The 137,257-nt window shown below is 53.2% G+C and overlaps 6 protein-coding genes, 1 long non-coding RNA gene and 1 pseudogene across 24 annotated transcripts in view; 5 read left to right on the top strand and 3 right to left on the bottom strand.

Annotated features, from left to right (window-relative positions):
• The window catches only part of LOC149853528 (uncharacterized), an 8,481-nt gene extending 4,031 nt beyond the window's left edge, over positions 1 to 4,450 (top strand). Inside the window, exon 3 of the long non-coding RNA XR_016439197.1 lies at positions 4,319 to 4,450. This is a non-coding gene — a long non-coding RNA (uncharacterized LOC149853528). The remainder of the gene's footprint in view (positions 1 to 4,318) is intronic.
• The window catches only part of HTR3B (5-hydroxytryptamine receptor 3B), a 19,365-nt gene extending 8,177 nt beyond the window's left edge, over positions 1 to 11,188 (bottom strand). The window contains exons 1-2 of the mRNA XM_090027899.1: positions 10,593 to 11,188; positions 5,316 to 5,476 (exon numbers count right to left, since the gene is read on the bottom strand). Of these exons, the coding sequence (XP_089884025.1) occupies positions 5,316 to 5,476; positions 10,593 to 10,641 (210 nt within the window). The 5' untranslated portion in view covers positions 10,642 to 11,188. The remainder of the gene's footprint in view (positions 1 to 5,315; positions 5,477 to 10,592) is intronic.
• A 1,594-nt stretch (positions 11,189 to 12,782) lies between these two features.
• Positions 12,783 to 53,246, top strand: USP28 (ubiquitin specific peptidase 28). Of its 18 annotated transcripts, XM_090027887.1 has the most exons (27): positions 18,289 to 19,039; positions 21,553 to 21,886; positions 23,369 to 23,446; positions 25,147 to 25,279; positions 28,023 to 28,140; positions 28,987 to 29,149; positions 30,228 to 30,314; positions 30,879 to 31,016; positions 32,008 to 32,081; positions 33,168 to 33,247; positions 33,727 to 33,875; positions 35,857 to 35,984; positions 36,166 to 36,261; positions 37,519 to 37,698; positions 38,368 to 38,588; positions 39,489 to 39,559; positions 40,280 to 40,508; positions 41,134 to 41,331; positions 42,402 to 42,541; positions 42,733 to 42,918; positions 44,021 to 44,116; positions 45,572 to 45,750; positions 45,833 to 45,911; positions 46,654 to 46,733; positions 47,387 to 47,510; positions 48,297 to 48,495; positions 51,954 to 53,246. In XM_090027887.1, exons 3-27 carry the CDS (start codon positions 23,378 to 23,380, stop codon positions 52,127 to 52,129), a joined length of 3,393 nt encoding a protein of 1,130 aa, XP_089884013.1. In that variant the 5' UTR covers positions 18,289 to 19,039; positions 21,553 to 21,886; positions 23,369 to 23,377; the 3' UTR covers positions 52,130 to 53,246. The 18 variants fall into 18 exon arrangements, with proteins under 18 accessions (XP_089884012.1, XP_089884004.1, XP_089884014.1 ...); XM_090027886.1 differs by lacking the exons at positions 18,289 to 19,039; positions 21,553 to 21,886 and adding an exon at positions 12,783 to 12,842; XM_090027878.1 differs by lacking the exons at positions 18,289 to 19,039; positions 21,553 to 21,886 and adding an exon at positions 17,518 to 17,670.
• A 4,337-nt stretch (positions 53,247 to 57,583) lies between these two features.
• On the bottom strand, positions 57,584 to 58,959 carry CLDN25 (claudin 25). The gene has a single exon (XM_090027250.1). The coding sequence runs from the start codon at positions 58,673 to 58,675 to the stop codon at positions 57,983 to 57,985; it is 693 nt and encodes a 230-aa protein (XP_089883376.1). The 5' UTR covers positions 58,676 to 58,959; the 3' UTR covers positions 57,584 to 57,982.
• A 980-nt stretch (positions 58,960 to 59,939) lies between these two features.
• LOC149853523 (G protein-activated inward rectifier potassium channel 4-like) lies at positions 59,940 to 73,953 on the top strand. The gene is made up of 8 exons (XM_090027694.1): positions 59,940 to 61,769; positions 62,691 to 62,845; positions 63,123 to 63,344; positions 63,727 to 65,662; positions 66,951 to 67,187; positions 68,326 to 68,603; positions 69,390 to 70,635; positions 72,809 to 73,953. The coding sequence occupies exons 5-8, from the start codon at positions 67,109 to 67,111 to the stop codon at positions 73,174 to 73,176; spliced, it is 1,971 nt and encodes a 656-aa protein (XP_089883820.1). The 5' UTR covers positions 59,940 to 61,769; positions 62,691 to 62,845; positions 63,123 to 63,344; positions 63,727 to 65,662; positions 66,951 to 67,108; the 3' UTR covers positions 73,177 to 73,953.
• Positions 69,050 to 69,173, bottom strand: LOC149853524 (U2 spliceosomal RNA; annotated as a pseudogene).
• A 2,441-nt stretch (positions 73,954 to 76,394) lies between the features above and the next one.
• On the top strand, positions 76,395 to 97,761 carry ZW10 (zw10 kinetochore protein). The gene is made up of 16 exons (XM_090027418.1): positions 76,395 to 76,543; positions 76,851 to 76,985; positions 80,637 to 80,738; positions 80,921 to 80,998; positions 81,155 to 81,314; positions 83,183 to 83,332; positions 84,409 to 84,600; positions 85,676 to 85,839; positions 86,565 to 86,747; positions 87,204 to 87,442; positions 89,484 to 89,555; positions 90,390 to 90,559; positions 91,688 to 91,818; positions 92,249 to 92,380; positions 93,835 to 94,037; positions 95,026 to 97,761. The coding sequence occupies exons 1-16, from the start codon at positions 76,427 to 76,429 to the stop codon at positions 95,144 to 95,146; spliced, it is 2,349 nt and encodes a 782-aa protein (XP_089883544.1). The 5' UTR covers positions 76,395 to 76,426; the 3' UTR covers positions 95,147 to 97,761.
• Positions 97,762 to 125,266: 27,505 nt separating this feature from the next.
• On the top strand, positions 125,267 to 130,972 carry TMPRSS5 (transmembrane serine protease 5). Its single transcript, XM_090027134.1, has 13 exons — positions 125,267 to 125,400; positions 126,111 to 126,201; positions 126,477 to 126,584; positions 126,818 to 126,952; positions 127,369 to 127,504; positions 127,711 to 127,824; positions 128,069 to 128,112; positions 128,373 to 128,535; positions 128,614 to 128,792; positions 128,979 to 129,077; positions 129,360 to 129,502; positions 129,645 to 129,797; positions 130,409 to 130,972. Exons 1-13 carry the CDS (start codon positions 125,398 to 125,400, stop codon positions 130,412 to 130,414), a joined length of 1,374 nt encoding a protein of 457 aa, XP_089883260.1. The 5' UTR covers positions 125,267 to 125,397; the 3' UTR covers positions 130,415 to 130,972.
• Positions 130,973 to 137,257: the final 6,285 nt, after the last annotated feature.

The raw sequence follows: 137,257 nt of genomic DNA, 5'->3' as shown, positions 1-137,257 counted from the left end.
TGTCATAAGCAATGCTCCTGCTAGCAGGTGTTTGGAAGAGCGGGATCACCAGGGCACGACTGCTGCATGTAGCCCGCCCAAGCAGTGAGGATCAGGGCAGCTGTGGCAGCATGCACTTCAGGCACGAAGCCTGGACACGGGCTCCAAGCAGAACGGTGCAAGCCACGTGAAAGTTGTGCACTGCTGAGCATCCCTGCACTAGCCAAAGGCTGTGCCTGCTGCCCTCACCCCTCTGGCTGCCGTGCAGACAAGCCCTTGGGGGGCTTCTGTAGAGTTGATAAAGGGTGGAAGAAGCCACCCACCGGGCCACGCAGGGTCCAGCTAGCTCAGGACCCTGGCTCCAGCAGTGGCGAGAAGCAGATGCTTTAGATGGAGACTATAGGAATGGGGCACGTCTCGAGTGATCCATCCCCTGTCAGACCCACCCTGGCACCAATCGTCACTGGTTTATGAATCACAGAGGAAGAGTTGGCACACGGGGCACCGAGGAATCGGGCAGTGACCCTTGGACTACCCTTTAATGATGCTTGTGGGGTTTTGTACTTCAGCACCAGTTGCAGCAGCAAAGCCCGGAGCATTTGTGTAGATTCAGGAAATACAGATTTTGGGGATTTGACTGTGCTTTTTTTATGTTATATTTGTGATGCAAAAGGGACAGCAGAAAACATGCCTGAGAGAGAGAGAGTGCAGTACTGGCTTTTAGCTGAGTAGTTTTCTTATATATATATATTTTTTTAACTGACTAGATTGCAAATTGATTGTATCCTTTTACATTTCTGGCGGACACCATGAGACTGTGTGGAAGGGTCCTGGGGTTTGTTTGGCCATCACCCCACTTCTTGCCAATCCTCAGTTCCACTTTATTATTCATCTGAGCCTGTACAATCCTCACTACAGTAAATTATCTTTGATAAAATGGCACTTGGGCTGCACTTGACACTCTAAACGAATCACCAGCATCTCTCTTGCACCCTAATTAGTTACTGTGACATTAATCAGGCTGCTAAGCATAATACATATTCTCAGCAAACCCACAGCTAAAAATATGAGGCTGAGCTTATATCAGTAATCAGGATCTTCATAATTTTTCAGAGGGGGTTGTCTCAGTGGCTACAGACAGCTGGGTGTGTTAAGTGTGTGCGTGCGCGCTGGATGTGTGTGTTAAACCGGTGTGTGCACGTGTGTGTGTGTGTGTGTGTGTGTTTTAGTGCTCTGAAACCAGAAGAGGTGACTGCAAGCAAGGTGCATTTTGTTATGACCAGGCAGGTAGAAGTTTCCTGCTTTTGGAAGGACGAGGCACCTTTCCCGTTTCCTCTCTGGTGGTGTTATAGGATGTCATACCCCCTGCACTCAGGATCAGGGTCGCACTTCTGAGGACTGTTCAAACAAAGAAATAGACCCAGTCCTTCTTCTGAAGACCTTATGGTCTGGGGCTGTAGCCACTGAAACCCGTGCCTCCATTTAGGAATGGGAGGAGGGCTGTTGCACTCAAGTTTAAGTGCGGCCCAATGTTTGTAGGACCAAGGCTCTGCTTGTTCCTGAGCCAACAGGGTTTGTCAAATGGATTAGTCTCCTGGACCGTGGTTCAAGCATGAGCTCAGGAAGGAAGGTTGCCTGAAGCATAGATAATCCGAGGTCCTTGCAAAGAGAGAATGACAGGAGCTGCTCCTGATGCGGGACTGAGAGCGTAGCAGGAATGCCTCTTGTTGCAGCCCAGGGCCCTGCAGCTCATCTTCTGCTTTCAGCATGGCACAGATGCAGTCCCCAGCCCCTGAAAAAGTGGAATAAGAAATCACTGGAGGCCACAAAGGCACTGCAGGACTATCCAGAAGCCTTTGATCTTCACACTGGACGTTGCGCTGGGAGAAAACTGTGCGTCTTTTCTTCTAACTCTCCAGTGCACCAAATCTGACCTCGAGAGGGAGCCCTGCACCTGCATCTAGCGGGGACGAGAGATGCCCAAAGGACAAAACTCACTTCTTGGCTATAAACCCAGTGGTGGAAAGGCAGTGTGCCCGCTCCTGGGGGACATTGAACCGTCCTGTTAGCAGGATGCTCCTGGTGATCTAACAGCCACCTTCACACACCTCTAACTTGCATGAGCTCATGTGATGTGGAAAGGGTGAGGTCCAGGTCAGACAGACCTAATACAGGGAGACCAAGCTCCTTTCTGGCTCGCTTGACCCCGTTGCCCCCCATGGACGGCAGGAATGGCAGCATGCGTGATTCAGGCTGAAGGGTGAGGACCTCAGGTAATGCCTTATGAGCTCTGCTGAGCAGTCACCAGCTGGAAGCCGCAGGAGGACTGTCCCTACGGCTGGCTGGTTTTTGCTGCAGACGTCTGTGTCAAGGGATGATTTCGCTTCCAGATGAAACACCGTTGATATTCACTGGACTTCTTTTTGTGTTTGTCTGAGATGCAGATGACTTACTGCAGGAACACAGCTTGGCAAAGGCCTACAAGAGACACTGGACAACCCCTGTCTTGACTAGGGCCACTTCTTCTGTTACCCCAACTATTGCTTGACTGGTACCTCCCTCTGCCACCTATTTCACCATCTATTTTGTTTTCCTTTCTCCTCCTAAAAACCTCTTTGCGGATGACTCTTCCATGCCCGCTGTTAGGTTCCCCATCCGGACGGCTGAAATTCCAGCATCGGTTGATTTGGGGGGGGGGGGGGGGAGAAGTCTGCAGCGAAAACTAGAGTCTTTTTGTCAAGTGGAACAACAAGTTTTTCAATGCCAGCTGGCTGGCGTAATTGGTTCTCTCGTGGCATTATTCACAGCTCTTTCCTCTTTCTTTTCCAGATACCTTCCATCTTGCTTGTTAAAAGCAAAGGATATTTCGGAGAATTGGAATTCATTAGTCTTCCTAACAGAGGGAGCCTACTTAGACCTAAATTGGTGGTTAGCAAATGTACAGATAATTCCCACACATTCTTATTTATCTTCCCCAGTTCGGCAGACTATAGAAACAGATGCCTCAGCGTCTGTCTGGGAGGCTCTAGTCAATGGAGTGGAATACAAAGGTATCTGGGATTCGGAATTGACAAAACCCAATATAAACAAATTGGAGCTCTTCCCCGTTGACTAGATTATCTCCCTAATCAGATTTCCCCAAGGTCCCCGTAATAACTTAATATTCTCAGACAAGACTAGTCTTTTATGGATGGGAAACAGGAGGCAAAAGATCACAATAGGAGTCAGAGGCAGCGATGAAGACGGGGCGAGAACTCTTCACGCGAAACAATGGTTGCTAAACAGTTCGTCTATTAGCACACGCACCTGCTGAAGTCTCGACTGCTTCCAGTCTTTTAGAGCCTGCTGCTTCTTGACAGCGTTGGCACCAGAGCCAAATCTCTGCTCGCATGTATCTGGCAGCGTGCATACAGCCTCATTAGTGCCAAAGATGCAAAGAAGACCCTGACCCAAATGCTCTTTTTTCTCAGCCTCATCTTGGGCTGGGGGCACACCTTCACTCACTCCCCTCATTGAAGCTCTAGATGGAAGCTTTGTCTGGGTACCATTTAAGTCACTGCTTCCTACGGTGTGTAAAAGATGATGAGAGACTTACAGATTTTATAGACATTAGGGCTGGAAGGGACCTCGTGAGATGATCAGGTCCAGCCGCCCACCCAAGGGCAGGCAGTCAGCTGGGGTCAGGTCACCCCAGCAAGGTGAGCATCCAAGGGTTTCTTAAAGGTATCCAGGGTAGGTGCTTGCACCACTTCTGGGGGGAGTCTGCTCCAGACTCTGGAGACTCGGGCACTAAAGAAGTTTTTCCTTATGTCCAGTCTAAAATGGTCTCAAAGTTTTTTTCTTATGTCCAGTCTAAAATGGTCTAAAAGTTTTCCCTTATGTCCAGTCTAAAACGGTCTTCCAGCAGTTTGTGACTGTTCAACCTTGTCTTCCCTGGGGGTGTCCTGGGGAGCAGATGTTCTCCCAGTTCCTGATGCACGTCCCTGACGTACGTATAGGCAGCCACCAAGGCCCCCCTGAGCCTTCGCTTCTCCAGGCTGAAGATCCCATGGCTCTCAGCCTCTCCTCCTAAGACCTTCTCTCTTGACCTCTAATCTTGGTCTGGGGTAACACCTTCACTCAGACCCCCTAACTGAAGGGAAGGTGATGAGCTCTAGAGGGAAGCTTGGTTTGGGTGACATTTAAGTCACTGTGTGTAAAAGATGATGAAGGACTTGTTACACTGAAGACAAAGAAAAGCAGTGTCCTGTTAGTGCTGCTTTGAGAAACTCTTGCCTTTAGTTGCTATAACAAAACAGCATTTTCCAGCTCTATCCTCACCCCTTTTCTACCCTTACAGGCCTGGGGCAAAAGGGAATCGGCTCTGGCATGCGAGACAACATCCCTGCCTTGATCCACACCCAACCTTTGGGGCTTTAGAAGCCCTGAAATGCAATCTCAGTGCACCAGCAAGAAGGAATTAAAGAGCTGCCACATGGGAGGTAATTGCCGTGCTTGTAGTTATTCATTAATTCATGTAGCATATTTCATATAATTAATACTGTGCCCACCCTGTGCCCATGTTAATATACTTCCTTGCTTCTCAGCGCATTTCAGCAGCTTCCAGAATATCAAAACAGCTCAGGTAAGGTATGGATGGCACAGACTTTCTGACTGTGCTCAAAGGGATGTTGTTGGAAGTCAAGCCCAGGTTGTATTGTTCCCTTGTCCTGTACTATGAATAATTCTGTAGGCTGCTGAAGTGGACAAGAGTATAATGCAAATGGCAGTGGTTGCTTTGTCTGTATTTGACTCGGGTTGGACTGGTATCATTGGGGTGCTCAGTGAGACTGTGCTGGTAGTTTCACTTCCTGGATCTTCACCTGGGCAAAGTGGCTTGCACATGGGTTTCCGGGGGTTGCAGATAAAGCTCTAAGGGTGGGGTTTTCAAAGCAGATTGAGACCGTTCGTACTAATCCTGTTCACACTCTGTCTCACTTGGGCAATCCCAGCCCTAATGCTCTCAAAATCGTTAATTGAAACTGATATATGGAAAGGATTTACAAAACGTGGCCAATCTAATCTATCTCTTTATAACATGTATTTAAAAAAAAATTCATCCTTGAAGGCAAGGAGAAGTGTGCAGCTTTCCAGCTGAAATGAGCACAGCGGTGCCAGTTTGTAAGTCTGCTCTTTGCATTATGAAATTCAAGAAATTCGCATATAAATGGAACAGGGGCAAAATGGTCCATCAATAGAAAGTCCATAGTCACCAGCTTTAGATGCATTCCCCTCCTTATGCAGTAGATTGAACTGCATTATAAACAGCTATGCATGTTATTTGAGGGTCTGTTTACCACATCCAGCACCGCGTGGACAAAGAGGTCCAGGTACACCGTCGTGGCCTGTGCCCAGTTCCTGACGGGCCGCACTCCCTTGCTGTAATTGCGGAGGAGGCGCCGAGTCAGACGATGCAGGGTAGAGTTTCTGGCGCATCCAGCAACTGCGCTGGAGCTTCCTGAAAAACAAACAGACCCATCGTGTGATTGGGCCTGGACCGATGGAAGGAGAAAAAGTGGTTCACTTTTCTGTTGTTGCTGAGCCTGGCTTGTCATGGGGGATTCGCGGGGAAGGGAGCATCAAAGCTATTCATGCTTTGGCTGCTGGCTGGAATCTACCGGGGGTGGTCATGGCCCAGAGCGGGGACCAGTCCATGACTGCTTCGCAGCCTATGAAATGAGCCCGTGGTTTTCAGCTCCTAGTTGGCAGAAGCTGTATCACGTAAGAGCCATGCAATGGCCATACATGCTGCCCAGCTGGCAGCCTCAGCAGAGGTGCTGTCAGATTTAATATTGGACTTTAGGTAGTGGCACTGAATTCATAAATGCTTGAACAAGTGTAGTCCATTCTTTGACGAGAGCATTTTTTTAAGGAAAATCGTTCCTATCCCAGGTCAAATTACCCAATTCAGGTCCAAATCCAAATCATTCGAGAACCGTATGTGGCCCTGCTACCAGCAAGTATCTTCCACCCCAGCGTGGGGCTTCAGATGCTTCCAAAGCCTTTGGCAGGCATTTTTTTTCCCCAAACATATTTATACAATTCTCAACTTCAAGCATATGACAAAGAACAACAGAAAACTTCAGCTAAGCGAAGACGCCCAGTAAATCATAGTGACAATAGACGCACTTAGTCTAATTTAAAATGCAATGTAATAAACCAAAAAGACAACAGAAAGCCTTTGCATGAGTCTTACGTAGTCCCAAGAGCAAAGTGTCCCCTTACAGCCAGGGATTCAGAAAGTGCTGGGGAATCTGCAGGGTGTCCTGGGCATGGGAGGGGAGATCCCACAGGCCTCCTCTCTGCCTGGATTTTTACCAGTGAATCTGCACCTCCTTCTCTCCCTTTGATGCCTTGACCACAGACACATATTACATGTCCCTCCCGTATAGCACCTCTCATGCATTCAGGGCATCCCAGTCTCTCACCTCTTCCAGGTTCTGCTTTGAAATGTAAATGCAGTTCTCTGCTTGCTTTGGTCACACCAGCCCAAGCAGTCTGGGACCCTGCCCTGCTCCCTTATCTCCCTCTCCAACATCCACTTGTCATGATTGTGTCTTGTGTCGGGTCTTTGCCAGCAGAGGGGCCCAAGACTGACTAGAGACGGCAGCCTACCTCCCATCCCCGGTCTCTCTCAGCCAGGTGCCTTCAGCTCAAAGATGAGCCATGGGGGGCAGTCCTCAACAGGGTTAGCGTGCTACAGCCTGCATCGGCCCTGCTCCGTGGAGGTGAAGACGGCTTCAGCCTCTGATGCTATATCCATCATCTGACACCTTTCACCGGCACCAAATGCCATTCTTGTGCTTTCAGGAAAGGAGGTTTCCTGTTAATGGACTTTCCGTTCTGCATTCTCAGGTTCGAGAATTAGCCCAAGAGCCTGCCTGTGAATCAGAAACGAGCAAACCTGGTGCGCACGACAGTTTGGAAGTGAAAAAGTCTGTTTAATCCTTCTTCAAGCCTCCTCCCATCCACCTGCCTTGGAAATGTGCTCATCAGGAAACCCAAATGCCTGCTTGCATAGTTAAAAAACAAAACAAAAAAACAACCAAACAAAAAAATCATGGCCAATCTAGCCCGTTGCTAGTGACAGGACTCGGCGCCTCTCTGGGCAAAGCAGGTGAGGGGGGCGAGAAACGAGGCTCCGCAATTGCAAGTGACATGTTTCTGAGTGCTCCTTCAGAAATGCAAAAGGATCTTTTGCTCACATGCCTCAGCGGCCCTGGGGGACCGTGGCTGCCCCCAGCCATTGGGCCGGCGCAAATTGCCAATGCGTGCAAGCACAATCTAATCTACAGCGCCCCGCGTGTACTTTCGGCCGAGCCTGCGGCACTTTTGATGGCTGTTTTGATGAGCTGTTGAAGATGGGAGAGATCCGGCAGGAAACTGTAAATGAGATGTCCTTTCCCAGAGCACTGGGGCCTTTTGCTACCCATTCCCTTATGAAGAATGAGGCGTCACGAGATGCCACAGGCAGCAGCTCCAGGATTTATCAATGTCATTGCGGAGGATGATGCTGCCGGTGTGATTCAAGCCCTGGCACAGGCTGCAGAGTCACAGCATCGAGCTCACCGAGGCCGAGAGCCAAGCGAACCCCTTGCTCCCTTGCTGTGCTCTGAGCAGCAGCCCTCCTTCCTCCACCTGTCTCCAGGTGCAGTTCACGTGGTCTCGGCTGGGACCACCTGGCCCCAGCTCCGACCAGCTCAGCCACAGGGTATTGCCCCCCGGTTCCTACCAGCTCATCTGGGTGAGGGGCAGCTTTCACCAGTGACCCCTTTTGGTTTGGCTGATAGAGATGCTATGGACTGGCAATGAGGGAGGGTCATTAAAGTCCGAGTTGTGCATGGCATGGAGCAAAGCCTGGTGAGGGACCATGGACTCCTTAAGTGAACACCAGTACCCAGCCCCAATTTGACCCTGGAGATAAATGACACTATACCTTAGCCACTGTGAACAAGGATCCATTCCCTTAAGAGCAGCAGAGTCTGGGATACAACTGGGGACACGTTCAGGGACGCAGTGGGCGAGATCCTCAGTTGGCACCACCTGGGGTAGCTCCTTTGAAGCCATTGGGCTGCATCAGTTTACGCCAGTGAAGCATCTGGCCCAGCACACTGTGTCTAGATGTTTCTTTGTGCAAGCTCCTTTCCTAGCCTTTACGAGCACGGAGAGGCTTCAGGGACTTGACTGGATGTTCACTGCAGCTAGCTTGTGATGGTCCTCCCCAGTGCTTCTCCAAGTGCTGGCTAGAAGCAGCACGAGGCAGAGATGCAAGAGGAAGCTTGTTTTCCAAGACCTGTTCTTGCTGCTTTTATCAGCGGGGAATAAGATATACCCGAGGGAGTATGTCCACCAGTGGTCAAGACTGAATGGCTCTTGAGTGTCCTCTGAGGACAGTGCAGGCAAATAGGTGTGGGACTATCTGCTCCCTATAGCTGCCTGATACCCCCATGAACAGAGATTGGATGAAACCTTGAAGCAGGAGGTTTGCTCACCTTCCAACACTGTTTTCCTCAGCCGAACTATTCTGCCCATGTTTGTTATCTCTGTAATAATCACCAAGTCTCGATGCATTCTTGGTTCCCACAACCTCCTGTGGCAGCGAGTCCCACAGACTCGTTACAAAACTAGTGAACAAATATTTCCTCTTTGACGTGGGACAAAGTCCACTCAGATTTCAAACCTGCTGCGGGACCTTTTCAGGGGAAAGCCCCGGTTCCAGGTGCATGCATTTATTTGCTCTAACAAAAGGAAACAACTGCATTTTTGCCATGAGCTGGATTAATTACTGCAGAGGGAGTTTAATATTTAAGGGGTCATTAATTCACGGCACATTTTGCCTCTGAAAACAGTGACGTTCACATGGACCAGTCTCAGATCAGCGCTCGTCTCAATGGGCACAGAAAAGATGCACTAAGTGGCGAAGAAGTGGTTCTCCTGTGACTTCTCGGTGCACAGCGATACAGCGGCAATCCAAGGGATGCTTGCTCGGGACTGCTGCAGCCTTGGTTGGTCTCTGAGAGAGTCCCTTGACACTAGCCCAGGCTTGGCTTCTAGAGCAAGGGGGAGCCCAGGGTCCTCCCCAGCCTGAGCCCTCCACCCCTCTGCCTCAGCTGTTCCCTTTCCAGTCTTGGCATCTCCCCAGAGCTAGTCTCAGTCCCCAGATACTTCTGGCCAGGAGCAGCCAGATCACTTCCCCCACCCTCCACACTCTCCATTGCCATGTGTCTCTCCTCTGGACACCTCCTGGGTATGGGCATCTCACCTTGGCTGACACATCCACAGAGCCATTCAAGACTCTGTGGATGCTAAAGGTCTGTCCTGTCTCCTCCTGCTCTGGCACTAACCCTTCCTTCTCTGTGCACAAGTGAATCGAGTAAACTGAGTCACGCAGTATTATAATGAGGTGGATGCCATTACAATAAAACCCATAATTCATCACAGCGGTGCTTGTGCTTGTTGCAGGGTGGGGGTTGCAGAGGCGAGGAATGGAGTAGGCTGGATACTGGGGGTTTTTTGACATCCCCCTCCCCCCCAGCCCCTTCATTTATTTGCTCTGTTTGGCTGTGTAAGGCTGTGTCACTGCAGGCAGATGCACAGATCCCTCTTGGCTCTCCTGGGGTCACTCCTGCTGTTTGAAGGCACAAATCTCGGTGTGGTGCTGCATGGCACGTGGATTTCTAACTGCGTGCGAGGGGATACAGAGCTGGCCGGCCTCCCTCCGGCACCTCCAAATCATTCCTACTGCCAGTACCCTGAGCTAGTAAAACATCCTCATGTCTCTGCTGACTTCAGGGCTCGAGCGCTCGGCTCCCTCCCAGACTGAGCCCACAGGCCGGTGGCTTCTCAGGGCAGGTTGTGTTTTCATGTCAGATGCGAGACTTTGCAGAAAGACACCTAACTTTTGTTGCACGTGCCTCAGTTTCCCCATTTGTACAGTGGAGCTACTGGTAGCTTAACCCTCCTCCCATCTCCCTCTCCTCTCTCAGAAGCAAAAAATGCTTAGTTTTTTTTTTGTTTTTTTTTTTGCAACAGGCCTGAAAAGGAGCTATGCCTTTGCCCTTCACCAGTGTTCAGCCCTGCAGTGATGCAGAAGCTGCAGGACAGTTAAACCATGAAACAAAGCGGGTGCCATGAAATGGATGAACATTTAGCTAAAATTTTAGCAGACCCAGGCAGGTCTCAGAGACTCACAAAGCTGGGGATGGAAAGCAGGTGTCAAGCCCGTTTCCCTTCGTTGCTGCGTACCCATGTGTGCATCTGCACCTCTGCAGTCTGGCTGCCCTGCAAACTGAGTGTTCACATCTCGGCTTAACCCTGAAAGCCCTGGTGCTGTCTAGACAGATCGATACCTGGGAGGACAATGTTTGTCTTGGATCTATCAGAGCCAGAGAGGAAGCAGCGGTGCCCAGGCACATATTCCAGATATCCTGCTGGTTGTCCCCAGCCGGGAGTGCTCTCGGCGGATGGTACTTGCAGGAAGTGCGTTCCTGCTGCGTGCCTCTCGTGTGCAACTTGTGCAGACCCGAGAGAGCGAGGACAATGTTTACAGCATCCATTTCGGATAAAGAACTTACCCGTGGCGAGGAGGAGGAGGAGGAAGAGCATTATGGACCCGGTTGCCATCTCATCCACTGCAGCGCCTGGCTCTCTCTGGTGTTTCCACCTCCTTTAGGGCAAGCGACTAGGGCGTTATTCTCTCGAACCCACCCGTGCCTCTGAGGCAAAGGTGGCTGTTACTTGAATGTTTCTGGACTCATCACTAGCTCTCAACATCCCGGCTCCTCCCAATCTGGAATTGGATTATGTGCAGCATTTTAATTTCATTGACATGCAAGCACTAAGTGACTAATGGAAGCCAAGGCTGCTCCCCCAGGAGAAGAAATACCATGCTAATCTGATTTCCTCCAGTGCTCTTACCTGAGGCTGTGTCTGTCTCTGCCTTACAGGATGCTAATTCCATTAATAATTGAGGCCCAAATAGCTGCTTTAAATCAGACATACGCAGCAACGTCTTCAACATTTGACAGTAGTTACTGCGCTCCTGAATTACTTTGGATAATGGAAACCTGCTATTGTTTAATGAAGAACAATCGCTAACAGTGCAGGGGGGAAAAAAAACCCTGTCTGCTTTTTGTCTTTCCTGCCTCCCTTTAATTAAACGACGTATTACACTGTGATTAAAGTGAGCGCTTGGGTAAGGTTTCGTTTGGCACATTTTCAGGAGGGAACAAGACCCTCCCCAACAGCGGGATTATTCCAAGAGCAGCACTGACCCCTTCTGCGCTGCGGTGTGCAAACACGGGGTATGGAGCAGTGTGACTCTCTCTCAAGTTCAATATTAGAAGCAGGTTGGAGACCCTCAACTATGCAGAGCCGAAATCCCCATAATTTTGCAGTGTGGATGGCTGGTTTTAATGCTTCGGGGTGCTTAGTATCTCTGGTGATGGGATGTCCCCTCCAATGGAGGTGGGCAAGCTTATCTTGAATAGTGGGGGACACATTTCCAGTCTGTCTAAGCCACCAGCACAGTGATAGGATGCGCCCTGTTTCTGTACAGAGCCCCCGCCTTTTTTTGGTATACGAGCAATGTGTTCACCTAGCAGCGGTGAGGAACCCATGTAAGCCACCTTGCTGGGCAATCCCAGGGGAAAGGAAAGCAGGACAGCTCCTGCAAGATGGAAAGGAGAATGCCTTCCTCTGACTAGGGGGAAGCTGAGATCACCAAAGGCTGCTGAGCTATTGCTGCGGTGCTCGCAGGGTAAGGCTGAAGCACCAGCCTCATGGCTCTGAAGTCGAGCGTGCCCAATCTGCTCAGGGACTCCCTCCTTTTTTCTCCACTCTTCATCAAAAACACATGGGGTCCTATCACCATCATCAGGCTGACTTCTGGTGCTTCCAGTCCAACACCCAGGCTCAGTTTGAGGCTCAGATCATTTCCAAGCCAAGGTGGGAGTAGTGGTGTCTGTGGGACCGAATGCACTTCTGAGACTGTGCGCATGCCATGGGGAAGGGAGGACATGTGTGTGCTAGTTGTGTAGAAACAAAGACTTAGATCCTGAGCTCATTACTTAGACAAAACCCCTCCTGAAACCCACCTGACTGAGATCCATGGTGCAGTGCCGGCAGCTGAAAGCACAGGACTGCTTTGCATCCAGGATTGCCCTGGTTCTGTGCTGCGGTGACCCGCAGGATGGTGCTCCTTCTGCCGCCAGGCTGGGAGCAGCATGGAGATGTGCTGAAAAGCTCCTGTCTGCCCCTGTATACTTTCTTGACTGGCTGCCTGTCATCAGATGGCCGTTGTTAATGATTTACAATCCATCACAGCCTACATTAACTAAAGTACCAGCAGCCTCATGTCCCCGGCATTATTATTCCTAAGAGACAGACAACTGGTGGAGCCTGTCAAGCTTTTGGCTACCTTGGTAAAGAGGAAGTTTAGGAAGTGCAAAATCCCCTTCTGTCCATCCTCTGGCTCTGCGTGTGGTCTGGCCTTCCAGTTCTTCAGCTGTTTGTCAAGTAGCCTTCCTCTGCGCAGGCGAAGTCCCCCACGTCCATCCCTGCCTCGCCTGCACATTGATTTGGGGCACGCATGCTTTCTGTGCTTTCGCTCCTCCTGGGTACAAAGCAGCCCTTTATCCCACCCCCCTTGCCATGTTGAGGTAACCTCTTTGCAGCAGAGCTCTGCCGTCCTCAATTTCCTTTCTCTTTTTAGCCAGCGTGCTGCTTCCTCTATGCTCCTAGCCCAGAAGGAGGTGAAAAGAAAAGCCTCATTCATGGTGGAAGATCTCAGGACTTGGACGCGATGTGCTCTGGAAAACAGCTCAGTAAGTGTCTTCTATCTATCTATCTAAGAGATGCTATCGTGGACTTGTGGACATAAGGGTGCAAGGTAGGGAGGGAGAAAACTAGATAAGCTCTCTGGAGAGGTCTTTCCTCTCACAGGGGTCCAGAATAGAGGTCCAGGGGAAGGGGTGGCTGTGATAGATAATGTGCTTATAGGAAGGGAAAACGTGCAGAATTGGTAATTGTTGCAGAGCAGAATAGGGCTTCTTCTGATCTGCTTGCCATTGCACGATCGTCCTGCTCCATGGGTGGCTGGACGGAGCAGGCTGTGCATCCCAGGCCCATTGGTGGCACCTGAGATGCACCTTGTCCGACCAACTCTTGCACACTCCAGCTGCTTTCAGGCCTGTTCTGTTACCTGGCTTTTCTCCTCTGACCCGCACACCAGCTCCCTGACTCAGACCCGTTCGGCCCCTCACACCCCAGACCGGACCTTGAGAACTGCCTGGCCTCTTTGCTGGGGGGAGCTGGACATAGCCGCCTCCGAAGGAGGTCAGCGTTGGCTCTCATCCAGGGGGGAGCAGAGCTGTAAGGCTCGCCAAGGGCTGGGAGCTGCCTGCAGGTTCAGGGCAAGGCACGAGAGAAGTGTGTGCGGTGAGGTGACCCACTGGGGCACTCGAACGGTGTGTGCACCCTGCTGTGCTGCCAGAGGCATCTCGGCTAGCTTCAGACTAGCCAGTTTGGGTACTAGCAGCAGTTTTCCTATGGCAGCTTATTCACGTAGACAGGCATTCATCTGACAATGGGTGACTTGCCTCAGAGACAGCATCCCAGTAACGTGACGGTCTAAGACCGAGGTCGCTGCACGGCAGCATGCAACACCTCCTCTCTCAGGTCCTGAGTGCCGCTTCCTCCATGCTCCGGGCCCAGAGATGGGCAGGACAATACTCTGGTCCTCAGCACACCCCCTTGCCTGCCAGCCTGCTGCATCCTTGCCAAGGATCTCAGGCTGAGCTCATCTGCGGATGTTTCCTTTCCTGCTCCGTGTCCCGGGATCTGTTGCCCTCTGCATTCAATTCACCAGGAAGGCAGCGATGCAGCCGTGGCCCCTCCTGTACAACCGGCTGCCTTTTCAGGCCGGGGAAGAGTTTATTATGCAAACATAATAAACATAATAAGGGACGTGTTTATTATGCAAACAGCAACTGAGTTATGTGTCCTTTAAGACTACTAAATAGTTTTTAATTACTGCTATATCAGTAAATCCCATAAATATGCAAATGCAATTAGTTCACAAAATAGGCCCTAAATATCTTTATTCCTCTCCAACAAAGTTCTTTGAAGTTAATCGCCAGCTCCCTTTGTTCGCTCGCTTGGCAGTTGTGCTGAAATTGATGGGAATTATGACAGATGCACAAATTCAGGGGGACCAGATTTTTCTGAGAACCACATCTGGACGGGCAGGGATGGAAGACGGGGGGAGGGGAGCAGGAGGCCAAGGGGCTGTTCGCTTCCAGATCATTGTGGTGTAGTGAAGAGCCAGCTCTGTGCCGTGTGGTGTGGTGTGCTGCTCGAGGCGCAGCTCCCAAGACGGCCTCTGGTCCCGCACAGGTGTGGGTGGAGCTGGTCAGGGGACAGCAGGTTTAATGGTGACATCTGAGATCACAGATTTGCTGCTGTTGTTCTTGTCCCTGGAGTTTGGGCTCAGCAGGACATACCATGTCTCCAGAGCAACCATCCATTCCTCTGGCCCGGCTTCTGGCTGCGTGGTCTCCGTGGGACTTGCAGTCCCTCTAAAAAAACAGCTTATAGAAGCCCATTTGTGTCAGGCAAATGCATGACGTCTGCTTTGGACTCCTCCGTCATAGCTGGGAATCTGGCACAGTATTGGCAGATGTTCGTTTAAGATGTTCGGGCCAAATTTCTAGGTATTTATGTAGGTGCCCGAAGGTGAAGATCAGCGCCTAGTAGGATCTTCAGAAGCACCTGAGTACTTTGCTGCAACGATTTAGGCTTCTAGGAGCTTTTGCAAGTGCCTAAATACCGTCAAAGAACCTGGTCCTCTGCACTTTGGAGAGAAGATCGGTTGTTCTTCAAGAAGTGCTTTCAGCGTCTATTGGGATTTCTTGCCATTATTTCAGCTGCGCTGCCGTAACGACCTGTGGTTTATAAACGGTTATCCCTGACCAGCATCAAGTGACACAAGGAAGAAGAGCTAATGCAGTTGTGCTACAAAGCCTTTCCCACCAGGCTCCCCAGGTTTGCTGGAAGCTTAGTGGCTTTCCATGAGCGGAGGCCTGCACTTAATTTAAGCGAGATGCAGCATGCTGCAGACTACCCGGGTTTTTAATACGGAGGTGATGCCTACGGAGATCATCTCCCCTAGCACACGATGCTCTGTCTGTGTCTGAGCAGCTTCATTCATGAGCTTTGCACTCAGACGGAGAACTGAACATTGAAACGGGTGATCTGTAAAAGATGCACTATTAAAAATGAAGGTGCATGGTGCAGCACTAGTCTGGAGAGGTTGCACTGTTGTGGCTGAACTGAAGCAAGGATTTTATTCACTATGTTTCCTTAGCTATTGGAGCTCCCTGGTGCAAAAAGGCTAAGTAGGTGGAAGAAGCTACGCTGAAGTTTTCGCTAACTTTTGGGACCGCGTGCCGTTGGTATAATCAGAGTGCCACCTTGTGGCTTTGGTGACAAACTTGGCTCTATTCGACTCGTTTTTGTGATCAGCCCTGAAAGCTGTGACGGGTCGGGAATTAGTTTTAGAAATTAATCGGGAGTCTGTGATGGAGGAGGCATCTAAATGAAGTGAAAAGCTTTCGTTACAGCAAGTCGACAGAGGTCCATAGGACTGCGGCTGAGGAGGCTTTTGGAAGGGACTTTCCCCAGGGTGCCCGTGTTTGTGCTGAGGGTGGATAAGTGAATCTGTTACCTCCATGGGGATGAGAACATAACTGAGACCGTGTCAGACCACTAGGTCACAACCAAGCCCACAGGAGTCCTGAGGAAGCCCCAGTCTGGAGAGGCTGCTCCGTGAGAGTGCTCCCGGGGGAGATGGTGAGTCGGCCACCGATGTGCTCCACGGGCACAAAGCTGGCGTCGCAGTTCCCGTGCCGTAAACCTGTGGATGGAGGAGGGGGTTGCTGTAGCTCGTGGCTCCATGGGGTGGGGAGACTAGACTGGAGAGAAGGCATCACACAGCTCACGTGCCCGGTAACTTCTTGTTCTAAACCGAAACCAAAACTCGGAGTAAAACAGGGTGTCTCAGGAAGCGCACAGGCCAACTACATTTCAAGAAACAGTACCGTATACAATGACTAATGCACAAGACATCACGGCGTGCGCAGAGAGAAGGCAGCTTGCAGATCTTCCAGCATCTTGCTGATCCCCCCAGGGTTATAGCAGCTCCTTGACTGGTCCAGGCTACGTGCACTAGTGCAAAGGCAGGTGAAAGCCACTTGGATATTCCCATCTGTTGACATTCAAATGGCCCAGGCAGCAAGCCAGCTGAAATGCCTTTATTAAATCTCGAGGCCGATAACAGTTGCTTTAAATGAGTGCTCCGAAATCCTGTAACAAAACACTAACTCTACATTAGGTCGCAGTGTTGCAATACAAACATTTGATAACCGGGCTAACGAGGGGAATGGTACCTGTCCCAGGGTGGCTGGCTCCAGCAGATCAGCTCACAGGAGCAAAGCGTCCACTTTTCGTGCCTCTTTTATCCCCCTACGTTTCTCATTATACCAGATTTGTCTGAGTTCAGGCCTAGCTGGAAACTTGTCCTGCCCTTCCCACAAAACAGTGGCGCTTCCCTTGCCTGTTCTTGCCTGAAACTCGTAGGGATCATGTCTGGCACCGTTTTACCCCTCTTTTCTCCTGGATTAGAAAGGGGTGCGGCGGGATGAGCGCCGCAGTCCCAGGTTTATAGGTGTTGGGGGCTGGAAGGAACCTTACAAGATCATCAGGGCCAGCCCCCCTGCACTTAGGCAGGTGGTTGCCTGTCTGACCTTCGGCCTCCCGTACCCGCTGAAACATCCCATCACCTACTGCATAACATTTCCTAACTTCCACAGGAGCCGAGTCACGAGCCCGAGGCCCACAAATAATATGCCTCTCGCCGACATCAGCTCGCTAGTGTAATTTTTTTTTTTTTTCAAATCCCCGCCGACTTTTCCTCATGGAGAGGAAGAAAACAAAACAGCTCAGCCTCTTTCCAGACACCCCCCACCCCGGCTTTCCCACAGTAGCCCCGTGCTGTGGTCTCTGGGTTTCCCGGGGAGGGGGGAGGCAGAGGGATGTTGACATGCAGAAATTGTCTGCATCGACACATTTTTCAAAACAATTTCGTGAAAATATTTTTGATTGCAGTAGGGCTGGCAAAATATTTATAACAAGCCTCGTCCCCTGCTAAGGGAAGGAGCAGCAGTGTCAACAAAGGGAAGTACATTTCTCCACCACCTCGAGAGCAAGAGAGGGCAGAAGGCCAACAGGCTCCAACAGCCACAGTCTCGTTGGAAAGAGCAGGACTTGGCAGTCGTCTGAACCGCTGCGCCGCCCTCCAAGTAGTCATGTTGTGATGGCAGCACGGGCAAGCAGGCAAATAGAAAATTAAAATTTGGACCTTAGTCCAGGGAGCTCACGCTCTTAAGCTTTTTTTTTCCCCTGTTTTTTTGCACCGGTCCTGGAAGCACTGCAATACCAGGTCAAGGCAGGGAGTGGATGGACGCGCTCCGGTTCCACCACCCAATACCAAAAAGAATCTGCTCCATATGGACCTCCTGTGGAGGACAGATCAGAGACAATCACCCCGGGGAGCCCGCCGGTCCCAGCCTGAACGCGGAGGGGAGCAGAAACGGGGTGGGTGCCCGGTGGCACAGCAGGACGCCGCCGCTCTCCGCGCCGGGCGGGGCCGGCGTGTGCTTGGGGGGGAGCAGCCGGGAAGGCCTGCGGCGGGGAGGCACGCTGGCAGGCTCCTAGCCCCGGGTCGTCGCCGGTGCAGTGCTGGGGCCCGGCCGGCGCGGGGGTGCCAGGCAACGGCAGCGGCACGCTGGCCCCCGGCGGGGCGGGGCTGGGCCCGAGCCCCCGTCCGCTGCCGGGCGCGGGCGCGGGCGCGGGCGCGTCGGTGGAGGTCGGAGACCAGGGGCAGGACGTCTTCGCCGGTGGCCCCCCGCTTGCTGCCCGGTGCCTGTGGGGGCTGCCAGGTGCGGGCCAAAGCCGGAGGGTCTTGCCCCCGCACGGCAGGCCAGGTGGCGGGGCAGGAGGGGATTGGCGCCGGGGGAGACCGGCCCCTTGTGTGCAGCGGCCGGGGAAGCCCCGGGCCGGGAGAGGCGGCGGCCCCGCCCCGGGGGAGGAGCGGGCTCGGCCATGACGGCGGAGCTGCAGGCCGAGGCGGCGGAGCGCGGCGCCCGGAGCCCCGGCGCGGTGAGGCGGCGGCGGCGGCGGGGGGGGCACCGGGGCGGCGGCGGCGCCTGCTTCCGCCGCCCCCCCGCGCGGCGGGGCAGCACCTCCGGGCTGCCGCTCACGGCCCTCCGGGGGTCCTGGGCGCCTCCCAGCCCTCGGGGTGCCTTGCGCCCGCGGGGGCCCTCCTCCCTGCCGCGGGAGGCCTGGCGTCCGCCCAGGGGCCGTGCCTCGCTGGCCTCCCTTCTCTCAGGGCGGCCTGCATCACAACAGGGGGCCTCGTGCCTGTCGGGCTGCCTCACTTCTCTCCGGGGTGTCCTGAGGCTGTCCAGGGGGGCCTCGCACCTGTTGGGGGTGCCTTGGGGATCCTTTGGGTGGCCTCACTTCTCTCAAGGGTGTCTTGCGTCTCTTTTGGGGGTGTCCTGAGTCTGTCCAGGGGGGCCTTGCACCCATCGGGGTGCCTTGGGTCTCTCCAGGGCAGCCTCACTTCAGTCAGGGTGTCTCGCGTTTCTTTGGGGGTGTCTTGAGTCAGTTTGGGAGTGTTTCACGTCTGTCGGGGGTGCCTTGTGTCTTTAGGGTGGCCTCACTTCTCTCAGGGGTGTCTCGCATCTCCCCAGAGAGACCTCGAGTCTAAAAAAACTCGAGATCCGCTGAGCTAAGTTGCGCTGTTGCGACGCTCCGACGGCCTTCCCGCATTTCTCCGGAGGATCCTCTCTTGGCCCCCACACGCCAGGCTTAGCCAAGGCGAAACTGCCTTCGAAACAGACCAGCGGTGATGTCCAGTCTCTCGCTTGAGGGGAGCGAAGGGCAGTGCTCGACTTCCCAGCAGGTACTTGGCGACCTGTTTGCCGCACCACTGGGTCCAGGGGATGCAAACATGTTCCTATTCATCATTGGGAATTGCCATCTTTTTAAAGGGCAAAACTCTCAGCCAAGAGATTCCCTTTTGCTTGAGATGTTTATGACAAAATTAATGGGGATCTGACATTTGCGTTCATTCCTGCCCTTGCGTGATGTAACCGATTTATTTTCTGAAAGGCAAGAGAGCTCTTTGGCAGGGCCGAGGCCTCGGAGGAATTATCATGTTTCCTATAATATAGTGGTGAGTTGCTCTTGGTGGACAGGTGCTGAAAGCAGTCATGTCGTGCCATCATTGTGCTGCAGTTCTGCCGGTGTATTTGTGGTTTAACACTGCATGCGAATCAAGTGGTGGGCGCTGTCAGCCTGATGCCATACGGGAAGAATTTTGAAGACTTGGAAGACAAGGATTTTAATCAAGATAGCTCCAATCTGGTGACGGAAATGCCTCAAATGTAACTAGAAATGTTCCATGTGCGGAAGGGAAGGAATTATCAGTGATCCCCTCGCTTTCTTCCCCAGGCTCATAGGCAGGAGAAGGAATGGGTACAGCTTGTATTATTAACACGTCAGCACAGAGGTCCAAGTGGTGTTGGGGTATGTGGCTCAGGTATGATTCAGGATGCATCCAGCAGCGGGAGCTTTTCCTTTTATTTCAGCGAGCCTTGCATCGGACCCCGTAGTGAGCAAGGACGTGAGTGGCAGCAGTAAAAGTTGCATGATGGAGAGGGATTGACCCTACTGAAGAATTGTTTCTTCCATGGAAGACGTACACCAGAAGCACAGAGGTTGAAGTGTTCCCATTGCTTTAACACTGATGTGAAGGGCCACATCTAAGCTGAAGCATATCCTGTTTCTACAGCCTGTTGGCGTTTACTCAATTCGTGAGCAGCGAGACCGAGTGATGAGGTTCTTCATAGATACCTTTCCTGCTAGAAATCAGATTTAGGACTCTTCCCCCCAACTTACTTTTGAGACTTTGTTTTGTCTCCTTGAAGGATGCCCACTCCAGTGAACATTTACCAAACCACATTTTAATGGACTTTCCTGCCGGAAGGAATTTTGTTTATTGCCTTGTTTGCAACTGATGTGGGTCACAGTATAATTTTTAAAAAGCAAACTAAAGGTACCAAACTTTTGTGGGATCCTGCTTTTGAAATCTCCTTAGGTAGATGACTATGCATGGAGAAAAGTGTGCAATACCTCACTTGATGAAAACCTACTCTCTCCCTCTGCCTCAAATCCAAACTGGGGAAGATAGGATCGCAGCGGAGAAAGTTGCTGGGTCCCATTTCCTGTACTTCGCTGTGAACCGGAATGCATGTCTACGTCTTGACGTTATTAAAACCGCTGCCTTCAACCTCTGCCACATTACAGATCGGCCTTCTGAACTCGCTAGATTGGGTAGCTTGCCTTTCTAGGGGCCTAATTATTAACCTGTATCCTGCAGAATAGCATGTATGTAACAAGCATACGTGTAACTCTAAAATTTAAACAAAAAAAAAATATATATATAAAATTTCCCAGACACTTTGCAGTCCTTAAGATTGAAAAGGTTAGGAGGCATGGGCAGGATTCCTGAGCCCAGTTTGAGAAGTCCTCAAGGCATGGGTGTTTTGTTGCTTATTTCCAGTTTTGAAGATGGCTATAAACTACCAAATGGGTGCAGGCAATGACTAGTCAGAAGAGAGGGTTTTATGTCTTTTTATGAATTAAAATAATAGTTTTCAAACATATATCGGTGCAACTGTTTAGCTCTTGTTTGCTGCAGGTACAGAACCTCTTGACATTCACTGGACAGGACAAACTTTCAGCCATTAAATCCTGGGCTGCAGAATATTTTGCTGATGCTTCAAAATTCATCTCAGCTGACTGGTTGCAGGGTGGGGGACAACTGATGCCCTTGTAGAAATGCTCTTTAAATAAAAGTCGGACAACGTGGCATCAGAAGCCTTCTAGATAGCTAGAAATGCTCAACTGTAGACTTTGGTGTTTAATGCAGATTTCTCCGGAAGGCTGTCTTCTTTTGAGATGCAAAAGCAAGTCTTGTCCTGCCTTTGTGTCTTGTGATGATAATGTTGGTTTTATTAATAAGGGCGTTCTTTCAGCAAAAAAATGTGCCCTGGAGCACAAGGAAGTGTTAAGCAACAGGAATACACTTGGTGTAGCAGCAAAATCAGTAATGTGATATATAGGCTTGCTTTTGTGAAAGTACTCCAGGTCTGATCCTCACATTGTTGGCATTTTAGCATTATGCCGTTTCCCTTTGTATTGTTGGCAAGGCATAAGACCTTCCAATCTGTCTGTCTCTGAGGATTAGATTTGGGGATGGGGAGGATTAGCTCCAGCAGTTTATGTTTCTTCATTGCATTCAGAAAACTAAACAAAGTTAGTGTTTTTGAGGAGCTTTACAATTCATTTTTCTTAGTGCCTTCTATCAGGGCCTTATTATCTGTGCAACTCTGAACTGTTTCTGTGTTACAGGTTGCGAAAAAAAGAGAGAAAACGAACCTTTTGGGGCAAGGACTGTAAGGAGCGGCTGAACTAAAGCATAGCAACATCCATGTGCACTATTTGGTGAAATAGTAGCAGTGAAACAGCAGCTCTCTGTACTTTTGATGCATGGTTTCAAAGAGGGGCTTCGTTTACTAACCATAAGAAAACAAGATCTGAGCTGTTGAATCGCATCACATGATGCTTTTACAGTGAAAAATGCAGCTCAGTAAATATACGTTCAAAGAGGCGCACAGGTTTGTGAGGATAAAATTCACTGGGCAGCTCGTGAGAGTAAGAGCTGAAAGAGTCCTGCCTATATCCGGTATGTGAAGAAATGGTTATTTCTGTCTGGGTTAACATGCTCCAGGCTTGTGCACTTGCTCCACTGCAAAGCCAGAACTCAGTCTCTTAATTCTAGCTAAAACTTACAGTGGCAAACAGCTGCTGCTGTATTTAGGAAGGGGAATGGTAGGGCTGCAGTATCACAATTAGGTGCTGGAATAATTAAGAGATATCAGCTGGTCTCCTTGTTCACTGCGGTGGCTGAAGTTATTCATAGCACTGTGGTACTTAAATGGGAAGTGCAGGGACTGCTGGTCCTGAAGGAGAGCCTTTTTTCACTTGGTGCCTGCACCACAATCAACAGTTCCTTCAAAGTAGCTGTGTCCATCTGAGCAGTCAGTGTTAAAGGAGCAGACCATGCTTGGGATGAAGTGCAGGCTTTTCATGGTTATTTCAGGCCTGTAATGCAAACATTGATCGTATCCCATTGATCATGAATTCATAGTCCAGCGGTAGACCAGATTTAACTAGATTCTCCACAAATTTCTCTAGCTTCTTCTGCAGCCAGGTGGCATCTCTTTGCTGGTATCTGGATTCACTTATCTTATCTTCTAGGAAACTTTCCTGTTCATTCCACCCACTTTCAGTGAAAAAGCTTTGAAACATCCCGGGCCCCCTTCCTTACAGCCTAGGGTACCCTAATATCCCTGATCGCAATTCATAGATATGGAAAGAGGTGTGCGGTGAGGGGTTAGAAACTCAGAAATAAACACAGATGTGAAATGTCTGATTTTTGTGATTTTAAAAAAACCCCCAAAACAAGATTCTTACCTCTGAAATCAGATGTTTATTGGTTTAGAATGGGCTATCTGTGGTTGTCGCAGCATATCTGGGTTTCGCGGGAGTGTACATTTCTCTTATGGTTTTGGAGGTCGCCTAAATTAGGTGTTGTGGCTTCTGGAGCGGGGGGCTCTGCAGGGGCTACCTGCTGAGCGGAGGTGTAGGACAAGAAGCACAATCGCTGCCCAACAAAATAGCCAAGTGGCTTGTGGGGGCAGGGAAGAGAAGCCTCCAGGCCCCTTGTGCTCTGTATCTCTGACACCTCATTGTAAGTGAGATATGACATGCACCAATGGCATGTGCAGCCAGGCTTAAAATAGCCCTCCATCAATCCCATGCGAATTCCCTGGGCTCCTTATATGTCCCAGTGCACATGCTGCTCCACTTTGGGAGGAATGAATACATGGGGGTGGGGGGAGGGAATTAGTGCCCGCCAGCACCGCTCATGGCACTCAGGCTGTATCACCTCTAGCAGCCCTTTTTCATACGCTCTCTCAAATACAAAAGACTTTACAGTCCTCATCCAAATAGAGCGAAGTGTAAGAAACTGGGCTTGACTCATGTAAGATCGGATTTTATGCCTGCGGTATTGGTGAGAAATACGAGCAGGTCCTTGGCAACTGCATCTCTCTTTCTCAGTCACCTTCTCTTACAGGATCTTTCTTTGTCCCTTCTAATATAGGACTGCCAGATGCTTTTAAACCAGTTGAGAGAAATCACAGGGATTCAGGATCCCTCCTGCCTTCACAATGCCCTGAAGGTTAGTTTGTGCCATCGCTGTTCTTTTGGAAGTGAATCTCAGCTTTTTTTCCATTGCCTGCTGGTTCAGTTTATAAGCTCTGTGTAAGCGTTAAAGAGCTCTCTGTAAGCATCTTTCAAAACCCAAAGATTTGTTTGTTAAGCATTTTTATAGGAATACCGTTTTTTTAGATGCTCAAAAGTAGCCTTGATGAAGTAGTACAATATAGATGCGTTAGAGAACATGTTGGTTTGTGCTGGAAGTGGACCCAAGTCACTATTTGTTCTCCCACTTCTAACTTCCGTTAGTTTAAGTACATCAGCGACCCAAATGGGCACCTGAGTACAGCAGGTGATGGTACTGCAGGAAGGCATAGCCTTTTGGCTTAATAGCCCTGCTGACTTTTGAAACACAATAGCCTACAGTAGATAATGAACTCTCATTTTTTCCAACAGCAGGGCTTAAAAACCTGTGCTGCATGTACAAGCAGCATTAAATAGAAATTGCGTGTTACCTGGAAGGATTAAATGTTATGTTGAGCAGGCTGCTTTCTGTACATATTGAAGCTTAACCAAAAACCCAGGGTGGGCTAGAATAAGGGTTTTTTTTTTCTTTTTCTTTGCTTTAAACCTGTTTTTGGAACACTGGGTGGTGGGAAAATGCGTCCAAAGACCTGTGGTTTATGCTTTCATACATGGGGATTTATTGGCAGAGCTGGCAACACAGTGATCTGTGGCAGCAGGTCTCAGACCTTTGGGACTACCCAACTAGGATGAATCTCTTCCCGGTCTTGTGAAACAGCCAAACTTGTAATTGGAAGGAGGACAGAGGGATGCTCTGCGCAGACCCTCACAGGGCACTATTTGGGAGCCCCGCATCTACATTATAAAGTACAGTACGCAAGCTGAGAGAAGAAATGCTCTTGCCTACCCATCACATGCACTAAAATATTTATAATCGTTGTGGTAGAGCACTAAGTTTATCAATCTGGAACCTTTTGAAGCGTGTCAGCAGGAAATTAGCTGTTTCTGCGGACGATTCTTTAAAAAAAAAAAAAAAGAAATGAAAAAAATCATCAGTGTTTGTTCAAATGTGAATAGCTGTAAAATATTAGATCGTATCTAAGGGGATGACAGTTTCCAAAGAGGAGCAGTCGTGTGTGTTTGCAGACCTGGCCGCTGCTTTGCTCTCTATAATGGAACACAATTCAAAATAAAAGTACGTATGCCAGTCTCTTGGGAAATGGGCTGCGCTGTTAGTAATTCATATGTGGTTCCTGTAGCTCCTTTTACTTGTTCTGTGCAGTTATTTATAAAAGATAAAGCCATACACAGGGCTGCATCTGTGATCTCTTGAGAAATGCAGTACTCTTGCCAGTTAATAAGGCTTCAATTCAACAGGGTGCTTAAATGTGTGCTCAACTTGGAACCGAGTTGTAGCTGGGTTTTAGGGGAACTACTTATGTGTATAAGTCCTTGGAGCATTGTGCTGTCCTTCAAGAGAGCTTGAATTTATTTAACACCATCTGTAATGTCAAACTAATGAAGGAAAGTGTTTGTCACGTGAGAGATGCTAGGTGTAAAGCCTTTGTTTCTCCCCAGTGTTGGCTGTCAACGTATTGCTGTGGCCAGCCAATTTGGGACCAGTGTGTTATTTTCCTTCACATGTATATAAAAGAACTTCAGGATAATGGCTGGTTTAACCCTCCTTCCTCTTCCTAGGCTGCTAACGGTGATCTAACAGAAGCCGTCACCATCCTCACTGAGGAGCAGGTTAAAGAGCCTGTCCAGGATGCCCTTGCTGCAGAACTGTCCAACGGTGAAGGGAGTGCTGTGGGCAAGGGGCTGCTGACCGGTAGGTGCTTTGCTCTCACCTAGATTATCATGGTCACACGTGGTCCCCCATTTTTAACAGGGATGGGGGCTTGTCACTGCTGGGACACTTGCAGGCTAGCAAAAAGCCCTGGCCCTGCCAAAATCCTGTCCCCCAAGATCATCACAGCAAACTGTGATATTTTTTTTTTTTTTAACTGTTTTAGGACTGCAAGGAACAATTGACAGATGAGGTTCTTTGGGTGAATCTGATATGTTTTATTAGACCAACTTAAATAGTTGGGAAAAAAACATTTTTAGTAAGCTTTCGGGTTTAAAAACCCTTTGTAAGGCTGAGGAAGTCTCTGCAGTTGGTGAGTGCTCTTCCTGGACTGCACTTCTTGGATGGGACAAGTACAGCTGAGACTCAGGGATGTCCTTGTCAGCTAAAAGTAAAATCACTTTGGTTGTCAGGCAGTGTTTGGCAGGAACTAGTTTTCCACTGCTGGTCAACTGAACACCTCTGAAGTCACCGGCAAAATGACTCGTTTTCCAAATCTGAGTCGCCTAGTAGAAAAAAAACAAACCAGAAACAGTTGCAATAGCAATATAAGGCTTAAGAAGAAAGGCTCTGCTAGCTGACCTGAAGACTTGAATGTTGTAGCGAGAATATAGAGCAGAGGTGATCCTACTATAGAGGACTAGAAGAGTTTGGTGCTTGATGGGCTTTGGCCAGGCTTGTGTCTCTGAAGAATTTATTGTGGTGGACCTTAACTCATGAGGCCAAGAGGAAGTGAAAGCTCTTTGCCCGTTTGTAGTGTTTGAGAAGCAAAGGGTAATAACTGAATACTGGCTTTAGAGCTATGAAATGATTTCATGTACCAGATGGTGACTTTGAAGTGCTGTTCTTTCCAAAAGGTCAATTGTCTGACTCGAACATATCTAAGCATGCAGCAGCTCTTCCTGGAAGCTTGTAGCCTCCTGTCATCAGAGGTCCCACATAGACAGCGGCATAGAGGATTCGGCTCGTACATCTTTCCTGCCTGAGCTTCCTCCTGCAAACACCTGCTTGCTGCAAGGAGAAGTTTGACTCTTCCATGTAATTTTTCCAGAAGACATTTTAGAAGATGTTTCACAGCATTTCCTTTTGAACCTTACGTTCCCTTGTTGACCGGTCCAGGCTGCCGAACAACCCAGCCAACTTTTTCTTTTGTGTCTGGCTTTCTATGTTGGCACTTCCTGACTATCCAGTTTGTCTTCTGGGTGATGAAGCAGTTGTTCATTCACTCCAAATATTTCCCGTTGTTAAGATTCCTCGGGCATCCAGGACTGAAATTACTACCAGGATAATCACTCTTAAGTGAATGGAGGTGTCCCTATTAATATCTTCATTAAGCAGCATGCGCTAAGGGTGCAAAGTTTTCAAGAGCACTTGAGTTTCTAGGGAACCTAAGCTCAGAGGGACTTACAAGATTTGGACGTTTTTACCCTGGAGAACTAAAGCAAATCGGCTTTCCTACAAGCTAGAATGGTCTGGTCTCCCTTCACACTTTAGTCCACCTTTCCTACCACCTGGACACCACTGCGCTGCTGCCGGTGGTTGCTATGGTTAATGCTCATTAATCCTAGGTAGACAGATCTTACAACGTAGGTTGCTGCACTCTTTTTTTCCTGGAGGTAGAGAAATGCCCAGAGCTGTTTTCTGTCTTGTAGTCTAGTTAGAAAAGGAGCCAGGAGCCACGTTGCCAAAACCTGCAGATCAGATGAGTATTTCTAACTGCTAGGAGGGGCTTATTTCACTGTGTTTCACCAGCTTCTTGCTGTCAGGCAGCTAAATCAGCCTCATGTTACCCACATCTGAAGTGAAGATACTGACTGCTAGATTACATAGACAGTAGGCCATTTGAGAACCTTTCTGATGGGTTCCTTGGACTTTAGAATTTAATTACCTGGAATTGATTTTTTTTAACATTATAAAACGTTAAAAAAAAAAAAAATCCGTATAAAAACAAGCTGAAATACAGGGACCATTAATGTAAATCTAAATTTAAAGAATTTTTTTCAGTGGACTAAGGTTTTAATTATGTTAAACATAAATATACCACAGAAATAGTGTGCTTCCTTATTGAGTTGCCTTTTATGCACAACTTAAAAAAAAATGCCCTGCTTAATGGACGAGATTTAACTTCACTTGCTCACCTGCATTTTATTCTGTTCCTTAATGTCCAGCTTCTTCCAAAATTACAGCTTTCTCTACTCTTTGAGATGGCAAATAAAATGGGTTCATCAATGAACATTTGCAAGAGACAGTGGGAGACCAGTAATACATAGTGTCTGAGTTTGAATTTAATTCCAAGTTCTTGTGCAAACAACATTAAACTGAAACCCATTTCTCCTTCAAGCCAGTCTGTTAATTAACGCTGATACTAAGAATATCAAATATCAAGTCAAAGCACTGAGCGCTGGGTCCTTCTTCCTTAGTGCCATTACTAATCCCAGTCCAAGCTGTTGCTGCCTGCTACCCCAGTATCTGAATCATGCTTTGAAATATCATGGAGCACGTGCCTTTTCTGCACAAATTTTTTTCTGACCTTAAATTGTATTTGTTTGAAATTCAAAAGGACAAGGAGTTGGTTTACTTTTGCGGCAGAAAATAACATTTCTGCATTTTAAGGTAGTGGCATTTATGACACAAAGTGGGGATAATACTTGGCCTTTGCTTTTAGAAAGGGGTTTTTACTGCTTCTGGCATAAAAAGGGATGAAAAACTCTCCTTCAATTCCCAGATGTGATTGATCTGACGCCGGATAAGAAAGATGACCTCCAGGCAGTCATTGCTCTCAGCTTAATGGAGTCTCCAACAGTCCAAACAGTGGAAAAGGATGCTAACAGGTCAGTGAATATGTAAGTGTTTTTCCTGCTCCTGTAAATGCTTCTGTGGTCCTTATGCCTGGTACATTTTTAACAACTGCAGGGAGAAAAAAACCCTCTATTACTCATTCACTTAACTTCCATCTATTAGAGGCCTTGGGAGGTGCTTAAATTATCATACTGTAGATTTTAACAGCATTTCACGTATGTGATTTGGAGGGACTGTTATGCTAGCACTGTAATACACACCCAGGGAAGAAAGGCTCATTCTCAACGTGGCCTAGTCACTCCTTGCCATGCCTGCTAACATGATCTGCATGGAGGCTTTAGTATCAGTCCCTTAAAAACTGGCACCAGGACTGCCTCCTTCAACTCATTTTAAGCAGGTTATGAAGCAGCCTTACACTTGGTGTCTATGCATTGGGTTGGATTTGTCCTGGATTCGTCTCTAATATAACACATGATATACTCAGACTGCAAATCCTGCTCTCAAGTAGCTTATAGGGGAAAAAAAGTGTTGTACTGTACTTTTACCTTGTTTCATCCTCCCCATCCTCTCTGATTTCTGTTTGCCTGTTGCAATCTAAGATTGCTGGTCTTTCCATCCAAGAACGGAAACTCTTTGAGGCAGAGAGGATGTCAGTAGAGACTTAGTGCTCAATACTATTAGGTTCTTCTGTAATATATATGATAACAAAGTAGACCTAGAGGTGACAGGCTTTGTATGTCAGCGTGAGACTGTTTCATAAATGTCTCCTGCTTGGGATGACAGTATAGCTCCTTTGGTCTGGTTCTGCTGTGATTACTTGACTAGATGGGATGATTTGCCAGTATGAATTTCTTGCAAGGTTGCATTTGCCTTTTCAACCTTTCTGACAGGGCCAAAGAAACAAATGCTTCAGAAAACAAAAATCGCTCCAAAAGGAAACGATGTGAAGTCTGGGGAGAGAATCCCAATCAAAACAACTGGAGGAGGGTCGATGACTGGCCTGTTGGATTGAAAAACATTGGAAACACGTGCTGGTTTAGTGCTGTCATACAGGTAATGCATAATAGTGACGGCCATGCATTGCCTTTCTGTAATGCCTGGTATGCAGAGGTTAAAATACACTTTAGTGGCAATTGAATAATCCCCACAGCACTGCCATGAGACAAGTCATGAGCAAGTGGGTCATAGGAAGCCAGCCAGCTGTCAGGAATTTGACAGTAATAGCAGTGATTACTCAGATTTTGAGTTTTTTGCATTTTTTAAAATTGGGTTTTGGGACCCAGTTTTGAGGACCCACTATCGTTCTGCTTCAATTTATAAACTCCAGTGGAAAAAAACTGTTTTGCACGACCGTATGTCATACAGAGACTGCTGAAAACCATGGGCCAGCTACCGTCAGGGCCAGACTTCCCATGTAAAGGAAAGGGTCTATGAATATGCTTTTTATTTATTGTCGCTAACCCCCGTGCACTCCATTTCATGGTGCGGTGAGGTCACAATGCTTCTTGGATGACAGTAGCCAGATTGGCAAAGAGGTGATAATGTAATTTTATTGGAACAAATCCGGGCTCTGTAATGCATGGTGTATCAGATTCCAGTTAATGGAACACAGTAGCTTAGGTGCCCGAACTAATAAGAAACTAGCCAGGGTGCATTATTAGTGATTAGTTAAATGAGGACAGACAGCAGAAAGAGAAACCTAACACACCTAGTTCTTTTTACACGGGCATCAGCAGATAAACGTGGGGCGGCGTCTTTCTATTTTGGGGAGAAGGGGAAGCAGGTGTCAGATGCTTCTTTGGGGTCATGATTAATGCCCCTGCCCTCTGTCACTTAGCTTTCCTTTGTGCGATGGAAGGTCTGTCCCCGCTCCTTCCAAAGGGCTTGCCATCAGGTTAGCTTGAAACTGTCACTGGGAGGATGGGAAGAGAGTTGAACGGACAGGTTGCAGGGCAGCAAGCACTCTGAGCTGGCTTTGGTAGACTGCTAAGCTGTTAGAGATTTACATTTTCGTGGAAAAAAGCAGTGAAGGGTTTGACCCTGCACTATATGAAAAAGGCACAGACTTGGCAAAGGAGAGCTAAAACCAGGCTTTGTGTTGACCTGTCCTTTGACTCTTCTTCCCTTTCAGTCTCTTTTTCAGTTGCCAGAATTTCGGAGGCTGGTCCTCGGTTACACTCTCCCCCAAAGCGTGCTTGAGAACTGTCGAAGTCGCAACGTAAGTCCTAACAGAGGAATAGCGTGGCATTTCCTCCGTCTCCCTCTCCCCCCTTTCTTCTGGAGTGGAGCTTGTCTGAAAAAAAGGGAGAGGATTCAGGTGGCCCAGCTGGTGATTCTGAAAACATCTGGCTGCTCGAAGCAAGGAAATTGTTCTTGGGTAACCCTCAAGAAATGACAGAAATGGTTGAAGGTGGGGAATCTGTCCTGTATTAAATTCCTTGGCCATCATTATTAACCACCAAAATCTCCTGTCTAAAAATGAAATGCAGCATTTCAGTGCCTGTATTTGAGGTGCAATGCTACTACTTTTAGTACCTCTCCAAACTCTAGACTTCCCACCTTTGAGAACTACTGAAGGTATTTAAGTTCTCTTACCTCAAGGCTGAATTTGCTCCGGAGAGAGATGTCTCTCTGTGATTGTCTCTTGTAGTCATGTCCCTTTTGTGGCCGTGTACATGTACCTCTGGAGATGCTGATACCAAGCCAGTAGCATGTGCACTCTGGAGTTGCTGCTTTTCTTCCCATTGTGTTAAACTGTCATGTGCTTATGTTTCTAATGTAGGAAAAGAGAAATATTGCCTTCATGCAGGAACTTCAGTGTCTCTTTGCCTTAATGCTGGGAACGCACCGTAGATTTGTGGACCCCACTGCAGCGCTAGAGCTTTTGAGAGAGGCCTTTAGAACAGCTGAAGAGCAGCAGGTAAAATGCCTAAAAATCCTGTCTGCTTTTACCACGACAAGCCTGGCAAAGATGTCAGTCATGTTGCACTTGGTGCTGCGGGGTTTCTAGTGGATACATGTTTGTCACCTGGCAGGTAGAAGTACAATGACCGGTGTCATTACCCGTACATAAAATGCACAAGATTTCCAAAAAAAAGGATAAACAGCCCATGTGTGACCCTCTCTCTGGTGGTCCACAGGGGGCTGGAAGTGACTGCTGGGTTAGACGCATGGTGCATTTCCTTATGCCCCAGGGCAGTTTCTTGTGGCTTGACTTATGGCCACATGAACCAGTTATCATGCAGTGAGGTAGGGTGTGAACTTACAGTGCATCAGCAACTCCGGGGTCATTGCCTATGGGCCAGCTCTTACCTTACGGTAAATGCGAGGCAGCTTGCCCTATTTCCACTGAGGAATGACCTATCTCTTGTATTTACTGCAGGGTAAGAATGTACCCTGAGGCAGTTAGCTCAGAATAAAATTATAGGTATGGAAAGGACCTCAGGAGTCAGCCCAACCCCTTGCACAGATGCAGGATTCATTGCTCCTAAATCACCCTGACTATCTGGCTTTCTTCTGAACATTTGCAGTAAAGGGAGAGTCCACAGTTTCCCCAGGCTGCTTGTTCTGTTGTACTGTTCTTGCAGTTAGGATTTACAGTCTACATTTTGCAGACTTCCCCTCTGTTTTTCTGCTTGCATCCGTTTTTTGTTTTTTTTTTAACCCTATTATGGTTTCCTGCCCCTTCTCCCACTTCCTAGATCCTAATTGTGCAGTATCCAGTGGTCTGTTATCAACAACCCCTGTAGGGCATAGTTTCCAGCCCTCCTCCCCAGGTTCACCTGATAACCAGGTAGCTAGAAAGCCTGCAATGGTGTTGGGCATGTATTTGAAAAAAATGTAAGACTAATAAAGTATCAAAGCATTTTCTCAGTGAAATGACTGACTCTCTGGTTTCTGTCTCTCTTTAGCAAGACGTGAGCGAATTCACCCACAAACTTCTGGATTGGCTGGAGGATGCGTTTCAGCTAGCTGTTAACGTTAAGTGAGTCTTAGGTTGGGGCAGCTTTCACTTATTTTGAAGGAAGAATGGATTTTAAATCAACTATGGCAGGAGTTTTAATCAGACTTTTGACCCGACTAAGAAACGTTTCTTCATTGAGTTGGGCCGGATAGTCCTATTTCCTAGTAGGCAGCTTTTCATTTTGTGCCTGGATATGTGCTTTTACTCAAGGCCATCATGATCTAAAGAGTGCGGGAGCTACTAAGTAACTTTTTGAGATGGATTTATGAACATCTTACTTCTGGAAGTTGATATGGCTTGTAGGGTAAATTCATATTGTGTAGGACGTTGTTAATAGTGAGATCTGGTGTAACTGGGAGCGAGTGGACGTGCACAGGTTGACAGTTCATGAATAGCAGCTGCTTTTTACAGTCTGCTTGCAGGTGTTACAGCTGAAGTGAAGAAGAGGATTTTTTTATTGTTAGGGGTAAAAGGCCACAATAAATTGTGGCTTACATTTAGAGTACAAATGCAGCTGGAACAAATAAAGTATGGCGTAGGGGAGGGAACAAGTAGCCCAGACTCCTACGCTGCAATCCTTACTGTGAGACTGGCTTGTTTTTTAAGCTAACCTCAGCAAGTTGCTTCCACTTGAGTGCATCACTTTGCCCATTTACGTAACGGGAGGGACGATATTTGTAAAGCTTCTCAAGGTCCTTGGTGAAAGACATTTTGGTAAGGTAGAAATTACCCATTAGCTTTAGTATAAACTGATTACTTTATTTCTTTTGCACTTAATCAAAGTCTCAGAAGCCCCAGGCTGAAGCTTAGAGATTGAATTTGAGTCCTTATTAATACCCCATTGCTGGAAAAATAGCTTCATGAATAGCTCTGTGCTAGCATTAAATGCATGCCGCTTGTTCCCAGCGTCCCGGCTGTGAGGGCCGATTTTGCTTTGCTTTTCTCTTGGTTGTGGTAATTCTAATGATATTTTGTTACGTGCCAGATAACTACTGGGGACAGAATCAAAATAAACACTTTAATATGTAGATTCTTGCAAAAGTAAGTGGCGTTTACCCTCGTGCTCCATTTCCATGTAACAAAATGCACACTTTTCCTTTCGGAAAGCAGCAGCCCTGGAGACAAATCTGAAAACCCAATGGTACAACTTTTCTATGGGACTTTCCTGACTGAAGGGATCCATGAGGGTAAGTTTGGGTGTCTGGGTTTCCTTTGCAACCCCTTTGACTGGTTTGAGTGTTACCACAGAGTTACGTCTCCAGTGTGGGTGTGTAGCATGGTGTGTTGTCGCAGGTCCTTAGTGACATTATCTAATCCTTCTGCATTACAGTAAGTGTAGCAATAATCTGATCGTAGCTGTGTTGGTGATGATGTGTCTAGTGCGAAGTTGGTATCCTCTAATTGGCATCTTGCTTACGCATACGTCTGAAAAGGGTCTCTTCTCTGGAGAGCGTTGACTATAGGGAGCAAATTTCTCTACTATTGTTGTCAGCTACGCAACTTTGACTGATTTGCTATGAGAACTCGCTGGCTGATACAAATCTATCGTGTCTGTAGGAAATGCACGCCTGCGTGTGCCCAGTTAAGCACCAGAGGGTTCTTAAAACCATTTTTTTTTTCTTGATTCTGAACAGTTTTCTTTTTCTTTTTCGTTTCCCTTCTTCAGGCAAGACTTTTTCCAAGATAGAGGCTTTTGGCCAGTATCCCCTTCAGGTAAACGGTTATCGGGACTTGACCGAGTGCTTGGAAGGGGCCATGATAGAGGGGGAGATTGATGAGAAGGCAACAACTCAATCGGTGAAATATGGACAAGAGGTTGGTTTGATGTGTTACTTGCTCTTCTCCAAAGGGTATCATCAGTATAGTGCAGAAGGCCTTTGTATACCCCAAACATTTAAAATGCACACTGAAAACATTCTTCCCCTAACCAATTGTAAAACATTTGGTGGTGAGCCGGAGTAATGTAAATGTATGTGAATATTAAATGTCTGAGTTGATGCTGAAGTCGCTGAGCCTTAGCTTCTTTTTAAAGATGTTTTTGTCCTGTGTAATATACTCAAGGACTTGACCTTTTTAAAAAAGCTTCTGCCTCTGATGTGTAAGTGTGATAAAGTCTCTTTCTTTCTGTTGAAGCTTACCTGTACCTGAGTAGGGGGAGACCCACTGCCTCCATATTTTCGGAGGGTAAAGTTCAGTGCTTAACTCGATGGTATGCCATTTGGAATTTGTATCTCTTCTCCCTATTACAGTGTGTATTTTTTTTTCTGTCTCATTTTCACTCTTAAATTTTCTGCCTGTGCTGATTATTTTTTTTACTTTTTTCCCGAAGTCACTCAAATCATGAGCCAATCATAAGCTACTTAATTTTGTGACAAAGTGAAAATAAGATGTGCCCGTTGCATTCAGCCTCACTTCTCTATAAAGAAAGTTAGACTGCAGAGAAGGGCAGCTAAAGCGATGCGATGTGAAGGCAAAGGAAGGGAGTGAATGTGTAGGGAACGTTAAAAAGGTGGTGTAGACAGCACTCAGGAGGTATTTGAGAGGGTTAGGCATCCAGGTAGAGAGGGAGAAGAAAGTTTCACTCTCACTAGAAAAGAGTTTGAAAGAGGAGTTGGAATGGCTTCAATAAAAAAAAAGAGGGCAGCTTCTAGACTCAGGATAACTTGTTAATAAAGCCCGTTGAACTTGAGAATCAACTGTCTCATGCTGGCAGCTTCTGCTTCTGTGCAAGCGCTGCCCAGACACAATTGAAGCAGACCTGTAGCTGGATTGATGTTGCAGCGTTGGGGTGAAGGGGCCCAGGGCATGATTCCCAGAGGTCCTTTTTTATTTGAGTTTCCGGTTCTTTTAAAACCTGCACTGAAAGTTAAGGGAAACTTTTTTTTTATTTGTAACGAAGGGACCGTTCCTAGGTATTCTGCTATCCAAGCACAAGTCGGGCTGTCGGGTTTTTTGCTAAGATACGTAACTGGAAAATGTGTGCCTAGAATGTTGTGCCTGGAAGACTTCATGATAGGGGAGATAGAATAAGGTACATTTTGTCTTTTGAGAGGACTTACAGACTTCCCTCTGTATATGTAAATAAGATTGCCTTTCATTTTAAATATTATTTTATATTTAAAAAAAACTTGCTGGTGCATTTTGATTGGGGGGGGGTGTCAGGAAAATTGTGTCAAGACTTAGGTTACAGGTCTTTCAGAGCACAATGACCCTAATGTACTGTCCAGAGCCCACAAGGGGAGAGCGCTGTCTGCCCGACACCCTGCAGAGGTGGGTGGAGTATTCTTCTGGCACTGGATGTTTGAGGTATTTGTGAAACATGGGAGCCAGAGAAAGCCCAGAGCCCAGGACATTGGGTCTGTTGTCTGAACCTCGTAAGCGAACAGTTGATGAATAAACGGAGAATTGATGAGTGTCCAAGTCTGGGGTAAAAGCTGCTGTCTGCCGATGTCCGTTGCATGCCGGCTGCATTGCGAAGGAGCTCTGAGGCTATTCTTCAGGGGCTTTTTTTAATCCAGTGCTTGACAGTCTGTCTATCTGAGTGCACGGGGTGGGTTTGGGGACATTATAATCAACTAGATTTCCTGTAGTGAAAATCTGAAATGGAAGTCACATCTTTTAGGTTTTGTAACTTCAGACTTCCTGACTAGCTGTTCAATGACTTATATGCACTTTTGTCTATTTAAAGGAAGAAGTGTTTTTTGTGGCGGGGGTAGTGATGTGTGGAAATATAACATGTCACACAGCAATATTCTCAAAACCTGTCCTTGCCGGGACATTTCTGTTTGTATCGCAGCGCTGGTTTACGAAGCTCCCTCCAGTATTGACTTTTGAGCTTTCCCGGTTTGAATTCAATCAATCGCTGGGGCAGCCAGAGAAGATTCACACGAAGCTTGAATTTCCTCAGATAATTTATATGGACCGGTGAGCTGCTGTGTCGCTGGATAGATTTCAGAACTGTTGCTTTACACTTGTTCTGTTTTATTCTGACTTGAGCAACAGAGGGGCGAGCATCTGGGAACAGGGAGGGTCCATTCACGTCTGTGTGCAAGAGAGAGGCGTGTGTACATTGTGCGGTGACTTTTGGGGCGTATTGTTTCTTTAGGTACTTGTATAGCAGTAAAGAGGCCATTCAGAGGAAGAGAGAGGAGATCAGGTTGTTAAAAGAGCAAATTGCAGTTCTCCAGGAGAAACTAGAAAGGTAAGCAGCCAGGTTTCTACTGTGTGGAAGTTGGTACCTGGCTTCTCTTGAAGCATGTTACAAAGTAGAGGCTCTGCGTATGCTATTGTTCCTAAATAAAGAGAAAAGTGGGGGTTGCTGCATTGTCAGCTTTTAAGTCCATGGTAAATTTATCTTCTGATGAATAGACTGAGAGCTGATAGGAATCAGGACTCATGGTAGAGGTGATATCTTTTATTAGACCAACTTGATTTTTGCAAAAAACAGAATCTTTAATTGGAAGGTTTCAGGCCCAAACACCCCTCGTCAGGCATAGGAGAAAAGATTGTAAAAGTTCTCCTGGGTAGAAATGAAAGTTCGTATTTCAGAGGAGAGTTGAAGGGGTGGTAAAATCTCCTGAGAGCTGATACGATCGTGTTCTGTCTTGCTTGCATCTTCCAAGAACAATTGCAGAGAGGGGCAAATAACTATTTGAAGGAAAGCTATTAGAAGGAAATTTTAAAAAATAAATAAGTTTGAGGTGGCCACTGCTCTGACTCATCTGTGGTGTCAGATTTCAAAACCATGGAGAAAAGCCAGGCGCACACTTCTCCCAGCCTTGGATGCTCCCTGGCGAAGTCATGGATGGGGTTGCAGTCCTTAGATGTAACAGTTCCTGCCAAGGCCATTTCTTGGGTTCATTGGATGTAGGATGAAGTTAGTCTTGGCTCCATTTGTCAAGAGTTGTGTGTAGGACAGACACTACCATTATAATTGGGCTCTGTATTGGTGAGAGTGAGAAAAGAAGTCCAATATTCAATAGGCCAAATAGTCCCTAGGAAAAAATTATTTTCTTGAGCTCTTGGGAGACTCCTGATAAGGGGGTGGTGGGTGGTGGGGAGCACAGAGTGTGACTTGGAGATAAGGGAAGGTTGAGCAGAGCAGAGGGGCACGCTTTTGTAGCCTAGCACCTCTGTTTTACTGAGGATCCAACCAAGGAAGACAGAAGCTGTGTGCATGGGAGAGCGTCGATGAGTGGGAGAAAAAGCCCTGCATGGGGGAGAGGATCCCAGACCGCTTTGAGGGCTGGTCCGTGAAGAGCATTCAAGGTGTGAGGAAGCAGGCGGGGTAGTGTGCAAGGTGCATTTACCACATTGTGTACCCGCTATGTATTCACACCCCCTAAGGACTGTTGGTCACTAATTTATGCACATTCATCAGGCATGTTTGTGTTTTCTCAGTTGCCAGAATCATCCTCTTCCTCAGTTATTAAAACAGTCTCTTGCTTTGGCCCTTTAGATACATGCTGTATGGCTCTGGCCCAACCCGCTTCCCCTTGCCTGACATGCTGCAGTATGTCCTTGAATTTGTCACCACCAAGCTGCCTGCGGATGGTCCCTCCACCCAGGAGTCTCAGGCGGCCCCTTTGGAGCCCCAGGCGGAGTCCCGTGTGTTGGATGGGCCTCTGCTGCAAAACAGGTGAGGAAAGAAGAAAAAACTCTTCACCAGAGAAGGAGAGAGCACTAGGTTTTTCCTTTTGAGTTGGAGACCCAGGAGGGAAGCCCTGATGGGGTCGTCTAGGCACTCTGAACAGTGAGGATGTGTGATAGGGTAGCCCAGAAAGAGCAGTTAGTCACCTTTTTATCTGTCTTTTCTCATCCTCATGCTGCCAGTTTGTACCCACGTAACACTCTGCACCTAGTCTGTCCCATTTCCCCCTGTAGCCTTCTGGAGACAAAGCCAAAGTGCTGTGTAGTCCTGAAAAAGTGATGCAATCTGTTTGCATAGGGTGGTCATTTTTGTTTCTTCAACCATTAAAGTAGTGCAATATTAATGATCACACATCTGCCCACTGTGCTTGGTTTGCACTCCAAATTAAAGCAGAGAAAGACTTTTATCACCTGTCGTCCAGGGATCTAGTCTTCCAGGAAGGGACTGCAGGTGAATAAACTTGTAGATGGGCTGTCTTCTGAATTATCAGTGATAGAAGCTGGGCATGCTCTGAGAAGGGAACTGCTCATTCACATCTCAAGTGGTTTGGGGTTTGTCTTTTTTTTATTTGATGGTTAAAAGATTGCCATCTGGAGTGATTTCACTGGTGGTGGCAGCCTGGATAACTGTCTGTCCACCTTGGCTTTTGCTTCATAGTGCATTAAAAATAGAGGATGCTGAGAAATCTGAAGATGCAGCCTCTGTGCCAGCAGACACCCTGCCTCAGCCAGAACCAGTGAGCAAGCCAGTCCACTCCTCAGCTTCACTGACGAGAGTGCCTGAGTGCCCAGCCCCTCACGTGGCCACCGAGGAGGAAATGAGCCTGGTTCGGACGTGCCTGCAGCGCTGGAGGAGTGAGATTGAACAGGACATTCAAGGTTGGCCCAGAGAGCTTGTCAAGTATTTCAGCTATGTGCCAGATTCGATTCCTTTCTGCTGGAGGATTCGTGAGCTATGCTCCCACCCCAGCGGGGCTGCCCTGCGGCACCAAGTGCAGATGCAATGTGCTGCACTTGGGAGGGTCCTGGTCTCAGCTGCCAGGATTATTTCTGTGGGTTAATCAGTGATAGCATAATTAAATCTGCACCGTCAGTGCCAGGAACGGGGACTGGAGCTTTCCCATTAGAGAGCTGGGGACCACTAGCTTGTGGAGGCAGGCTCCCCATGCTCGCTTGCTGTTAGTCTCAGCCCCACTTGTCCGTTCAGCAGTCCAGGTTTAATGGGCAGGCAGTGTGTGGCCTCCCCTATGCTCCCCTTGGTTAAGCCAAGGTGGTAGGAAGTGGGGCTTGTGGTCTCAAGTTCCCTCTGGCTCAGGTGGGCCCAGAACCCAGAATGCCACTGGGCATTTCTCCAGGCACTAGACGTGTGGGTGCCAGCAGCTGTTTTCAGCTGAACTCAGTGCTGATATGAGTTAGCGGTGTCCATATTTGTTTTTTTGCTTCCTTTTCTATGGAGTTGAGAAGCCCCGGCATCCTTTTGAACAGCAATAGGGCTAAGAAGGAGTGGGGCACTGTGCGCACAGAACCAGTGTTGATGCCTGTGAAATTCAGCAGCCTGAAAGCAAGGCATCTAATGCATTTAGGTACCCAATGCTACTCAGAGCTGCTGGTGAAAGGCCGTTTTTATTTGTTCTTCAGGACTTAGACACCTAAATTCACCCTAAATATCATATAGGCATCTAAGGACTAGTTTCAGTGTGAAGCCCTGTATTTTTGGGAAGGAGGGGATGCTGTGAAACCTTAAGTTGCTAACTTCCTTGTGTATGCTCTTCTTAACAGATTTAAAGGGCTCTATTGCCCAGATCAGCCAGTCCATTGAGAAGATGTATTGTGACCCTCTCCTCCGTCAGGTACGCCATGTGACTTGGTTAGGGTAAAATGCAAGTGTGCTTAAAGTTTATCCCGATGTGTGCATACAAGCTATATTTGCTGTTAGTGAGAGTTGCATGTTTGTACACAAGCGTGTGTGTGGGAGGACGGGGCGACACTAAATGTATCGCAGGGCTTGCTTTGAAAGCAAAACCCTGCCTTTCTGAAGAGAGGGATAATTAATTTCGAGCAGTGCTCTCCATCAGGCAATACTAAAATCTATTAACCTAGCAATGAATTCATCATAATGCATTTGGGTGTTGCCTGTTGTCACTTGTCACTGTTTTGCACACTCCTGCCCATGATAAGACAAGGTTTTCAGATTCATAGATATATGTGGATTGTGCAAAGACCCTGAAAGCCTGAACTCTGTCCCAGTAGAGCAACAGTACAGTTCCCCTCCAGTACATTTCTCTCATTCAGCCTAGTCTTCCTTATGGATGCCTTGAAAATAATTGCCACCACTCTGTCCCTCCCGTAGCTGGGGGCCAATTGCCAGTAGATGCTGCAAACACTGGTGGGAGACTGTTTAAAAGTGAGCTCACCAAGAGAAAAGGAATCTGTATTCATCAGTCCAACGCGTGAATGGAGAATTCTTCAACATTATGACAGCTGCAAACGTCATTCTAGAGTTGTGTAGAGATCATATTACTTAATCTGCTTAAAATAATCCTGGAAATCTTGTTCTTGTGAACTTTCAGGTTCCTTATCATTTGCATGCAGTCCTGGTTCATGAAGGCCAAGCTAATGCAGGTCATTACTGGGCCTATATCTATGACCAGCCCCGGAAGAGCTGGCTTAAATACAATGACATTTCAGTGACAGAATCATCATGGGAAGAGCTGGAGAGAGATTCGTTTGGAGGCCTGAGGAATGCCAGTGCCTACTGCCTGATGTACATAAAGGATAAGATGTCATGCCACGTTGCAGGTACTGGACTCAAAGCCCCTAGTTGTCTTAGTTGCTTGTGTCACGTGTAGTCTCTCTAGCAGCAGATGCTCTTTCAGCCTCCTAATACCCATAGCTAGAAAGTATTGTCCCCATTTTTCAGTCAGGAAAAATGAGACTTGGAGAGGTTGTAAATTGGCTACGGCCAAATGAAAAAAAAAAGTGAGATGCTGTATTCTAGCTCTCGCCATATAAGTCCCATCCATAGTAGTCCTTGGTAAAGTTAAATATCTCCCTCTTGAAATTTTGACCAATACTTTCAGTGAGCTCAGTGAAATTGGGAACGCCCTCCAGAAACAGCCATTTTTGTTGCTTTGTTAGTGTGGGGTTGGTGGGTAGGAGCCCCCAGCCTCGACCAGGACGTCTATGCTAACAGAAGAAAAAGACCTTCTTTAAGCCCAAGGAGCTTTTATAATCTGCCTGATCCTTGTACTCAGTTTAAGAAATGTCTTAAATTCAACCTCAAAATCTAGTGGAAAAACAGTTTGATTTTTCCCAAGTTGTTTGCTAATTTTCTGCCATATTTCAAGATTCCCCTAGTTGGACAATAATGTTACCTTGCTCCCATGTCTAGTCTTGCCAAATAAAAGTCTTGTTTGTTCAACAGATGATGATGCAGGGGCTGGGCAATTCCAGAAGGAAGTTGAAGGCCTGCCACCTGAACTGAAGCATTACATACAAGAGGACAACTGGAGGCTTGAACAGGAGGTGGAGGAATGGGAAGGGGAGCAGTCCTGCAAGATCCCTCAGATTGAGCCATCATCTGCTTCTGAATCTCAGGATTTCTTTTCTGAATCAGGACAAGGTTGGTGTGACATTTCTGCAGCTGCAGACCTTGTTAGGACTGTAGGGACTGCCTTCATGGAACAACTCCCACTCTTATCAGAGTCTTTTTAAACACGTTTGAAAGTTTGGGGAAAGCTACCAACAGAGCTACAGGCCTGTAACTGTCTGGTGAAGTGCGGTTTTGCAGTCAGGTAATAGTAGAAGATCTAATCTCCCTCTGATTTAATTACACTGTGATGTGTTGTACCCATGCAGAGTAAACTGCTGGGTGGGAAACTGCCACTTCATGCTCTCCTTGATAGCCTGTGTCTCTCTGATTTCCAAGAGTTTTACAAACTTGCCAGTGTGAGATGTTGCTGTTGAAATGCAGCGGATATCAGCTGCACAGCAGTGTTACAGGAGGTGAGGAAGAGTCTCGTGTACTTGGAACTGGAAGGGACAGTGTAGGGAGCTGGTTGATCAGTACATCCTGGATAGGATTAACAATCATGCTTCAGAGGCCACCGTGACGTGCAGCTGGAGTTCCTGGTTTGCCACGTGATACAGCAGTCGACAAAAAGACTCGCTGAATGTTTTGTGAAAGCCACAATTCCTGGAGGGACCCAAAAATTATTGCAGTAATGAGCAGCTGAATGGCCGAGGTATTTATTCTCAACTGAGGACCTCCTGAGCTGCACAGAAAGGGCTGAGGAACCAGTTGAGAAGCTCCTGCACCCCAAGCAAGTGCACAGCCTTAAATGCATGAGCTTTGCTGTTGTTGTCAGCCAGGGAATTCCTCTTACTAGTGTGTTTTACTAAATCAGGTCTTCAGCACAACCCCGATGTTTCTGCTACAGCACCCACCCTGGGAGCTTGGTGTTGGGAGAGCTCAGCTGATTTGAGTAACAAAGAAGGCCTGCAGCCCTTGCAGCGATGTAGAAAGAGCAGCTGTATGGATTAATGAACAGGGCAGGGAAATTGGTTGGTGCTCGTGATAAGCTTGAAGGAGCGATACCCTGCAGCCATCCACCCTGGCTGCTATTTCCCATTTTGTCCCTCTGAATTTGTATCTTCTCGGTAACGTCAGCATCTCTTTCCACTTCCAATCAGATCAGTCTTCAGCCTGCGAGCCTGACCTGCACTCGTTGTCTTCCCAACATGCCATGATGGCGAAGGAGCAGACTGCCCAGGCCATTGCCAACACGGCTGATGCCTACGAGAAGAACGGTGTGGAGGCGGCTCTGTGGAAGGTGAGAACGCTGCAGTGGGGCTCACAAAGCAGCCAGCTCTAGTCTTCACATCCGCCCGTTAACAAATTTCTACCCTGTCTAGATCTCTGTAGCTCTGCGTCTTTTCATTCAGCTCCCTTCTGCTTTCCAGGGTTTTTGTGTTTCTTACTCTCCTCTCTCTTTCTCTCTCTTTCTTCTGTCTGCTGCCACAGCCAGAGGAGGCTGAACCAGCAAAGGCCCCGCCAAGCGCAACAGCCCTTAAAGCTCAGGCAGAACAGGAGCAGGATGCTAAAGGGACAGAGTCTGCTGCCCAGCCTGGCTCGCAGGTCTCTGAAGTGGAGATCCCTAGTGTGGGGAAGATTCTGGTTAGATCTGACGCAGACGGCTATAACGAGGAGGTACAACAGCATGGGAGCCTGTTATTGCCTGTCGTTATCAGGAACTTGGGAGGCACAGGTGGTCTTGGGGTTTTCATGAGATCTGTGACATTGGGGCGGTTTGGGTTACACCCCCATCGGTAGCAAGCAGCCAGGTTAGGCCAGTTTCCTTAACAGATGATTTATTTTTAAAGCTATTAGGACTGTGACTTTGTAAAAACAAACCCCGTGCTCCATAGCTCTGCTCGCAGTGCCTTTAAGCCCCCTTTCCCTCTTTTTTTTTCCTTCCTGCCACTTGTATCTAAGATGTTCCTAGGACTCTGTCCTTTACTTAAACTTTTACTCTTTTTTTTACCCAGGAGGTTGATTCTGCCTGTCGCATATCATCTGAATTGTCAGCTGATAATGTAAAACATGCTGAATACACTGGGACTTGTCCAACCCCAGATATGTCCTCTTGGTGCTGACAAGTAAAACTGGAACTCGGATAGCACACGATAAATATCTCAGAAGCGCTCAGTGTCTTCTCTAACTGCAAATGTGCTTCACATATAGATGTGTCTGCAAGATAATGGATGTGTTCAGGCAGTTGACGTGGGCATTTGTAGGGTTTGCTGTTAGTTTAGCATTGACCTTCACACGAACCAGCATTTCTGCTGCTTCTCAAAGATCTTCCAAGCGTTTGTGCTGCTCTGTTTATGATCCGAGTGAGTTCGGTATGTGCTCGTGGTGTGAAGGTAGCACACTGGAATGCCTTGCCTAGGGCCCTGCTTGTCTGTTAGGTAATTTTGCAAGACTATAAACGGGATGAACTGGGGTCATGGTTAGCATGCTTGACACTCTGATGGGCTGTTGAATATGAACCTGGAGGAGGAATGGTTGGGGTGCTTCAGTGAAGTCTTCCTACTTCTGTAGCAGCTTGGCCAGCGCATGCAACAGCTGGGACATCCCAGAGTAATTCTAGTGAAAATAAGTGCCAAGTCTCTGACACCTCTGGGTTGCCCTACCTGTTTCCATCTTCGAAAAACTTTTTCTTTTTGAACTTCCCTTTCATTACAATAGCTTTTCATTCCCCACCCCCCTCTCTTTCTCTCTCTCTTCCCATCCTTTACTCTTGTGGTAGGTGATGCTTAGTCCAGCCATGCAAGGTGTGATCCTGGCTATAGCCAAAGCCCGTCAGACCTTTGACCGGGATGGGTCTGAAGCGGGGCTTGTTAAGGTATCTTTTTCTCTCTCTTAAATCTTAGCGCGCATGTTTTTGCATTTTGACTGGAAAACATGTATTCTGCTTCAGCAAGTCACAAATATGAATTGGCAAGCTTCTCTTCAGGTGTTTGTCTTCAGTTTGCTCTTTTTTCCTCTTGCACATGTCTTGCCTGTGCCACTCACCGCAATGTTATTTTAAGGGCTAATATCAAAAAGCAGTAATCAGGAGGAAACCAACATATTTTGTAAGCGTGTCCACCTGTGTGTTACAAGTAATACCTTAGACTGTAAGAATGGAAAGTCTTCCCAGAAGTGATTTACTACTACTTCATTTTATTTTGCCCAAATCAGTCAATGAAAATAGATTCAATTTACTCCATGTCCAATCCCCTTCTGAGTCTCCTGCATGAAAAGGCATGGAATGTTTTTGTTGAAAATCCAAATTTGGAGTTTTCCAAGAAAAGAAGTATGTCTCGTGGCTCTGGGTATCAAAGAATGCTAGGTTCTTCCCCCAAATCTGGCACTGTGTGTGTGAATAGCCCCCAAATACATGTATGCCTAACCAAAATGTATATGAGGGTTTTGCACATGAGCAGTGGATCCTGCTTGTGCGAACGCAGGTATTTAGCTGTACTCGCATTAGAGGCCCTACTGAAGTCTGTGTGTCCTGAGTAAAATTAAATGTAAGCAAGTTTGCTATCATCTGGTAGCTGGAGCCAAAGGTTGAGCATCTGTTTTCAGCTCAGGTCCAACAATGGCTTGGCCAATTCACTCTTGCTCTCCCCATGTGCAAAAGACTATTTGCTCTCAATGCCTCACCGCTGTAACTCACATCTGCAAAGCACTTGAGGTCCTGTGAGAAGTGTTGTCAAAGTGCTCAGTATAATTAGCATGAATCAAAATTAGCTCAGGTGTGATTAGTAACTAACTTCTGCATGTTATTTCTAGGGAACTCTGTAAAATGGGTCCCCATAAATCTTTGTGCATTAATTAAGAGGGACTTGAGCCATTAAACAGCTCCGAACAGAGGAGCTGGTGTTAGCAACAGAAATCCAATAGGAGGAAGCTGCAGGAAAATCTACCTGTCTCATTGCCCTCAACAGGCATATATTACCCTAATGCTTTCCCTGCAAGTACTCAGCTGTGAGTGAAGAGAGCCCCAAACGGTTTGGATGCCTTTTAAAGCCCTCTCCTTCATGTTCGTGTAGCTTAGTGATGATGAGTCTTTACATGGTACTTGCCACTATGAGTTCATAGCTCTCCTTGCACTTGCTGGAGTAGGACAAAGCTGTTACGAGACAAAATAGAGAGCAGTTAGAGAGTCTCAAGTAGAGCGACATCTCCTCCATGAATCTTGGCATGGGCAAGGGCAGGCATAGTCTTAGAAGAAACTTTCCAGCTGCAGAGCCCCAGTCAGCTTGTGTGCTAAGGGTGAATTGGGCCTTTAGCTTTCCTTTGGCTTTGGCAGGCCTTCCGGGAAGAGTATTCCAGACTGTATCTACTGGCCAAAGAGACCCCGACGCCTCAGAGTGACCCCCGGTTGCAGCATGTGCTTGTCTACTTCCTGCAGAACAACGCTCCCAAGCGGGTGGTGGAGCGGACGCTGCTGGAGCAGTTTGCAGACAAGAACCTCAGCTACGATGAACGGTTTGTACCAGCAGACCTGATGCTGTCGTTGGGACTCAGCGTTCCCTCGCCTTAGTGCTCTAATCCTTCTGTCTCTGAGCAGGTCCATTAGTATTATGAAGGTAGCACGGACTAAGCTGAAGGAGATTGGCCCTGATGATGTGGATATGGAAGAGTACAAGGTAAGGGACTAGGTATAGCTTTCTCTTCTGTCTAATGTCTTTGTACTAAAAGTGTCCTAGCGCAGCGCACAGGAGATGACAAGCACAGTGCAAGCAGACAGCATTGTTGTTCCGCAATGGTAAACCCGTTCCTCCTTGAAGCATTAGGACCTGGCTTCTTGAGACAGGCGAGTGCTGGCAGGGATATTTAATTTGTCCAGCTCCATTATCAGAAGTTCTGCAGTACGTATTTCTGCAGCAGCCAGTAGACGTGGTCCAATTTGGAGCCACGTGGCCAGCTTCTCCCATCTGGCAAAGCGACATCACTGTGCCTGAGCAGCAGAAGTCAAGGTTGCTCCATGGGTGGAGGTTGCAGGGTGGTAATTCTGGACCCCAAAGGGGAAGCCAAACAGTGCCAGAAACCTGATGCCCGTGGTTTGTTATGGGAGGTTGAAACAGAGCCAGTAAATTGGGAGCTTGCATTGAGCTGGTGTGAGCTCATGTACCACATATTAAGAGAGATCTTGGCATAGACTTGAATGGGTTTTGCACTGCCCTCCCCCAAAGCCAAGATGAGCATGGGTCGCATATGTGGGGCGCTCTATAACTTACCTACAGTTCTCTAATTGGACCATGAGAAAAAGGACCCCGAGTCTAGGGTAAAAACAAATGCATACTCAGCCTGTGGCAAAGAGCTGGCAGCTAGGTGCATGTATGAAAGCACACTTCATCTGTGATGTTTCTTTTTTTTCCGTCTGAACAGAAATGGCACGAAGACTACAGCTTATTTCGCAAGGTGTCTGTTTATCTGCTGACAGGGTTGGAGCTCTACCAGAATAAGAAGTAGGTTGCTCTTTTATATATTTTTCCAATGCCCTTTGTGCCTGATGCACTGATGCCCCTTTCTGTACTGCTGCAAAGCCAACCTTGAACCATAGTACATCTGTAAATAGAGCTGTATGTGGAAAAGCAATTCTGTTTCACGAGGGGTGTTGGTAGTGCACAGTTCAGATCCAGACAAAACCCCACCACTGTGAAAGCCCTGGTGAAGGCGAACGGGGCTCTGACTTTGCAGGCATTCGCTCAGAAGTGCGACAAGTGTCCGTGGGCCCTGGCCTAGGTTGAGATAGAGCCTTGTTGAAATCAGACCCAAATGCTTAGGTGCTGAATGTTCAAATTTTAGCTAACTGTTGTTCACTTGAAAGATTTCTGACTGGCTCCAGTTATAGGAAAGTAGGAGAACCTGCAAATGCTGTTCTCAGCTTCTGTCAGGCCTCTTTGTCTCCAAATGCCAGTGGAAACTAGGAGAGACAGCTACACCTACTCTAAAGATCACAGTTGGAGTTAATTGGAAGTTTTGTCCGTTGCGTCCGACACTGGCCTCTCTCTGGGAGGAAGTGGGTGGTCTTTCCCAGGTGACCGACTGGTGTGCAGAGGTAGGACTGTGATGACGGTGGTGGGGTGGCTGGCATCTGACACTTCCCTCCTTGTAAAAGGTACCAGGAAGCGCTGACCTACTTGGTGTACGCCTATCAAAGTAACACCACCCTGCTGAGGAAAGGGCCTAACCGGGGAGCAGACGAATCACTGATTGCTTTGTACAGAAGAAAATGCCTGCTGGTTTGTATTGATGAGTCCTAGCCTCAAAGCAAGCGATTTCAGGGCCAGCCTGAACTGCCCCAAGCCTTGTTGCTGCGTGGTTCAGTTCACATCTCCACAGGGTGCCCAGTAGGTTGAATCCTCTTGCACCCCCGTCCACACACGGTGCCAGTGCTTGTCCTTAGGGTGTTCTTTCAGTGAGGATGTGAATGCTGTTGGTGTGCACACTTTGTTAGGAACAATAGCCTGTGGTCTTCCCTCCCCTTGAGTATCCAGCCTTGTCCCCTTCTTTGTGCCAGTGACCTTCTCAGCCTCCTGTTATTGAGCACAGTGTGGCGTGGCTCATCTTGGGGAATGGAATAGGTGACATCAGACTCAAATTTATCTTTTGTTCCTGCGTCACTCTGGCTTCTGAATCCAGAGTAACTCTATCTGTAGCGGCCATAACAACAGCAGCTGTCCCCACATCATGCTGATGTGAATACGAAAATCTGGGGGGAGAACTCCAGTGAGAGGATTCATAGTTTAGCTCTTAAGGCATCCACTGTGTGGTGGTGGTTCTCCATTTTGGCCTCTCAAGGCCAGAATTATTTGCATGTCTTAGACATAGTTCTGGAGCAGTTTGTTCTCTCTAATGTGATCTCTCCTGATGCATGCATGCAGCTCAGGTTGGTCCCGTTGTATTCCCCCTGTGCCCAAAAAGTAGCAGAGAGGGCGGGTTGTGAATAGTTTTCCCAGTAGCCCATTGACTCAGGAAAGTCAGCGCTTTCTTTATCAAATGCCTTTTGTGCCTGGTTTTTCCTGCAGAAGCTGAATGATGTGGCAGCAGCTCTCTTTATAAGCAGCGATGAGGCGCACGTGGCAGAGGGCGTTAGCATCCTGAATGAGCTGATCATCCCCTGCATGCACCTCATCATCAACAACGACATCTCACAGGATGACCTGGACGCCATTGAGATCATGAGAAACCGCTGGTGTTCCTACCTGGGACAAGAAGACATGGACGGTAGCATACCAATCACTTGTTTTCCTCTCCAGCCCCCTGTGTTCTGGCTGGGTCCCGCATCTGAACTAGGAAAAGACTTCACTGGCCATTTAAAACACTCCCTGTGTCATTCTTAGTATTTGCATGCTGTACTGTGTAAAACCATCTGCTCCTATTGCCCGTGAATGGTGTGGTGGAATAGTGTGATCGGGGCTTGTCCTTAAGCTACAGGAAATGTTTCCTGCGTGCTGAATGTTTTTGAATTAGGAGACAGATACCTCGGTCTCTTCTTGCTCTTTTTACCATCCTGAGTTTCTACCTTCCCAGCCAGCTGATTTTCATGGTCTCTTTTGTGTGCTGGCCTGGAAGAGGAGAGAACATCTGGGTGCCTCTTTACTTCTCAAGCATGTGATATCGGATGCACTCTGATGTTATGCTGTGATAGGGACACTACCAGTCACTTTTTTCTTACAGCCCAGAGCTTCATAACTACCCATCAGTTGGTACTGCACTCTTCTTTCCCAGAAGGTGTTGAGAAATGGATGAGAGCAGCTCACAGCCCAGCTTTGAAAATCAGGGTCCTGAATTGCTAGAGATGATGGCTTTTTCTGCATCTGTGTTTCAGTACTGGATGGCTGGTTTGCTCCAGGTTTTGTTTTTGTATGATAAAATTAAGTCCCCCTGATTTCTTCTCGGCTTGAGTGGGAGGCCTGGCTGGAGGCTCTCAACACTGCTCTCTTCTACCAGCAGAGGGTAAACTTGCCACAACAGAAAGAGGCGGCTTGTTCACCAGATGTAGAGCAGAGAAGCTGAAAAGATTGGCTAGCAGCGTCACTTCCCCAGGTCTGGCCTTACTGTACCTGCAGTTGTTTTTTGGAAACCCAACTGGTGGTGAAGGAGATGTGGAAGGAGCAACACCTGCTTCTTTCTACCTCCACTGTGTTCTGTAGACCAACCGCGGAGTCGCCTTCCTCCTCGCATGGTTATGCTATGTACAAAATTTCTTGGGCAGTAAGTTGGGCAGTTGATACTTAGTCTTGCAGAAAAAAGAAAAGGGCATTATTGTTGGCACATTCACCTGGCGAGTCTCAAGCCCTTCTGAGGTGTTGTCTGTCCCGGAGCAAAGCACTGAGTCTGAAAGCTTTTGTTAGCATTGGATGTGCCAGGCCTGCTGCGGGGATGACCCGCCTGGTATGCCGGTGAGTGGATAGTGAGCTCACGGTTTGCTGTGCTTGCTGGCAGCTTGAGCTGGTTCTGTGATGGGGCACATCAATAACTTGAAGACTTTCTTTTTCAATTTGCTTCTCTGGCCAACCACTGTTTCTGTGCCTGAACAGAAGAGTGTCGCTCTGGCTGTCCCAAAGCAGGTGGTTTTGGTTTTGCACTGTTTAATAGTCACAGAAGTCTGCCCATTAGCCCAACCACCTGTCCACACTGCAGAGCTAAGCTCCTGGCAAGGGGCACCCCAGCCTCATCCTGGTGGGGGGCTGAGCTAGGGCTGGTCTCAGAGTGGGTGGGAGTCAGGTGGGCTCAGCTGCAAGCCCTGCTGCAAGCAGCCTGGGCTCCGTGGTTGGCAGCAGCTACCGGAGCCTGGGCCGGCTGCAGTTGGGAGGTTGCAAACAGCTGCTCCTGGCTCCGGCATCGGCTCAATCCCGGCAGGTGCGTGCGCACTTCAAAGCAGATGGTGGGGATAGGGCCTGAGGCAGCACAGCCCTCCTGCTGCCCACTCTGAGGTGCACATGCAGTCACTGCCCGCGTGGAGCTGATGCCAGGGCTGTGGAGCCTGCGGCAGCTGCCCAGAGCCCAGGCTGGCTACTAACAGCTGCGCCGGGCTCCAGAGCCCAGTCATCAGATCTGTGCTGGTAGTGGGGCTGCTCCAAGTGTCCCCTGCCAGCCCGGGTCTGGCACCCAGGGCAGTCTGGAGCTCCCCCTAGTTGCTTCTGGGCGGGGGAGGCCAGGCAGGAGCAGCCTGGAACTGAACAGCTGTAGATGCACATTGGGATGTGTGCCTGGGCCCAATTTAAACACACCTGACTTTCCTGTGCAGAAAATTCAAGCACATGAATTGTCCATGTTGACATACCCACAGGGAAGCTGACTCCCTATCCTAGGGGCATCAGCAGATGCAACAACTGTATCCGTGTCAAATACTAGGGAAACAAGTGGTTATGATGTAACTGTTGTAACCTGGGCATGATCCCATGGAGGTAAGATCGTAGTGAAGCAATGGCAGGGTTAACCCCCATTTCATGCAAGGTTCAGGTTCACCAGTTTGGCTACACTGCATTAGCCCAGGATTGTGTGTTACCTCATCACAGCCAATGCAATTTCCAGAGCCGTCACTCCTCCTGTTCCCTTTTTAGATATCCCTCTCCCCCATCGTCTAAGCTAGGGGTCAGATCTAGAACCAAGTCAGTCTTCTGTGCCGTGAAGGTACTTGGATACCAGCTGAGAAGGCCGAGGGGGGATGTGGTGGCCTGTTACAAACTAGTCCCTGTTCCCCCGAGCACTGCCAGGAGTGACCAGGAATAACAGTCACAAGCTGGCAGAGGGGAGATTCAGAGTAAACATCCAGGAGGCGCGACTTCGCGGTCAGGGCGGCCAGGGTCTGGAACCAGCTTCCAAGAGAAGTGGTGCTGGCTCCTACCCTGGGGGTCTGTAAGAGGAGGTTAGATGTACACCTTGCCTGGGGTGTTTTACCCCAGTACCCTTTCCTGCCATGGCAGGGGGTTGGACCTGATGATCTGCTCAGGTCCCTTCCGACCCGACCAACTAGGAAACCATGAGAACCCACAGGGCAGTGAGGGCCAGGGTTTTGAGGTGTCCTGTACTCGTCCTGTTCAGGAGGCTGCAACGTTGTATTTTATAGGAGCTACCCTGCCTCTTTGCCACCAAGCCCTCCAGTCGGATGCAGGTTATGGTCATACCCAGGAGCTGGCATTATTAAACTCTTGATTACTGACATTCATGAAGGGTTGAATGACTCCTGGTCTGTTTTGGCTCCAGTGCATCAGTCTGAGACTGCAAGGGCTGACTCTTTTTTTAAAACTGAGTGTCATTGAGAAAATGTGCCTTGCAAATGCTCTCAGTGTTGTAGTATTGAGACAGGGATGACCATGTCATGCAACCTGGGTTCAGGGAAGCCAGCAGGTCAGCAACAAAGGCAGCATATTTTGGTTTTCCCTGAGATAAGAACAGCGAGTTGGAGATACAGGTTTTTTCTTTCCACGGAGCCATTTGATACTGGCTCTTGTCAGAGGTAAGATGTAGGACTCAGCAGACGGCTGGCCTGGGTGCCTCTGCTCCACCAAACCGTACGCATTTTTGTGCAGTCACAACGAGCAGCTCTCAGGCTGGGAGCTGCTGGTTGGTAATGAGCTCAAGCAGATACAAAGAGCTAACTGCTTTGTTCTTGCAGCCCTAACACCTGCAGTTGTTTCGGTGTGGTTGACTTTTGCCATCCTTTCCCCCCTTTGCAGCGACTCTGCAAATGAAGCTGGGTGAATTGCTCCCCAGGCTGCTGGACTGTTCTGCAGAGGTGATTGTCCTGAAAGAGCCCCCGAAGATCCGGCCCAACTCCCCCTACGACCTCTGCAGCCGATTCGCCGCCGTGATGGAGTCCATCCACGAGGCTTCAACTGTGACTGTGAAATAGGCCGCTGACTTCTCAGCGGTAGCTGTGATATATTGTAAACCACTTAAGTGCGCTGAATCCTGCCATCGGACGTGCGAGCGGGTGAGGGAGGAAAAAGAGGTAGACCATGCGCATTCAGACAGACCTAACACATACTTTGTAAATATGAGGGGAGGGGGAAAAAAAGACAGAGTTGCGCTCTTGCGATACCATAGTAAGCTGAAATGCAAAGAGCAGGAACACTGTACCTCAGACTGCTCAGTATGTGACTGGCAATAGCAGCTGCCTTGCACTGACAAGAATATGGAAAGGGCTCTGAATATTGTGGCACTCCTTTAAAAAAAAAAAAAAAAAAAAGGAAGTCCATCAGGAATAAGTAGTCGCGTCCGTGTGGACAGCGGGATAGCAGAGCTGGTCAGGACACCGACCAAACTAACAAGTGTCGCCGACCTGTCAGGCTCACCCGCACCTTTCTAACCTCTCCGATGCAAGAGATTAGACATCCGTATGTGCCGGCAGCTTGGCAAGCAGTCCAAGTTGGGTGATTAAGTAGCAAGGAATGATAGCCACAGTGAATACGGTGCAGGCGATCATTCATGCAGCTGCATTTTTTTTAGCTGAACCAAGCCCAAGAAAAGGGCACCTCTGTTTTTCAGCCGGCAAATACACTGGGCTCTTCTTCTGAGGTATATGAAAGTCAGCGGCCACAGTGCCGTGAGACGGGACAGGTGTTCTGCACCTTGGTCAGGGCCATGGTCATAGCTCGCTGGCTAGAGAAGAGACCCCCTTCCCCGCCATGCCCCCAAGAGAAATGGAAATATGTGTTCCCCTCTCAGAAGTGAGCATAGCTATTTCCTCCTCCACCTCCTGTAAATTGTAATAGTGAGTTATTGATGATGAACAGGTACACTGGACACACCTGGAGAACCTGGTCTGCTTTTATATCCTTTGGTGATGACGCATCTGGGCGATGGGGAGAGCCCCAGCTGGATGCCTTTTAAAGGCCATTTGCATTTTATTTGGATGATGATAACATTGTTTCAGACAAGCTGTTCCCAATAAATGGGGAGAAATCCTGTTGGATAGGAATGTGCAGGTTTTATAAACATGCAATAAAAGCAGTTGTTTTATTTTAGAAAAAAATAGCTCTCTGGGTTTTGTTTTGTTTTCTCCCCCACCCCAACCCCTTTGGTGTGGTGTCCTAAGACATGCTTATGCCTCAGCAGAAACACAAGAAAAGAGAGCAGTCACCCCCAAGATGAGTCTGACATGGCTTAAACCTGTTTATCAAGTTACAAAAAAATGCAAAAAAAAATTGCAACAAATTTTTTGCTGTGAAGAAACGGTGGCCTCTAGAGGCAGACAGCCCTTTCTCTGTCTTGTGCTGGGTGGTATGGTGGTGACCCTCCTGTTTGTCCCTTAGGATAGATAAAGCCGTTGGAAACGCGAAGCAACTTCTGCTAGTCAGGGGTTGTAGAGTTGGTTCACCTCCTAATTATCAGCATTCAACAAGGCTCTTAACAGCATTTCTGCTTAGGGTTTTGCATTGCCACTGCTGCAATAGTTGCATGCTGCAAATTGTTGAGCAGGCCAAGAGGAAGTACTGATGATTTTCTGCCCTGGGGTTAAGTGCAACTAGCTGTAAGCATGCGTTGCTTGTCTGCCATGCAGTGTGAAGTCTTGTTAGGTAGCGCATGAGTGCAAGGTATAATGCAGCTGAACGGGGCTTCAGCAGAGTTGTGTCTGCCCCAAGTCCCCTGAAGTGAAGTGAGGGTGGGGCGAGCTGCAGTTGCCCTTTGAGTTGTCCTCCTGTCTGGGTTTCTATCCAAGTGTTGTCTCATGTTCAAAATTAAACAGTGTGGCTGGAGGTGCGCATTCCTCTCTGCTTTGAATTAGCTTTCTAATGGGAAGGACAAGTTTCTAGCCCTGCTGGCAGCTGCCTTCTGTCTCGAGGGGCACCAGCCCATGCTCAAGGAGCAGGATTTAGACAGCCGCAGCACCCTGGGAGAGAAGGTGTTTGTATTCTCAGTGGTGACGTGGACTCACCTTTGAATACGGGGGTCGCCTGAGACACTGGAGCGTGTCAGAAAGGAATGGCCAGATGGGAATATAGAGATGGGGATTACATCCCCTGCTTTCTGCTAGGCTGGTCTCCCATTGAATGTCACGCATGGTTTGGATGTTGCTAACCAGGGCTGAAGTCTCCTAATCAACAGGGGATGCGCAGCAGAGCCCTGCTTTAGCCCCTTTCCTTGGTGAGCTGTGCCGCGTTAGGCCGAGCATTCAGGCAGCCTGCGGGAAACTGCCATGTCCAAGGACGCAGCTGTGAATAACTTAGTCACGTTAAATTAGTGGAGAGGAGGGCAGAACATTCAGCTCCCGCAGCTCGGCATCGTGTCGATCCGTTTGGGAACACAATGTTTTTTGGTTCTTATTCAGGGGCTGGCATCAGCCCGGACTGAGCAGAAGCATTCTCCTTTGGGTAGGTCAGCGTCTGTTAGCGATTAGCCAAACCCAGACTAATTGCCAGCAATGGAGAAGGAAGGGGGCACCCTACCCTGAGACTCGCGGGATCAAAAAAGAACGCAGATGCTTACAAGAGGCCATGAGTGCAGAAATAGTCACGATGAGTGGATTTCTGCTGGAATCCAGACTTGTCCATGGGGTGGTTTACTTTGTCCGTTTGTCTTTCCTGGTTATGTAGCCACAGGAGGTGATAGTCACCCTGCTTTCTCCCAGCTAATGCTTTAATGTCAAAACAGAAAGCACCTGTTGAAAGAGACCCTGTCTTCCAATGTGCACTAACCACAAGCCTGCTGTGACCTTTCTAAGGAATTATATGGGGCAAGGATATCTGGTGGTTTGACATGAAGGTCTTATGTGTATGGCACAGTGTGCCCAAGGGCAGCACGATGCGACTCTTATCCCAAATGGAAGTGGTGGTTATGCTCTGCTTTCACGCGTGCTGTCTGTTCATGGTTTTGAGTTCAGGAACACGCTGCAGACTTTGGTTCGGGATAGTTGCGTGTCTGATCCCCAGAGGGAGGGAGGGGGGTCTTGGTTCGAAGGTGCCCCTTGCTCAGTGGCCAGCTAAATTTGAACCGGTTTGGGCCTCAGAAGTAGTTCACTGTAGCTTTCTGCACCGTGTAACCCACGGCTGTATTTGCTCTTTGCCACCCCTGCGGACTTCCCCTCTGCTCTGTTATCTCGAGAAGCTAGTAGCTGCTGCATCATTTCAAGCCCCTTATGTCATGCAGCTGCAGAAAGCCACCCTGGCCTGTGAAGGACGGGGATGTTGTTTTTGGGAGCTTAAGCAGATTTAGCATGTTGTAGTTTGTGCAATCCTGAGAAGATTTCCCTGCCCCGGGCCTTTAAGTTACTACCAGCAAGGTAATGGCTGACAGGCCTCCCACCCCACACCCTGCAAAGAACAATAAACATTAGGAAATTGGACCGGGCTCCAAACGTGTTTTCATTAAATAGTGCCCGTTGAATTCCTCCGAGGGCTTTCTGTTGACATTGGATCAGGCCTTAAAGCTGTGGAGAGAAAGGGGAGCATGTTCAACCTAAGAGTCTGGGCTGTCACAACATCCTCCACTCGCGCTCTTGCCTTCCCTTTCCCTCGCCCATATTTTTATTTCCAAAGGGTGCGGAGGTCTGAGTTACAGCCAAAACAGAGTCGCTTTGCTTTGTGAAGTTGTCAAACCTTTGGAAAACAGCTAATAGTTTGTGTAAATCTTTGCAAAGCACATTCACCTGCCAAGAATGCTGCCCTTCTCGCCTCAGTGTTTTGCATCTCTTGATCCTCATTGTGAAGGATGTTGCATGAAACAGGACTCCTGGCCGTGCTCTTCGCTCCGAACTCCACCTGCAGCGGACCAGCTCCCGTCGCCACCACCTGTGCTGCCACGAATGCAAGCGTCCGATTTAAGGGGTGAGGGGAAAGGCGGCAGCCACGAGAATCCTCTTCTCGTGCAAGCGAAGTGGACATTAGGGTGCAGTGCAGTGGAGCCATCAGAATCGGTGGCTGAGGCTTTTGCATCCCATCAAGAGGTGCCTGGCTGCCCCTTGCAGGGCGGTTTCATGTTGTGCCCGGCTGTCGACCTCTAAGAGAAGAGGCCCATGGAGGAAACTTTTCAGAGTGGAAAAGTCTTGTGGTTCCTTCCACGTCTTGCTAACATGCGCCCTGAGGCTTAACTGTAGGCACTGGAGGCCTGATCCACAGCCTGTTGGAGCAAATGGGGAAGATCCCCTGTTGGCTCACGCTCGAGACCCCGCAGGGGCACTTAGGATGGGAAGCGGTGTCCTGGATCATCGATTCTGTTCACAGGCAATAGGTAACTTGAAGAAATCCCCCTGACACCATGTAGGACCTTCCTCTACATCTGCAAAGGATGCCCAACAGCACATCATAGGGAAAGCCAGGGACACGAGGGTGCTGCCAGTCCCTGGGAAGTACTTGGTTAATAAAGGGTCAGAATATGCCAGGAAAAGACCCATGCCCCATGCTACAGCAGAAGGCAGCACCCCACAGAGTCTGTGGCAGTCTGATTTTAAGGAGAAAAACCTTCCTGACCCTAGCTTGGGTGACCAGCATGAACCTGCGTGGAAGAGCAAGACTGTACCCAGAACCCTCCGGTTTTCCTAATACTGGTAGGACTATCTGTACCGGCAGGTCAAAAATACCCCAACCCTCAAGTAGCTGCTTGAGCACGGCCAGAGCGTGCAATCACTTCAAGTGAAGATGGGCAGAGCTGGACGGCTTGTTCTGGAAGCTCTGGATTTCCAGTTTTGGGCCCACATGCAAGGTTCCTAATATGTCCTGGGTTCAACCAGGCTAGAAAATCCCATCTGCGTGTGTCGGTAACTCTGCCCTTCATCTCCACTAGAGCAAAGTACGAATTACAAAACTGAACTTTTAAAGCAGAACTGGACTTTGCTTCTCAAAGGAAGTCGGTTTTCTGTTTTTGGATGGGAGCCCCCCCGTGCTTTGGTGTCGCAGTCGCGACCCGTATTGTAAGCCAGAGTTTTAAAGGTAGCGAAACAGAATTGTCCGGTAGCACAGTTGCACCAAACTGATTCCTGACCCGGCCCGCAGAGATATTGAGCCGATTTCTCACACTGGGATTAGTCAGTGCATGTGAGCATGCAGTTTGTACGCAGCCGCTGGCAGCACATCGAGGAGAAATCTTTAGACGGACGCTTAAGGCTCATTGCTTTCAGTACACAAGTGAGCAAGATAGCCTTCTAATTGAGAGCCTGCGATACTTCACGATCTCACTGAGTGCAGCGCTGCCGCGGGCCTGGCACCCTTCCTGGGCTCAACAAATCTAGTTTTTGATATCAAGCAATTTTTTTTTTCTTTCTCACTAAATGAAGCAAGATACACCCTATGGCAGCATTGCTCCTGCAGCTACAATATTCTCTTTACGGTCTGTTCCCGACACAGGGACTTCTCCAGACTACAAAAACATGTCGCTCTTTACTTGAATAATTTATTTGGAATACATCGCTATGCAACGGACAGTGAAAGAGGGAACTTTCAAAACTGTGCACAGTCGTTACAATCAATACATTCGCAACCATCGGAAATTTTGAGTGTAATCAGTGACAGGCTATAGGGTACATGGGGATAGGCATGTGAAGTGCTGTTTACTGCTCTGGGTTCCCCCTGGGTGGCTTTATAATGCTAGGCTCAGTTTGCAAGTGTGGCAGAAAAAAGCTGTTACTCTCTTAAAAGTTAAACACACAGAGGAAGGAAAGAAGATTTGCGACACTGTCTTATGCATAAGCAAATCATCCTGTAAAACATTATGGGAACTGGCTCTGGGATCGCGAGGGCCAGTACCTGTACACAATTCTGTGCTGAGAGTCCTAGATTACCAGGTCGGCGTTTTTGGGATGTATGGGGTGGCTCCAATGTGGCATCCTGGCCGGGCGCTGGATCCTGGCCGCTTCGTGACGAGCTGCTGATGGTTTTGCTGGCATCTCAGTCCTTCCCACGCAGGGGGAGCAGAGAAGGAGCAGCCCCCCCACCACGAGGAAAAATCCAGCAAACCAGCCCAGGAACATCGCCTCCCCAAATTCCCACCGCGGGACGATTTCTGGGATGGTCTCGTCCCAGAACTCGAGCACCGTGTTATAGGCAACCCAGGAAACGGGGGTGAGGGTCACGATTCCGGACATGCCAAAAATGGCCCCTCCGAAACACACCAGGCGTTTCCTTAGCTCCGGCTTGTCTTCCCAGGGCTTCCAGCAGTCCAGCCCGACACTGGAGAGCACGAACCCCAGGAGCCCCAGCCCGTTGGAGAGGCACATCAGGATCCGGGATACCCGGAGGTCCAGCGGCAGCGCCAGGAAAGAGTCGTAGGCTTTGCACTCCATGGCGCCTTCCTCCTGGATGATGCAGACCTGCCAGAGCCCCATGTTCCAGATCTCCAGTTCGTTTAAGTCCAAGTTGAGGTTCTTCCAGAGCGGCGCGTACGTGGTGACACAGGACGAGACCCACCCGAAGAGCGAGAGAAACATGCCACTCAGCTGAACTTTCCTGTTGCAGCTCCAAGCCATGCTAGCGCTGCGTCTGTAATCTGTGCCCCGGCTCCGCCGCTGGCGGGGCTGAGATAAGCTGAGGTGCTGGAGCAGAAGCTTTTGGTATTAACGCTTTTGGAGCTGTGTATTTATGGTGTGGATTTCCATGAATGTGCTGTTTTCAGTGGCCGGGCTATTGACAGAGAGCTGCTATTTGTTTCTAGCTTTCTGAGGAACAGCGTGGGGAAAATTCAAGCTTATACCACTAATTCCTGGGTGTGGCCACAATCATTTCATGTCTTGTTGGTTTTACTGTATTTAAAAAAAAAAAAAAAAAAAGGGTCCGTAAGTAGTCCTGGCTAGGCAGGAAATACGAGGTACACGAGGAGCTGAAATTCAATGCTAGGGAAGCGATCTATCAAAGCTCATCAGCCAATATCTCGGTGTGCGCAGCACTTTGCAGCTTCTGCAGGGGGGCCTGTCGCCAAGGCCCACGCAGCGTGGTTTTCCTGCCCCGGCCGCGACACAAAGCTGCAACCCCGAGCAGCTCCGAAGTGCGGCTGAGCTGTTCCCCTGCAGCCCGCTGGAGTCTCCTGCTTGTTGCTTGTGAGAGGCCGGGTGGGAGGGGATGCCCCGGTGCCTCCCGCTCCCGAGCCTCGTGCCCCGGGCTGCGTGGCACTCGTTGGGTTGTTGGCTCAGGCTGGGCGGCGCCCTGGTGCGGGTGGGCACTTGCAGGGGTAGTGGTTACAGCCGCGTTCCCACCTGCCTTGCCCGCCCAACTCGGTCCCAGCCGGCGCAGAAGGTGCGGGGCAGCAGGGGAGGGCGGGGGAAAGCGCAGGGGAGCTGCAGCAATGAGCCAGCGGGAGGAAGAGGAGGCAGGGATGGAGACCTGGGGAAGCAGGGGGCTTGTGTGCAGGGGGAAAGGCGAGGCGAGGCAGGGCCGTGGCACTGAGGCCGTTCAGGCGCGCACGTCGGAGGGTGTTGGCTGGAGAAAAGGCCCTGCGGGGAGAGGAGGGCCTGGCTGCCCCGGTGCTGACAGATGAAGACAATACCGATGACGCCCGTCCCGCCGCGCACAAGAGGGTTAAGCACTAAACACGCCAATCCCCCAGGCCTCAGGACCCCTGAGGTGAGAGGCTGGGCTTGGCAGGGAAAGCGCCACCGGCGGATTGGCAGCCGCAGGAGCGCGAGGCTGGGTGGGGAGGGGGCTGGCAGAGGGCTGGAGCCAGATCCCCCGGCCCCCTCCCACTCGCCCCTCCTGGCAGGTCGCTCGTCCCGAAACACGTCTCCACGGAGCAGGACCCCGAGGGGGTGCATCGGGCCCCACGGTCCCAGCATGGAGGGCAGGCCTCCGTGGGAAGGTCGCTGGCTGCGCAGCCCTCTTAACGCAGGCGCCGCGGTGGCACGAGGTGCTTTCCCGTCCCATGCTGGGGCTCAAGGCCCTTTCACAGGCAGGAGGGAATTAACCTGCGCCGCCTGCGCGGGGTGGTCCTGGCTCCATCACCCCAGACCAGCTGCTACAGGGACCGGAGACCTGACCCCCACGAAGCTGTCGCGGTGGCCCAAGGCCCACGGCCGGTGGGGGATGGAGCTGGATCCGGGGAAGCTGCCACTCGTCGCATCCGCAAGCCAGCTCCCCGATCCGTCTCCAACATAGCAGCCCTCTTGCGAGGCAGCCAGCGTCATGTCCAGGCCCGCACGGGGAAGGATCTTTGGCCGAGCCGCTCTCCCCAGGAGGGGCCCGTTGTGCTGGAGGTGAAGGCAAAGGTGCCCCCTGCGCTGGGCCAGCACCTTCCAGAGCCTGTGGTGAGCGGCTTGTATCTGCTGGGCTTGAGGAGGAGAGGAGCTCAGGGCAGCAGATGCTGGTGCTTGTGGGAGACATCCCTCTTCCCTGCCTCCTTCCCAGAGACCCAAGGAGCAAACGTTTGGCACTGGAAACCCCTCATCGTGCAGCCAGGGCCAGGCATGACAGCAGGAGGGACTCAGCGTGGGGGGCTTCTGGGGCAGGCGCAAGACCCCCCAAACCCTCACCCATTGCAACAGACTCTCTGGACTTAGCCCTGACGTGGCCCCGTGCATCCTCAGAAAGTGCTTTGTACACGTTCCCCCAGCGATAACCCCACAGGCTGGGCTGAGCTGCTATCTCCTCCCAGCGATGGAGAGTCCGGGACACAGATAAGGCGCAGAACAGGCCAAGGAGCCGTGGCGGAGCCGGGACACGACCCCTGCAGACCCCGCTGCGGGGAGAGGAAGATGACCCCGTGGCACTGAAGGCTCGTGGGGGCTCCCGAGGCGCCTGGCGACCCGGCCTGGCCAGCTGTTGCTCCGTGCCCAGACACGCAGAGGGAACACCATGTCAGGCTTGGGGAATTTCATCTTTATGGGGGGGATTAGTGCCTAATCCCTCCCTCATCTGCCCGCTTTGTTATCAAGAAGGAGATTGCGGGGCAAGGCCGGCGAATTACGGCATCCTCCTCCTGGGAGCCGCGGGGCTGGCACGGCCGTGGTCGAAGCCACGTCCATGGCAGAGCTGGGCTCGGCATGCGGGGCTCACGCCCCATGGCTGGAGGCGGCGGGGCACACGGGATACCCCCACATTGCAGCGATGAGCACCATGGCCCAAGCCGAGCTTTGCTGCCAGCCCCGCGAGAGCCAGTGCGGCCAGCGATGGGGCAGCTCAGCTCGGTCGAGACCTTTCGGAGGAGCTGGCAGCTGCAATGGTGCCAGGACCAGCCGAGCGCTGCTAAGGGAGGAGCGGAGGCCGGGATCCGTGCTCTCTGCAGAGCTTTAGGCCAAATGGGGAGGGGAAAGGGCTCTGCCTTCCTGACGTGCTGCCAAGGCCTGTCCCCTCGGGGTGTCCCGAGGAGAGAGGCTGCCCAGACTGGCTGCGCCCCCCCGTGCCCGGGGCATGGTCTGGGTGGCTGTGGGAGCTCTGCCTTCTCCTGCGCTCTGCCTGACAGATCAAAGGCAGCAGGATGATGAAGCTCCCGAGCGAAACCTCAGTGCTGACGTGTCGGGCAAGGTGTTCTGCTCCGCTTGTGATCACAGGAACGTCAGCCCTGGCTGGCAGCGAGGCCGGCGTCTCCCCGCCACCCCCCCGGACAAGGGGCCGGGGCAGCGCGGTGTTTGCAAGGTCGGCGTTCCTCTCCCTACGGCTGGCTCCGGGCTGTGGCCCACCGGGGCGGCCGGGGGCTGACTCAGCCTCTCCAGGATGCAGACAATGGGCACGTCTCGCCCTATGTGAGCTGCCCAGGGCATTTTGCCAGGCGGCAGGTCCTGCCAGGGCACGCCTGTGCCCAGCCCCAGGGGAAGGGAAGAAGGGGCCAGCCTCTGCCATCACCCCAAGCACTCTCCTTCGTGCTGCAAGCCCGCCTGGCCTGCCCCAGGCCCCGCGAGCATGGCTCACGGCTGTTCGGAGGGGGGACGCCTGGGCACCAGCCCGAGCTGGCCACCCCTTCGCTTCCCGGCCACCCCCGGAGGGGACGGGAGCTTCTGGCTGCTGGAATTTGAAGGGGCGGCCGAGGTCGCACGTCCCCCCGCCGCCTCGGGGCACGGCGCTCCCAGCCCGCACGTAGCAGGCTGCTGCGCTCCCTCATCCCGGGGATGCAGCGTGCACCTAGGAGGGGAACTGCCCCCCTTTCCCGACCCGGCCTGTCATGGGGAGCTGAATCTACCACCCTGAGCCCTGGATCCCCAAGCGAGACGAAGCCGCTTGTGTTTGGAGGCCTCACACCCCACAGGCTGCGGCTAAGTGGGTATTTATACCCTGGGGGCTACCCGGGCTATTTTAAACCTCCCCTCAGCAGGGAACCAGCTTTAACAGGGGCATGTGGCTGCCTCTAGCAGCTCCGTTCACGGCGCGGCAGGGAGGGGTTTTCCATCGACTCCATTGCAGCCCGATTGCTGCCAGTGCAGCAGCAGGATCGTGGCCCTGTCCGGGGAGTGGGACCTAGAGGGAGGAGCGGGAGCAAGGCCACGTTAGACCTGGGTGTACATGATGCACGGGCCAGCGGCTCCTTGCAGCGGGTGCCCCTGGTTGCCTCTCTCCTTGCAGCCTGTTGTACACGTGCTGCGGGTGCAACAACAGCAGTCTCTGCACCAAACGACCCGTGGTGGTGGCAGGAGTGCCACGTCCCCTCCGTGAGTGCTGCTGGCAGCTGCCCTGCGATGAGGGAAGGAGAGCATTTGCTCTGAGCTTGGGCCTCCTCGGTAAGGACCTAAGCAAGCCGGGGGCTCTCCCTCCAGCCATCCCCCTTCCTCCTCCTCGGCTCCTGGGAGGTTCAGCAGGGCTCGGGCTCGGGCTGGAGCTGGAAAGGGGGATCCCTCCTGCCTGCCGCAGCAGAAGCGTTGGGAAATTAACTCTGCAGGCGCCGGCGTCTCCAAGGCGGCGCGGCTCCCCCTTGCCCGAGCCTCCCTGATTAAATCATCCTGAGGTAATTCTGCGTGTCATTGAGGAAGATTAACGGGTGACCTTCTTCTCCCACAGCAGGATTGGAGGCGGCCGCCGTGCTCCTTGGCCCTCCCATAAGCTCCAGCCATGCGGGCCAGGAGGGGATTTGCCGCCAGGATGAATGGGAAGATGCCTGGCGGTGGACGGGACCCCGAGCGCTAGGCCGGGGCCAAGGCTTCAGATGGTGCTGGGCCCGCCGGCGGGAGCGGTGTCGGCCCCGGGGGGGATCGCGGCCCCTGCCGTGGCGGGCGCGATGAGGTAGGTGCGTTACGCGCGGTCGCAGCAGCGGTTCCCCTGGCCGACGTCAGCCCGAGGGGGCTCTGGGGCCAGAACCGCTCTCTCAGGAAAACCGGCGTTTTGTCTTCTGCTGCGGGGCTGAAGCAGAGCGGTTGGCGGCTCCGCACGGCAGCAGGTCCCCGGGCCTGGCTGGGGGTCTCGGAGCCGAACCAAGAAGCCTCCGGCTGCTCCGTCTCTGCCCTTGGTGGGAGGGCCTGGAGCGCTCCAGGACGCGCACGGCGCTGTACACGGGCTGGCCTCGCAGCTTCCCCTGTGCCCCGGCGGCGGGTGCTGTGGTGAGAGGCCTGGGTGCACGGCTCTGCGCAGCAGGCGGCAGCACTGACTTTCCGGGCCGGACTTCCAGGGACGCGGCACCACGAGCACGTCGTTCGCTGGGATTGAGCCTGATGCTGCAAGCCGAGCGGGCAAGGGAGCTGCCAGCTGAGCGGCACCAGGATTCCCGTCCCAGCCCGGCGTGCCGCTGGGTTCCCCACTGTAGATGCGTCTCAGACGGGGTGGAAGGAGCAAGGTGGGTGATGCCGGCTCAGGGAGGGGGCATCGCAGGGGTGTTTGTAGTAAAGGCAGGAGGGCTCAGCGCTTGGTGCGGGGTGCGGAGCTGAGCTGCTTCTCTTTGCAGCAAGCAAGGTGAAGGGGGAGCTCTGCTGGGCCCAACACAGCCAGGCTCCATCCAGCTCTGCCCAGGGCAGCCACGTGCATCTCGGACAGCCCAGCCCAGCGCCCCTTGCCCTGGCAGCGATGTCCTTGCACCTGGCTGCTTCTCTGGCGGGGCGGCTGGAGCTGCCACAAAAGCAGAGCAACGGCACTGCCCCAGGGACTCGGCCTGCCGCTCACACGTGTGCTGCCCGTGCAGCGATTCGCCGCCGGCGTCTGGCGAGGAGCAGTCACAAATACTGTGCGACACTCCTAAGGAGACCCAAGGTCCTGCCCTCCAGGAGGGACCCAGCCTTGTGGGTGGCTTTTGCTGGTGCCACAGGCAGGGGCTGCATAATGGGAAGGCTAACCAGGCAGCTCCCTGTTAGCCCTTGCGGGGAGGAGTTGCTCCCAGGTGCCCCAGCTGTGCCCAGCGCCCCATTGCAAAGATGGGCCCTGCTCTGAAGGACTTGCCAAACCAAGGCTGGGAGGAGAAACAGGTCTGGAAAGAGATGCGGGGCTTGCCCATGGCCACAGGGCAAGGCAGTGGCCGGACAAGGCATCCAGGGCCATTGTCCTGCCCAGGCTGTGCCGGTCGCTGGCTGCGCTGGGCACTGGCGTTGCTACAGCGGTTACGCGCTGGGCACGGCCGACTGGCAGTGACACCTCCCGAGGCAGCGCGAGTGCAAGGCTGGTGCACGGCGGTTGGTAGTTGCACTGCAGAGAGGAGGCCATCTGGGAGGGGAGCTGTGCTGGCCACTTCCACGAGGCCTGAGCTGTGTGTGCATGGGTGTGCACGTGCACATGGGCATGTTCAGCTGCATACTACGTGCTCCACCAGCATGCGCGTGGCCTGTTGCAGGAACAGCACACATGGTTAGGAGAGGGATCTGGGCATGGGTGGGGTGACAGGACCAGTTTCGTGGGATGCTAAAAGAGTTCCTAACCCCAGAAGAGTCCTGAGTTTAGAGGGGGTTGCGCAGGAGTGCTCCTACACCCCCGTGGCAGGGCCTGTGTTCCTAAATCCCCTCCACCCTTTTGGAAAGCACTGTCTTTTGCCTCTGTTTCTGCTGCAAATGCAGCTCAGCTGAGCGGAGGTCTCCTCCCCTCCCGCATGGGCCTGTGAGAGCCACACGCCAGGTCTCTACGGGCAGGAGCAGGGCAGCGATTAAGGCAGCAGATCAGCCCCAGCCCAGGATGGGGGAGAGGTGCCGCAGGGGCTTGGGTGCCATCTCCAGGGCCTCATTCCCCCTTTTTTATTGAACCTCGCCCAGGCGCTTCTCCTTGAAGGGACCGTTTCAGTCTTGAAGGCTGAGCACCATTAATGGTAGGAGACCGCGGGGGTCACACAAGCTCAGCCCCTGCATTCAGGGGAGAGAAGCAGGCACCATTCGAGTGCCCCTGTTGCACAGCTTTCTCCCCAGGCATTGCAAGCAGCCCACAGGCTGGCTCATGTTCCTGCAGTTCCTCCCGTGATGGCTGCCAGGCGCCCGGCTGGTTTGCAAGCAGGGGAGTGGGCTCAGTTTACCCAGCAGTGGTGCTCCTGGCGGCACTTGCCCCCGGCTCCAGCTCAGACCAGCGCCCTGGCCTTGCCTGTACGACGGACTCATCCCTGGCAGGTTCAACCAAGCCGAGCTGCCTCACGACCGGTGGGTGTGCACAGCTGCCAGCTCCCCCGTGGAGTCTTGTGGCCGGTTGATGATTGTGCCTGAGCGTGGGATGGGAGAAGGGGTCTCCGGGAGGAGATGGCCCATAAGCTACTGCTCATCCAACTAATAAGAAGGGAGAGCAACCCCTGGCTGAGTCCTGTGAGACCCAACTGCCCTGACGGGAATGGGGCATACACCTCTGAGCCGGATCGGGCCGGTAACTCATCACGGGATGCCCACCCCAGTCTCACTGGGAAGGGGTCTTTCCCTGCGCCTGTCCCTTCATTGCTGGAGGCATTGCTCTGCCTCCAGCCTGCTCCTTCCAGCAACCAGCACGTTATCGTAGGGGCTTTTGCCAGGCAGGGTCTGCCGGAGAGGGGCAGCCTTTCCCACTCTCCGGGCAGCTGGCAGAGCCCCGGGCATCACCAGTGAAGGCTGAGCGGCCGTGCCCACGGAAAGGACCTGCCCCTCTCCCTGCACAATGCTATTATAGCAGGTAATTGGCTTAGCCATCTGCTATGGCAGCGTAACCAAACACGGCTACACGGCTCTGATCGGCCTTAACCCCATTATCTTAATGCAGGCTGCCCCTGCCACGGCAGCGAGGCGCATCCCCAGGCCCCAGCCCCAGAGCTGTGGGACAGCAGTTGGAAAACATCCCCCTACGTTGTCCCGGCAGCCTGCATTCACCCACCCCAGCACGTTGTGAATTACAGGGGAAACTATCCCCCGTTTCCCATTCCTGGGAGAGGGCAGAGGCCGTCTCCCAGGAGCAAGACACTTGGGTGGCAGCTCTACCGATGCTCAGGCTTTTGCCCAGCGGCTGGAGGCTCCCGTAGGTCGAAGGTTTCCCATGCGATAAAAGAGGATGGAGATTGACTGCTCGCCAGCTGATCCACAGTAGCTGCCCCATTGTCTCACGGTCACCGGGTCACGGGCCCGGACCCCAGTCGTGGGCAAGGTGCTTGCAAGTCCCAGCTGCTAAGGCCCCCCACGAAGCCTCAGCCATTGCCACGTAGCTCTGGCTGGGACCGTGGCGCTCTGTGCAGGTCCCGAACGCCACCTGCAAGCCATGACGCCCTTCCCTCCCTCCTGAAGTCCCCCTGGCACGCGGGGCCTGTGATGTTTCCCTGCCTGCCGGGGTGTTGCGACGGTGGTGCCAGGGGCCGGACGCGGGCCTCGCTGGCGGGGGGCAGGGAGCTGCGGTGCCAGACCACAAGCCGCGCCGATCCGTGTTGACACTCGTTCTGGAAACCGGTTCTGACAAAGAGGCTTCTGTGCCTGGCAGGCATCCAGCCTGGAGCACCCGGCCCCAGGTGGAGGGGAGATCAGGGGAGACGCAGCAGCCACGGCGCACGGCTCAGGATCCTGCCAGCCCGCGGAGACGCCCCTGGCGGCGTTTGCATTTCTAAGTAGTGTTTTGGGCCGCATCCAACTTCCCTTTCTATGAAGATATGCATTGTGACACCTGCAGTGTGGCGAGCCCTCCCGAGACAAAGCGCTGAGGCTCTTTTGGCACCACGAGGTGGGTGAAGGGCCTGGTGCTGCTCTCCATCCGTGGAGCTGTCTCCTACACAGCCCAGTGGCTTGGTGCAAAACCTTTGCAGCTGGCCCGTCCCTTTGGTTTCCTTCCCCCTCTGCCAAAGCAATCACAGGAAGCGATGAGCTGCCCGGAGTCATTTTCAGGGATTTGCGTCCGGCTATGCTAATCCCACCCTGCCCTCAGCTCACATTGCATCTGGATCCGGCACAGGGTGCTGCTGCTGTGCTAATGAAAAAGCCTGCAGCTCGGCCAGGCCTTGGCTTCCTCCTGCTGTACCGCGATGCAGGTGCTCTGCGGTGTTACTGGAGCAGGGCAGTGGGAGGTGGGTGTACAAATGTCCACACAGGCCCAGCCCCAAACTGAGTAAGTGCCACCCGGTTCTGCTGTGATCTAATAGCGGTGCGGGCTGTTTTGCTCCTTAATAACAGCAGGAGCGTCCACCGCAGGGCTGCCCATCCTGGCGGCAGAACCTGGTGTCTCTGCAGCAGTCAGGCATGAGATTACACCGGTGACGAGTGTTAGGTCTTAAAAGTGCTTGGCCCGTGTTAGATACAGTGCACCCCCAAAGAAAACCCTCCCCTTCGAGGTCTCCAAGTGTTAGAGGGGTCAATTCACCAGATTGCTGCGGGGCTGGCTCAAGTGCTTGGGACTAGGACCCAGCTCTGCCACAGACTCCCCCAGTGACCTTGGGCAAGTTGCTTGCTCTCTCTGTGCCTCAGGTCCCCGCGTATAATGCAGAGACAGCCATCTCCCGCAGGAGCTGCGTGGGCTGGTAGGTGCTGTGGGATTGATGAAGCATGTGGCAGGTATAGTGACCAGGGCTACTTGGCATCAGACATAAAGCCTGAGCTCCCCAGTAGCTCTGCATATGGGTCCAGGGGCTTTAAACAATGTGTGCCTATGCAGGCAGCATGGCCCCTGCAAGCAGACAGCGCCGGTCAGTCTCAGGGACTGAGCTGCCTGCAGCCACACGTCCTTGCAGGCCAGACTGGAGGCTGGTGAAGGACCTTGACTGCCTCCCCAGCCTGGCAGGAGGAGCCCGGCTCTGTGGATGGCAAGGTGCCTTCATTAGGGAGCCCCCCAGCTAACCTAAGCCTCCTCTTGGTGTTTCCCCGGGCAGGATTCCTCCCTGGCGAAGGTGCAAAGCGCTGGGCTAGGCCCGCCCGCCCGCCAGGCTCAGCCATGGTGCTGCCCGTCACCAGCAGCAACATGGAGCTGCGGCAGGACAACAGCCTCTGCGTGCACAACGACGTGGGCAGCTGCCGGCTGACGTACGAGGAGTCCCGGAGCCGCCGGAAATCCATCCCCCCGGCGCAGACGCCTACGGCCAAGCACATGCTGGCCTACCTGCCCCGGCCCCCGACCGACACCAGCCGCTACGGCACCTTCCCGCAGAAGGTAGGGCTGCCGGCCTCGTGCTAGGGGGTGGGCATGGCGTCACGGCCCACTGGACCCTGCTCCTGCCCTGCTTCCCATAGCCGCCCTGGTGAGTCCAGGTGGCTCCGGGCAGGGTGGGGACATGCTGCCAGGGCATCGGCTCCAGAGCCAGGGCATGGGGTGGAGGAGCATCTCCGTTTGGCACCCCTGCCGCTGGTTCAGCTGGACGCAGGAGCCTGCTGCTTTGGGTTTTGCTGGTGGTGCCCTGACCCGGTGGGGCTGCAATCCAGCCACGCACGCCCGAGGCAAGGGGCGCTGTATACATAGCATCAGAGGTGGCCAGGACAGCGTGCCCTTGCTGCTCATGGCAGCATTCTCATGGAGACCCGTCTTCTGGTGTCCCCCCGACTGGTGGTTGGGGTGGGGACTGGCTTTGTCCTGGGGGGGTCAGCCCGCTGTTGGGAGTCTTTTTTTGCACTGGTCCTGGAAGCACTGCAATACCAGGTCAATGCATGGAGTGGACGGAGCACGCTCCGGTTCCACCACCCAATACCAAAAAGAATTTGCTCAACATGAGCAGAAGGCAGGGAGAGGCTGCAGGGTAAGGCTCCTGCTTTGCTGCTGCTTCGCCTCATGGCTGTTGGGAGTCATGGCTGCTAACCGCGGGAAGCCCACTCGGGCTCCGCCAGGCTCGGGACCCTGCTGGGCCGGGCGCTCCCAAAGGAGACTCCAGCTTGTGCAGGTGAGACAGGCCAAGGGGAGGAAGGGCTGTGGCTTGATGCTGACCGGTTCTCATCTCCCCCCTAGCCTGAAGTGATGGCCATACCCACGGGGCTGTCGGAGGAAGCCCAGCTGCTGCCGGACTCCACCACCACCAGGAGAAGTGCCCTGTCGTCCCACTTCCTGCCCCTGCCCTGCAGCCCCAAGGACCGCTCCATTGCACAAAGGAGGCTCAGCACGATGGAGCCAATGGGCACAGAGGCGGCTGCGCCCGCCAAGCACCGCCCCAGCGTCTCCATCAACACGGAGGACCTGCCCAGGTACCGGCGGGCATCCCGCAACGAGCCGCAGCCCCTGCTCCGGGACATCAACACGCGGTGGTACCCCCGGCATGCCCTCAGCGCGCCCAACATCCCCAACACGGCACGCAGCAAAACACCCACCCGCAGCATCATCTCCATCCCCACTTCAGACAAGTCCCAGAGCCGGCGCTGCAAGCTCATCGACGACGACCGCCAGTTCAGCTTGTCCAACAAGCAGCAGCGGCAGCGCTACGTGACCAAGGTGGGCAAGTGCCAGGTGAACCTGGGCCGCATCCAGGAGAAGAAGAGGTTCCTGTCGGACATCTTCACCACCATCGTGGACCTCAAGTACCGCTGGTTCCTCTTCGTCTTCATGATGTGCTACATCACCACCTGGCTGGTCTTCGGCGTCATCTATTTCTTCGACGTCTGGGTCAGAGACGACGTCAGCCACATAGGAGACCCCGAGTGGAAGGCTTGCATCGAGAACGTGGACAGTTTCCTCTCTGCCTTACTTTTCTCCGTGGAAAGCCAGAGGACCATCGGCTACGGCTCCCGGATGGTGACGGCCAATTGTGTCGAGGGGGTCATTCTGCTGATGATCCAGTCCATCATCGGGTCCATGATCGACGCCCTCATGGTGGGCTGCATGTTTGTCAAGATCTCCCGGCCCAAGAAGCGTGCCCAGACCTTAATCTTCAGCAAGCAGTGCGTCATCTCCCATCGGGATGAGAAGCTCTGCCTCATGTTCCGCATCGGGGACCTCCGGGACAGCCACATGGTGGACGCCAAGATCCGGGCCAAGCTGATCAAGTCCAGGCAGACCAAGGAAGGAGAGTTCATCCCGCTGGAGCAGTCAGAGCTGAACCTGGGCTACGACACGGGTGAGGACAGGCTCTTCCTGGTCGAGCCGCAGATCATCTGCCACGTCATCAATGACCACAGCCCCTTCTGGGACATGTCAGCCGAGTCGCTCAAGAGGGAACAGTTCGAAATCATCGTGATCCTCGAGGGCATCGTGGAAGCCACGGGTGAGTGCTTTGGGGGTGGAGGGGGCCCAGCGGGTGGGATGGCGTTCCCTCTCCTGGAGCCGCAGGCCGCACACGTTACACCCAGGTGAATTCCCAGACTGCTGGGTAACAGCTGCTGGAGGAGAGGAAGTGCTGGCATCGCTCTAGAGCCCCCAACCTCTGTTTCCCTTCGTGCCTCAATTTACCCAGTCTGAAAAATGGGTATTCTAATCCCTCCTTCAGCTTCTCTAGGACTGGTGGGGCAGCCTGTGGAGGGAGAACCCATGCCCCTGCCTGCTGTGCAGTTGTGCCGCAGTGGCTGGTGAGGTGCTTTGGAGAGGAAGAGCTGAGAGGTGATGAGGATCAGGAGCCTAGTGGCCTGACCTGTCAGCCTCTTGCTCAGCAAAGCAGGGGTGGCAGGGGCCGGGGAAGGCCCATCCATGGCACCTGGCACCACGCGAGGTGAGGAGTCAGCCTGCAGGCCTGCCCGAGGGCAGCAGGAGGCAGGAACCGGGGGCAAGAAGCCCTGTGCACCCATTGCCATGCAGTGGGGAGTGCCGTGGCCCCTTCTGCCCTCCTGGCATGGCTCTTAATCCCTGCAAAACCCACAAGGCTGGGATAACGTGCTGTCGTGATCTGCAGACCGAGTGTTTGAAAGTGCTCGGGACCCAGCCGGCCAGGCAGCTCCTGGCACAAGCTGCTACGCAGAGCCTGGGCGGCTCACAGCACAGGGAGCAAAGCATGTGTCCGGCATCCTCCGAAGGGAGAGGCGTGTGCTGGAAACACACATGGGCCCTTCTGGGATGCAGCTGCTCCTGGGCGAAGAGCAGGGAAGTCCATGGGATCTGTGGCACGTGCAGGCGGGCGCAGCTCTCTTCCCATTACCAGCAGTTCCCCCAGGCAGCTCTATGCACGTGAAAGGCTCTCCCTTCTCAACGCAGGTGTGGGGACACGGTGACTGTGGGGGTGTGGGGGGATGACAGCACAGGGCATGTCCCTCCCCTGGTCATGGGGGGTTGTCACTGTGGGCCTTGAAGCATCCTTTTCCCTATGCAGGTGGGTGATGTTTTTGACCCGTCCTCTCTTCTCCTCCCCCAGTTCTGTGCAGTGCCCATCCTGTCTCCATCTCTTGCCTCAGTGCAGGGTTGGACTCGTGGCCCAGCGGCACCATCCAGCAGTGCCCGGGGGCTCTGGGCAAGGCAGCCACTTTGGGTTCCCCCTGCTGGTCACTTCTCTCTGGCTTCCACAGTCAGCAAAAAGGATGGGAAAGGACAGTGGTTGCCTTGCATCTCCTACCCGGCTTGTGTGAGGAGCTGGTGGGGGAGCTGGCAACCCTGCATGAGGACGGTGGGGTATCCTCTCCCTGGAAGGACAGGGCTGGAAGAGCTGTGCTGCTTTTCAGCACAGGGCAGCCCATCCTGAGAGCAAAACCCTGCAAGAGTCGGGTGTGATGGCCTTGGGGAGGAGAGTCCTCGAGCAGGGACCCTCTGCAAGGGGAGATGAGCCCACTTAAAATATGGTAGCAAAGCAGTAGGGGAGGGCTGCGCTGCATCCAGCACTGGGCTGTTCCCCAAAGGCTGGTCCTCGGGGCCACTCTGCCTTTTGTCATGGTGACACGTATGGGAAGATGACTGCAGATGCGAGGGACGCTGCAGATGCTGTCGGGCCACTGGAGTCTGACAGCAACCCCAGCGTGCATCGCCGTTGGGGTGAGAGTGGTCCTGTTCTGCAACCGCAGAGAGAGCAGACGAGGGTTGGGTTCCTCCTAGTCCCCACACCTGGAGCCAGCGTGGGTGGAGGTCGCGTGTCAGCCCACGGTCTTGCTTTAGGTCCAGGTGCCCAGACAGTTGCTGTCTGTGCAAGTCTAATCGTGGAGGGGCTCCTGTGGGTATCACTGCAAATCCACAGGCCTCAGTGGTGCGGGGCTCCGCCTGTGCTCCAGTGCCCTTTCCCCACCAGACCTTGTGCTTTGATGCAGACCGGGGTGGCCAGGGGTGGCCAGACCATCCTACATACCCAGCCTCTGACTGTGGCAGCACCCAGGGATGATGCAGCCTGTCCCCGAGGAAGCGTTCTCCTGACCCCAGGTAGAGGCCGTCCTATGCCCTCAGGCAGGAAGGCTGTGTCCTTTCTCCAGGCATCACGATGCATCTGGTTCATGGTCCTGACTGCATCTGCTTCCTTCCCCTTGCAGGGATGACATGTCAAGCCCGGACTTCGTACGTGGAGGACGAGATCCTCTGGGGATACCGATTCGAGCCCTGCATGTCCCTGGAGAAGGGGGCTTTCCGTGTTGACTACAGCCGCTTCGAGAAGACCTTTGAGGTGCAGACCCCGGTGGTCAGTGCCAAGGAGATGTATGAAATGAGGGAGATGGAGCACCAGGACCGCTCCACCCTGAGCCTCTACTGGGACCATATGTTGCAGCCCTGCGTTTCCACCGAGCTCCTTGAGGACCTGCCAGGGGAGGGGCCCAGTGAGGACGTCCTGGCCAGGCTCAACATCCCCAACATCATGGAGGAGAGGAGCTCCGAGCTCCAAGCCCAGGACGTCAGTGTCTAAGCTGCACCCCAACGTGGCACAGCAGGAGGGGCCCCAGCCGGAAGGAGCCTGCTGCTTTGCATCCCCCTGAGCTTGGGGGTGGGCCAGGGAAGGCGGGCTGCTACCCAGCCATAGGGGTGCCCCAAACCCTTCACCCAGAGGCCGCTCACTCTGGGCTGGAGAGGTCCTTGTGTGTGGCATGGGCAGCAGGCCGTGGGGAGCCGGTGGAGTGGGAGCCTTGGGGCTCCAAAAGGTTGGTTCATGGCATTTCTCAGTCACTGACTTGCAGTGGAAGAAACTCCCTGGCCCCTGGGAGGGTAATGCCATGCCCCCTGGCCTCTGCTGCCCATGCAAAATGCCCTGGGCTCCCAGCTCTGAGGCTGGTGCACTGCCGGGGCTATTGCAGCTCGAGGTGCCCCAGGGAAGGCTGCAGCCAGGGGAACCGTGCTCCACAGCTGCTAGTTCACAGAGTCCACCTCTGTCCCTTTCGGACATTTCATCCTTGGTTGAGGCCACGCCCTTTGCATACTGCGGGTGCCTGGCCCCGGTACCCCTGGCCCCGGCCTGGGCACTCCTGTGGAAGTGTCTTGTGCTGACAGTGCCATATGAAACTCACTCTCTCTGTGTCAGGTGCCCCTGGCCCTGCCCCTGTCCTCTGTCACCCCCAGCTCCCACACGCAGTCCTTCTCACAGTCCCGGCTGCAACTCAGATGAATTATTTTTGCAATGTTCTGCTTTTGTAATAAGGACACCGGGAACCCAAGCCTCCTACGAGCCAGCAGGTGATTAAAGCCCCATAAAAAATGGAGACCAGCATTTTGCATGCATGCATATGTGTGTGTATCACCTCTGGCAGGCAGATATCTGGTTAGGGCGTTGTTAAAAATCTGAACATGGTTTGCAGAGGTGCCGTCTGTTGCATCCCCGATGTCAGCAGGACTGGGGGTGCATTGCCTCTCTGCCTGCCAGGCCTGGCATTCCTCTCGCCCAACAGCTGCATGGGGCTATGGCAAACGCCCCTGCCGGAGGTAACGGCAGCCATGGCACGTGCCACATCCATTTTAATCGGGCTTCTAGAAATGCAGAGGGTCAACTTAAGCTGATGATCTCTGGATACTGGGTTTTCAACCATGGCAAATGTCATGGGACGGGTGGTGATAGGTCCCCACAGCCATGCAGTACAACCTTGCAGTCTGTGGGTCAGCTGGAGAGAGCCAGACCAGAGCCACTGTGTGAGCCTGGCCATGCTGGATGGTGCAGAGGAAGAGGTTGGGGCAGTGACAGGGTGGGGGAAGCTCACAGCTGCTGGGTTTGTTCTGCAGCCTTGTACAAATAACCCAAACTTCTGCACTCCCACCTGGCACCTCTCCCGGGCCTGGGAATGCACTCAGCACTTGTCCTTCTGCTTATAGAGGGAGCAGGTTTTTCCTTTTCCCTTCACCCTGTTTGATGGCAGAGCTGGCGCTCGAACCGAATGAACCAATCTGACATGGAGGAACAGCAGAGGACGGCTTCCAGCCTGCAAGCAGCTCACCGTGTTGGTTCGCACCTAAAGCCTTTGGACTGAGTTTGCTGGGTGGGGGCAGCTTCAGTCCTATGTCAGGTCTGGCTGCCAGGCTAGAGCAGGAGTCTTGCGGGCTGCAGGGGTTTATGTCTCCTGCACTGGTTTAAGAAACGGTCACGGAGGAAAATGCAGGCACCGGAGGACAGCATCCAACCGTGGGGAAGACGAGGAGGAAAGCTGGATGATTACATAGCCCAAGACTGGCAAGTCCCCTGCCAAAATGTGAGGGAGACACAGCCGCTGCATGTATTAGCAGGGATATTTGTTGTCCTTGCATGCTAGGAGCCTTGTAAGTGCAGCTAGACGTCCAGATGAACTCTGCATCGCCTGCATCCCTGGCAGACGCAGGCGGTGCGGAGCGGGGCAGACAGCTGTTCCCCCGCGAGCGTCTCTGTGGTTGTGTAATGGGGAAGCGGGTTAAGTTGTTTCCGTCACCGGCATTTCATAAAAAGGGAGATTGCTTCGAGGCATTATCTCCATCACATGCTCCTTGTCATGCTCCTCCTGGGATTAGCTCAAATATGGTGCAATCAGCCCCAAAGAGCCCTAGTTACTGCTTCCTGATCCCATGTCGAGTGGGAGCTATTTTTAGCATTTAATTGCGCTGGCGGCTGCAGCACACGATAGGAGATGAACCCGCCTGGCATGCGGCTACGGTACGGGCGCTGAGCTGCACGGTGTCCCAGCCCCTGGTCCTCTGTGCCCAGGTGGGGAGACGCACGCGGGGTGCTTTCCAGCCCCTGGCCCTCTCACTGGTGCTGCCAGTGAAACCAGCCCCTGCTGTGGGAAGGAGCTGCTCCAAGCAATCGTTGTAACGAAGAGACCGTCAAAATGTCCAGGGTTTCGGGCCTGGAGCGACTTTTCTGTCCATGCAGTAAGAAAATCAAAACGTCGAACTCAACCGAAAACCTCACAGGGCTTTTCCCCTTCCTCTGTCCGCTCTGCTGAGTGGTGCAAGCAGGGACACGGCTGCATCAGGGCCCGGCGCCAGCTCGGGGGTCCCCTGGCGTCTTGTGACCCTGCTGCTGCATCCAGCAGGTAGCAAAGGTGGTCTCGACCAGACAGCGAGGGTGTTTGTGGCAAGGGAAAGGACAGAGCAGACTGACCGGCGAAGGAGACAGTGCGGGACGGATCCTGGCCTGCTCGTAATGCGAGGTGCCCAGTGGCGGGGGTGGAGGGCAAAGCGAATGCAGGCGTGCGGGCAGGAAAAGGCGGCTCGGGCGGTGGGTGAAAGTTAATTATACACGACGCCCAAGTGCAGGCAAGTGCTTCGAGGTGGGAAAACCCGGTGCTGCCCACAACCGCGTCCAGACACGACGCAAGCGCCAGCTGCAGACGGAGCATGTGGCGCCCAGGGGTGCTGGTGTGGGGAAGGCCCATGCCCACCTCCCTCCCTGCCACCTGTCCCAGGGCAGGCACTGGGGGCTTTTCCCAGCAAAACTCGAGCACAGGGGCAGCTCCTGCTGGAAAAAAAGCCAAGAGGCAAGAATAAGCTTCCCCCGCCACTTCCCACCCCCCACCCTGCTGTCCCAGGCAAAAAAAAAAAAAAAAAAAAAAGCAGCAAAGCGGCGGTATTCTGACTGCAGCGGCGGTCCGTAGGGCGCGCGGCGCGCTGCCTGCTGGGAGCGGTAGTCCCGGTGCGGGGCATGCCGGGCAGCGCGCCTTCCCGTGGTGCACCGCGCGCGCGGGAGGGCGGAGGGGGAGGTCATGGCGGCCGTGTCGCCGTCACTCGTGGCCGCCGTGCTGGCACACTCGGGCCGGCTGGAGAAGGAGGACCTGGGCGCCCGCCTCGCCCGCCTCTCGCGACGCGTCGACGAGCTCAAGGTGCGCGCGGGGGCGGGGCACGAGTGCGGGACAGGGGGCGGGGCAGGGTTGGGGGGCTTGATTGGAGTGGGGGCGGGGCAGGGGTTTTGGGGGGATTGGAGTGGGGAGGGGGGCAGCTGTGGAGGAGGGGCGGTGGTGGGGGGCAGGAGTGGAGAAGGGGCAGGGGTTTTGGGGGGACATTGATTTGAGTGGGGGAGGGGGGCAGTAGTGGAGGAGGGACCGTGTGGGGTAGGGGTTTTGGGGGGGCCTTGATTGCAGTAGGGGGTCCCGATCCTGACCCCCCTCTCCGTGGCTTCCCCTGCTGCAGGGCGAGGTGTGCACCATGATCCAGAAGAAGTACAGCGAGTTCCTGCCCAGCCTGCAGAGCGCCGAGGAGCTGGCGGCCCAGGTGGACCGGCTGTGCGGCAGCATCGACCTGCTCAGGGCCCAGATCAATAACGAGGTGACGTGCGGCGCCGGGTCAGGCAGCTCAAGGCGGTGCCCAGCCCAGGGGCAGGCGCAGGAGGCCTGACCCGCAGCTGCAGGGTGGCGCCCCTGTGTCCTTGCCCCGCCGGGCGCGCGCCGAGCCTGGTGCTGTGCTGAGGCAGCCGCCTTGCACTGTCAGCAAGGGGCCGAGCTCCTTCGTTGCTTTCACGCTCCGCCCCGTGCTTGTTGCCAGCGTTTGTGTAACGCACCATTAAGTGCGATCGGGAAGGATCAACTCTGCTCTGCTGCCCGGGAAACTGAGGCACAGAGAGATGCAGCGAGGTGGCTGAGGTTACGCGGTGCTTGTTGGTGGCATTGGGACCCAAACTCAGGCCTTTCTGCATCGCAGAAGATTGTGTTGACTGCAAGGTTGCTTTCCTGCCCTGTCCCCTACCAGCGATGCCCACAAAGACTAGTCTTGCACTGTCCATGCTGGGCCCTTTGAGTTCTCCCTGACCTTGGTGCTGATGTGTGTTAGGAAGGGTCTGATAGAGTCTGGTTCTTTCCCTTGACAAGGAGCGTGACCAGGTTAACGATCACAAGATGTCACATACTGCCTGGTCTGTTGCCGAATGGAAAAGGACAGCTTCCTAAGCGCTCCCCGAGCTCCTTGCCACATATACTGCCTAATTTTTAGGTTGCATTTCAGATTTGGACAGCGACAGCACTGAAGTCGGTTTCACTCATCTATGCTCAGTTTCACCTTGTAATACACCAGTGGTTTGGGTTCAGTCCTGCAGAGGATTAATCTTTTTTTGAGTTTGGAGATTAGCGGAAAAGTTGAAACATATCAGCACGTCCCCTTGACTATAAACTGGAGCCTGTCACAGGGACTTCACTCCTCGTTTCAATAGATAAAACCTGCAGTGTGTCATGGCCAGAGATCCTGGTTTTCGCTGATTTAAAAAAAAAATCCCCAACGTTTAGTTTATAAAAAGTAACCCATAATCCACATTTTTCTGTGATTTAAAATGAAACACCACTAATGCATAGATATCTATAGTTTCATAGTTTGTAGGGTTGGAAGGGACCTGAGCAGATCTTCTAGTCCGACCCCCTGCCATGGCAGGAAAGAGTACTGGGGTCAAATGACCCCAGCAAGATGTTCATCTAGTCTCCTCTTAAACACCCCCAGGGTAGGAGCCAGCACCACTTCTCTTGGAAGCTGGTTCCAGACCCGAGCCACCCTGACTGTGAAGTAGCGCCTCCTGATATCTAACCTAAACCTACCCTCTGCCAGCTTGTGACCATTATTCCTGGTCACTCCTGGCAGTGCTCGAGGAAAGTGACTTCCCCAATGCCTGCTGATCCCTCCTGACTAGTTTATAACAGGCCACAAGATCTCCCCTCAGCCTTCTCTTGTGGAGGCTGAACAGGTTCAGGTCCCGCTGCCTGTCCTCATAGGGCCTGCCCTGTTGTCCCCTGATCATACGAGTGACCCTCCTCTGGGCCCTCTCCATGCTGTCGACATCCCTCTTGAAGTGCGGCGCCCAGAATTGGACGCAATGCGCCAGCTGCGGCCTGACCAGTGCCGCATAGAGGGGGAGGATCACCGCCCTGGACCTGCTCGAGATGCATCTGTGGATGCAGGACAAGGTGCAGTTGGCTTTCCTGACTGCCTCCCCACACTGCCGGCCCATGTTCATCTTGGAGTCAGTGATGACCCCCAGATCCCTTTCCGTCTCCACGTTGACAAGAGGGGAGTTCCCCAGCCTGTAGGTATGGTGCCGGTTGTTCCTCCCGAGGTGCATCACCTTGCACTTGTCTGTGTTGAAACCCATCCTATTCTCGTCCGCCCACCCTTGTAACCTGTCGAGGTCTGATTGTAGCCTGTTGCATGCTTCCAATGTACCCACGTCCCCCCACATCTTAGTGTCATCAGCAAATTTGAACAGGTGCTTTTTACCCCCTCGTCCAAATCACTGATGAAGATGTTGAACAGTGCAGACCCGAGGACCGAGCCCTGGGGGACCCCACTGCCCACCTCCCTCCAGGTTGAGAAGGACCCATCCACCACCACCCTCTGGGTGCGGCCCTCCAGCCAGTTGGCGACCCATGTGACTGTGTGGGTGTCGACACCACAGCCCCCCCGTTTCTTAATGAGAACAGGGTGAGAGACAGTGTCAAAAACCTTCTGGAAGTCCAGGAAGATTATATCCACTGCTACCCCTGCGTCTAACGATCTGGTGATCTGATCGTAAAAGGCCGCCAGGTTTGTCTGACAGGACCTGCCACTGATGAACCCGTGCTGGTTGCCCCTAAGCACGCAGTCCCCTGCTGGCCTCTCCTAGATGTGTGCCCGCATAATTTTCTCGAACAGCTTGCCTAGGATCGAGGTGAGACTAACCAGCCTATAGTTTCCCGGGTCCTCCTTCCTGCCTTTTTTGAAGATGGGGACCACGTTGGCCTCTTCCAGTCCTCCGGTACCTCACCAGAGCACCACGAGTGCTCGTAAAGCCGCGCCAGGGGTCCTGCAATGACCTCGGCCAGTTCCTTTAGAACTCTAGGGTGGAGATCGTCCGGACCGGCTGACTTGAATACGTCCAGCCCCTCCAGAAGCTCCCTAACTAAATCCTCGCTAACCCGTGGCCCAGGTGTGCCTCCCCCAGGGCCTGAGGGGGGCCCAGCAGGGAGGTGGCTGTTCTGGTCCCTACTTAGGAAGACGGAGGCAAAGAAATCTTTAAACATGTTAGCTTTGCCGTCTGGTGTGACGACCAAGTTTCCCAACGCGTCCTGCAAGGGCCCCACATTACCCAGGACCTTCTTTTTACCCCCTACGTATTTAAAAAAAGACTTCTTATTGTCCTTAATCTGGGAAGCCAGTCCCAGTTCCATCTCTGCCTTGGCCTTCCTAACTGGCCCCCTACATCCCCGAGCAACTACAGAATAGCCCTCCCTGGTGGTGACCCCTTCTTTCCACCGGGTATAAGCCTCCTTTTTAGCAAGGAGACATTCCCAGATGCTTTTGGTGAGCCACAGAGGCTTGTGTGCTCTCCTGCTCCCTTTGATCCTCGTTGGGATTACCTTCCTTTGGGCTTGGAGGATCGTCTCCTTAAGGAGCGACCACTCTGCTTGAACACCTGGCTCCCCTCCCCCCCGGGACCTCAGCGCTTCCCCAACTATCCTCCTTAGCTCATTGAAGTCCGCCCTCCTAAAATCTAGGGCTGCTGCCTTACTGCAGGCCTTTGCCACCCTGCGCTGGATGGTGAATCCCAGCAGGCGATGATCGCTGTCGCCCAGGTGGTCGAGCACTGGCGTTGCATGTAGTGGCGTTGCATTTTTATTTTGGAAAAATGTGGATGTGGGATAATTTTTTTTAAACTGAAAATTGGGGATTTTTTTAAATCAGAGAAAACCAGGGTCTCTGGTCATGGCACATTAAGGTACAAGGGTGTGTGTGTGTATAAGTGTTGAAAATAATGTTGGGAAAAAATAGTATTAGACTTTTCTGGAGCATAAGATGGACTGATCCATATGGTGCAATTTGCTCTTTCAATTGTATGCAGCTCAGATTTAACCCAGGGACTTGATGTTTTTGTGTCGGTGTCGCTTTTAGAGAAATGCCATCCTAACATTTGGTGAACGTAGTGGGACTCATGTAGGCCTCCCATCTGTGCTGCTGTTGTAGGTCCAGCGAGATCTGAACGTTGCCATTGCAGAATTCAGTGAATTGAAGCAGCAGTTGGAGCGCAACACACTGATTCTGAGTGTGCTGAAAAAGCTTCAAGAGGTAAGAAGGGGATAGCTTCAGAGCCAGGCATTTGTCTTTACCTTTTGTTTCCCTGCTCTGATTTCTTTGTCTGTTGCCCTTAAACGACTGCAGATTTTCTGTCTAATCGGGCTGTTTTCAGAAGTGAGCTATGATTTGAGGACAGATACTTATTTGTGTTCAATGACATCTCATTCCTACAGTTTGATACTGCTATTAAAGACTATAATGCTGCGCTGCAGGAAAAGAAGTATGTTGTTGCAGCTCAACAGTTGGAAAAGGTAATATGCCTCCCAAGTGTGCAGAATGAACTTGCTGGTGAATGTTTTCAGTAAATACCCAATGATTCTTATTGTCAAAAGCTTACATGCCATTGGAGCGAGCACATTGCCTTGTTCCCCTCTCTATGTACATAGCTATCTCCATTTTCCTGATAGGCACGGAGTAGCCTAAAGCTGCTGGAATCTCGCAAAGGCTTTGAGCTGAAGATCCTGAAAGCGCTAGGCATGGAGCTCACGGTGCAGACCCAGAACATGCTCTATCAGCTGGGAGAGGAATGGCAGAAAATGGTGGTGTGGAAGCTTCCTCCTTCAAAAGGTGTTGATCATTTGGATTTGTTTTGGTGGTCAAGTGTGCCTGGCGAGAAAACCGAGTCCAAAGAAGCTAGTGAAGATGCTGAGTTGCATGGCTTTAGGTAGCTCCTCCTGCCCCGACGGCACATGTAATTGAACAGGCGCACCAGAGGCAGCTTATGTAGAATTTTGCTCTGCGTGGAAGCATCTTCGGTGTTTTGCAGGCAGTTTGAAGCATGCAGCAGCTTTTAAATTTTACTTTAAAGGTTTATTTTGGTCCATTCAGAAATAGACCAGGGAATGACACCAAAAAGACCAGGGCACTTCCCACTATTTCCTTTCCGAGTTTTGATGCTGTCGTTTTCCCCATGTCTTCTGTGACAGGGTTGTGGTTCAGACGTACCTCAGAACCACCTGGGGCAGTGTCAGATTGAAGGGTTTGGGAAAGTGATGCAGGCTCTCAGTTGAGATTGGTCTCTGAAATGTTAGGTCAGTGTGAAAAAACTCAGCTGGCACAGACTTGTTCTGCTGGTTACACCCGGCTTCCTCATGTTCATTGGGACACTCCCATTCTAGGGCTGTCAGACAGCGGTAGAGTAATGAAGCGTTGTTTGGAACGAAACTCTACAATTAGGGCTGTGAATAACGTGGGGAGGATAATTTTCTGCCAACTTATTTAAGGTAAAGTTTGGAATTAGGTTGTCAGATGACAGCATGGGTCATTTTGCAAAACTACTGGTAGCTGGAACCATGGCTGTCAGGGTACCAATTTGTTAGTACATGGGCTGTTATTGCTTCTAGAATACATCATGAAGCAAGTCCCTTTGCAGGTATGCAATCATACGCCTCTGTGCAGATCAAGCCTTGGCTGGGCAGGATGACAGAGTTGTTTTCAGTTCAGTCATTTGAGGCAGAGCTCGCCTGAATGGAGATTCATCGATTGTAAGGCCAGAAGGGACCTCGGAAAATTATCAAGTCCAGCCCCCTGCACCAGGCAGGAAAGATAACTGGGGGGTTAGGTAACCCCAGAATGTGACTGTCTAGTCTTTTTTCAAAGATTTCCAGCGTAGGTGATTGCACCACCTCTGGAGGGAGCTTATTCCACAGTCTGGACACCCTGACTGTGAAGAAGTTTTTCCTAATGTTGAGCCTGAATCAGTCTTCCAGGAGTTTGTTGCCATTACTCCTGGTTTTCCCCCCAGGTGCCCTGGTGAACAGTTGCTCACCGAGTCCTTGATGTACTCTCTTAGTTCTGGATGTACTCTCCTGAAGGAGCTGCACCCTTCTGGGAGGCCTGTCATTCACCTTGGTTTTATAACTTGTACCTAGCTGTAGCTCATTAAACATCCCAAAGTCCAAACAGTTGTAAGTTAGTTAGCCTTGCAAATTCATCGCAGAAGCTTGCCAGCCTGGGCATAAGATCCACTGATGTTTGTGGTAATAATGAGCACAGTAATGATCCTTTTGTACCTATAGCTGGAATTTTGGCAGGGCTCTTTAGATGCCTAAGACAGTAGGGCATTTTCAGGTTAGTGTGCTTGTTAGCTTTTATCAAAACAAGCTCCTGACCTTGTTGGAGTTATCTTAGGGAGGGAGAGGATGGTCAGGAAGGGGCTAGGTGTCCCAGCACTTGAAATGAGAAACCTTTGCTTGAGAATTGCAATAAAAAAATAGCACAAACAGCATGCAACAAGGTACTGTGCCAGAGGTGGGAGCCAGGTGCCCTGGAGATCGGTAGCATCAAACTCTTAATTCAGATGCAGAGGTCATGGAGAAGGGGAGGTGGAAAGTGGGCAGGTAAGGTATCACCCCAGCCTCCAGTAGAGCTCCTGGGCTTTTTTGGAGTCTTAACCTAGTGCTTGTAACCATTGTGGTTCTGCTCTTTCTCTTTAGAGCTCATCACTCTGGAGTCAGCAAGGCAGACAGAGCTGCACTTGTGCACAAAGCTGCTGAAGGAGGAGGAAATTGCTGATTCACCTGTCGCTTCTGTGCTCCAGGCTTTTGCCATCCTAGGAGAATTGCACACCAAGATTAAATTGTTTGGTAAGTCACATACTTGTGTGAGCTGTTGGAAGGTGCTTTGGTGGGAATGGAGCTGATGGCAGCTCGTGGGGTATGGGTTTGTTCCAAGATGCTGTTGGAGTGGGGCTCAAAAGGGACAAGGTGAGGAAGAAGGCGTACAGTTGCTGGCCTGGCCGGTCAGTCACACAATCCAGCAGTTTTCTTGCCAGGCGAGCAAAACCAGCCACTACCTCCCCTTCTCTGGGCATGGTGTTGGTCTCCTGGACCCTGGACCCAGCAGGCCCTTGTCTCACACCCAGGTTCCCTGCCTCGCTGGCTTTCCCCACCTTGAGGTTCTGTCTGCGGGCAGGTTCCCGAGTAGAGAAGACCCTCAGGCCAGCTGTAGCATGTCTCAGAACCAAGATACCTGAAGTTTTCTAATGGCTGGTACTCCCTTCTGTCATACCCTTTTATCTATGCGACCTGTCCAGAAAATGTGCCTATGTTAGCTTCTGTGTTGGCAGGCTGTCTGTCCTCCTCTGCTATTGGAGCACTCTTGAACGTGACTGCTAAAGTTCTCCCCTTACATCTCTCTGACAATGGGGCTTTTCCCACAAGTATTTTTCCCCCCATCAAAGTGTTAGGTTGTTCAGTGCTGACCAGTGGTTATGCAGCCTGATGGGTTGCTTAGGTTGGGTCTGCAAAGCTCCCCTCCAGGTGTAGCCCCCTCATCTACGTGAACTGAGACTGTTGCTGGTTCCGTGTGGCCTCAGGGGCTTACAATAACAGGTGCTAGTAAAGCAGTTGACGAGCACTGACAGGTGCTGAGGTACCAGCACCAGGCTGATTTTGTAAATTAGTTATAATGTGATTGTTAGAAACACCTCATTGCCTGAGGTCCCAAGTACGTTTATTTGCACGAAGCACATCAAAGCCAAACCAAGCCTGCTGCTGTGCAAGCTCTCCCTGTTATTATGGTAGCCCCAAGGGAAGGCTCCCTATCTTCCTGTAGCGCGATCTTGCGAGCGAGATGCCCATCATAGCTAATCCCTGCACGAGCGAGAAGCTTGTCAGACAGAGTGCTGATGCCTAAGGCGGTCTTTCTCTTCCTTTCCCAGGCCAGTTATTGCTGAAGTGCATCCTCAAGCCACTGATTTCTCACCCATCCCTTCAGCCCTCAGTCACGGAGCAGCCTGAGGCGGTCGTCTTGCGGTTTGAGACTATAGAGCCTAATTCAGAGCCGTCGTCTCCAGTAGAGGTGTTTGACAAGATCAGGCTGGTTCTCGAAGTCCTCCACACACAGCTGCTGAGTAGGTAGTCTGCCCTCTGCGGGTTAGCATGAGATTCCACTCACCACAACGGGCTCATCTGCCTGGAGCGGAGGCCTCAGAATAGCCAGCCATGGTTCACAGCAGTGCCTGTCTTGTGTAGGAGTGCCTGTAATACTGGAGCAGCAGCGCCCTGCCCAGGGAGCTGTAGGGTTGCTTTGCAGCTGCGTGGCAATGCTCAGGGCAGCATTGATGCCACATAGCTAAACGTTGCTCCCCCTGTGTTGAGACCCCCTAAGTTTTCCAGGCCCTTGGGTCGCACAAAACTGGGCCTACAAGCAGCTTTGCCTCCTCTGTTCTTTGAGTCTGTGTGGCAGATGGGGAAGGCTAGGAAGATGGGAAACAAGAGACTGTCTATGAAAATTGTGGTGTTAGGGTCATGGACTTTGAGGAAAGTAGCCGGGACACTGACGTGAGGAAACAGGGCCAGAATGACAGCTTGTGCCATGACTCGGAACACTAAGGAGAAGCGTAAAACAGTAATTCAAATATGATTACTGCTGAAAGACTCTAAGAATGAATGCTCCTCTGTGGTCAGTTTTTCTTGTTTGACCAGTATAGCCAAGGCAGGACTGTCATGTAAAATGTCAGGATGTGATTGTCAGAGCTGGAAGCCTGTTCTAACCCAGGGGGCCCCAACCTTTTGCTGGCATGCCTCAAGTTGGCACTGCACCTTCCCTGACAGCCACTCTGATCCCCTTATCCTGCCCGAGATGCTGCTTTGCGGGAGTACAGAGGTGCTGTCTGTTCCCACCTCTGTACTCCCGTGGCAGTCTCACTGCAGGGTGGGCACCCCTGCTATAAGCTGTGCAGCTTTGAGATACAACTAACTAGTGCCAGCATGGCTAAGCCGTTCGTGCAGCAGATGCACCAGCAAAACAGGGTCACTTTTACACAAAATCTGTTGGTGACAGGGAGTTTGATAAACCAAGCACAGGCCCAGATGTGAAAAATGGCAGGTGGCACCAGCACCGGCTTCTTTTCCCAGTTCATTGCACTGCAGAAGGGTCTGTCCTACAGGGCGGGTGAAAATGTATTTACTTTCTCTTGGATCTAGACATGCCTGTGGATGAGTGCGTGGAAGGTGAGAAGGATGGCCGCACTGTGTTAGCACAGGTGCTAGGTGACATCATCTGGGAAGAGCTGTCGGACTGCCTCATCCAGGACTGCCTGGTATATTCGATTCCCACAAACAGCAACAAACTGGAGCAGTATGTGGAGGTAGGATGCAGCCCTCAGAATTCCTGTAGTGCCAAGTCAGGAAAGGCAGCCTCAGTGGTCATTGCAACTGGCTTGGCTCTCATCCTCTCTGTCCCCTGCTGCACTAGGAGGCTTTGAGGTTGCACAGTGGTGCATTGCCCTGCTGTGCTGATAACCCAGTGTTTTTACTTAAAGTTGTGTCCTTTCCTGTGCCCCGGCACAAAAATTAGCTGTGTGCAGAGAGCAATAGTGAGTCCCTGAGCACAGATGAAGCCAGGCTGAGCATGCTTTTGTCAAGAAGCTGCTCACAACAAGGGCATTAGCAGATTAATTGTGGCAGCGTATCTGACTCATAGTCACTGTTTTGAGGATACGTGGGTGCTGGAGGCACTGGACAGCTCCATGCTGTGCTGTGATGCCAGGAGAGTGATGAACGTTGCCAAACCATCAACACTGCTCCTCCTGCGTTGCTGCTGCTTCCTCTCCCCAGCTGCCCTGTGGTGCCTCCTCCTGCTGTTCAGCCAGGAGTTGTACCTTCCTTCTCAATAGATGTGCATGGCATATAAGGAGGATGTTGGGATGGCATACCAAAGGGTCGAGTGCCTTCAGCACAAAACTCAGAGTTTTTCTGTGAGAGCTCTGAGTGTGGGTTTCAGAGCCAGAGCCTGACCTCTGACCCTGCTGATCAGTGTACGATAGCTTTGTACATTAACATAGGCTGCCGATGTATGCCACTTCCTTCGCAGGTGATTAAATCCACGGAGGAATTTGAAAAGGCCCTGAAGAGCATGTGCTTTCTAAAAGGAGACGCCACAGACTTGCTGAAATACGCCCGGAACGTCAATGCCCACTTTGCGAACAAGAAGTGCCAGGACGTGATAGTGGCGGCCAGGGACCTCATGACCTCAGAAATCCACAACACTGTTAAGGTGCTGGCTGTTGTATTATACCATTTCACTTATCTGTAAGAACACTGGTTGCCGTGGAAGGGCAGATTGTTTCAAGGAGGCTAGATCTCCTTTCTTTATCTGGGGAGACTTTGCAAGGCGAAGCTTTGTCCTGAAGCTTTAGGCAACTCTCCGGTGCATGAGGGGCTGACAAGCAGTGGATGAAAAGTGTGAAAGTTTTCCCTGTGTGAGATGGCTAACAGTCGGGTGCATGTGGCAACAGAAAGAAAATGGAAGAGAGCATTGCCTACTAGGTGTTGCTTCTTCCACTTTGAGTGTTATTTAGTTTTCTGAGCCCAGCACTGGAGTTTGCATATAGTCGCACAGAGTTTGCAGCCTGGAGCACGTGCAGGGACTATGTGGTCCATTACGTATCCGCCTTGTGCTGTCCCCGTGTTGCAGGCTCCAGGGCATGACGTGTCTCTCGTTTTCCCTTAGATAACACCCGAGTCTTCAGTAGCATTGCCAGAACTGCCTGACCCCATGGCGGGGGATCATGTGAAAATGCAAAAAGCCTCCAAAACTCTGCGCAACGAGATGGTGAACTTAGAAAATGAGACCAAGCTGAGCCAGCACACGTTCTCTCTGCCTGCCTGCCGCATCAGTGTGTCAGTGGAGAGACTAATGGAGCTGGCTTATCAGACGCTGTCAGAAGCGACAGCCAGCACAGATCAGTGGTAAGACCTAGGGGCTAGGGGGAGCACTGGACCCTGGGATACCCCAGTGCAGAGGACCATACAAGAGATCTGTTGTGAGATAGGAAGCATTTGAAACGATGGAAAATGTTGTTTTGGGAATGGAGATAAAGTCATAAAGGAGAGCTGCTAGGTGTCCAGCCACAGGCTGAACCCCCCAGGTATATCCTACATGCTAGTACTGTAGGAGTGGCTGCAGGAGCACTGGGGGGACTTTTACCACATGGTAGGTAGGGTGGTCAGTCACAGAGGATAGCAGCAGTTCGCAGCTGATTTGTAGTTGCAATCTCCTTGAACTGGCCAAAGTGAAAGCAGTAGGTCTCCTCACATGGTTTTTACTGGAGTAGCTATTGACGTATCAAAAACTGCACCTCTTGTGGATTGAAAAGGCACCGGTTCACTGGTATCGGTGCCAGGCATGTCTTGTGTGGCCTGCCTGCTGTTATGCAGTGTTGGTACCTAACACCTGGCCAAGGATACCAAGCAGCAGTGCATTTCAGAGACCCAATGTGAATATTGCAAGGGGACAGCCATACCGAGTTCTATAACTTACCCGTGCTGGAGACCACCATCCCCTTTGGAGAGGGAGGGTTTCCTATGTACTGGGTGCCAGACAAATGGGGTTTAAGTTGCAGGTGCATTCGTGTGTGTTAATTGGGGAAAATTCCCACTCCTCAGTGCCAGAGGCTTTTTAATAGTCTATTCCTGACATTGGTCTGTAGGGCCAGAGTACGCCTCTGTCTGACAGGGCTCCTCCAGGCACAGCTGCCGAGCACCCAGGAGTGCCCATAGTACTGGCTGCCTGCCCTCTGGGTGACATGGCTTTGTGGGGAGCCTTTGTAAGGCTGCTCAGGTGTTTCTGTCTGTTGACATTGTGACTTACAGAATCAATTCTGCCAACTCCTCCTTTGTGCGTGTGAAGGGCAGGGAATGGTGTTTGTTGTTCTTGGGTAGATATGACTGAGCTGGGTAAGAGCAAGAGGCAGATGTGTGAAAGAGGCTGGGCATTAGCGTGCAGGCCTGGAGGGAGCTTATACCCTGGAGGCAACATATGTTGCCTGGTGATGGTGGATACATGTTGTGGGCGCGGTAAATAAAAGATTGGGGCATTATTCGCCCTTCCCCATTGGCACAGCCCTGGGTTTGACCTTCAACAATATGCCTCATGTCACCCGCCCAGAGGTCTGTGACTACAGCTTTGCCCTGGTGGTGACTACCAGGCCACGTGTGCTTGCCGAGCTGTCATCCAGGAGCCTGTGCTCAGGTGGCAGCAACTGATGCCTGTGAGTCTGCAAGCAGGATTCCTGGGTTCTACTGTAGTTCAGGTGCAACTCGTAAATGCCAGCGTCTATGCCTTGTGCTGGTCCCTGTCTCTTCAGTACCATCCTGACTCTGCGGAGTGTGGTGGTAGATAATTGTTCAGTTACAGTAAAGGGGGTGGGGAGGACCAGCGTGCACCCAGTGTGAGCCAAGCCTGCTGCTGTGGCTACAGCTTGTGCCACGTGCATCCACGAAGGAGATGTAGGCAGCAGATGTAGCTGTGCTGGTTACTGCTGAGACGCTGTAGACAGTGAATGTGCCTCCCTCGGCAGTGCCTCTGGAAACTGTTGGTACAGCTAGGTGACCAGGTAGCAGTGCAGGGAGATGTGGTAGCTGCACCAGTCTGTACACCCTGTATCCAAATCCTACCTTTTATATGAGATGAGGCCGTAAGTGCACTATGCTGCAGCAGTGCTCTTGTGAACATCTTGCTGTTGTCACATGAACCAAAAGCAGTGCAGCCAAAAGCAAGGTGCTGTGGACGGGGTATCTAGCGCTGTCAACCAGCAGGCCAGCTGGGATGCTTGATGGAACGTGCTTCACTGACCTAGGCACATAAGAGCCACCCCACTCTCCACACCCCCCCCCCAGGGCTCTGTGGGTTATTTGCAGCTTCATAGTCCTAGCACCTCTGTAAAGACCAGCTAGATGCCCTGTTACTTCCAGCTGCAAGCTGAACAGGAGCCTTTCTTTCCCTTTGCAGTTGTATACAGCTCTTCTACGCAGTGCGAAACATCTTCCAGCTGTTCTACGATGTCGTGCCAACCTACCACAAGTAAGTGGTGCTTGTGCCATGCTCTCCAAATGCCTGCGTTAAAAAGGAAGCCGGGCCTTTTATAATGGTTGCACCTGTTTTGGCATTTGTCTGATGGGTTTGTGGCTGGACAGGTGGAGGCTTGTGCTGTTTCTTGAAAAGGGTCCTTGCTGCTGCAGAATATTTGCTAAGAGAGTCTGAGTGTCTGGCACCCCAGAACAGGGAGCTGGCTGTGTATTCCTGTAACAAGGAGAAGCTGAGTAGGACCCTGGTGGCCTGCTCTGTTGGTACACAGCATATTTTACAAATGTCACAAAAGCATCACGAAGCCCAGTAGGAAATCTTGTCCAAATGGGGTCCAGCCACAGATGAGGCTTGCACAGTGGATTTCTGCAACACGAACAGTAGTCTGCTTTGGCCAGGCATTGAATAGCAGGGTCCCTGCTGGGGTGTAGAATGGCTGTGCACACTTTGTGCATCTAGCTCATTATAGTAGAGGTAACAACCTGGTTTTCAGCCAGTTCCAGGCCTTGGTTCAGGCCATGTAACCCTTCAGCTCTTGCCTGGCAACGAGACTGTTTCCTGGTGTGTGGTCCTGGTTTCTGCTTACAGGAAGGAGTATTAGTAGGGACAAAACCAGAACTGAGTTTCAGGAAGCTGGGCCCTGCTTACCTGGTATGACCTGTCTGGGAAGGTTTCTCCTCTGCCTGCCCTGGGCCTGCTTGCAGGCTAAACTGAAATGTCTCTCTCACCTCTGTTTCTGGATCTGGCCCAGGGTGAGGGTGCAGAAGTGTCAGGGTTAGGCTTAGCACAGAATTAATGGGTCTTTGTTTCTCTTCCTTCTCCCGCGGGTAGAGAAAACCTGCAGAAGCTGCCGCAGCTCGCTGCCATTCACCACAACAATTGCATGTACATTGCTCACCACCTGCTGACACTGGGCCACCAGTTCCGATATCGCCTTACCAGCATGCTGTGCGATGGAGCGGCAACATTTGTGGATTTGGTTCCTGGTTTTCGGCGGCTCGGTAATGTCACATCTAATATTGCAGTCTTTCAGCTGACCCAAGTACATCTTGTCCTGGCAGTTATTCCCAAGCCCTTTGTCATTTTCTGTCAGCCAGTAATTGGAGCAGCCATTTGAAAATGGAGAAGGCCTGAGAAGTCACTTGGGCACAATGAGACCCCAGGATTGGTGGGTTGGGGTTTCCGAGGGCTTGTGAGACTTAATCAAGGGTGAAGAATGGCATCGCAATCATCGTGAGCTTGATCACTACTTCATGGCGTCATGTTTTAAGGGGAGCACAGCAAGTGGGCACACGCGTTCCTCTATAGTGTGATGTCAGTCTACAGCAGCTTTCCATCTCTGCATCTGCCAAGACAGACAGTCTTGTCCCAGAGTGCTGGCTTTGAGTAGCCTTAGGGGATAACCCGCAAGGCTACCCAAACCCAGCGTCAGAAGTGGCCGGGCCCTTCCTGTAGTGGCACAGGGCCACTGTGGCTTTATATACACAGCCTCCCTTCTAACTGACCAGAAGGGCTCCTGAAAAGTTGACATGAAAGCACGAAGCCGTCCTCAGCGCTCTCCAGCTGTACCGTGTGTGTAGGAGCACCCAGTGTCAGGGACAACTCCCTGGGCAGAGATTTAGTTACATGGGCATGTTGGAGGCCTGTCTTATAGTCCACAAATGGTTCTGTAGCTCAGCTCTGTTCCAGCTGCATTCAGCACCTCCTTGGTGTGCTGTGAGAAGTCACTAGGGTCCCAGCCAAAGCATGAGGTAGCAGCAGAGTAGGGCGCACTACACATGTCTGGCCATGCTAGGTTACCTAGTCTGTGGCAGTGTAAGGAATAGGGGTGGGGGTTCTGTGGCAGAAGTGCTGCAGAAGGGTTCATTGCCTGCAGAAAGGTGGACAACAGGTGCTCTAGGGTCTGGGCAGAAGTTAAAGAACTGGAACATGGGGAAGTGTGCAAATAAGATTAAGAGCTCTCTCGCTCAGTGGTAAGGCTGCTGTCTAGCCCCCTTGTCATTTGTTGGCACTGTGGGAAGCAGAGCTGTGAGAGCTCTTACATGCTAGGTACAGGTGGGGTGACTGAGATGACTTTGTCTTTGCCCATGCAAATAATTGTTTCCTTCTGCCCTCACCTGTCACGCCAGGGATTGAGTGCTTTCTGGCCCAGATGCGTGCCCAGAAGGGGGAGCTCCTGGAGAGATTGTCCAGCGCAAGGAATTTTTCCAATGTGGATGATGAGGAAAACTATGCTGCAGCCAACAAAGCCATAAGGCAGGTGAGCAGTGCCAGGAGGCAGGTTTCCCAGGTCCTAACCAAAAGGCCAGTTGTCCCCTGTGAAAAAGGGGTCATGAGACTGCAGCACTGATGCAAGGCAGGGAAGTCAAGTTTAGCCAAGGAGAGACAAGAGCCTTTGCTTGCTATCCTTTGGTGGTGCTGTGTGGTCTGTGTGGAACATAGAATGGGGGCAGTGTTGTTTCCACTGACTTCCAAGGGAAAGGCAGCTGTAATGTGAAGTCATACCCACAAATGACAAAAATGGAAACTGGGTGTCTTGTGGTGACCCTAAGATTTTTGAGGGGAGCAGTAATGCATTGTGACTAGCCGCAGAGATAAGTGTGATACGTCACTCTAGTAACAGGAGCCACTCTGAAGTCACAGGTGCCTGCACCAGCAATTGTGGCTAACTGGGGCCCATCCATCCCCAGGTGTTGCACCAGCTGAGGAGACTGGGCAAAGTCTGGCAGGATGTGCTGCCAGCGACTGTGTACTGCAAAGCTATGGGGACGTTGCTGAACACAGCCCTCGTGGAGATCATCAGTCGAGTCACAGCCTTAGAGGTAAGAACCGAGGGCGGGTGTGGGGCATGCCAGGGCTAACGCGTAAGTGTAAATGTAACTCCTGGAATATGTGGTCACTGTGCAGATGAACTGTCAGGATTCAGGTGCTGTTGTCTGCCAAGGAAGTAATGAGTAGGTATAATGTGATATGAGTGATCTGGGTGTCTGTAACGTGGGCCCCATTGAGCCTGCAGAGAGGAGGAAATCCTGAATCCATGGAAGGGAAGGGCAAGATGCCTGGTGATCACACCAGAGGAGATGTTCCATGCTTTTGGATGGGGTACCCAGTTCCCTGGGGACATAGTAAAGGGTGAGGACAGTGTGGCTTTGACATGGAGATGGTGGTACCTGCAGCAGAGATCAGGAGGCAGTACCCTGAGGTCTGATTGCTGGGGGAATGGCACTACCCCTTGCAAGTGACTCAACCTGACCCATCCCCTGCCATGCAGCTGTACCGAAGTGTGAATCTAAAAGCGACTGCCTCTGACAGTCCTAAGCCTGTTCCCAAAGGGCCAGTGCAGTCCATTGCCGCAGATGGTTAGACAGAGTGCAGTGTAATTCTGGAAGAGTGAAAGAGACCTGACCACATGGAGTCTTGTATTTAATCTGGGTACCTGTGGCACAGATTTCAGCAGTGTCGGGATATAATGTGGGTGCCAGGGCAAGTTGGACTAAGGGAGGTAGCTGTGTAGAGTGGCTCCTAGGTGCCAGGTGTCTGCTCAGGTGAGTTGTGTGCTGGCCCAAGGAGACACTAAAACCTACTAGGCTGCCTGGTAGGCTCCTTGTTTAGGAGCAGGGAGTAGCCCCAGGGCCTTGGTGAAAGGGGCATGGTGGTGAGAGTTCCTTCAAGACCCAGGCAAATCTGCAATGCCCATGCTGGGCTACAGTGAGGGAGCTGACAATGTCACTGACAGACAGTCCCCTGGCATTTTGTTCAAGGATTCCCCCCTGCAATAAAGTAAGGCTGCTCTACTGTAGACACTGTGCAACAGTGCTGCTGTGGTGGCCTTCCTGGAGTCCAAGCGCTCCACTTTTCCCTGTGCATTATCAACAGATCTGCCTGCATCCTATGTAGATGCTGGTTGCTGAGAGGCATGCAGCTAAGGCGTGCGACTTGTCTGGTGGCAGTGCCCTCTGCCTCTGGGGTCCCAGGGTTGGGTGTCCATCACAGGAGGTGATGCAAGGACAGCATGCATAAGAATAGATGGAAAGGAAATCCCTGTTTGTAGCAAAGGATTATGATGTGCTGCTGCATGTCTTACAGCTCTGAGCTGTGCACTTAACACCTCCCTGCAAAGAATAGGGCCTGTCACATGTCTTGTGTGCAGGAGCCCATTCACAGGGAGAGGGGTTGGGCCATGCAGCCTGATCCCAAAGCCCCTTCTTCTGCCTGTGCCGCCACTGCACAGGCGGGAGCACATAAGCACTCCCCGTCTCTCTCCTCGTGCCTTCAGGACATCTCAGCAGAGGATGCAGACCGGCTGCACTCCCTGTGCAGGACCATGGCAGAGGAGGGGCCACGGGTGTTTGCCCCACTCCCCAATGAGAGTGAGAATCGGAAGTACCAGGAGGAGGTGCCTGTCTATGTGCACCGTTGGATGACATTCAAGCAGCTGATGCTGATCCTGCAGGCCAATCTCCAGGAGATTGTAGATCAGTAAGTAGCTATTCTGTCATACGGGAGGAGTCCCCTTGGGGTGGCACAGGTAGTAGAGAGTTCATGGCCGGGGTAGGGGTCTGTATCTAGGGCGTGGAAGAGTGGGACTGGTGGTAATGGAATGGAAAATGCAGGCATAGGTCCTGCATCCAGCCTCCATCCTTGTTATCTGGACTTCATGTGCCGCATGCAGTTTTTGATGAAGGACGGGCATTGTCCAGAGGTGTTGGCTGGTGGCAGGAGTGGAAGCACCCACCCTAAGGGCCCAGCCAAGAGATGGTGGCATGTGATTTGTGACTTGTCTGTGAGACTGAAGTGAAGCCCAGCAGTTTTTTTGCTGAGGCCCCCCAATATAGCCCTGTGCTTTGTGGGAGGGGCTGGCTCTGACCAGTCTGGAGGTGGTTTCCCTCAGGGGGCCTGCCTGTGTCTGCAAGTGGCACCTTGCAAAGAGTGCTCATATCTGGTGGAGATGGGAAGGAGTATGAAATGTGACCCTCTAGTCCCATCTGAGCCGCCCCAGCCAGCTCTGCAGCCCAGAGGTGGACAGGAACTGTCCTGGACCCTCTGGAAAAGCTGGCATAGCAGCCTTGAGCTCTGTTGTGCAAGAGTAGCGGGGAGAGTGGGGCCTGGCTCATGGCTGCCAGCTCTGGAACTGACCACGGAAATTATGGAGTCAAGGCACATGCGTCATGCTGATGCATGCCTCTAACCTCCTGCTTGTTTGCAACACTTAGAGCTCCTGTGGCTGCTGCTGGTTCCTTATCCTTGCAGGAGCAGTAAATGCATGGAGCCTGGTGTTCCTGGCTGGGAGAGGGGCACGCAGGCCAGAAGCACCCTCAGAGGTGGGCAGCCTAGATGAAAGGCATCCTCGGGGGCCTCCAGGCCTGGAGAAATAGATCGGGGGCATAAAAGGGATTAGGCAGGGGCTAAAGACAGCTGTGGGCATGGTTGTTCTGAACAGTAACTGGCTGGCCATGCTCCCTTGCAGGTGGGCGGACGGCAAAGGGCCCCTGGCAGTGGAGTTCTCCCCCGCGGAGGTGAAGAGCCTGATCCGAGCCCTGTTCCAGAACACGGAGAGGAGAGCCGCCGCTCTCGCCAAGATCAGATAAGCGCACCTGCCCCGCGCCACGCCCAGGTCCTGCAGGCCTGGGAACTGGCCGTTCTGAACAAAGCCTGGACCCTAACTGGTTTTCTAGCACTGCCTAATTTCAGCAGTACACAGGTGCTCCTTGGAGGTCGGTGGCAGGGGAAACCCAGCCAGGCACACGTGTCTACGTGGAGCGGTGGAAGGAGGCAGGACCTCAGGCAACCTAAGGGGACCGTGTGTCAGGACTTTCAATTCCTGCTCCATCCATTGGCCTGTTCTGCAGCGAGGGGGTCCTTGTCCTAGGGGCTGAGCTTTGCACCTGTGGGGCAGGGGTCTGCAGCAGTATGGGTTCCTGCCTGCCCTCCTTTTGACTGCTCCTTCCCACCATTGCCACTGAGGGACAGCGACAGATCCCTATCTCCAGGCTCCTGTTTTGGGGCTGCACAGGATGATGCTGCCATCCTGTGCTGGGTGGTGGCATTTCTTGCTATGCTGGTGGGGGAGCTGCATACCGTAGGGTGATGTGTCTGACTCCTGGGCTCACTATCTATGCAGCTTTGTCAGTGAAAGTGAGAATTGGGCCCCCCTGTTGTCCCTCGCTATCCCACTCTTCGTGCTCCGGGGCCTGGCAGTGGTGAGCATCTTGGCGCGGGTGGTCAGGTGCCTGGCATCACTCTGGAGTGGCTATGTTTGTTGGCAGGAAGCCTGGCAAGGTAGTGGGCTGTAAGTGTTGTGTGTGCCTGAATGAACTTCACCAGAGGTGGCTGTGAGTGCAGTGGGCAGGGGCTTGTCTGGCTGGGGTCGAGGGTGGGATCTTTCTGTCTCCCAGGGTGAGTGGCCTTAAATCACCTGTGCAGTGTGTAGTCATGTTTTGCCTTTTCAGGTGTGCAAGCCAGGTCCTTCTGCCTCCTCCCTGGCTTGTGGTGTGTGCCTGGCAGTCATCTGCTCTGCCCTGGAGGAGTCTGCCTCTGCATGGGAGTGCTTAGGGAGAGGGGCTTGGGGGGGGCTTGAGAGTGGAGCTGTGTGTGCAGGGAGGCTGGCCCAGTGGTGCGGCTGAGGAGTCGTGAGTGGAGGTGCCTGCCTGGAGTCCCCTGACCCTCCGCCCCCTGATCCTGAGGAGCAGCAGGTGGGGAGAGATGTCCCTCCCCAAGTCACCTGGCAGGGGAACTATAGCATGCTCAGGCCTCCCTCTGTCTGGGTGAGGCAAACAAGTGTCTCCTCCTGGTTCATGGGGTGACAGTCCTGGTGTGTGGTAGTCCTGTGCTCTGTTGGACTCCTGTTGGGGGAAATGTCCCCACACCTTGTCTACAGTCCCTACAGTGGTAACCAGGAGAGGGGACATTTGTGGGGGTGAATATCTGGGGCGTTGCGGCTGCTGCCGGTGGCAGCAGGCTTGCAAGCTACCTAGATGGCCAAGTCAACAGAGTAGCTGCAGAAAAAATAAGTGGCCTCATGTGGCATAGGAGCTCAAGAAAGGGAGGACTGGAGGCATGTGGTAGCTTGTCTAGGGGGTGGTGTGTGTATTTGTGGTGTCTTATGGTGGGGGGTTTCCAATTCCTGGGTGTCCTGGGTGGCAATAGAGGCAGATCAGTGGAGCAGTTAGTTAGCTAGATGCCAGGCATAAGGTGTGTTGTTTCGCATCCCAGAAGTCCCAGCAGTAAGTGCTCCTGGGCAGCACTGCTCTGGCCATAGAGTTGGGTGGTGAGGTGTTGAGGACTGGGGGTAGTTAGTCAGTGAGGCAGTAGGAGGGAAAAGACAGGGAAGGGAAAGGAAGGAGCTGTGGCTGAGAGGTGTGGAAGAGGACAGCTGGTATTATTTCCCGAAGTGAGGTGTTGTTGTGCAGCACTGTCAGTGCCCAGGTGTCCATCAGGCAGCAGCCCTGGGGTGGGTAGCTAGCAGGCTCCTCTGGCAGGGTGGAAAAAGTTGTGTTGTGGTTGCTTTTTACTGTTTTTTCTCCCCTTGTGCATTCCCCGTGGCACCTCCCTGTCTGAGAACTGGACATGGCTGGGCACCTCCCTGTCTGACTTGGCTGGGGAGTGTGGTGGGTGCTCGCTCTGGGGAGCTGCCCCACGTCTGAGCATGGCTGAGTGACCTGGGTGTCTGCGTACTCACGGGTGTGTTAGTGCAGCCTGGTCTCCATGTGTGTGGTGGCTCTGTGCAGGTGGGGTGGTGCCTGCGTGAGTATGTGTGCTCCCACTCCTCTCTGTGCCTAGTCCTCGTGCAGTGTGAGTCAGTGGAGCACCCTGAGGGGGCTTTAGGTGGTACGTCCAACCCCACTAGCAGAGACGGTTCTTCCCCTGTGCAGTGCACTGGGCTTGGAGGGGGCTGACAGTCAGGGCTTGGTGCTGTGTCCAGCAGTGCAGGTGCCATCCAGCCCCCAGAGAGGTCCCAAAGTGCAGAATGAGGGGAAGGCCAGAGGGCCTGGGCTACTAGGGGCTGTCTCCTGGGGCATGTGTTGGGACCTGCTGTGAGCCCCCTGGGCCTGAAGCTTGCTCTCCCTCTCCCCAGGGAGTCCCAGGGCCTTGGTGCTTGTTGGCTGCAGATGCTGGAAACTCTCTCTGGTGACTTGTGTCCAAAGAAGCACCCTCCATACCTCCTTGTACTGCGTGCAATTAATAAAGTGATTCCTTCCAGCAAGCACGATGTCTGTGTCTCTCTGAGGGGTGGGGTACAGGGCCAGACAGAGACAGGGGAGGGAACGCCTACTAGAGGGGCAGGGGGCCAGGAGCCCAGCCAGGTCAAGGGCAGCTGTGTCTGGTTGTTCACCCTTGCTGAGTATTCCAGTCCTTCCATGCCAGAGGCGGCTGGGGTGGCCAGGTGAGAGTCCTGTCCTGCCTGGAGCGTGGGAAGCACTGTGCTTCTCAGGGGGTGCCAGCCCACAGTCCAGAGCAAAGGAAGCCAGAGGAAGTGGGGCAGAAGCAGTCGTGGAAGCCCCAACGGCAGCCTGCTAAGGAATGGGCCTGGGACGTTTGTGTTTAGAGAGGACAAGGAGCTTTGATGTCCCTTTTTGGCCCAGCATCAGTGGAGCCTAGTGGGTGCTTTTGCAGTGATCCCAGTTCTGAGCGGACGCGTTTCTTAGAAGACGGCCCCTCCGAACAGAGTGCAGGCGTAACTCCAGAGGACGTTGCTGACAGAAAGAAGCTGATCTTGTACACACAGACCTGTGCACACTGGCAGTGGACAGCGCACGTCAGAACCCGGTGGCTGGGCGGTAAGTAACTGCATAACTTTTCTCAGTGCAGCAGATCTTGATTTAGGCAATCGCACCTCACGCTGGCTAAGAGCCTTCAGCCCACTTGCTGAAGCTGATTAACACTGTGTGGTCTGTCTCTTGTAACGTGTTCTCCCGGGCCCTGAATCACACCTCTGACTTAGTGTTTTTCTTCGTCTAGTTGTCGTGACTGTACGTGGGGAGGTGAGTGCCAATATGATTTCCTTCCTGTTCTTAGAAGTAGCAGGATGTGCAAATAAATGCATGAGACCTTCAGAAGCAGCTTCGGCAGAGTTTCTGAAAGCCCTGAATTCCTTGAAAAACATGTCCCCTTCACCACGAAGAGGAAGATATTTTTTAGCTTCCAGTGTGTGAGGGGGATCTGCAGAAAGCATCTCTCCTTTTCATCGTACCTCTCTGCAGGATGTCCAGGGGCAATCTTAAGCTCCATCTTGCAACAAAATAATTTGCTGGGAAGTTCCACCTCCATGGATCTCTCTGGAGATCAAGGATACGTGCATCTTGGGGAGCTTCACAGTGCGGGGGAGCTATTTTGTTTTGGAAATGCCTTGTTCTAGTAGGTCCGAAATGAGAATTCTGCCCATATTCCTACTTCATAAATATGGGGCGTCTACCCACAGCAGCAAAACACCTGGTAGCACTGGTGCTCAATGCTCTGTCCCTGACTCTTGCTGGCCGACAGCTGTTTGATGTCTAAATTCATGCTCCGTGCATCACTACAGACAGATGCACTTTGTGGAGTTACACAAGGAGCCTGGAAGTCCTTTGGAGGTAAAGTGGGGAATTTTTCTTAAGACACCGCCCCATGGTCACGTTTTGAGTGCTGCAGACACAAAGTGACCGAAATTTGTGCTGCCTAACCTTTATTGGCATGATTGACATCATGTGTGAGTAGTAAGCACTTACAGCTGGTCTTGCTAATATCTTTTCTCCTTCTCTCTTTGCCCTGCAGATTGATCCTGTCTCAGGAATGATTATAAAACTGATGGGCCTGAAAGAGCACGTGCAGGTAATCATGCTACATGGTGCTACCTTATAGGGGAATCAGCCATGGCATAAAAGTTTGTATGTGCCTAGTGGTGGGAAGCAGTTGGACTTGAGGTTTCTGTAACTTTGATGTGAAAAATGTCACTTCATCAGATGCTCTGATCATCAGATTTCTCTGATGGTGACATGAAAGCTTGGGCTATATGTATCTACTTCCGTTAGTCTATAAGGTGCAAATCTACCCTTGCTTCTGCTTGACTTCAGGCCAACACAGCTAACTACATCTCTGCTCTGTGGAGAAAGTCCCCAGGAAGCCCAGATACAGGCAAGAAGGGGCAGAGCTTGTTACCCCCATGCCACTGGTCAGATCTGCTCTTACGAGAAGTGCAGGAAACACAAATCCAGTTGGCAGTGGCTTGCATAACATGGACTCATGCTGTAGCTGATGGTGCAAGTGCATGTACATATATGTCTACCTATTTGTCTCTATGTATCCCGTGTCCAGCTCTGGCTCAGCATCACAAGTTACCCAGTGCTGAGATTTTCTAGAACAAAGCTCCACTTCTCATATCACGAGGACAGCCCTGCTGCTTACTCAGAAATGTGGTTGCAACAGGTGAGGCACTGGGTGAATGGCAAGTCAGCCTGATGAGCAGCTGGGACCCTGTGTGTGGTACTGCACTTCCACTCGCATTGTACTGGGCTTTAGCCATCAATGTGAAGCAAGGGGGAGCTCTGCGCCTGTCTGCTGGACGAGTAACCAGACTGCAGCCAGGTTTTAACTGCAGGGACTGCTCCTGCTTTGCATTAATAGCTTGGAAAGTTTTCTCATGCCATTCTTCCCTCTGCAAGGAAAAAAAGAAAAGGTCCTTCTTATGTCTGCTTTCCAGCAGTGACAGTGGGAGGACTCTGGGGACAGCCACTGATTTTGCATGATGCCCTGAGATAGTGAAACAGTCTACACATTGACCCAAGGACTGATGACACAGGGTGTGTGCACGACACAGGGGTTTAATCAGCCCTAAATTTAAAACCCACCACTTCAATTTAGGGCCCCCGTTTCGTCTACACATGCCCCTAGCTAAAGCTTCTTATCCCATCGCCGACCCCTTAAACCATCCAGCACCCCTGCGCAGGCAGCAGCAGTTCCCCCGTGATGTCACAGACGAGCATGTATTGATCCACCACTTCAAAGGTTGAAATTAAGTGTTACTTTAATACCCATAATAACGGTTTACATATGAAAGCCTCTTCGCAAACTCATTCCAGCCCCTTCACCCCCACCCTGAAATAATAAACACCTATTAAGCTTTCACACAGAAAGCAGCAATTTCGGCAGCCCTCGACAATGTGAGAGCGATACAAGCATGGTAGAACATGATGTGCGAAAAGCGATTTGTCAGGGGCGCCAGTATTAACAAGTAATTATCTGCCAGATCAATGGAGCTATTTTACAAACCAGACTTAAGAGCCTGGTGATAACAGCACAGTGAGCTGGTATCGATCAAGCAGCGCAGGCCATTGTCTTACAGCTGGAGTGGATTGTTTTTGTTTTGCCTTAAAATTAGCACGGAAAAAAATAGACAAACCTCAAACAACACTTTAGATGTGATGATGCTTTAACGATGCTGTCTGGGCTTCATTCCTGCTTGCAAAGTGCAAACAGCGTGGAGGTAGCTCAGCAATTCCATGTCTTCCTCCATCTCTTATCCGGCAGATTGGGTTTGGATAGGGCTGATCCTGCCTCAGGCAGGGGGTTGGACCGGGTGACCGCTGGTCCCTGTCAGCCCTGCTTCTCTGTGACTGTGATTGTCTCAGAGCATCATCTCTTGCAGGAAGGGAAAAAAGAGAGACAGAGAGAAGAATGTGGCCCTGCTGTGGGTGGAAGGTCATCCCTCCAGAGTTTCTCCCCCAAGAGCATCATTTAGCTGACTGTCCCCTTGGATGTTATATGCAAGATGAGACAAGAAATTCCCTGCCTGCCTTCTCTGTTCTAGTCACTGCCTTGTATCCTTTCCCCTACTGTCTCCCCCTGCTCTATCACAGCTTTTTCCATCTTTGAGAGCAGGGGAGGGAAATGGAAGTGTCTGAGCATGGTGGTTGCTGTGTTTTCCCCATTGCTGTCCTGCCTGCAAAATCCAGGGGAGACCAGAGCAGAAAGATGTGGCATTGTGTTTGTTGCAGAAGACTCTAGCTGTGCCGGCTGCGGGATGGATGCATAACAGAGCAGGCAGCTTCTTTCCAAGGGACTGTGCAGTCCAGCAATCACACAGGATGCGGCAGGCAGGAGGGATTAGCCCCAAAGTGATGGTGCCAACAAAACAAACAGAGCTTGGATGAAGCACAGAGGCCTCGGCACTCCCCTTGTCCAGCCAAAGGAAAAGGAAAGGTCTCAGCTAAGTCTGAGTAACCACTGAGTGTCTCCCACCTCTCCAGCTCTTTTCAGCATGGCCCATCAGTATGTCTGGCACATCACACCTTTCCGGGGTCTTCTCATTCACTTCTTTGGGCTTTGAATCAAGCCCCTGGTCCCTCCCTGCCCCCCTACAGATGCTTCCTGCATATAAGGAGCTGAGCATCATCATTCCTTGGGCCCTAGTGCAGCAGCATCATAAAAAGATGTCTTCCTCACCTCCTCGGTGGCCCGTTGATTCATTCATGGGAGGCAGTGCTGCCATTTGTACTGTCTTCAGTCTGCTGATTGCCCTTTGGGATGATTGGATGAAGGGGAGATGGTAGAGTGGCTGTCTGGTTGATTAGCTATGGGACAGTAACGAGGGGATCAGGTTTTTTGCCTAAGCACGCTCAGCCGCTAAGAAGCTGACACCATGTCCCCCCTTGTCTTCTCTCTCTCCAAAGCTGGAAAAGATTTGGACCCTCCCAGCCATGTGCACTGGGATGTGGGAGCTCCACTGTCTCCAGAGGCCAGCTAGCAGGCACTGGCTTAGTCTGGTATTGGGGGAAGAACATCCTGAAGGGCATGGCAGAAATAAGGCTGCCTGCACACCCTGAAAAGGAGCCCTCTTGGGCATATCAATTATGGTGCAGTTTTCAGGAGATAATTCGGATTTTATTTAGCACTGAAAAAGTCTGTATTGTTAGTCTCCTCACTTTGAACATTGTCACCTGAATGGTGTTCTTTCCTATTGCATTTAATCTATGTACAATTTAGCCCTGAGAACATGTAACTTTGTTTGCATCTGTGTGGCTATAGACATATTTGGCCATAGATTCAAGTGTTTCATTATTAAAATTCCATCTAAAAGCCCTGGTTTGCCTTAGATTAAAAAAAAACAAAGCTCTTCCCCTAATCCTTTGGCAATAAGCACTAAGCAAACACAATTCAATTTCTTTTTTATTTGTATCTAATGAGTCATTAGATTAGCACTTTTGAAATTACTAGGAGAAGACAATAAGTCTATTATTTGAAAAAGTCCTCCTGCCTTTGATTTTTCTGGCAGCCAGTGACAGAGTTCTGCGATGTTCAGAAAGCCGGAGCCCACTGCTCAGCGTTTAACTCTTCATTTTACCTGCATTTAAAAAGCAATGAGTGCAGCTACCAAATCCTTTGCATTCTCCCAGCCAGCTTTGTGATGAGTTCTGTCTCTTCTGGTATTGCGATGAAGCTGGCAAACCTGTGAAGCATGCAGCCAGCACACTTCAGATGCACACTTCCCACATTGCTTCACGCTCCACAAACCCAGTCAGTACACACAGACACAGACACAGACTGCACCATCCTTCACACACAGTCTGACTGCACGGTTATTCTTTCATCCACCTTCACACACTCTGAACTGCTGCACGGCTCATACAACTAACGCACACATGGATGCACCCCTTTATGTACCCCACAACACGGCTCTGTGAATTGGGGTGGGTGCATTTTCCAAGGCATTTCTAGGAAATCAGAACAGGGAAAAAATGGAGGTGTCCTGGAAAGCGACCCATGGTAAGTCAGCACTGCAGAGGCCAATGCAGAACTTCAGGCAGAAATGCTGATCGTGCGCAGCTGGGTGCAATGGGTAATAGAGGGAATCACTCTGCTGGTAGTGGAGGAGAAGCTGGGAGGAGATAACTAGCACCAGGTGCAGGAGTAGAGCTTGGACTCCCTTCCCCAAGGGGAGCACTCAGTGACACACAAGTTCACATAAAACTGGGGAGAGCGGGGACGTTGCTGCTGTTTCCAGGAGTGGCTGGTACGTGATGGTGGCTGAGGCCCCCTGTGCTATGGGGGGTAGGGGATGGTTAAGCGTGTGGGGGGTGCCCTGGTGCTCTCAGAGCTGTACTTGGGAAGCCCTCTTTGGAGCACAGCAGAGGAAACCATCCCCTTTCAAGGTGGTGGCAGTGGGGGTGCGGTGCTGGGCAGTCTCTCAGCAGTGCAAAACTGGATTCAGACAAACGAAGCAAAAACAAAGCGCCCTGCCTTTCCCCTGTGGTTGTGACCCCACCTTCCTATTAAAGCTAATGGGCAATGCTGGCAAAAGAGTAAGCTGGGAAGAGCTCACCAGGAATATATATGGGCTGGAAAGGAGCACCTGCCATGAGAAACAGGAGCGCAGAACTTGCCCAGGCGCAGGCTGGAGCCCTGTCTGGTGCTGGGGGTTGCTGCAGACAGTCCCTGGTTGTAGGGGCTTTCCTGCTGCAGGTCCCGTTTGCTGCTATGCAGCTTGTGAGGTGGCTTCTCCAGCACTTGCCAACAAGAAATGCTGCCCCATGCCCAGTTTTTTGCAAGCTGCAGGGGCCCTGCGCTAAGGCAGGTTTGCTTTGCGTGTTTTGTCAGCACTTCTCTGAAGGTTCAATCCAGATGCTATGCAGCCGGGGAGAGTGGAGGGGAGGGAGCATGTGTCTGGTACCCCAGGGTGATTGTCCAACTAGCCGCCCCCAGAATCACCCCAGGAGAGGACTCTGCCCTCCAAGCAGCTCTGCAGTGTCACCAGTTCTTGCAATGTGCCGTGTTACCTCTTCAATCCTGGCTCGCAAAGTCCTATGGCTTGGGAAGGATTTTATTTCTCTCTTGTCCTCAGGACAGTGAAGGAGGAAGGTCTAAAACCTCTCCCTGAGAGGCCTGGCAACCCAGAGATCCTGTCCAGAGAACTCCAGGATGTGTCAAAGTGTTTTACAAAGAAAATCGGCTGCTGAAACCCTGTCTCTTGTAGGGGGTTGGTAGCAGCCTAGTTAAGAAAAAGCAGCTGCAGGACTATCCCCAGAAAAGAGCTGATCCCCTCTCCCTACCACCTGTAGCCCCATCTTGGTCAGGGCGCCCGTAGCAAGGGAAGCTTGTTGCACAGGCTGTGGTCCGATTTGCACACTAGGACCTGCAGACAATAGATGGATCTGACCTGGCCCCAAACCAAGGGTGATCTTTGCACTACAGGTGCTTCTCTAAGAGCCCCGGCTCAGCAAGGCCATTGGGGGGATCTGTTGCTACCTGCCTGGAGTCCCGCCATCCCTTGTGGGCAACTCCTCTGTAGCAGGATGGGTGAGAGCAGGTGATGCCCAGTTGCTGCTCTGAAAACTTAGCACCGTTTCTAAATCCTCACCCCCAAAAAATCTTTCTGAGTGGAACCCCTACTCTTGGTTGAATATCAGGTCCCCAGAAACAGGAGGAGGAGGAAAATGGGAAACTATGACCAAAATGGAAATAATTTGGCTTGGTCAAAGGCCACTGAAGTCCAGAAGGGATGAGCTCCCTTCCCAGCTTAAAACCACTGTTGCACACCCCTGCAGCGTCCTATGGTCCATAGACAGATGCTGTAGTGATGTGTGGGACACTGATTTATCCTTTGCTCTCCCCAGAGACACCATAGTGGGATGAAGCTGCTCAGATGAGGAATGCTTCCTGGAGATCTTACTGATCCCAGGGTGCTTGAACTGGTGTCGGTGAAGCCAGAGCAGGGACTTGCACTGGTGCACCTGGAGCTGCACAGTGGGCTTTGGATGCAGCTTGCTGGAGCTGGGGTGAGGACAGGTCTCTTCTGCCTGTGCTTTGAAGGGTGCAAGGTCCATGTCCCTGCTGCTGCTTGCAGAACAGAAGAGTGCTTAGGCATGGAGGCATGGGAAAGGCCAAAAAGGCCTGGGGGCAGTCAGGCCAGCGACTTGACCAGGGTGCCTTGAGGTCCTTTTAAGGGTGCCACGGGGTGCCAAACGGGGCTAGTGCCGTTAAGTGTGTAAATGCAATTCATGAGATAAACCCAGAGTTGTCAAATAGGAATGCCGAGTGTTCAAAGCATGGGGACCTGTTGTGGCCTTTCTGAGTCTTTGCAGCAGAGAGATTGCTCTTGTGTTTTTCCGTAGTCAGTGATCAAGGAGAAAACCACCAGCTGGCATTTTCCGAGGGGTGCCTTGGGTCTGAAAAGATGGAGAGCCACTGATCTAGGCAGTGGAGCTGGGGAAGGGGTGGGGGCACGGGGCATCCCGTGGGAGGCTGGTGGGTTGTACGATCAAGACCTTGTCTGACCCCCAGGTCTCTGTGGGGCTGCTCCCTCCTGCTCCTTGTCTGTCAGCCCCGGTGTCCTGCCATACGGTGCTGGCCACGAGTGAGCACTTGAGAGCAGCCTGGGCAGCTGCAGATTAGTGCTCGAGAGAGAGTTACTCATCCCCATAAAAGGGCTCCTGTCTCCCACCAGAGACTGCTTAATAAGTTATTGGAGAAATGCTCCCTTGTCTGTAGGCAATTGACTTTGCAGAGCGTCTGACTGCGTCTTCCTGCAGAGATGCTGGCCTTATGGAAATCACTCTTTGGAGAACAGCAATAATTGTATTCCTATCCCACCATCTGCTTCCCCCCTCCCCGAGGCACCTTGGCGCTGCACAAGCAAACAATAGTCATCACCACAAACTCCTGTTTCATAGATTTCATAGACATTAGGGCTGGAAGGGACCTCGGGAGATCATCGAGTCCAGCCCCCTGCCCAAAGGGCAGGAAGTCAGCTGGGGTCATAGGATCCCAGCAAGATAAGCATCCAATTTACTCTTGAAGGTGTTCAATGTAGGCGCTTGAACCACCTCTGCTGGCAGACTGTTCCAGACCTTGGGGGCTCGGACAGGAAAGAAATTCTTCCTTATGTCCAGCCTGAAACGGTCTTGCAGGAGTTTGTGACCGTTCGACCTCGTCATCCGTTGGGGCGCTCTGGTGAACAGACGTTCCCCCAGATCCTGGTGGTCACCCCGATGAACTTATAGGTGGCCATCAGATCACCCCTGAGCCTGCGCTTTTCCAGGCTAAAGAGTCCCGTGGCTGTCAGCCTGTCATCGTAAGATCTGTTTTCCTGACCTCTGATCATGCACGTGGCTCTCCTCTGCACTCTCTCAAGCTTCTCCACATCCTTTTTGAATCGTGGAGCCCAAAGCTGGACGCAGTACTCCAGCTGCGGCCTCCCCAAGGCCGAGTACAAGGGGAGAATGACGTCCCGGGATTTGCGCGAGAAGCATCTCTGGATGCACGCCAGCATTTTGGTCGCTTTACTAGCCACAGCATCACATTGCAGGCTCATGTCCATCTTGTGGTCAATGATGACCCCCAAGTCTCTTTCTTCTGTAGTGCTAACCAACGTAGCACTGCTAAGCCTATAAGGGTGCTGCAGGTTTTTCCTCCCAAGGTGGAGAACCTTGCATTTTTCGGTGTTAAACACCATCAGGTTCTCGTCCGCCCATTTGCTGAGCTTGTCCAGGTCAGCCTGGATCACCCGCCTATCTTCTGGCGGGGATGCTTTGCCCCAAAGTTTGGTGTCATCGGCAAACTTGGCCAGTCCACTCCTAACTCCAATGTCCACATTGTTAATGAATATGTTGAACAATACAGGTCCAAGGACAGAGCCTTGAGGGACCCCACTGGTCACAGGGCACCACGATGAGTGACTGCCATCGATTACAACCCTCTGGGTCCGACCACGGAGCCAGTTTCCCAGCCAGCGGATTGTGGTGGAGCCAAGGCCACAAGAGGTGATCATGGGATACCAGATCAAAAGCTTTTTTGAAGTCAAGATATATGACATCAATCTCTTGTCCCTTGTCCAGGTGATAGGCACCTGGTCATAGAAGGAAATGAGATTGGTCAGACAAGACCTACCCGCAACAAACCCGTGCTGGCTGTCCCTTAGGATGTTAGCCTGGGCCAGTCCCTCAAGGATGGCCTCCTTAATAAACTTTTCTAAGATCTTCCCCAGGATAGAAGTCAGGCTAATGGGCCTGTAGTTAGCCGGATCCACTCTCCTCCCTTTCTTGAAGATCGGCGCCACATTGGCCTTCTTCCAGTCTTTGGGCACGACACCAGAGCGCCAGGAGCTCTCGAAGACCCGTGCCAGGGGCTGGGCTATGACGCTCGCCAGCTCCTTGAGTACCCTGGGGTGCAGGTTGTCAGGGCCTGCTGACTTGAAGGTATCCAGCTTCTCAAGGTGTTCCTTCACGAGGTCAGCATTGATGGAGGGTAGGGGATCCCCATCACCCAGATCTCCCTGTCCCATAGCAGGCATGGGCGTCCCGTGTGACTGATGAAAGACTGACGCAAAGTACCTATTTAATAGGTTGGCTATTTCCTGGGCGTCAGTTGTCAGTTGCCCCATCTGGTTTAGCAGGGGTCCAACATTGCCCTTGCTTTTCCTCCGGCTCCCCACATATCTGAAAAAGGACTTTTTGTTGTCCTTGATGCCTGAAGCTAGTTGGAGTTCAGTTGCAGCCTTGGCTTTCCTGGTTTGCTCCCTGCAGGACCGGACCAGCGCAACACTGAGGACACAATGAGGATTGGGTTCCTTTATTCGTCGCCTTCTTTCATTGCCCCGGGATTGACAAATTGAGTTGGAAGTGGAAAGTCAAGCCAACAAATGCATCTGAGAGAGAAAGGCATGCTTCGAATTCAGAACCCAAGCCCAGATCTCCCCCTCTCCCGACCCAGGAGATCTAGGCTTGAAAAGTGACTGCTTTTATCTCTCTAGTTGGACATGTCATCCATCATCATGGCAGTGGAGACTCTCCCAACATTGCCAAGTGCACATAGAAAGAGACATCTATCTTTCCTTTCCAAATCCTCCTCCGCTGGCATCAAAAGCAAAATTTTCATTAACTACAGGGAGATCGGAATCACGATTCTTTGCAAAAAATTGGGGATGGGGAGAAAGGAGGAAGGATGGGGTGGAGAGGATGAGTTGAACTCTGCAGACGTCCAGTTTCTGAGGCTTTTTTTGTGATGAGAAGAATACTGCCTTTGTACTGGGTTCAAAACTCATCTTAAATCACACTTCCTGGTCCTGTCTGAGTTCTTTCTCCTTTAACAAGTTGTTCACCATTGAGTCATTCCCCCAAAAGAAACATGGCACGCTGTCAATGCTTTCCATGTGAAATGGGCTTTGAGAACTGCATCTCCTGTTCCACGGTTCGTGTCGTTGTGTAATTAGTCTTAGTTGTGTTATTTAAATAGTCACGCTGCTTGCTAGTTCCCAAGTGCAGCTTTGGACTTGCTTTTGCTGATACATAACTCTGTTAAAAAATAACAAACCCGACGACTATTGCAGCAAAGAGAGAAATTGTGCTGCACTTGCTTTTTGAGCTGCTTACATTAGCTGGAAAGGTCCCGTCGTTGTGAATGACGGCCTTGCTTTTTTTCTACATTGTGCTGCTAGATTCATCAGCTTCTCATTATATCGCACAAGTTTAGTGCGAACTGGTGCAAACAATGTTATATGCCCCAGCAGAATACTGCGCTCCTGTATGGTCCAGAAGTTGTCACGCTCGACACTGCTCCTTGCAGTGCGCTGAGCCTCGTAAGAGGAGTTCCCGGTACACTCGGGCACTAGACCAAGTGACATAAGAAGAGCCCCCTATCTGAGTGCAGTGTCCAAAAACCACAACATGTAATCAAAAGCTGCAATCTATAAATTAGGGTTGCCAATTCTGTATGAATCTATTCTGGGAGGTTTCTGGAGTCACTGTGCCCACAACACGCAATGCAAACGTGCCTGCTTGCCGGCGTATGTCAGTGATGGATTGCGGTGCGTAGACTTTACATCACAAAGCCAAATGCACATGACTGTTACATTTTTAAAACACTTTGGACTGCTGTATAAATTGGATTCGATATTTAATATTTATTTTAGTGAATGCCCTATCATTTTTCTCCCGGGTGACTCTCAGCAGTCTCCTGGAGATTTATATCTAATTCCTGGAGACTCCAGGGCAATCTTAGAGCAGCGTTTCTCAGCCTGTGGGTCACAACCCGAAAGTAGGTCGCAAGAATATATGAAAGGGTTGCGAACAAATGTTAAAAGTGGATCAAACATTAAAAATGGATTCACCTTTAAAGGAGAAAAATGTGGGAAACCGCAGCTTTTCCCTTGCAGCAATCCAGCCTGTGAGGGGCTGCTTGGGGCCCACTATGCCTCACACAGGCTTGCAGGGACTGGCCATTGATGGTTACAGATGGGCCTCAATACAATAAAAGTTTGAGAACCGCTGTCCTAGAGGGTTGGCAACCCTACTACAAACGCCCATATGGGGTAGATGCAATCCACCCGTTGAGTAAGAGTACCAGACGGGCTCATTAATTTGCAAGTTGATATCTGATGCCATACAGAAGAGGGCAAACTTTATGAAGCAGAGTCACCTGATCTGGGGAGGGTTCATTTTAACGACTGAATAGTTGAAGACTTGGAGGGCTTGAGTGAGATGCATCGCTGTCAGCTCATCGCTCGCTGCTCCTTTTTATCTCGGCTGTTTCATTTTTGCAGCCTGCATTGCTCCCAAGCAAAGAATGACAGGTGCTTAGAGGAAATTGCCCTTAGGCTGACATGACGTGTTACTTGCCAAGGATGGGTGGAGATTGCAAATCTGGAACCTAGTGATGCTGGGAGCTACAGTCCTGAAAGAGGACGATGAGAAAGAAACGTTTTTCTGGGGTCACAGTGGATAAGCTAAGAAGCAACAGATTTGGATTGTAAAAAGGACGTCTAGCTTGAACATTAGGAAGACCTTACCATAAGGGTGGTCAAATATCCATATGGATTACCTAGCAGGGCATCTCCATCATAGGAATCTGAAGTGCAGTGAAACAACTGTTTATTTGGGACAGGAATGACCCTGCCTAGAGGAGGGGGCTGGACTGGGTGGCCTGCCGACGAATGCTTTTTAGGGTTATATATGCATGGAAGCACATTTATCTTCCAAGCTGGGAAGGGACTTATGGCCTCTAGATCCAAGGGAAAGATGGCCGTGTACTGCCAAGACCTCTATTGCTGAGGGAAATTTGTTGGAAAGGGTCTTCCCCTGCTCTCTTGCGTTCAGCGAGCTTCTGGGGTCTGTCTGGTGACTACAGAAAACTGCATGGGCAGGTTACAGAAATACCCGGCAGCGAGGAGGCTGTCTCTCGAAGCGTGACTGGTTGTCTTTGCTCCATAGAAAAAGCTTTCAGTACCCTTCCTGGGTGTCCAGCCCAGAGCTTTTATTTATCCTGCTCTGCCCTCTAATGGAAAAGCTCCAGTTAGCCACAGCAGAGCAGGGAGCTGTGGAGGCGAGCAGGGGTACGTTGTACATGCTCCAGGTGCCATGGTGCAAGGAAATCTTTCTGGGCCCTGCTGCAGTGCAGGGTGAGCAGGTGGCTGGGGAAAGTGTGCAAGCAAAAATGAGGTCTTCAATCCTAGTGACCCCTGAGCCAGGGGTTCAAACGTGTCCTCCGACAGATCACTCCTGAAGGGGTGAAGCACTGTGGGGCTGGGACGACCTCTCAGGCCTGCGTAGGTGCATGAGTGAGTTGCTCTGACTTTCCTGGCAGGTGCAGTCCCCTGGTGAATGAGGGTTTTATTGGGGGAGAAATGGCATGGGGGTGCAGACGGCTGCAGTGAGGTGTGGAGAGCTCTGCCCACACAGCTTGGTCATGGGGACTGGCTTCTAGTCTTCCAGGCCACAGAGACATGGGATGGGGTCACTGCCACCGATCCCTATTGGGGACCCTCAGCCTGGGTTGTACAACCCCCCCCAGACCCTGCTGTTGCCCTGGCCTGGGGTATCTCTGAGCCGTTGGCTTCTTCCAAGCCCGAGCCAGCATGCACAGAGGCTGGCGCTGGCACGGTCAGCCCGCACCGAGCCAGCCCATGCGGAAAGCAGGCGGAGATTGAGATCCATTGTGCACCACTGAGACCTTGCCTCTTGGAGGGAGCCCCATGCCACCAGTGTCTTGCTCCGTGAGCTCCAGCACTGTGGAGGGAGAAGAAGAGATTTGGAAAGGAAAGGGGCTACTGATGCCATTTCCTTGGGACTGGCTAATATGGAGCTCAGAAATTTTCCGCTGGCTCTCAACTAGATTCCAGCTCAGCTGGTGTCTCGGAGCGCCTCGCTCAATGCCGTTGCTCACAGTAGCAGAATGACTTATCATGTCCTCAGTAATGCTATTAGCAATGCATGCCCACCTGTCCCAGCTTTGTGTAGGGAGATCGGGTGCAGTTTTCCAGCAGCGTTGTGGCCCCTATCCTTTCCACCAGCGGATAATTATCAACAGGTTAGGGCAGAATAACTGCAAAGCTTCCTAGCGTAGTTGGTCGGGGACTTCAACAACCTCGGTTCACTGATGCACAAAGTCCCTGGGGAGTCGGGCCGTACCGTTGCCCCACTTGCACACAGAGAGAAACACAGGCACACGGAGGGGAATTGATTTGGCCACGCTCACAAAGCCATGGAGAACCCAGGTGACCTGGTTGATCAACCCTATGTGCACCCATGCTTTCGGAGCACCGAGGACAGGTACGTGCACACGCTGCTCCGTTGTTGGTCTGGAGGCGACAGAGCCATTGTTACGGTTTCTAGCTCCCGGCTCAGGCTGTGTCTAGCTTGGGGATATGTGCACCCATGATGGGTGTGGGCACCTCTGTAGCCCAAATCAGGGGTACTTTGGGTTCAAGAAGAGGTTTAAACCAATCTGCAGCAAGCCCCTGGGGCCCTGGAATAAGTGTTCGTAGGTGGGTTAACACTTGCTAACCTGGAGGTCCCTTGGATACCACAGGGCAGTGAGTAAGGGCGGGAAGGATGATTTTTGCTTCTCTCCTTCCCGAGCTGTATTGTATTGGTGTTTGCAGGTCACAGCCCTTGGCACCAGGTGTTGGCCTAACACGATAGAAAGGCCATCTCTTCCATCGCCTTTTCTGCTTGATGCATCCCAGACTTTGTGCCTGTTTGTTATCTGTCAGGTGGGGATGCTCAGAGATCCCCTTTCTAGGATGAGCACGTGGGACTCCCATAGCAGAGCCCCTTTGTCTGAGGTGCTGTCAGATGAATAGTAAAGACAACCCATGCCCCTGATTAGCTACCTGATTTGGTCTTTAACTTGACCCATTTCCAAGAATGACTGTAAAACCAATGTATTAATGCTAACTCCCTCACAGTGTAATTATGCCACTGCAACGAATACTGTGAAACATGTCAAAGCTTCGATGGGGAAAATACTAACGCTGCATTTAAAGCTGTGCTATCCCTTTCCACATCAGAGCAAGATCTGGAGCAAGTGGCAGGGGTAATGTATTAGCAAGGTGTGTAGCAAGCCTGGGACGCTTGGCTCCTGCTATGAAACACAGTCGCTTGCAGGGTGTTCAAAGCAGTGGAAGGTTTTTCTCCTTTCAGCCAGCCTGGTATAACTAATGGGATCTCAAAATGATTTCAAGGAGCAGAAATCAGATCTTGACTGAACATGGAAATGCTGATTAAAATATTGTTTGTTTGAAATTCACTTGGGTCAGTTAGTTAGGAATTAGCTGCTGCCGCTGCTGCTGAATGGCTGACAAGTCAAACTGGCACCCAATTATTTCCTCCGCCTTCTGGGTTTCTTGGCCACAGTTATGAGCGTGGCTGGGTTTAGCCTGTGGCTTGTTCCAGAGCTGCCGTTCCCGGTTGCAGGAGGGGTGATGTTCACCCCACTACAAGAGCTGTGCACCACTTAAATTCCACTTACGGCTCTGAAAGCAGGATCTAATTCACTGTATTTGTCACCCAGGGAGATCTCCTGGCTGGTATCACATGGGGACCTGGCACATGGGACTTGTAAGTCAAGCCTGCAAGGCAGTGGAAGCTGTGCCGGGGGGAAGGATCCTGCGCGGGTAAAAGGGGCTAGGGCACGTTCCCTGCTCTTCCTGTGTGCATGGCCAGAAGGAAGCAGGCGTGAGCTTGCACTAGCAGAGGAGAGAAGTGTGGGTGTGAGCTGTTTGCGGTGCCGTAGCTGTGGGGCTGGTTGCAGGCAGCGTGCTGTAGCTGTCGGAAAAGGGTCCAGATTGACCTCGGGGAGCTTCCGCATGGGATTCCCATCCTGGGCGAACAGCAATTGCCGTAGCTGCACCCAGCAGAGAGCAGCTGAGCAGGAATGACGTTGCACAGCCAGCAAGGCCAGGGCCTGTCTCTCCCTACAGAGCTCCTCTGTGTACTGGGGGGAGGTTTTTCCTAACCTTGCTCCTTACCCCTCCCCAAAAGAGCCCGTGCGGCTGGCAGGAAAGGTGCAGACTCCCTGTGGCACCGTCTCAAGAGGAACTGGAGTTCAAACCACTTGCAAATCTGAGCTGTGCGCTCAGGAGTTCTCTGCTGGGCAGTGGCGGCGGTCCCGTTGCAGGGGTTACGCTTAACCTGCAGGAGATGACAAGTTTTGGGGTTGACAAGGTGAGGGAGGAGCGGAGAGATCAGCTCCAGCTTTGCCCCGAGGTTCTTGGCCAGGTCTGAATTGGCACAGTGCAAATTCTTGCAGTGAAGCCAGCATCACGTTTGAGCAAACCAGAAGTGGAACCGACATCATCATCTCCGCGCCCAGGAGGCTTCTGCCGATGAGCCGTGAGAGGCCTGATTATGGTTCAGATCTAATTACGAATATGGAGCCCTGGCTTTGGTCCATTTGCGAGGCTTTGCGATCAGACTCCAAGTGAGACAAATGTGGGCTAATTAAGCAAAAGTGGCGATGAGGAAATGAGAGGCCGTTCTCAGAAGGTCTCTAGTTGTTGTTTCTGCCAGAGCTGCATCAGGCACTAACACAGCAATAACCGTCCCTTCCGGGGGAGAAATGTAACGGGGATATCTAGAGTGTGCACACGCTTTTGTGAACCCGCATTCACTTCATCAGATGCTGTGAAAGGACGTGCAAAGAGCAGAAGAGTTTCCAAGGGGCAGGCTCCCCTTCTGTCCTTGCAGGGCACCCAGGTCCCGAGACTGCCTCTGCCCCGGCTCCTGGGGGTCTTGCAGCAAGTGCTTCCTTTCCAGCACGTTGCCCAGGTCGGTTTGAATGCATGGAGGAGGGGGCCTGGAATTGCATGTCCGAGCTCAGCCCCCAGGGCTTTGTGAGGGCCTCCCCGACGCCTGCGGTAATAGTGAAGGCGGATTAGGAATTCACTGGGATGGATCAGAGCAAGAAATAGGCTCAGGGCTTAAAGGTGCCTTACCTGAGCCTGCTTTCGAATCCCATCCCCAAATGCTCTCCAAGTAGCAAATCCCCGTTTATTAAACAGCACTTCAAAGTACGACATCCTTCCCATACTAAACTCAGTGGAAATTTACTCTTCTGAGTGTTTTAACTGCAAACTCCCCTCTGGGGAGCTGCTACTTTGCCCAGGTGGGGGTGTGGGGGGGGAAGAGAAGTTTCTTCCAGGAAGATTTTATGCCATCGCCTTCTGCCTCTCTAGCAAACACCGCTTGGGGATCACGACTGCTTTCTAACCACCGCTCCCTGGCTGTCCTCGAACGTCCTGGTCCCCAACTCGACTGTCTATTGGGATGTAAAATAGGGTAGAGGCACAACACAGGTCCCTCTCCTTTCTGGCCTGCAAACCCACAGAGCACAGGGTCGAATGCATAGATATAACCAGTGAGTAGCACCGGTGATGGGTGAGGTGCTGGCCTCCCCTTTTTATGGCTAAGGGGCAAACTGGCTAAGAGACATGACCAAGGTCACCGGATGAGGCTGGGAGCTGAGCCCTGTTTTCCTGACTCCCTGCCCAGCGCCTTTACTAAGAGGGTACCGGTTCCTTCCTTTCTATAGGAAAGGCCCCTGGGGTCAGCAGCGCACGTTCCTTGTCTCCTCTTACGTTTGTCCTCATCCTGCGTGACAGGCACCTTCTAGGGGTCACTGGAACATGGGTGGTCTGTTATAGCAGCTATGAAGCAGACCCCACCGATGGCAACTAGCCGCAGCTCCCTGAAAGTCGGGCATCTGAGCTTGTTTCCAATGAATAGACACCGAGCCCTCGTGCCTGCCCCCTGGGCAGTTGCAAAGCCCGAGCTGACGAGGGCTCACTTGTGTTGCAAGGAAGATTGTGAATACTATCATTGCGCTGGTGGGGTTGGGAGAGCCTGCGCTCGGGCCCAATCCTGGCCATGCCGCCCAGGTGTTGAGAGGCCTGTGGGTGCTCTGGTGGTATCTGCTCTGGTGGTATCTCTTACCCTTTTTCCAAGCACTTACTGGAAGGTCAAGGAAATACTCCAAGTGAGAGATTGGCATTTGCTCTGTTTATCTTATTTAAAAGATCGGGAAGTGACTTGATCATGGTGCATAAGTATTCACGGGGAGAAAATGCGGCATCTTAAAGGGCTCTTAGCAAGCAGCAGTGCATGGGAGTGAAAGCCAGGAATGCAAAGTGGGAAGAGGGTGTGCACACGTTTTACCAGGGTGCAGTCGAGTCTCCGTCTTTGGAGGTATTTAAGTGAAGGCAGGAGGCACACGACAGTGCAACCCCAGCTGGTTCGCTCAGGGCAGGACTCAGCGGATGGCGTGCTCTGGCCTGCGTTTGTACAGCAGTTGGATTAACTAATCCAGAGGTCCCTTGGGCTTTAATAACTGGTATAGCTCTGACGACCACCTGCCTAACCATGCTCCCATAGCGGGGTGTGCTCAGCGGAGGGGCTGGGAAGTCCTTGCTTGCTCAGTCCCTACCCTGTGTCTGTCCGTGGTTAGCTCAGGGATCCCCAAAGCCCACAAAGGGCTGAGGAAGCCATCAACCACCTAGGGTCACAATTCATTGCAGCGTCACAAACCCTTCCCTCTGCAGCTATAATGCATCCAAATAGGGGACCTGAAATAGAAAAATCCTTCTGCTGATGGTCTGATGATGATGTATTGCCATAATGATGCTATGATAGATCCCCAAACTTTTGGGGCTCTGATGCCTGCTTGGAACCGGGCTTCGCGTGAGCTCTGAGGGCCTGGTGGTCTCCAGTTGTGCGCCCATGAGGACATGAACCTTTCAGGTACTTTTACATGGGTGTCGAGGCCAGACAGGAGGCTCCATCGGGAGACAGGGTTTGGCAGGAGATGCCATGTGAACTTGTAAGAGCAGTGTGGACACCCGTGCCAGTGCAGTCCTGGAGGGGGAACGGCGAGCAGGGCCAGGCTGGCTTCCTCTCTGCCAGCCTGGCCCTTTCAGCAAGGAGAGGTGACCCCAGCAAGTCACGGGCTGCGGGGGACACGGCTGTGGTGGCCTCACCACCAAGCAGGGCAAAGCCCTCCGCAGCAAACTGGGCACTCGAGGAGCGCCCGTGCCAAGTAAACGCTGATGCATGCAGCCAAATAGCCTCATTTCCTCAGCACCCTGCCGTGGGGAGAGCGCGTGTCCAAAACAGCTTTTGCTCGGGGGACTATATTTGGCCGATGGTGTCAAATGCAATAGTTCCTAACTGCAGCGACCCCTGTCCGAAGCCCTAATCCTGTTTCCTTTTCCCCTCCCAGTCGGCGCCTGTGAATCCATCCCTGCTGGCACTGCAAACTGCTCCTCTCCCGGGGGATGCTGCACTTGGGAAATCTGCTGCAGGTGTTAAGAAGCCATCAGGAAATGCAGGTACATTTCTTATCTTGAAGCTCTGGGCGAGCCATCCGGGGGGGGCTTCAGCGCAACTCCTGGATAATTAGGAGATGTGAGATGCAGGGGGAGGTAGAAACGGAGATGGCTTGATGTTTTACTGACCACAGAAATTGTCTGGTGCTGGCTCTTGTGCAGGCGTGTCGGAGCAGCGGAGCCAGCTTCCAGGCAGCAGGCAAAGTGTCTGGTGTAGCCGTGGGGCTTTGATCTTTGGGACATTGCCCAGGAGAAGAGACCTGGGGGCGTTCCTGTGCCTCTGTGCATCTCCCCAAAGGACGGCCCTGTATCATTGCCCATCACATAGTCCCAGCCACTTGCTCACATAAGGAGGAGATACATGGGGTTGATTGTCGCCTGGCAGAAATCGGTAGGACCCCAGGGAGGCCGATGGGTTTAGACCAGTTGGTATCAACTGGGGGATCTGGGCTAGACTGGCCATGGAGCGAGAGTACCCTGAATCCCAGCCTCTGCATCTGCGAGACCGGGCTAGGATCCCCACGACATATCATGGCTGCCCCCCTTTGCGCTCAGTCTGATCCCTGCCATCCTGCCCTGGCCCCAGACGGCCTCATCCACCTGCTCTGCCACCTCTGTCTCCATCCCTGAGCCAGCCAAAGCCCGACGAGTCCCCAGCACCCCGGGCTGCCCCCGAAGAGTTTCAGCGCCACGGGGAGGAAGAGCGCGGGTGCCGTACTTCTCCCACTAACTGCATCCTGCCCAAAAGAGCTGTCTCTCAGGAGCTGCTCCGCCGATACAAGGCTTCTGGGCACATTGCCAGGGCCTTGCTTTATGATGGGAAGTGTGGGGAAAGGATGCCAGACAGCTCCTCGCAGCCTCCAGCGTGGCCTTTCTGCGTGCGGTTCAGGGCAGACGTGGGAAGGGTTGGAGTTGCCGAGCTTAACTGGCAAGTGCATTTTGTTTCCCATCCGCCACCAGCGTGGCTCTTTATGCCCTGACCCCACTGGCTTTTACCAGGCTGGGTCCCTTGGCTCTCCCCGGGCCCGGCTGCAAGCGCTGGCTGCGCTTGGTGATGTGTGAAGTGCTGCAGGCCCGTTCTCCCCGTCGGTCTCTGGCCACAAGCATGTCTGGGCTCGGCGACCCGGCGTCGGTGCTGACCACCTCCCGGGACGCCCCAGCACCCTGTACGTGGGGGAGCAGGAGTTCCCCAAAGTTGCGCGTTCTCTTTAATTGAATCTTCGCTGCCTAATTGCCTTTCATAATTGTGTAATTACAGCGAGTACATTTATTTACATAAATAGGGGCTTGTAACTGCCTCCTAATTAAAATGCGTAATTAAGTCATTAGGATATGTAAATATGTGAGTTTTTAAAAAAAATACGGCACGGGTTTAAAATACGACAAGGCAGAAACGGCCCTTGTGGGGCAGGGGACGGGGCGTGACGGTGAGGTTTGCAGCCTCATGGGGCTTAGCATCTTGGAAGCCATGGGAGCATCCCATGCGTCCGTGTCCTCAAAATACATGGCAGGGCCTAAGCCTGGGGGGCTTCTTCCCTCCTATACGGTGGGGTGGGGGGCTTGGCCTCCCGGGGTCCCCCGCACAGCGTCTGCCTGCCCTCCCCTAGGCTGAGAGCGAGCAGATGCCTATTCCTGTCCGGTTCCTTCTCCTACACATGAAGCAAGCGTCTCTTTTCCAGGGCAGCCCCTCCTGCCCAAAGCTGCTGGAAAACGTCAGCATCTTTATTTTAATCCAAACAAGTCCTGGAAGCATTTGTCTGCCACAAACCACGCAGCCGCGAGGCAGATCACAGCTGTGCGTCTGCTTCCCCTGCCGACGCCGGGTGGGACGGAGCTGTGTGCACTCTTTAGGCAGAAGCAGCTTTGCAAAGAAAATGTTCCTCCAGCTCCGTTATAGCGCAGGGAGAAAAGGAACCAGCCGGTGTGGCTCCGCGGATGCGCTGCTGTGCCCGTGGGCCTCGTTAACGGCGGAGAAACTCATTTGGAAGTAAAGCACGCTTGTAAAAGAAAGAGAGCAAAGGGACTTCTGCAGCTTTTTTAGTTGCTCTAGTGAAGGCAACCGTCTTCCTCCCCGACCCCCACCTCCCAAAATATTGAGCCAGAGGCATTACTAATCCAGGAAACTTGATGATCCTTGTAGTGCAATGTCGGACTGCCAAGAGAGACAGGTTTTTCTTTCCATTTTCCTCTGCGCTCCTCTTTGCCATTGCAAGGAGAGGACTCGATGGAGCTGCCTTATCTCTGCATGCACCGCTCTGTGCTGCAAGCAGAAGTCCTGCCTCTCAATAGGAAATGGGGGAAAAATACCTTGGTGCTCGGCCTGGGGCAGCCCGGGGGTGGCTGAGGACTGATTTTTGCTACCAGACAGAACCAGAGGCTGGGGTGAAGCTTGTTGTTTGCAAAGCTGCTGGTGGCCGGCGGGTGATTAGAAATCCCAGCGCGGGGTCTGTGCAGGGATTTCGGGGTCCCTGGGGGAGGCGGGCAGGTGAGGAGATCAGGATGGCATGGTGGCAGGTGCTCTGATGCCACTTGACATGGAGGGGCTGGGATGCATCTAGCTTAACAGCTGCGGACACTGCTTAAAATGCACGCGCGTCTTAAAATAGTCAACTACAGCTCCCTGAGGTGCTGCATGAGCTGAAAATAGTCGTCTCCCTGCTCGAGTTGCCGCTGCCAGGGGCAGCTCTGTTCAGCCTGCACCGGTCTGGCCCCAACCCAGTCCCACGTTCGGGTTTCTCTTGCACCCCTGGTTGTAGCTGCCCCCTTCAAAGCACCTCCTGCTGAGTCCCTGATTGAGGCTGGAGCCTTGCGTCCTTCTGGTGTGGGTCTTGCCCGGAGACCATTAAACATTGAGGCACCTGGGGTTACACAGATTGCTCCTCCAGGTCACCTGGGCCTTACCTAAAGGCTATTAGAAGCGGGCTCAGCATCTCTCAAAGTGGACGGGGTTTGACTTCGACTCGAGTCGGCTGCGCTGAGTGCAAACAGCAATGTTGCCTTCCCGTGCGGATGAGCGGCTTCCTGGAGGAGGTTTGAGTCCCAGAGCCAGGGCACCAGAGCTCCCTTCCCCAGGGTCGGGGAGACGGTCTCGGCCCTGGGAATGATGAAGCGTTATTGCGAGCTGGGCTGGTTCTCATTTCGGGAGGCAAAGAGAGGAGCCAGCGTTAGCTACATGGAAGTGCCGCTGCGTGTGTTGGGGGTGGGGGGGCTCTGGATGGACCCCTCAACTGCAGGGAAGTGATGCACTTGGGCGTGGGCTGTATGGGGAGGGGCGGGTGGATTATGCTATTCATTAAATATACAGTTTGTTTTGTGGGTAATTAAATGTGCAATAACGGGCTTTAATTTCCATCTGTAATGACATCTTGGGGATGCAGCAAGTGAGACAGATGATACAGTTTTATAGGAAAGCCTTTTCTTTTCCCACCCCCATGTCACCCTCAGTTATTTCTTCACCTGGTGCAGGGGGAAATGATTAAAAAGGAGCATCGTTTCAGTATTGCAGGGCCGGTGAGTTCCAGCTTCAGTGAGCTCTCCAGGCAGAGAGGAGGCGATAGGGGTGATTAAAACTCCATTCGGATCAGACGGTTCTCTCATTGGCATTTATTTAATTGCTTAGATTTATACTCCGCCCTTCTCACCAAGGCTCAGGGCAGTTTCCAGCAGGAGACGCAATAACTTGAAAAGTGAATATCAAAGAAGAAATAAAAGAACTCCCTAAGCACTATCCCAGCTTAGCCTCGCTGGCTAAATGCCCACCCGGGCGGCTATAGGAGGGTCTCGCAGCGCTCCCAGAAGATGTCCAGGCTCGGGCTCTGGTGGCATCGAGGGGCTGGGAGTCACAGAGCTGAGGGATGACTGCTGGGAGCCGTCTCCCTTGTGTCTTCGCCAAGCAGATCTGGCGTATTGATCCAGGCTGCTCCGGGCAGGGAGGGAGGACTCCCATTGCCCTAGGCCCTGTGCCAGCCTCGCTCCCGTGCAGCGGTAAGCAGCAGGCTGGGAAGGTCTGCAGGGCAGTGAGGCACGGCGGATGCGCCCGTCTTTCCAGGCAGGCGGGTTTCACCCAAAGGGCCTTTCCTCTTCTCGGTCCGTGACCCAGCAAGCAGCCGCGCCAGGTCTGAGCGCTGCCTGAGCTAGACGTTAATAAGGCCAGATGTGCAAAGCCCTTTGACTTTGGAGAAGCTCCTGTGCTCTCTGGGGCAGGTGCCTTGCTTCTGCATGCCTTGCCCACGCAAAGCCAGGCCTTGTGGCCCCCCAGGTCCTCTCTCCTCCTTGGGAAGCAGTGGGCTGAGCCCCACAGCACAGAGACATGCATGGAAACGTGCTGCAAGAAGAGACGGCCGCCCTGAGCCCTTGGAGTCACGGAGCCGGAGCCACGCGGCACCTGTCTGAGTGCGAGAAATGAAGGGAGCTTCGCCGGCTGAAGACTGGCAGGGGAGGAGAGAGGCCAGTGGCTCCACGAAGCGCTTGCTGGATGCGCAGGCACGGGGCGCTCGTTCAAACCCGCCTCTCTGCGGGGCGAGGGAGGGTTGGCGAGGCCGCGGGGTTTGTGCGGGTGCAGTCGAGGCTGCACGCCTGAGCTCTCTAATGCAGGCTGATGGCTGCGAAAGCAGCAATGCAGACACGTCTCCTTGAGTGCCGAGCCAGCAGGCCCCCCAGGACCCCCAAGACCTACAGTCTTCCCAGCTGGAGTAAGTGCATCCCTGATTCGTGCCTCCTGAGGCTCACGCTCCACCAAAAAGCAGAGCAGATGTGCCAGCCACAAGCACAGCAACCCCTGGACTGCAGCTGGAAGGCTGCAGCCCTCCACGAGGATTGTCGGGGAAGGGCCCAGCACCCTCTCGACCTGCGGCCCCGGTGATGGGGGCCACTGCCGAAGGGATAGCAGTTGCAGGACTCAGCCCAGGAACGTCTTGGCATCTCCAGGCCCTGCTCCAGCAGCTGGGAGATGCCAGAGCCCAACATCCCCGTGTGCGACTTCAAAAAACTTTAAATGAAGGGGACTGCAGAGGAGAAGGGAAGTTCCCAGCCCTTCTGGGCAGTGTTCATGGTTTAACAGTTACAAGCTGAGGTGCCACGTCTTCAGGCTCTAGGAACAACGGCCAAAGAAAAGGCTTTGCTCCTCTCTGGAAAGCATCGGAGTTTTCCAGCTCAGCCCAAGAACATCAAATGCAGCGGAGAGGGCTCTTGATGTCAGCCACGCCACGGGGAATGGCTGTCAGAGCGAGACAGCTACCGACTAATGCAGGTTCAGGCGTCTGCTGGCTGCTCCGAGCATCTTGCACGGACAAAGGGAAGAGCTGGGAGAGATCTCTGGGACTGCTGGGGCCAGTGATCCCACATCCTCGCCTCGTCCCAAACCGGAGAGCAGAGAGGAGGGGAAGGCTGAGAAATAAGCCTGTTCATCAAGAGCTTTGGTGCATCAGAGCCTGGCCCGTTCTCAGAGAGCTCAGCCGCCATGTAGGGACCTAAATGCAGTTCTTGGGAAGACCTCTTAGGTGCAGGACGCTTCAACAAGTCTGGCCTTTTGCCTTCTGGGGGAGGTTCACAGCAGTTTTTTCATTTCCCAGAGTTTACCAGTCATTCAGATTGACCCATCAGCCCTGGTGCATATGGAAGCACCCCCCTTCCCTGCGCCTGAGTCTTCAGAGATGCACTGCCCCGAAGCTGCGTGCCTCCCGACGGGGGGATCATCTGCTCGGGAGTAACTCCAGACCATCAAATGCCAGCTCTCCCAACCTCCTTGTTGCAAAGGAACTCGCACCACACCAGAATCCCGGTCTGCATTGGAAGCGCATGGGTGGCTTTGCAAGAGCAGACGATCGCATGCTGATGCTGAGCATAGCTGGGCAAGGGGCTGGTGGGTGCTGTCCTTCTGTGCCGCTGCTGTGTGCAATGTCCTGTGCAAATCTGCCCACCCAGGTTCAAGAAAAGCAAAGCCGAAGTGTGGCAAGTGCAGAGGACGTGATGGGGCAGAGAAGCCTGATCTACCAGGGGAGGCTGAAACAGCTTGGCTTGCTTAGCCTAGCAAAACAGAGCCTGGGAGGGCATATGCTGCGCTCTCTCAGTTCACCAGGGAGAGGAAGGCTCGGCAGGGAGTGGAGCTATTTCAGCTGGAGGACGAGGCTGGCACAGAGCGAGGTGGCTGTGAACTGGCCATGAATACACTGAGGCTGGAAATAAGAAGAGCGTTTCTAACCGCCCAGGCAGGGAGCTGGAGAACAGCCTGCGTGTGGGAGCAGCAGCAGCACCGCTTTCCCGGGGAAGCGTCCTAGGCGCGGTCGCATGGTGATGGGCTGAGCCTGCCTCGGGGTAGGACTGGGGGAGCTAATAGGGGTCCCTTTGGCCTTGCATTCCTGTGAACGAGAAACCCCAATCAGGGGCAGGCAGACTGGCAGGAGCTGTGGGAGATGGAGTCCAAGGAGGCCTGGATTTGCCTTCGTGGATGTTGCTGCCTTTTCCTAGGGTCTCAGGCACGAGCACAAACCACTGGAGAAAGCGGAACAACAGGCACGAGGCGGCACGTCCTGGGTGCACCTGGTTCCCCGCCTGGGTTGGTGCTGCTTGCTGCTGCTGCAGCCCCCAGCGCTCATCCCGCAGAGGGAACTCCCCGGACACAAGGAAGGGCCTCCAGCTAGGTCAGAGCTGTGGCCGCGGGCTGTTTCCCCGTCCGTGGACCGTGCAGATGGGATTACCTGCAATCCCTGCTTTCCAAGCGCTTTGTCGGAGCTCAGCATGGACCCCGTGTCTCGTGCACGGCAGAGCTTCCGGCCGGGGCAGGGTCACCGCCAGCCGCGGTTTGGGAGCCTGGCTAGATGTACGTCTTGCTGGGGTCGTTTGACCCCAGTACTCTTTCCAGCCAGGGCAGGGGGTCGGACTTGATGATCTGCTCAGGTCCCTTCTGACCCTAGAAACTATGAAACTGTGAGCCCAGCTGAGAGGGGGGCCCTGAGCCGCAGACCTCCCTGCTGGGGGCTGGGACAGGCTGCCCCACACCGTGCTCCTACAGCCCAAGGGTCCAGCGGGTCTCGGCCCGGCTCCCAAAGGTGCCTCGCTCAGTCCAAGCCCTGCACTGCTCCAGCTGGCCCGGGGGCAGGGGGCAGGAAGGAAAGGCCCCTTCCCCCGCCCCAAATGTGCTGCGGCTCCAACTCGCATCCGCTGGGGCACTCAGCCCAGCACCTTTCACCAGCCTGACATTAGCAGGGAAATCAAACCGGCCCGGGCTGTGGGGCTGCCCTTTGCGGCCTCACTGTCACGTCTTTGTGCTCAGCCCCATGAGCCGGGTGGGCGCAGGGGGTGTGCAGCGGGGCGGGGGTGCACCTGCGTGCGAGGCCTGCAGCGTGCGGCGGCAGGGAGGGCTGGGGCTGCTGAGTGATGGGGGCCGAGCTGTCGTCCGCTGGCAGAGGAGCACGACGGACGCTGCCCTGAAATGTCACAGCCTGCGGCTCAGAGCACCAGGCACACTGCTCCGCGTTCAATCCTCGGCCTCCTTTCCTCGCTTCCAGCCCTGGGCGCTTGCACCCAGCTCTGGCAATGCCGTGCTGCCCACACAGACGTGCCGGTACCCGTGGCTCGGGTGAAGCATGATCCAGCTGTGCATCTCGCTGTGCCAGTCCGGACCAGCCGCAGCAAGATGCCGCTTTGCCGTCCATCTCCACACTGCGCTGGCTTTGGCAGAGCCTGTTGGCTCAGAGCCGGCAAGGGGTAGGCAGGGAGATAGCCCCCAGGCAGAGCACTGGACCCTGCAGGCATTTGCAGCTCCCCACAGCTGAAGAGGACCAGCGCTGAGAGCCCAACTCCTGGACAGCTTCTTGCCCATGCACTGCCAGGCACGGGTCCATGCCGGGGGGCTGACACATGTGCAAAAGGGGGCACGAGTACAGGAGAGGCAGGCTGTGTCTTGCAGCCGTCAGCGCTTTGGCCGGCCCTCCGGGCACTGTGCCAGCGCAGCGGGACCGGCAGGATGGAGGGGATGCACCTGCGCCTTGTCAGCAGATGCCGAAAGCTGGGGGCCCGTTGCCACATGACTCCCGGTGTCTGTTACAGGTGCCCAATTAGCAGCTTGCCAGAGGTGGGGGAACCAGTCAGGCAGCCTCCTGCCCTCTCTGGGGAAACAACGGCTCTATTCACGGTGAGACTCGGCCGCCTGCATTGTCTGGGCCCGTCCATCACGTGTGCGTGTGTGCCTGCGTCTGCACCAGGAAAGCCAAGCTATTTAACAGGCGGGCACCCAGGCAAGCGGCCCCCATCAAGGCAGCCCCCAAGAGCTTTGCCAGCATGGTAAGGGGTTGCAGGCGTGAGCTTGGTGCTGCCTTGCTACGTGCTTGGGGATGGTCTTTAGGACTGGCAGCCTGCCGCCCCAGAGCGGGGCAGGGTGGGGGCACAGCGAGGACCCTGGGACTGGTAGGCATGGAGCAGAGGCTGCGGGGGAGACAGGAGACTTTGGGCTGGCCTGAGAGTGTGCACATGCGTGTGCACACGTGCGTGCTCGCAGGGGAGCGGCGTTCCCCACCGGCTCCGGGACAGGCTGCGTGCCCTGCGGGTGCTGCCCGCTCGCCCAGCACCACGTAGCCTTGCTGTGCGCAGGCTCGCCCTGGGCAGACGCTGGCTGGGAGCCCCGCCGCGGGCCGCAGACCCAGCCGTTTCCCACCGCACGTCTTTTCTCACCGGGTTTTCTTTCCATATATAACCGGCAGCCAAGGCAGGTGTCCCTATGGCCCCGTGCTGTGGGGGCCGGAGGAGGCGCGTGGGCTTGTGGGGTTCATCAGCACTCAGCATAGATGCCTGCACGCGTGTGTCTTAACCTGGGACCATGTCCCAGTGTCTGGCCCGGCCCAAGAGGACCGTTCCTGGCTGCACCGGTGCTGTGCCGGGGCCCAGCAGGCTGGTGTGGGGTGGGGAGGACACATGCACACGTGTGTGTGCACGCAGCACCTTGGAGACGGCAGCCCTCTCTGCCTCCGGCCTGACCCCTTTGTTTCTCTCCCTAGAGCGTGGCCTCGCCTGCACCCCTCCCCGTGGATCAGCCCTGCCCGGGGGGCACGGGCCCCCGCTATGGGACCTGGCGAGCGGAGCTGGGAGGTAACGTGGGCAGGGCACAGCCCGCGGTGTGGTACGGCGGGGCAGGCACGGGCAGGAGCTGGGGGAGGCCGACTGCGCTGGTCCCAGGGCTGGAGCTCACGGGGCAGTGCCCACCCTGACTGAGAAGGCAGACCAGCTGCCAGCAAGACCTGAGCTGCGGGGGACGCGGTGGGGAGGGGGCGAGGCAGAGCCAAGTGCCAGCCCGTGCAGCAGTGGATGGCGAGCAGCCTGGACACGAGCCCGGGTCTCTGCCCTCTCTCCCTCTGTGTCTGAAGGTCCGTGCCGCCCGTCCCTCGAGGGCTCGTGCGCTGCCAGGAGGCTCCTGCTGCTGCTGGCGGCCGCGGGGCTGCTGGCCGGGGCGGCCGCGGGGCTGTGGCTCCTAGGTCAGTCTTCCCGCGGCTGGGCAGAGGGCGCGAGGCGGGGGTGGCCGGGGCCAGGGAGCGTGGCCGGCTCTGAGCGCATCCCTCCTGCCCTCTCTGCCTCTGCTCCCCCACCACGCGCTCGGGCTTGTCACAGCGGGTCTGCAGGTGCTGCGGGACCGCAGCTCGGTGGCATTTTTCCAGGCCGCTCGATGGGACCTGCCACCCCACCACAGACCCTGCTCTTCCTCCCACAGCGTGGCACCTGAGGCGGCCCCCGGGGGGGCAGGAGGCTCCCGCCCTGCCGGACCTGGAGGTGACTTCCAAGTGCAGGGATACGGAGGAGGACGAGCAGCCTGTCTCGGCCATGCCTGCCTTGGCCCCCCAGAGAGGTTTGGGAGCTCCACTGCCCTCTGCTCCTGCCCTCCCCGGGAGAGCACATGGGGGGGGGCTGTCAAGCATCCCCGCAGCCCCTGCTCTTAGCCCCCCATGTTTGAGCTTTGCATCCGAGCTGCCGGGTGCAGGCTGCCCAGCCCCTGCTGCAGGGGCTGGGGGCACGAGTGCTAGCCCTGCTCTGAGCCCGTGCCCCAGTCCTTGGGCTGGGGTCCCGATGGGAACAGGGGTCTTGGTCCTGGTGTCCAGAGATGGTGCTGAGCCAGCAGCGGAGCAGGCCGTGGGCTGTGGTGCCAGGCCGGTGGCTGCAATTCGCCTGCTTCCCCAGGCTGCCCAGTCTCTGCAGCGAGGGTCGCTTGGGCTCGCACCATAGCGGCGTGTGCCCGGCAAGGCCCTGCTCATCCGATGGCTTCAGTCTCTTTCAGGATCACCACAGGGACCTTCCTGCTGGAGGTGCAGGTGCCGGGCGCGCCGGGCTGGCGCTTGGCTTGTCACGACTACTGGAGCCTGGCACTGGGGACGCGGGTCTGCCGGCAGCTCGGGCACCTCCGGTGAGGAGGCGCGTCGTGGCATGGGGCTGGCTGGCCGTGGAGCGTGGCAGGGTCGGGGGACCTTTCCTCTCTACCTGAGCCACAGACAGAGCGCGTCCGCCCAGCCAGCGGGCGCCGTGCCCGTGCCGAGGAGCCCGGTGCCATGACCACGAGGCCTCTCCTGTGCCCCAGACGCTGGCTGACACCGGGGCTGCTCTCGCCGGCAGACTCACCCACCACAAAGGCGTGAACCTGACCGACGTCCAGGCTGACGCCGCGCAGGAGTTTGCCCAGATCCTGCCCAACCCTGCGAGCAACACGGAGGACGTGTGGCAGATCAGGTGGGCGCCTGGGACGTCCCAGGGAGGCAGACGGGGCAGGGGCAGCGGTGCGGGGGCTGTGTGTGATGCCCGGGCTCCCCGGGGCTGGGACAGATGCCCATCGGGAAGCATGGAAGGAAGGAGGGGGCTGGCCCTGTCCTGTGCACCCAGCTCGGGCACTGCCAGCAGCTCCACGTTGGTCCCTGGCCTGGCCCCGGGGCCTTGCAGCGCTGCGGTTGCTGACGGTGCGTTTGCCCCCATGCAGGCACGGCTGCGAGTCCGGCCGTATCGTGGCCTTGAAGTGCTCTGGTAAGTGCCCCAGGTCATCTCCCTGCCCTCGGGTCTCGGGCTCCCTGGGGGGCAGCCCCAGGCCCGGGGAGCAGCTTGGCCCGGCATGGGGAAAGTCAGCTTCCCAGTGGGCCGAGCCCGCCATCCGCGTGCCCTCTCCAAGCCATAGCCACGTGCAGGGCTGGAGCACCTCCACCTTCTGCTCCCTGCTGCTGGGACCTCTGCCCCGGGGGTCCAGGGCATCCCCCGCCCATGCTGACGGGTCTCCTGGCCGCTGGCAGAGTGCGGGGCGCGTGCCCGGGACGCACGGGTCGTCGGGGGAAGCGATGCGGCGCCAGGCCGCTGGCCCTGGCAGGTCAGCCTGCACCTGGACACCCAGCACCTCTGCGGGGGCTCCTTGGTGGCACCCGAGTGGGTCGTCACGGCCGCTCACTGTGTGCACAGGTGAGCCCGGCCTCCCCCTGCGCCCGTCTCTCCCCTCCTGCCTGCGTCGGGGTGACGGGCGGGAGTGTATCTGCTCAGTTACAGGCACCTGCCGGTCTCCCGGTGGCAAGTCTTCGCCGGGCTGGTCTCGCAGGCTGTGGGTGGGCAGGCAGTCGGGGCCGTGCCAGGGAGCATCCTCTCCCACGCCCGCTACAACGACAGCAGCCACGACTACGACATTGCGCTGGTCAAGCTGCGCACCCCCTTGCGCTTCTCGGGTGAGGGCCGGGGGGGCGTCCTGGGAGGGCGCTGGTGCTGGGGTCCGTGCAGGACCTGGCCATGGGGGTCCCGCACAGCGCACGCACCAGCCAGGCCCCGCTGGACCCACCGGCCCTGGGGCTCTTGCCCCCGGGAGGGCCCGACCCAGGCTGGCACTGCAGGAACCTCCTGGGCTGTCTCCTCAGATGCTGTCCACGCCGTGTGCCTCCCGCCGTACCACCAGGACCTCCCCGCAGGCACCGCATGCTGGATCTCTGGCTGGGGATACACCCAGCCCGGCCACGGTGAGCAGCTGTGGGGGGAGCCGGAGCAGGATTTGGCCTGTCCCAGCCCCCTAGGCCAGCTCTTCTGCCCCTCTTCACTCAGCCAGGCTTCCACCTCCCAGCCCCGTGTCTCCTTCCTGAGCCAGCCCGGCATGCTGCCCCCATGCTCTGCTCCAGCCTAGTCACCTGCCCCCCCACCCGCTCCGAGCACCGCACGTGCCCTCACCGAGGCCTCGCACACAGCGCCCCTTTCCAGCGCGCAGAGCTGGGGTCAGCTCCTGCCTTGGTTCCCCCCCTCTCCAGCGCACATTGCCCAGACCCTGAAGGAAGCCCTGGTCCCCCTGATCGGCACCAAGAAATGCAACGGGTCCTGCATGTACTCGGGTGAGCTCAGCCCCAGGATGCTGTGCGCCGGCTACTCGGACGGGAAGGTGGATGCCTGCCAGGTAAGAGCAAGGAGAGGTTCGGAGCGGCGTGCGTGCCCCTGGGGCCTTTGCCACGCGGGACATTGCCAGTGCAGGAGGAGAGCTCGATGCTGCATTGACTCCTAGATTTGAAGCGACCCACTGACCCACGCTCTGTTTGCAGGGAGACAGCGGTGGGCCCCTGGTCTGCCCGGACGACCTGGCCTGGCGCCTCGTGGGCATCGTCAGCTGGGGCACGGGCTGCGCGGAGCCCAACCACCCAGGCGTCTACACCAAGGTGGCTGAATTCCTGGACTGGATTTATCACAGCATCGAGGTGGGTGGTACTGGCTTATAGACGGGACCTCACCACCCAGCCTCATGCACGCCTACCCTGGCTCTCCCTTCCCTTAGGTACATTGCTAACAGTGGGAAATTGGGGCAGGATATTTGGGGGGTTGCAGAAACACAGCAGAGCGGGGACCTGCGCACATCACTGCATGAAGACACCCCAGCCTCCCTAGCTGTCCTGGGGTCTCCCCCAGGTGCAGCAGAGACCGACAAGCTCCCCCTTCCTCCCAGGGCTGCAGAGCGGGGTGGAGAACAGATTTCCACCAGGCTTCCAATAAAACCTAGTGTCTGCAAGCCTGGGGCCGTAGACACTGGGACCTTGCCCAAAGTCACTCCTCACAGGGCTGCAGTTTTAGCACGTGAAGGACACATGCATCAGTGTCATGCTCATACCAGTGGCAGCGTCACGGCCGGGCAGCTCGACGGCTGCGGGGAGAGCAGGGCTTTCCCATTACCGCAAGAATGGCTTATTGTGGGAAAAGGTGTCTGTGCGGGTAGCTGTGGATCCAGCAGCAACACTGGCCCTTGGGAGACACGCTGGCCCCAGGCCCAGAGCACTGAACTCAATCTGCTGTTTTCTCATTTGCTTCTGAGCAGACCTAGAAGCACTGCAAGGGGCCACCTGGAGAAGCCGACCCTGGCTGTGGAGACACGGGCCAGAAGAAGGGACCGGGGCTAAGTGACCCCCACTGCTCCGGTGACCCTCCGGCCACATGCCCCTCATGGGAGGACGCCCGTTTTGGGGGCTGACTTTGCACGCGGGATGGACAGCAAGGTGGCTGCAAGCTGTTGGCTTTGTGGGTGTGCTGCCTGCTCCGGCCTTGCCTTTCCAACTGGAGGACAGTGCAGATGCCATCGCCCCTGCGGAGAAATCCTCTGCTCGAAGCCTCCTGACTCCAGAGTTGCGCTTGGGGAGATCCCCAAAAGAGTGCATGGGCCGAGGTGATGAGCAGCAGAGCCTGGAAGTGCCTCTGGGAGCTGGAGTCAGACCGACCCATGACATGCCCTGCGCACACAGCCCCCAGCGCCTGGTTTTCTCCCTGCCTTGCTGCCTCCCTCGCTCAGCCCTGCTCCATGGACTGGGGGTGCCCTCGGGGCTGAGGGCAGCAGAAGAGCAAGGCGGGGTGTGTTGTTGCATGCAAAGTGAGGAATAAAGATGGGGAAGTACGTGGCTTTGTTTTTAAAATGCAGGATCCAAGAGACCCCGAGCAGGGAGGCCGTGTTCAGCCTCCGGCACCTGCTGGAGCCCGGAGCTCTGCCCTCACATGCAGCTGCGGGAAGGGGTTTGCAACCCAGACATGCAACCCAGCCGCAGGGCCCCTTCCCTGCACGCAGGGCCTGGCAGGCCGTGGGAGCGAGCAGCCACGTCTGCTTCCAGCAGCTACCCAAGTTTCCCAAGCGCTTTGGGGAGGCTGAGGCACAGATTACCCTTCCCTGCAGAGCTGCAGCAGATGGGTCGCAGGCCAAAGCCTGCACCCTGTGTCAGGGCGGAGGGCTGCGGGGGGGGCATGCGCTGGGGTCAGGGTGGGTACGGGCCGTGGGGCCTGCACCCGGGGCGCCCCACGTGGCCCGGCTCGCGGCAGCACTTGGCCAGGACCCGCGGGACGTGGCTGGGCTTCCCCAGCGCCTCGCAGCATCTGGCCTCAGCCGAACCCCAGCACAAGGAGTTGACAGCCTGTTGGGGGGCTGGGGGTGTCCAGAATAGGGGAGGGGGTGGAACAAGTGGGATTACTGGGTTTATAAATGGGGCAGGGCTGTCAGGGGCATGCTGCAGGGGGGGTGTCAGGATGTTACTGGGTGAGCCAGAGTCTCGGGGGGGGGGGCACGTCACAGGCATTACGGGGGGGTGGGGTGCCACGGGTGTCCTCGCGAAGTGCACTGGGCAAGTCAGGGCTTTTGAGAATCCTCCGAATTTTCCGGGGGGGGGGGTGCAGGGGGCGGGGCGGGGTTGTGTCGGAGCCTTTGAGAATCCTCTGAATTTTGCTGGTGGGGGTGTCAGAAGCACACCCCTGCCACACCCCCGCCACACCCCCCAGCAAAATGCGGAGGCATCTCAAAAGCCCCGTCATGCCCCCGACCCGCCCCCAGCACACCCCCGCCACACCCCTGACACCCCCCCGCCACACAACCCCAGCAAAATTCGGAGGCTTCTCAAAAGCCCCCTCACGCCCCCGCCCCGCCCCAAGCACAACACCCCCCAGCAAAATTCGGAGGCGTCTCAAAAGCCCCGTCAAAGCACACCCCCGCCACACAACCCCAGCAAAATTCGGAGGCTTCTCAAAAGCCCCGTCACGCCCCGACCCACCCCAACACACCCCCGCCACACCCCCGCCACACCCCCCAGCAAAATTCGGAGGCTTCTCAAAAGCCCCCTCACGCCCCCACCCCGCCCCAAGCACACCCCCGCCACACCCCTGCCACACCCCCGCCACACCCCCCAGCAAAATTCGGAGGCGTCTCAAAAGCCCCGTCACACCCCCGCCCCGCCCCAAGCACACCCCCGCCACACCCCCCAGCAAAATTGGAGGCTTCTCAAAAGCCCCGTCACGCCCCCGCCCCGCCCCAAGCACGCCCCCGCCACACCCCTGACACCCCCGCCACACCCCCCAGCAAAATTTGGAGGCTTCTCAAAAGCCCCGTCACGCCCCGACCCGCCCCAACACACCCCCGCCACACCCCCGCCACACCCCCCAGCAAAATTCGGAGGCTTCTCAAAAGCCCCCTCAAGCAACTGCAGCTCAGCCAAACCCATTAAATAAGCGAATAAATAAGGCAGCCAGAGACAGGGCCCAGAGCTCCCTTGTGCCCTGCTCCCTTGCACATGTCATGCCCCTCCCAGCTCCCCATTCCCGCTCCCACCCTCCCAGGCAGGCAGTGGGGACCTGTGGCCCCAAACCAGGCATATTGCCGATGCCCAGAGCCCCTCGTGCAACCTCAAATCTGCACGTCCTCCCGTGACGCCACTGGGAGGTTGCTTCAAGGCCTCCGTTTCGGCAACACTTGGGTTCAGAGGCCACCGGATCGCCCAGCCCCGAGGACATATGCCCAGCCCCGAGGACTCACTCAACTCACATCTCGATCCTTTTGGAAACTGAGACAAATTCAGTCTCTTGTCACAGCCCTGCTGCTTAGTCAGGATGACTTGAGTGTGGTTTCTTGGAAGGCATTCACCAAAAATGAGCCTGCCCAAGTGAGATCATTGTGAGGAGGGCTGGTGAGTGTGTCCTTTTCTTGAGGAAGTCAGTGAATTTCATGTGTGAACATGACACCCTGCCTACTAATGAGATCAATGCATTAAAGTGTCCCTGTAGAGAACCAGTTAATTGGGTGCACTAGAGAGGTCACGAATGACTTGCAGCTATACCCAGGGGCCTGACTAAAGGAGTTACACTCGAAACAAGTGTGTGGTAACTCCTCTGTCCCTTTTTTTGGCTTTCTGCTGTGGGTTTGAGCAGGGAGGGATGTGCCTTGCTATGTAATCTGCAAAGCTAAAGGTGTGCGTGCACGTAGGACAAAGTATTAAAAAGGGATGGATAGGCCCTATGAAAGGATTTTACCCCTCCTGACATGGGGTTTCGACAGCAGAGCTCAACACAGCTATTTGCAGGACCGAGCAAGGAGTATACAGTCTGTTTTGGAAAGGCTCTGAGCTATATAGGTCTGAGCTGACTGCCTGTGGGCTTTCCTAGATGAGAGGGATCTGGCCGAAGCTGCTGCCAGCAACGGCCCTGAGGAGTCTGAAAATGAAGAAGATGGCTATGACATCCCTTTGCCCATCGCCCTTGCACGTCGCACACTGTCTGACATCTCCAATGCCACGTCTGCCTTCAGCCGGATGTCTCTGGATGGGGATCCTGCAGTCTTTGAGATTTGCTCCAGTTCATGCCGTCTGGGGAGGGAGCTCTTATTCTCTCAACTGTATAAAAGGATTTTATATCTAAGCCCTTTGTTTTCCTTTGATGGTTGAGGAGCCGGGCCGCCTCGTGGTGGGTGAGGCAGCTCCAGAGAATGCTCTGCCTCTAGAGCCCTCTTTGTCTTAACACTTTGGACACGCGGTGCTCCAGAAGCCTTTGTCACGCTGACCACTTGCTTCCTGGTCCCAGGCTGCACAGCTGCCTCTTCCCAACCGGCAGCTTGGGCATTTGTACTCTGAGCCTCCCCTGGAACTGTTGCATTAGCACCAGGTGTTAATGCAGGGGGGAAAGAACCACCCTGGTGTGGGGAGCAGAACCGAATGGGTTCTTTGGATAACTAGGTTCAGCCTTGTGCTTGCTTCATGCATAGCCTCAGCCAGCAATGTATGGCAGCCAGCAGTGCTGAGGGGTGGGCCAGTGTGGCCAGGTGTCTGCAGAGGCTTTCCCAATGTCAGAAGGGCAGTGAGAAGCATGCCAGTACCACTGCCGCCTTGTCGCGAGGCCGCAGGTGAATGCAGGAGCTTGTCCCCTCTCCACAGTAACATGCACCTGTTTTTCCTTCCAGGTTTCTCTGATGGCACTCAGGTTCCAGAGCGGCCACCGAAGCCTTTGCCACGGAGGATAAACTCCGAACGGAAGGCTGGGAGCTGCCAGCCAGGGCCTAGCACCCCCCCTCAGCTCTCCAGTGAGATCGAGAACCTTATGAGCCAAGGATACTCATATCAGGACATTCAGAAAGCACTGGTCATTGCACATAACAATATCGAAATGGCCAAGAATATTCTCCGGGAGTTCGTCTCCATCTCCTCCCCTGCACACGTGGCCACATAGCACATCCCCTCCATGCCTACAGCTTGTGTGGACCAACTGCCTGGGCAGCCTGTAGCCCAGCTGCGCTCACAAGGGGGAAGGGGGTTCCTTTACGGGCTTCCTGCTGGACTCAGCCTTGCCTCTGAAGCGAAGCAGTTAACAGGTTTATGTGGTTCCAGATTTCAAAGCAGTGGAGTGAAACGGAGCAGATTGGTGTTTTATACAGTGTGTGTCTTGGCATCCTTTTTGGAGTCCTTCCCCTGCCTCTTGTGCGAGAGTACAGATTTGTTTCCCAGGGCGCTGGTAGACGCAGGGGTCACGACAAGTGATTCTGGAGCTGGTGCCCGGGGGCAGGGCAGTGCTTTGTGCTGTGAATTCTAGCGGAGTGCTCTGAAAGCATCTCCGGGTTGCTGTGGTGTGTCCTGTGGCTCATGGTACTAGATTTGGATCTGTTCACTGCTGTGTGTTTGGCTCAGGCTTTCTAGAGCAGTCAGTAGGTGGCCTTCTGCTGGGAATAAATAGGAGAGCTTGGAAGAAACCGCTGCATTTCTTCCATTTACTGTGGCGTTCCCCCCCCAGGCCCAGAACAGTGCTTATTGCTCACAATAGAAATCCTCTTTAACCTGGATACTGTGCAACTAGCTGCAGCCAGGCATCTTTACCTGCTTAGCGCTGGGAGTTGAACTTCTCCCAGTCTCTCTCTCCTGCTGCTGGCAGGGGCTGGCTGCACCGGATTCCAGGGAGTCGGATCCGTTGAACTTTGTGTGCACGTTTCTCGGGGCTGGGGAGGGGCAGCGCTCTGCCTGCTGCTTATCCTTTTAACCCCGAGCATTTCTGCTGAAACACTTAGACTTGATCGCAGCTGGGCTGGACTCGCACACCCCCCGGTTGCTCCCGCACACCCTTGCATATGGGAACGTTGCATCTGGTAAACAGCGTTTTATTGCTCTTAACTGCATGGTGGCTGTAGCAGACTAGTGCTCTTCACACACATTCCATCCTCTCCTTCCGAGAGCTCCTGTGCGAGCCAGGCATCCGTGTGCCTGGGTGTTCGTGGGCTTGGCACTTGTGTTCCTCAGCACCTTCTCCGCTTTGCAGTACAAACGTGATGGGTCTCTGCACGGCTGTCTGTCCCCCACAACATAGGGGCCCTCTCTCTTTGCTACACCAAGGCGTTGCCTGAGCTTGTCAGGCAGATGATGCAGGGAAATGGGGCATTTACACAAGAATCAAATGGGACTTTAAATGTCAGCATTAAACTATCGTTTGTGGACAAACCTGACTTGCTTCTTATCCAGCTTAATCCCTTTCACAGCATGTGTTTCTGATGTACAGTAAGTAATTGGTCCCTTCAGAGACTCGCAGGATTCAGCCCTGCTAAGCTGACAAATGAACTTCTTGCAGCCTGGGGTCAGCGGACATGAGCCTTTCAGGTCTTGCTTGCATCGGCTGGTTCTCTGATGTCCTGTGCCGGAGTAGCAGTTGCCGTAAAGTGAAGTACTGTGGTTTGAAGTAACCTGAAGATGGTGTGAGGCTGCTTTGTGCAGTTCAGCCATTTTGCAGACTCGGTTACCCGGTTCCTCATCTTAGATCAGAGCGTTAGCTTGATCCAGAGAGAATTCAGAGCATGAGCAAATGGTCCAGAGGAGGACATGGCACTTGATGTGGAACAAGTTTTTTCCAAACCTGCAGCCTGGTTCTGGTTGCTGCCGCATGGGATCCAGGTAGTATGACCCAACTTCCACATGCCTCACGCATAGTCGGGGTAGAGTCGAGCCCTGCTAGAGGAGAGGGGTGGTTGAAGTGAATGCCCCCATGCTCCACGAAGCAAGCTCTTTCTCCTGCTCCTGCAGCCGGGCCTGTGACAGTGGCCAAGTCCTGCCAGCGTGGCATGGAGTGCTGGGACTCCAGTCCGTTGCCAGCCCTGGTCAGCACATCTTCCAGAGCCTTGCAAGAGGAGAAGCCAGCACAAGGGCAGCTCTGCTTACTCTCAGTACATCCGCAGGATGCAGTAGCAGTTGTGACCCTGACCCAGCAGTTCCTCGCATCTGAGAATCGGTTCCTGCTCTATGCTTTTCCAGAGCGTGCTGGAGGCCCCACTGCTAGCCATCACCCCTCTTTAACACCCCCTCTCTGCATCTTTCTTGAAGGCTGCAGCTAGCTGTGGGTTGCTTTGGGAGCCAGGGTGCTTCTCACCTTCTCTGCACAGTCTGCAGGGGTGTACGGGCAGCAGGGCTGGATTTCCCCCAGGGCGCTGGGGCTGCTGCCGTGGGAGTTCAGTAAAGAGCTTCAGTCATTGTCCTGCTGCAGAGCGGGTGCTCCGGGCAACCGCTTCCTGTTCTTTCCTGCCAGCCCTTTCCCCCAGGCTCCTCCGGTTGCCCGTTACATGCCCAAACTTTTCAGGGTTCAGACACAGAGGCTCGCAGCCTGCGGGGTCATTCCAAGCGGTGAAGAGCGCAGTTTTGTGGCGCGTGTCTCTCCGACTTGCCTTCCCCGCGTGTGCCCTTCCTTGTCCACTGGACTGTATCTTAAGCTGATTTGGGAGACACAAGTGGCTTTTCCTCCTTGAAGATGTGAATGTCTGTTACTGTCGGCACGCGTAGCTCGGCCACAGCAGGGCACCCCAAGGTCACGTGCTGTGGATGAACTGAGCCCTTCGCAGTGTTCCCCTTGCTGCTTTCCTTGGGGTGGCCTGATGATCCCCCCTCCCCTCCGCCCCCAG

The sequence above is a fragment of the Crocodylus siamensis genome, chromosome 14 (assembly GCF_052110815.1).
Source record: "Crocodylus siamensis isolate JL-2025a chromosome 14, ASM5211081v1, whole genome shotgun sequence".
Lineage (NCBI taxonomy): Eukaryota > Metazoa > Chordata > Crocodylia > Crocodylidae > Crocodylus > Crocodylus siamensis.
This window is presented reverse-complemented; position numbering and strand designations above follow the sequence as displayed.

Coding starts and splice junctions, on each gene's coding strand:
- CLDN25 (XM_090027250.1), bottom strand. CDS start 58,675: ATGGCTTGGAGCTGCAACAGGAAAGTTCAGCTGAGTGGCATGTTTCTC.
- ZW10 (XM_090027418.1), top strand. CDS start 76,427: ATGGCGGCCGTGTCGCCGTCACTCGTGGCCGCCGTGCTGGCACACTCG. Junction 76,986..80,636: donor GGGCCCAGATCAATAACGAG/GTGACGTGCGGC, acceptor CTGCTGTTGTAG/GTCCAGCGAGATCTGAACGT. Junction 80,739..80,920: donor TGCTGAAAAAGCTTCAAGAG/GTAAGAAGGGGA, acceptor TCATTCCTACAG/TTTGATACTGCTATTAAAGA.
- TMPRSS5 (XM_090027134.1), top strand. Junction 126,202..126,476: donor CTGGCGAGCGGAGCTGGGAG/GTAACGTGGGCA, acceptor CTGTGTCTGAAG/GTCCGTGCCGCCCGTCCCTC. Junction 126,953..127,368: donor TGCCTTGGCCCCCCAGAGAG/GTTTGGGAGCTC, acceptor CGATGGCTTCAG/TCTCTTTCAGGATCACCACA.
- LOC149853523 (XM_090027694.1), top strand. CDS start 67,109: ATGAAGATATGCATTGTGACACCTGCAGTGTGGCGAGCCCTCCCGAGA. Junction 68,604..69,389: donor ACGGCACCTTCCCGCAGAAG/GTAGGGCTGCCG, acceptor TCTCCCCCCTAG/CCTGAAGTGATGGCCATACC. Junction 70,636..72,808: donor GGGCATCGTGGAAGCCACGG/GTGAGTGCTTTG, acceptor TTCCCCTTGCAG/GGATGACATGTCAAGCCCGG.
- USP28 (XM_090027878.1), top strand. CDS start 17,533: ATGGACGCGCTCCGGTTCCACCACCCAATACCAAAAAGAATCTGCTCC. Junction 33,248..33,726: donor GACTGAAGGGATCCATGAGG/GTAAGTTTGGGT, acceptor TCCCTTCTTCAG/GCAAGACTTTTTCCAAGATA. Junction 37,699..38,367: donor GGGCCTCTGCTGCAAAACAG/GTGAGGAAAGAA, acceptor TTTGCTTCATAG/TGCATTAAAAATAGAGGATG.